The sequence below is a fragment of the Lepidochelys olivacea genome (assembly GCF_965140295.1).
Source record: "Lepidochelys olivacea isolate rLepOli2 genome assembly, chromosome: 1".
In the NCBI taxonomy this organism is placed as follows: domain Eukaryota; kingdom Metazoa; phylum Chordata; order Testudines; family Cheloniidae; genus Lepidochelys; species Lepidochelys olivacea.
The window spans coordinates 349,817,233-349,959,780 of NC_140411.1; the positions used below are offsets into that span (position 1 = coordinate 349,817,233).

General features: G+C 52.1%; 2 protein-coding genes across 2 annotated transcripts; both read right to left on the reverse strand.

The window, feature by feature from the left end:
- Nucleotides 1–3,688: 3,688 nt before the first annotated feature.
- SMO (smoothened, frizzled class receptor) lies at nucleotides 3,689–37,134 on the reverse strand. Its single transcript, XM_084617771.1, has 12 exons — nucleotides 36,759–37,134; nucleotides 24,499–24,704; nucleotides 22,628–22,837; nucleotides 22,220–22,392; nucleotides 21,626–21,845; nucleotides 20,760–20,883; nucleotides 17,166–17,258; nucleotides 16,331–16,439; nucleotides 15,294–15,479; nucleotides 11,394–11,542; nucleotides 8,470–8,604; nucleotides 3,689–7,599 (listed from the first exon to the last, which is right to left on the reverse strand). The coding sequence occupies exons 1-12, from the start codon at nucleotides 37,108–37,110 to the stop codon at nucleotides 6,977–6,979; spliced, it is 2,580 nt and encodes an 859-aa protein (XP_084473897.1). The 5' UTR covers nucleotides 37,111–37,134; the 3' UTR covers nucleotides 3,689–6,976.
- A 9,607-nt stretch (nucleotides 37,135–46,741) lies between these two features.
- On the reverse strand, nucleotides 46,742–72,837 carry TSPAN33 (tetraspanin 33). The gene is made up of 8 exons (XM_084614940.1): nucleotides 72,634–72,837; nucleotides 54,913–54,970; nucleotides 54,400–54,527; nucleotides 53,235–53,309; nucleotides 52,415–52,510; nucleotides 51,239–51,367; nucleotides 48,408–48,569; nucleotides 46,742–47,286 (listed from the first exon to the last, which is right to left on the reverse strand). The coding sequence occupies exons 1-8, from the start codon at nucleotides 72,739–72,741 to the stop codon at nucleotides 47,185–47,187; spliced, it is 858 nt and encodes a 285-aa protein (XP_084471066.1). The 5' UTR covers nucleotides 72,742–72,837; the 3' UTR covers nucleotides 46,742–47,184.
- Nucleotides 72,838–142,548: the final 69,711 nt, after the last annotated feature.

Below are 142,548 nucleotides of genomic sequence, written 5' to 3' on the forward strand. Positions count from 1 at the left end.
AGCTCACTGATGTGGGTAACACCCAGAACACTTCTCGTGGGGAAGGTTTTCTAGAACCTTATTACTCGGCAAGGAGAGACTCGCGAGAACTCCCGTAATACTGTGGAAAGTGGAGCAGCTCTGGAGTTCAAAGTCCTGGATTCAAAACCAGCAAAGCACGTAGCGTCTCAGAGACAGCTTCCACCGTATGCCCCAGCCCTGATCTGGAGACACTAGCCCACTGGGGGAAGAGGGGAATTCAGGCTCCAGAGCCACAGCTGTGCCTAGCCCCTCTGCTGAGGCTGCCAATAACGTGGGATAATCGGTGCTAGCGGGTTTCAGAAGCAAACACCTGTCTGCCTAGGAACTGGACTGCAATTCCCGTCACAAAGGCTGAGAACTGTTGGCAGGAACAACCATCAGCCTCTCTCGATCAAGGCTGGATTTGAAGCAGGGATCGAGCACGAATTATACTGACTGCCCCTCAGGCCGGCCGCTCCTCTCGGGCTGCTGCTGTTCATCCAACATGCGAAGAAAGGCCACCATGCCACAGCTTTCAGCAGGAAATATTTACAAGTTTTTCTCCTGGAGGGCCTGCTGTGGGGTGGGACGGGAGCTGCTGGCCTCACTCCCAAGCTAAATAAAGAGGTGCTTTGCAGCGGTTGCCAAAATACATGCGTCTCCCCCTTCGACTCCCCGGGCCAATGGCTGCCGTGATGGGAATGCAGATTTGCTCCTGCCTGGCAGGACCAGAATAACCAGGCAGGCACTTCGAGCCAAGCCAGCAAGCGCAGGACAGACTGTTCTGCTAAACCTACGGCCTAGCACAGCGCCCAAAATCTGCACGGAGAACTGGTCCTACGCTGGGACCACCTTGGAGTTGCAATGGTCATCAATGACAGCTAGGCCCAGAGCGCCATCTCGTGGCAAAGGGCTGCTCCAGCTTTTCCCTTCTCTAGACTGTATAAGCCCCTGTGGAATATTTAGCATCAGCGGGCCCCACCGGCTGCTGTGCACCCCCATGCAGGAGAACGGTTGCTGAATCGTGGCATTGTCACCCTTCCAAATGAGTGCAGGCGAGGGCGTCTTTGATCGCTCTTCCAGAAAGACCTAACTTAAAAATGGTGTGAATTTAGCAAAAATAAAGGGTTGATGCTACTGTCTTGAGTGTTACAGGAAGGGAGGTGCGCATAGCTCTAGTGATACCCCTCAATCCCGACCCACAGCCCCTTGTTATTCCAGCCCTGCCCCCAACTCTGCCGGTGCCCCTCAATCCCGACTCACAGCCCCCTGTTATTCCAGCCCTGCCCCCCAGCTCTGCCGGTGCCCCTCAATCCCGACCCACAGCCCCCTGTTATTCCAGCCCTACCCCCCAACTCTGCCGGTGCCCCTCAATCCTGACCCCCTGCTATTCCAGTCCTGATCTCTCCCCACGCACACTTCTGCTGATGGCCCTTAATTCAGCCTCACAGCCCCCCCCCCCCAACATTCCAGTCCGGGCTCCCGCTCCCCTGCCCAGCTCTGCTGCTGCTCCTCACTTCTGACCTGTGCCCTGCCCCAGCCATTCCAGCCCTGCGCTCTCCCCACCCGCACAGCTCAGCTGGAGCCACAGGTGTGGCAGGTGGTGGGGAAAAATGCTGCCCGCTTCTTCTCATCCCACATCTCTTCAGCGCCCCCTTCTCCTTCCCCCTGACCTCAGTAAGGCCTCCTGGCCGCCAACCTAAACCACACCTTCCCCTGGAGCATGTGGCCACCATCAGACAAGATGCTGGCTCACATGGCCCATTGGTACACAGGGCCAGGACAGAGCTGCCCTGCAGCTCAGCGGGGAGCAGGCAGACCAATGGGCAAACTCAGGGAGGTGAATTTTCAGCAGGGTTCAAGCATGGATGCCCCCAACCAACTCCCGTAAACTCAGGCACCAGCCAACCCTGTTGCATAGCAGTAACACAAGGAGCAGGGCTGTCCAGTGCATCCGCTCCACCCTCCGGCATGTGGCCATTGCAATGTATAGTCCCCTCCCCTCCTCTGCTGCAGCACGGACTCCTCCAGACAGCCCAGGCTGCAAGGATCCCTGGTTCTTGCCAAGGGGGACAATTCTTCATCCCAGGCCCTGCACATACACTCGGGCCTGCCCTGCACTCCCCCACCGCTTGGAGAAAAAGGCTTCAGATTAACAAGTATGTAAAGCTAAGGAAGCAATCTGCTCCCCGGACAGATTTGCCTGCCCTCCTGCAAATGAGTGATTGGAACTATACCTAACAGAACTGGGGATTCCCCTATACACCTCTCTATTCTATATGCATCAGGCTGACAGGTGCCAGCCTGGAGTAAGGGGGTAGGGTAACAGCCTGTTTTTTCCCCGCGTTCTAGAGGCAGGTGGAGTTTGATGTAGCCAGTTTAAAACGGACGCCGTCCACCCAAAAATACTTTGTCCCTGTTATTCATTGTCCTCCTTCAAATCCCTTAAAACTCTCCTTTGCTGTGATGCCTACATAGAAACTTGACAACGATTAGGCAGCTGATGTGCTGAGACAGCTGCTGATCAATAGTGTCTCATGGTTTCCTTGTACTCGCCCACCTGTCTGTATCCATCTGTTGTCTCTGGTCTTAGAGTAAGTTCTTTGCGGCGGGAACCGTCTTTTTGTTCTGGGTTTTGCAGCACCTAGTGACATGGGATCCGGGTCCTGGGTATTATCATAATACAAATAATAATGAGTTATAAGAAATACCTGAGATCGCAGGAGCAGAAAGAAGTTAGCAAGAAAATCCTCTTTTTCCAACCTGGTTTCCTTTGTGCATTCGGCAGCATTTTATTTAGGGTCAATTTCCCTGTTTTCCCTGGATAGCTGGCTGGCCAACTTCTCTCTTGCTGAAACTGCCTTTGTAAATTTCAACAAGGGAGCAGAAAAATCCCTTATAAATATTTTTAGAAGAATTATATGAAATCAGGACATGATATTGAAAGGGATTTTAAAAAATTAGTTAATGTCAAAAACAATCTAAATTAACACCAGGCCTTTAAGTATAGTGTCCAATTGGCTTATAAACAGGAGTAAAATAATCCATTTAGATCCATTTACACTGACTGATGTGCATTGTTAGAAAATAGGCTGGTCTCCTGGTTTTAGGGTGTTCTGTGGGCAGTGATGCAAGGGCAGAGTTAAGGCTGTTTGGGTGATCTCATCTGTGCATTCCCAATGTTTAACTCTGTCAACATTATCTCTCGACCTATGATATTAACTCTTTTGCTTGTTAAAAGAAAATAATTCTTTAAACCCAGTTTGTCATTCTTCTTGATCTTCATTTTATTTTTGCATGACTCATGATTCAGATGATGAAAAATTCCTGACGTCAGTTTCATTTTGGTCGGAGGCAGTTTCACCCAGAGATTCTCTGTGCTTTGGGTTCCCAAACACTACAGGTGAAAGTTTGTGCATTTAAAAAGCCAATTGTTTCCACTGAAGTTTTTTTTTTTTTTTTAAAGTTGGGCAGACAGTCTACTGGCCTTCAGTTTTATAAAACCTCATTTTTACACCATTTAAATGTTGCCTGATTTAAAATGGAAATGCCCATTCACATGGACTTCTGGATAGGATCTCTGGGCTTTATAACATTTGGGTCTTTTAAAAGAAAAAGCTACCAAGCTTCTCTCCATCTGGTGGTGCTGGGTTATTTTTCATTATGTACAAATAAGGGGGCAGACAAATTGAAACGTAGCAAATTTAATACTGATAAAAGCAGTTTTTTTTCTTTTAGACAGAAAAATTAACCTGTGGAACTTGCTGTCACTGGATATCATTGAGACCAGGAGTTAGCAGGATTCAACAAAAGTTTAGACATTTACATGAATAATAAACATCGACAGATAGAAAACATGTTAGAAAGGATATGAAACCTCATGCCTTAGGGCTTAGTCTGCTTAACACTGCCAGGGTCTAGGAAGAAACCCCCTGGAAGGGCTGAATATTCTATAATTGACCACTAGGAAGAGTCTTACACCTTCTTCCAAAGCATTTGGTGTGGACCACGGTCAGAGACAAGACAGTGAACTAGATACACCTGGGGTCTGAACCGGTCTTCGTAGGATCCAAAATTCCTACGTTCTTATGGAATCATTTACCACCTTAATTCCAGCATAAAGCCGCAGCATTTTTGCTGGGCATTATATTATTTGGAGAGACCCACTTAGCAGTGTGTGCATCTGCCAGCCTCTGTATACTGGGCCCTATACAGGAATTTGCAGTGCAGAGCCCTCAGGGAGATAATTAGGGTCAGGAGAAACCAAAGACACTTCGATGCTTCTCCAACCCCCTTGCACCTGCAGAGCCAGGCTAGGAGTTTTGACAGGACTCAGTGAGAACGCCAGCTCCAGTCCACCCAGAACTTTGGGGGAGTTCAGATCTGGCTACAATGGGCCTGGCTGCCCCCGTCCTTACAATGGGCCAAACTGGAACCCTGGGCCCAGACCTGCCCCTGCAAACTTTATATCTTCAGCCCGACTTTTCAGCTCAGCCCCTCCAGTGGGAAGAGACTCCCTGCATGCCCAGAAATGCCACGAGGCGAGACTTCCTCCTGGGTCTGGGGCATTGCCAGCTGGAACCCGGAGGCTCATGAACATGGAAAATGAGCGGTTTGTGGCAGCCGGACTTTTTAAACCTTCTGGAAGTTCCAGGTTTGAGTTCTGGGTCAAAGGTCGAGCTGGTTTTTACCTGCGTCTGGAATAGCTCCCCTGACCCCAGGAGGTCAACAATTCCAACAGACAGACCCTCAGACTGAGGGGAGGGATTAGCACCAGCAAGTCTCCACCCCTTACACCCGAGAGGTGGGGTTAGCCCTTGAGAGTCTCCGCCCCTTACACAGAAACAGTCAGATGGGGCGGGGCTTGCACATGAGAGACTCCGCCCTTTACGTGAAAACAGCCACGACACTCGTCCCATTTAACCACCAACTCTTGAGCAAAAGGGGATTCCAACCACCTGGCAGGTTCTGAGGGCGCAAGCGCACCAGAAAAGAAGTTTTATTTGCCCTTTACATGCCCCCAGCTTGGGGAACACACCTCCTCCAACACCGTCCATCCAACACAGCTGCTTCTGTTTCGCCTCAGGCCAACTGCTCTGGTTTGGAGCATAGCTGCTCTCGGCCATCACTGTCAGCCAATCAAAAGCCACTTCCCTACCGCTTGGGATGCTGGGACACAGGAGGAATAAGGCCCTCCCCAGCAAGAATACATCCTCTGAGGCTGTGTCTTTGTGAAGGGGATCCCGGTGACCAAAGGGAACAGGAGCGCGCAGCTCTGATACAGACGAAGGGTCTCACTCGGTTCTCAGTTATGTCCTTTTCAATCCGGAGTAACTTCACTGACTTCAGTGGAGTGAAACTGGCGGGATGGGGGGCAGAACGGGGAGCCCCGGCTTAGAACGGGGCACATTTTGGGTGTGGGAAGGGCGACAATGTTTTATATTCCACAGTGAAAAGCACAGTAAACAAGATCCGGGCCCAAGGCAGGCAACATGACATGCTCCTGTAAGGGATTTCTAGCTGGGACATCCCTTTTATGGCCTTCAGCACCAGTAAACGTCTCTGTGTATTATACAGATACATTAAAAAAACAGTAGCACAACAGAAATATTCAAACCCACTAAGTAACATCTAGCCGGACGGGGCCCAGTTAGCTTCCTCCGCACACAGGGATGGAGCCGTCAAAGGGGAAGGCTGAGTGTGTGCTTGTTTTGAACTGGTCCCATCTAGCAAGCCAGGAGGATCTCCAACAGGGGCATTAATAGACATATATCAGAGAGGAGGACACGTTCCAAAATGCAAGGGACTACAAATCCCAGCATGCAATGCTTCGTGAGAGCCGCATGGAGCGCTACAAGCCGGGACTCCTTGCCCTCCTGCCGCTCACAGTCTGTCCCGTTCATCACAAGCCTGGCCCAGGCCCCTGGTTCCAGAGCTGGGTAACATGTCCCTGCCTCCAGATGTATGGGGAACTATTAGATGCGCCCCAAGGAGGGTTGTGCTGATTGGCTGAGTCACAGAGGTCGATGCTGGTGACGTGTTACGCTGCCCCTCCCTGTACAAAGTCTCCACCTCTCCTGGCAATAGCGAATGGGCGAAGATCCGGGAGCGACGCGGCCCCTGCGCTTCGGAGACTTGAATAGACAGACCCCTAAATAAACTCTCCCGCTGTCTATTACAGCTGCCGTGGCAAAGAGCCACCATCCCCTTCCTTTCAGCCCCCAGTGTCGTTCATGGGACAGCCGGAAGCTCCTGGAATAAGGAAGCCACAGGATCTTATCTCTGCCCTTGGAGAGGCTCCTCTCTGTATAGACCCCCAACCTCCCTGATACCAGGCCATCAAGGGACGTTTCTCTCCTTTTCCTAGGCTCATCCCAACCCCCGGTCCAAAGATTGGGGAGCAAACACAGCACCCAGTTGGGGCAGAGCTGCCGGTGGGGGAGTCCTCAAAAAACTCCATGCAGCAGGGTGAAGAAAGGAACAATCCACGACTCCATCTAGGAGCTGGGGCATCCTGGATCCATCCCACAAGCCCCGCAGGAGCCCGGCCTCTCGGGGCATCACCAGCAAACATCCGTTTGGTTTTGTTTCCGTCACCCGCGGAGCAATAAATAACAATACCTGGTAGGCCACATCCAGCTGCTGTGAAACCAGCTGAGATGAGGGCTGGCGCCCTCCCGCAGGCAGGACGAGGGCCGAATGTCTCGGGTGGGAAGATCAGCAGGGAGGTGCCCGGGAAACCCAGGATGGGGAAGGAGTTCAAAAGCAGCCGCAAACTACCAAGGAAGCATCAAGGTTTGCAGCAGAGAAGAACCTGCCTCTGAGCGAAAACCGTACCTGGTTGGAACCTGGAGTGTGAGCTTTAAACCCATGTCTGTATGCTGGGGGATCTGCAGGCTCCTCCACAGTCTGTCTCCCCATGAGGTGGTCTCCAGGGCTTATCCAGGCAGCAGAAAGGGTCTGGGTCCCTCCTGGCCTAAAAGTCTGAGTTGGCATCCAGCAGCTCGGCATCCATGAGATTTGTCTGGGAGTGGAGGGGGGCGAAGCCTGCCCTTCTGCCATGAGTCCTTGGCCCGCAGGGGACGCTCCCACTGGGCAGGGCACCGGGATCCAGGCCTGCGGCGGGGGACCGGAATGAGCTGTTGTACTGCTGGCGTGCCAGGAAGCACCTCACGCTGCCCTCGAGGGCCAGATCTTCCTGGGGCCGGGTCTCGGGGCAGAAGGGGTTGCTGATCAGATGGAAGGCATCGTGTTTCCTGCAGCTGGTGGGTTTGTCCTGGGACCCCTGGGGGATGAGGCCTTTGTGCTGGGAGACGCTGAGCCCCAGGCCAGGGTAGGAGCCCAGGGGTGGCACCTCTTCCCCAAGCTGAGACTCCCTGGGGTTGGAGACCAGGCACTTCTGCCTTGGCAGCTTGGGCAGGCGAGGGACGGCACTGCGGGCCTGCGGGGTGAAGTAGCCCACATCACAGATGGCGGGCCCTAGGGGGCAGACTTCCTTCTTCTTCCTCCTCGTCTTCTTCTTGCGGCTGGCTCTTTTCTCCATCTCGGACGAGATCTCTGCGTCCACCACCCACAGGTTCGCCCTTTCGTCCGGCGGCACTAAAGGCACGAGAGAGGGGAGACGGGGTGAGAGGGGCCTTCCCGGGTGGGTTCACTGGTAAAACGCTGCGGGCAAACTCAGTGACCGGGACGGCAGGAGATGGACCCGAGTGCGGGCACAGCATGGGCAAGTGCGATGGATCCTTGTCCTCACCCAGCTCTGTCACTGCACCCGTCCCAGCCAGAGATTCCCTGCTGCCCCAGCCCTGCCAATGGCCCTCAATCCCAACCCCTGCTCCTGACTGTTCCCGTCATGGGGCCCCTTACATGGCTTTGCCCATGACCTCAATCCCAACCTGCAGCCCCCTGCTATCCCAGCTCTGAGCTCCCCTGAATAGCTTCCCACCCACCTCAATCCCGACCTGCAGCCTCCTATCCCAGCTCTGAACAACTCACACGCAGCTCTTCAGTGCTCCTCAATCCCGACCTGCAGCCCCCTGCTATCCCAGCTCTGAGCTGCCCCCATTTTACAGGTGGAGAAGTGACTTGCCCCAGGTCACGCACTAGGTTAGTGTCAGGGCGAGGAGGAAAACCAAAGTCTCCTGACTTCCAGCCCAGTGCTTTCCATCTAAATGTGGAGAGCAAAGCTGGCCTTGTGACTAAGGCACTGGGACGCAGGAATCCTGCATTTGATTTCTGGCTCTGCGGACATTCATCTTTCTGCCTCAGTTTCCCAGCTGTCAGAAGCTAGATTGCAGGGTGTGTCTCTCACTGTGGGGCTGAGCAGCACCCACCACAAAGGGGCCCTGACCTCAACAGAAACCTCTAGGTGCTACCGGGACAAAATGTACCTGGTGCAGACACACGTGATGTCATGACCTCATCGCCTGCCCGCCTCCCTCCCCGCCCCACGCTTTCCCAGGGACTCACCGGGTGTCGCCACGGGCGTGACAGAGATGTCCTGCGGCAAGATAGCCCCTCTCCTGGCCACCATCTTGGTGATGTGCTGGGCCCAGGCCGAGGACATGTCAGCTGAGGGCTCGTTGATGTCGAAAGCCAAACCAGCTGGGACGAAAGCCACAGAGGAGATTCTTACAGCCTGTTCAGCGGAGGGGGGAATCCCGCGGCCTGAGCCAGGGTGGGGGGGGATCTTCACTGATTCACCCCAATCTCCTGCCCCTCCAGCTGATCGCACAAGCAGCCCATGCCGGAACCAACGCCCTGCGTTCTCGGGGCAACCAGGAGGCCCTCCCATTCCCACATGACGTCCCCAACCCGCAGAGGCTGGACCCTGTGCTAATGGCCCTTTACAGCATGCTGACACAGTGAGGATGCCTTTTCCAGCTGCCTAGGAGCTGAGAGCCCAGAGGGTCTTTGCCGGGCTGTGACATCACCAACAGCAACGACGCGACGGCCAAACAGGCCAGAAGTCAGCCTGAGGGGTGCCTGGATGATGGCGGGGTGGGGCGAGGGGGGCGCAGAGCGCAGGGTCTGGCCCTTTAAATGGATCTTTGGCCACAGAATGGCGAACTGCTGCATGAGTTGGGCTAGAATCTGGCTCCCTCTTCTGACTAACAACATACTGTAGTCACTTAATTAATTATTACTCCGTACACAGACAGGCAGGATGAGCCAGTGGTTACAGCACATCTGGGTCCAATTCCCTGTTCTGCCAGACTTCGACTGTGACCATAGGCGAGTCACTTCGCCTCCTTCTGCCTCAGTTTCCCTTCTTCCCCATGGGGATAAGAGCCCCGGCCACTCAGGGACGAGCGAGGGTAATTCCACTAAAGCCTCTGAGGCGCTCCGATACTGGGCCACACAAGTAACTTAGCTAGACAGAGACGTGCACCTTCTGAGGTAACTTCCTTGGACTCATGGAGTTACGCCAGGAGGGAACTGGGTCCAAGGAGCAGATCTGTTGGGTAGGGCGGGGCCATTTCATAGAATCATAGAATATCAGGGTTGGAAGGGACCTCAGGAGGTCATCTCGTCCAACCCCCTGCTCAAAGCAGGACAAATCCCCAATTAAATCATCCCAGCCAGGGCTTTGTCAAGCCTGACCTTAAAAACTTCTAAGGAAGGAGATTCTACCACCTCCCTAGGTAACGCATTCCAGTGTTTCACCACCCTCCTAGTGAAAAAGTTTTTCCTAATATCCAACCTAAACCTCCCCCACTGCAACTTGAGACCATTACTCCTTGTCCTGTCCTTTTCTACCACTGAGAATAGTCTAGAACCATCCTCTCTAGAACCACCTCTCAGGTAGTTGAAAGCAGCTATCAAATCCCCCCTCATTCTTCTCTTCTGCAGACTAAACAATCCCAGTTCCCTCAGCCTCTCCTCATAAGTCATGTGTTCCAGAGCCCTAATCATTTTTGTTGCCCTTCGCTGGATTCTCTCCAATTTATCCACATCCTTCTTGTCGTGTGGGGCCCAAAACTGGACACAGTACTCCAGATGAGGCCTCACCAATGTCGAATAGAGGGGGACGATCACGTCCCTCGATCTGCTCGCTATGCCCCTACTTATACATCCCAAAATGCCATTGGCCTTCTTGGCAACAAGGGCACACTGCTGACTCATATCCAGCTTCTCATCCACTGTCACCCCTAGGTCCTTTTCCGCAGAACTGCTGCCTAGCCATTCGGTCCCTAGTCTGTAGCTGTGCATTGGGTTCTTCCGTCCTAAGTGCAGGACCCTGCACTTATCCTTATTGAACCTCATCAGATTTCTTTTGGCCCAATCCTCCAATTTTTCTAGGTCCCTCTGTATCCTATCCCTCCCCTCCAGCATATCTACCACTCCTCCCAGTTTAGTATCATCCGCAAATTTGCTGAGAGTGCAATCCACACCATCCTCCAGATCATTTATGAAGATATTGAACAAAACCGGCCCCAGGACCGACCCCTGGGGCACTCCACTTGACACCGGCTGCCAACTAGACATGGACATTTGTAAGTCAGTCGCTTTTCTGACAGTGCTTTTAATGTGTAAATAAATCCTGCAGCTTGCTGGCTCCCTGGCACAGGACTGGGATATTGCTCTAGGGCAGTGGTTCTCAAACTTTAGCAACCCGAGGACCCCCATTTTGATTTTAATTTTTTCATGGATCCCCAAGCCTCATGCTCAGTCCCAGGCCCTGCCCCCAACTCCACCCCTTCCCCAAGGCCCCACCGCAACTTTTCCTGTCCCCGCTGTTCACTGGCGTGCAGAAGGCGCTGGGAGGGCGGGGCAGGAGTTGATCAGTGGGGCCCGTGGACCTCCTGGACCCCAGTTTGAGAAACACTGCTCTAGAGAGATAGGGCCATCAATGGCTATTAGCCAAGTGGTCAGGGATGCCACCCCAGGCTCTGGGTGTCCCTAGCCTCTGTTTGCCAGATGCTGGGAATGGACGACAGGGGATGGATCACTCAGTGGATGCCTGTTCTGTTTATTCCCAGCACCTGGCACCAGCCATTGTCGGAAGACACGATACTGGGCTAGATGGACCATTGCTCTGGCCCAGTCTGGCCGTTCTTCTCTTCTAGCTGCTGGCCCCTTTCAGGGACGCAGGGATTCAGCCACACACTTAACAACAAGGCAGCGCGATGGGCGCAGTCAGACTGGGCGTTACGGGCCGGTCTCACCCTGCGGAAGCCTGGGGTGCCCCCGGCGCTCTTGGCAGTGCCCTCTAGTGAGAGCGGAGGGAGGCGCCTTGCTGAGAACCACGGCCCAGGTGCCCCACAACAAAGCTGGGACCACAGAAGCGTCTTGCAGTGGGGGCTGCAAACCTGCCACCGAAGAGGGGGCCTACCGCCAGGGGCGGTAGTGTGTGAAAGCCCCTGTGGTCCCCGCCCCCGCCCGGGACGTACCCACGGGCCCGTCGTGCGAGACGGTGTGCATGCTGAAGGACAGCTCCTGCTCCGGGTTGTGCAGCAGCTCCTTCCGCTTGGAGAAGGCCTTGGCGATCATCTTGCTTTTCTTGATCCTCTTGGGCTCGTCGTCGCTCTGGCCGGTCAGCCTGTGGGGGAGGGAATGGGGGGCAGGGGGAGGGCTGGCTCAGCGGGGGAGGGCAGGGCACTGATCCTCTCTAGCAGGGGGCTGGAGATCCCCCGGGGTGGGGCTGAGGAGAGCCAGGGCTGCAGCTCCTGGGCTGCCCCCCTCCGCCCCTCTCCCGCTGAACCAGGAAGCCATCTGTTTGTCTGTAACCAAGGGAATCCCTCCATCATCCCAACCCAAAGGACTCGATGTCCCGCTCCTTCCCCGCACCGGTGGGGAACACGCTGGCACCAAGGGCTGGGTTCTCCAGGGCCCTTCCCGCCACTCTGGCTGGGTGATGGGTCTGGAAAATGGGCATAAAATTCACTTCCAGAGTGGTGGCCAGGGCTTTGGTGTCCATGAGACGGGGGCCCCAAGCCCCATCCCCGGAATCACCCCTCCAGGAGCCCCGACCCCTCGGCACAAAAGGTCTTGGGGGGACTCGCGGCAGCCCCCCTGCAGCCGTGGGTCAAACTCACGCAGGCGCCCCCCCCCACCCGGCCCCTCCTAACTCCGGGATCTGCCCCTTCTCCGCAGCACCACGCGGCTCCCCATGCAGCTTGGCCGAAAGGAGGGGACTGCACAATGGGGTCTCAGCCCCCCTGCTCCGGATGGAGAAATCCTTTCCCCTCCCCCACCTCTTTAATGGGCATCTAGGGCTGGAGGGGCAGCCTGGGAGACCAGTGCCCCCAACGGAGCCAGATCCAGGTAGGACACAGGTGGTGCTGGCTGCACAAGCTTCCCTCCCCCCCGCAGACGTGCGTCGCTCCCAAACCAGAGGGGCCGTAGCTAGGGGGGCCCAGGGAATTCGGCCTCCAGGCTGGGAGCTGATGAGCCACCCCTGAACGATCCCGGGGAAGTCACATCTGGTGATGGGTCCGTCCTGCGCTAGGCTCCAGCCAATCCACAAGCGGGTCTGGTGACCCTTGCTCCAGCCCTGCCCCCACCCCAGCCTCGTTCCCAATCCTGCTCCAGCCCTGCCCCGACTCCAGCCTCGTTCCCAATCCTGCTCCAGCCCTGCCCCGCCTCCAGCCTCGTTCCCAATCCTGCTCCAGCCCTGCCCCGACTCCAGCCTCGTTCCCAATCCTGCTCCAGCCCTGCCCCGGCTCCAGCCTCGTTCCCAATCCTGCTCCAGCCCTGCCCCGACCCCAGCCTCGTTCCCAATCCTGCTCCAGCCCTGCCCCGCCTCCAGCCTCGTTCCCAATCCTGCTCCAGCCCTGCCCCGACTCCAGCCTCGTTCCCAATCCTGCTCCAGCCCTGCCCCCACCCCAGCCTCGTTCCCAATCCTGCTCCAGCCCTGCCCCGACTCCAGCCTCGTTCCCAATCCTGCTCCAGCCCTGCCCCGACCCCAGCCTCGTTCCCAATCCTGCTCCAGCCCTGCCCCCACCCCAGCCTCGTTCCCAATCCTGCTCCAGCCCTGCCCCGACTCCAGCCTCGTTCCCAATCCTGCTCCAGCCCTGCCCCGACTCCAGCCTCGTTCCCAATCCTGCTCCAGCCCTGCCCCCACCCCAGCCTCGTTCCCAATCCTGCTCCAGCCCTGCCCCGACTCCAGCCTCGTTCCCAATCCTGCTCCAGCCCTGCCCCGACCCCAGCCTCGTTCCCAATCCTGCTCCAGCCCTGCCCCCACCCCAGCCTCGTTCCCAATCCTGCTCCAGCCTCGTTCCCAATCCTGCTCCAGCCCTGCCCCGCCTCCAGCCTCGTTCCCAATCCTGCTCCAGCCCTGCCCCGACTCCAGCCTCGTTCCCAATCCTGCTCCAGCCCTGCCCCGACTCCAGCCTCGTTCCCAATCCTGCTCCAGCCCTGCCCCGACTCCAGCCTCGTTCCCAATCCTGCTCCAGCCCTGCCCCCACCCCAGCCTCGTTCCCAATCCTGCTCCAGCCCTGCCCCGCCTCCAGCCTCGTTCCCAATCCTGCTCCAGCCCTGCCCCGACTCCAGCCTCGTTCCCAATCCTGCTCCAGCCCTGCCCCCACCCCAGCCTCGTTCCCAATCCTGCTCCAGCCCTGCCCCCACCCCAGCCTCGTTCCCAATCCTGCTCCAGCCCTGCCCCGCCTCCAGCCTCGTTCCCAATCCTGCTCCAGCCCTGTCCCGACTCCAGCCTCGTTCCCAATCCTGCTCCAGCCCTGTCCCGACTCCAGCCTCGTTCCCAATCCTGCTCCAGCCCTGCCCCCACCCCAGCCTCGTTCCCAATCCTGCTCCAGCTCTGCCCCGACCCCAGCCTCGTTCCCAATCCTGCTCCAGCCCTGCCCCCACCCCACCCTCGTTCCCAATCCTGCTCCAGCCCTGCCCCGACTCCAGCCTCGTTCCCAATCCTGCTCCAGCCCTGCCCCGACTCCAGCCTCGTTCCCAATCCTGCTCCAGCCCTGCCCCGACCCCAGCCTCGTTCCCAATCCTGCTCCAGCCCTGCCCCCACCCCAGCCTCGTTCCCAATCCTGCTCCAGCCCTGCCCCGACTCCAGCCTCGTTCCCAATCCTGCTCCAGCCCTGCCCCGACTCCAGCCTCGTTCCCAATCCTGCTCCAGCCCTGCCCCCACCCCAGCCTCGTTCCCAATCCTGCTCCAGCCCTGCCCCGACTCCAGCCTCGTTCCCAATCCTGCTCCAGCCCTGCCCCGCCTCCAGCCTCGTTCCCAATCCTGCTCCAGCCCTGCCCCCACCCCAGCCTCGTTCCCAATCCTGCTCCAGCCCTGCCCCGCCTCCAGCCTCGTTCCCAATCCTGCTCCAGCCCTGCCCCGACTCCAGCCTCGTTCCCAATCCTGCTCCAGCCCTGCCCCGACTCCAGCCTCGTTCCCAATCCTGCTCCAGCCCTGCCCCGACCCCAGCCTCGTTCCCAATCCTGCTCCAGCCCTGCCCCGACTCCAGCCTCGTTCCCAATCCTGCTCCAGCCCTGCCCCGACTCCAGCCTCGTTCCCAATCCTGCTCCAGCCCTGCCCCGACTCCAGCCTCGTTCCCAGCCCTGCCCCGCCTCCAGCCTCGTTCCCAATCCTGCTCCAGCCCTGCCCCGACTCCAGCCTCGTTCCCAATCCTGCTCCAGCCCTGCCCCGACCCCAGCCTCGTTCCCAATCCTGCTCCAGCCCTGCCCCGACTCCAGCCTCGTTCCCAATCCTGCTCCAGCCCTGCCCCCACCCCAGCCTCGTTCCCAATCCTGCTCCAGCCCTGCCCCGACTCCAGCCTCGTTCCCAGCCCTGCTCTTGCTCCAGCCCTGCCCCGACTCCAGCCTCGTTCCCAGCCCTGCTCTTGCTCCAGCCCTGCCCCGACTCCAGCCTCGTTCCCAGCCCTGCTCTTGCTCCAGCCCTGCCCCGACTCCAGCCTCGTTCCCAGCCCTGCTCTTGCTCCAGCCTCCTTCCCAGTCCTGCCTTTGCTTTGTTCCAAACCTGCTCTTGACTCGTGACTCCAACCTTTGGCTCCAGGGCCTGGCCCAGTTGCCACCGCACCCACCACTACCACTGCTCCAGTCACTAGGCCTGACCCTCCCCATCTCAGCTTCTGACACACACCACTCTGTGCCTCTCTGTTGGGAACACACACCATCCCCTAGGAACCGGCTGAGACCCGCCATATTCATTGCACATGGGCCACCAGACAGCTGCTGGATGAGAACAGCTACAGACCTGGGCTGGACTGGGCCTTGGGGGCGATGGGCATGTGGTCCCGCAAGCGGAGCCTCAGCTCCTGGGGCTCAGGGGATACAGGGCCTTGAGACCCCCAGCAGCTGGGGGCTGGGGGCAGGGCTGCTCCTACCTGCACCAGGTGCGCTTCCAGATGAGGAGGGTGGCTTTGGTCCACACCCAGGTGCTCATGGAAATGCCAGTGCCGAACATGGCAAAGAGGTTGATCTTCTCCACCAGCAGGCTGGGCCGGTTCTTGATCTCGCAGTTTGGGATTGGCTTGTTGGTTTGGATGGCGATCGTCACATTAGCTTCGCACCTGCGGCAGGGACACGGGGCACAGGGGCTAAAACCCACCCTTGGCAATGGGCAGCTGGGGCACCCGGGAAGCAATCTCCCACCCCCCATCCCCTGCGACGAAGTACTCTCCCCTTAGCGCAGCCAGATAAAGGGCAATGACAGACGCCCCCTGCAAGGAGCAGCTGCTGATTAGATTCAGGGGCTGAGTCCCCTGCCCACAGCTCGACGACCCCCAACAGCTGCCCAGATACCATGGTGATGGGGGCCATGCGAGGGCAGGAAGCTGATGGCAGCCACAGGAGCGCCACGTGATGGGCTCTCTTCAGAAAGTTTCAGCAGAGCTTCACGGGGCGTGGCAGAAGCCCCCCGGTCTGAGCCGCGGGACCAGCCTGGCAGGGAACGACCCAGCACCAACCAGAGCAATGGGCAAATGGGCCCATCTTGGATTCCTCCCGATGCATCTCACCGGGATCAGGCATGGCAGGGTGCCCCTGGTCTCCGTGCCGTAGCCCTAGGCTTTGCTCCTCGCTGAAATGGGAACAGGCCCGGGGCCATGGATGGCTTGGGCAGTCATGCCACAACGTGCCTGCGAGGGGTGACGTGGCATCCCCTGGGGATTGCCGTTCCCCCGGCATCAGGCGACGCCAGGGCGGGAATCCACACGAGCAGCCAGGCTTCTGCGTGGGGAAAGGGAAGAGCATCATCACAGGACCTGGCAGCGGAGGGGAGGTCATGGAAAGCGTCACCTTCTTCCAACACAGAGCGAGGTGCTCTACTGGAATCCCCCCGAGACTTCCTGCCCCGCCGGGTGGGGGCTGGGGGTGCCTGTTAAAGGGGCGGGGGGAAGAAACATGGCCTGTCCCCACTTACAGGACATACTCCCGGAAGCTCCGCTCCCACTCAGCCTGGTTGAAGAAGTCGTAGAAGTGGCAGGCGAAGGTGATGAGCACGAAACCGAAGGCCAGGAAGCCAAAGATGCCTGAAAGGAAGCACAGGAAGGCCCGGGGGTTATTCCCACAGCCCCAGGGCCAGGACGCGGCATGCTGCCAGCCAGAGAGAAGCCCTGATGGAAACACAACAATCCAGGAAAAGTGAAGGGAGGGGTCAAACCAGGGCTTGGGCTCCTTCCGTGCCTCTGATGGGGTCCTCGTCAAAATCAGCTGCACCCGCTTTTAGCACGCCTTTCGTCCCAAAGAGCTTTACGTACCGTCTACACAGAGGTCACGTTACCCGGGAGTGAAATGCAGCCACCTCTGGGGAGGACCATGGCAGCTGCGTAACAGTAACACTACACAACAGTTTCGGACCAGAAAAGGAAGAATATATCCAACCTTCCCAGGGACTCCGAGGGAGGCAAAATGCACTCACTCAGGCTGGCGTTTGGCCAGGAGGCCTGGGTTAACTTGGCAGAGAGGCTCCGGGAGTGGCCGGGACTTGGCTTTCATGCCTTATCTGAAGGGCGGCGCCTCCAGCAGCCCCAGGCCAGGCTCGTGTTCACAATGGACTCAGAGGCGAGAGCACCCTCCGAGAGCCACGCATACTCCTCCCCGTGTCTTCTGCTGGCCCAGCACCACCGCTTTGTGCAGGCCCTGGGTTTCCCCGGGAGGCTCCTACCCAAAGCTAGCCCTTTGGGACGTGTGAGATCCTGGCCCGGGTAACACACCGGCACCAAGGCACCAGCTGAACCCAAACCCGCCCGGCTTACCCAGCCGTAACATGGTCTCGTTGATTTTGCTGGCAGCTTTCTCGCTCAGCAGGCCGGGGTGATTGCTTTTGATGGAGAACAAAGTCATGACACCTAGGGCAGACAGACAGCAAGACAGGCGCGTCAGCCGGGACTGGGGCTGCCGGATCAAGCAGCTAGGCAAGAGACCCCGGGATCGCCTGAGGTGACCTCTGAAGCCCCAGCGAGACGGAGCAGGGAGGCTGAGCCGGGCTCACGGGCGGATGCAGCATCTGGCTCTGGTGTGGTCGCTGGCGGTGTGACCTCAGGGGACACGGCCAAGCGGGAGCAGGCAGCTGAGGAGCAGATGCAAGTTCCCGCTGGCCGAGCCAACCCTCCCTGATCAGCTCTTCACTGGGGCGACACTCTGGGGCCAGAGCCCCCCGACCCTCCCGTGGGCTGCTCCAGGGTGTTGAGGAAAAGTTAGCATATGTGACTCCATTTTGGTTTGGGGCCCACCATTGTCTAAAAGCAAACACATCATGCACTAGGAGGAGTGTTCCTTAGATACTGCATTCCTGTGAAAACCCTCCCCCTTGGTTCCAGCCTGTCTCGACTCCCGGTTTCTGTTCTTTGTCTGTTCCTAACTCCCTGCCTCCTGGCCTTGATGTGAGCCTCCCATCCTGATAAGAATGGTTACTGATACATTGCTTTAGGACCATGTTGTGTAGTTGAAGTAATGGTCTAGCACGAGGAATGTACCTAGCAGGGACAGGTGGTAGATAAGGGAAGGGTTTGTCTATTGGCTAAGGTTTCCGATTCACGAGGGCAACATGCTTTGCTAAAAGGTATATAATCTTTGTATAACCTGCATTCGGGGTCCCCTTCTGACTATTGGCGGGGCACCACGCTCGAGCGTAATAAACTTAATACCTTTGGGAACGCTGCAGTTGTGGACTTTGTTCGTGTGCCTCAGCCTAGACTCGAACTGCGCGTGACCTATCAGGTATAATTCGCAACAAGGGCTAGAGGAGAAGAGCTGTTTAGGGTGCGGGGGAGAAAATGGGCTACACCTGGCTGGTTTTCAGTACCCTGGCTGCTGGCCATTCAATGAACTACAGCAGCCCCCCTCCGCACTGGCTGGGGAAGTTTATCCCAGCCTGCACTGACCTTAAAACTCAGCAGCGTTCAGGGTAGCGTCTTCCTTTCCAGCCATGAACCAGAGCCCACAACACACACCACCCCCTGGGCAAGGCCCAGCGTGTGTCACCCACATTAGAATATGGTTTCTGTGTCTCCCTCTAGTGGCTGGTCCACGTAAGAGGATAACAGTCCACTACAGCTGCCAGCTGAGCGACCGCATGCAGTGTGGCTGTCCCAGGATATGAGAGAGACAAGGCGGGTGAAGTAATATCTGTTATTGGGCCAACTTCTGCTGGGGAGAAAGACGAGCTTTCGCACTACACAGAGCTCTGCTGCAGGTCTGGGAAATGTACTTAGCCTAGGCACTGAGTTTTTCTTTTCCTCCACCCCCTGGCTCTTCCTCGAGGCCCCGTCCCCACTTCGCACCCTCCCCCAAGGCTCCACCCTTGCTCCGCCTCTTCCCATCCCTGCTCCGCCCCCTCCCGGCTTTCAGCTAATCAGGGGCGCTGCCAAACAGTTGTGGCTGGTGGGTACTCAGCACCCACTATTGTTTTTTCTGTGGGTGCTCCAACCCCGGAGCAGAGGTCAGACCAAGGGTCCATCTAGCCCAGTGTCCGGTCTTCCAACAGTGGCCAGTGCCAGGTGCCCCAGAGGGAATAAACAGAACAGGGAATCATCAAGTGATCCATCCCCTGTGGCCCATTCCCAGCCTCTGGCAAACAGAGGCTAGGGACACGCTCCCTGCCCATCCTGGCTAATAGTCATTGATGGACCTATCCTCCATGAACTTATCTAGTTCCTTTTTGAACCCTGTTATAGTCTTGGCACTCACAACATCCTCTGGCAAGGAGTTCCACAGGTTGACTTGTGCCTTGTGTGAAGAAATACTTCCTTTTGTTTGTTTTAAACCTGCTGCCTATTAATTTCATTTGGTGACCTCTAGTTCTTGTGTTATGAGAAGGAGTAAATAACAATTTAACAATCCAAGTAATAATTCCTTATTTACTTTCTCCACACCATCATGATTTTATAGACCTCTATCATATCCCCTCTTAGTCGTCTCTTTTCCAAGCCGAAAAGTCCCAGTCTTATTAACTTCTCCTCATACAGAAGCCGTTCCAGACCCCTAATCATTCTTGTTGCCCTTTTCTGAACCTTTCCCAATTCCAATATATCTTTTCTGAGATGGGGCGACCATATCTGCACACAGTATTCAAGATGTGGGTGCACCATGGATTTATAGAGAGGCAACATGATATTTTCGGTCTTATTATCTATCCCTTTCTGAATGAGTCCCAACATTCTGTTCGCTGTTTTGACTGTGGCTGCCCATTGAGTGGATGTTTTCAGAGAACTCTCCACAATGACTCCAAGATCTTGCTTGAGTGGTAACAGCTGATTTAGACCCCATCATTTTATATGTATAGTTGGGATTATGTTTTCCAGTGTGCATTACTTTGCATTTATTAACACTGAATTTCATTTGCCATTTTGTTGCCAAGTCACCCAGTTCTGTGAGATCCTTTTGTAGCTCTTCATAGTCTGCCTGGGACTTAACTGTCTTGAGTAGTTTTGTAACATCTGCAAATTTTGCCACCTCACTGTTTACCCCTTTTTCCAGATCATTTATGAATATGATGAATAGGACTGGGCCCAATACAGACCCCTGGGGGACACCACTATTTACCTCTCTCCATTCTGAAAACTGACCATTTATTCCTAGCCTTTGTTTCCTATCTTTTAACCAGTTACCAATTCATGAGAGAACCTCCCCTCTTATCCCATGACAGCTTACTTTGCTTAAGAGCCTTTGGTGAGGGACCTTGTCACAGCTAAATACAAGATTGTCTGGTTTCACCCACATTTAATGCCCCAATAACAATTATGTGAGTGAAACCAGACAATCACAACTCTCAAATGAATTCTCACAGGAAAAGGATAAAAGACAAAGACACCCTGTCACATGTGGGCAAACACTTTTCGCACAGAGATCACTACATAGCTGATCTCTCAGTCCTCATCCACAAAGGAAACCTGCACAACACCTTCAAAAGATCAGGCTGGGTGCTTAAATTCATAACTCTGCTAGACGCTAAAAATCACGGACTGACCAGAGACAGTGGATTTAGGGCTTATTAGAACAATCTGTAACCCATTAACAACTCCGAACCCCCCTGCCTTCCTTCCCTCCCATGACTGGAGGGGTATTAATGGGCCACTTCCCTTTGAATGGTCCCTTGGAATATGTGCTAACTACTTATGCTGAACTATCTGTTGCTCTTGTATTTAGCTGTAACCCTCTCAGTACCTTTCCCAGACCAAAGAGCTCTGGATCGCTCGAAAGCTTGTCTCTCTCCCAGAGAGAAGTCGGTCTCATAACAGATATTGCATCACCTAGCTAAGGGATTGACTCCCTTGGCTCAGGGGACAGCATTTCCTGCTTTTAGCGCTGAAGGTCCCCAGACCAAACCTCGCTGAGTTGTTAGCACCCACCTCGGATCAGGAAATAGCCTCCCACGATCAGCACCAGGCCGATGGGAGCCAGGACGAAGCCAGCGCGGAACCGATAGTTCTTGTAGCCCACAAAGCAGATGCCGCTGACGGAGTCTCCGTCCACCTGGTTGGGGCAGAGTCATCAGTGTCCGTCCGTCCCCAGCCTGGAGATTGGGCTGGAAATCTCATGAGAACGGGCTGGCCAACGAGGGGCTGTGCTGTCCCTTTACCAGGCAAACGGGGTGCCCATCCAGTGATGTGGCAGCCGATGGCTCTGCCATTTGGTAGACCCAGGTTTTGTAGATGACCCTGGTGTCGGGTGCTGACTGGGGAGGGAGTGGGACGGAGATGGTGGCTGGTGCCCCCTATGGGTCAGTTCGAGCAGCCTGGGTATGGCCTTTGGGAACATAAAATCATAGAATCTCAGGGCTGGAAGGGACCTCAGGACGTCATCTAGTCCAACCCCCTGCTCAAAGCAGGAACAACACCAACTAAACCATCCCAGCCATGGGCTTGGAGATAAGCGGGGCCCCATGCAGTCTATCAGTGCAGGGAAGGCACGAAGTGGGGGGGGGGGAGCCAGGAATATGGGGGGCTGGGAAATGCTGACCCTCACCTGGAACACCCAGAGGATGTTCACAGATACAGGGAGCCTACAGGAGGGACACAGGCAGTGGGGTCAACAAATTGACGAGGAATGAGATGAGACGCTGAGCTGGGATGGTTCTCGCTCACCAATGCAGGGTTAAACTGACCACCCCCAGGGCAGAGTGGGGGGACCTTCCCCCTTCCACTGAGAGGGGAGCATCCCTTAGGGTCCCGAGGGTGGGGTGGGCACAGAGGTCTCCATGCCGGACGCCCCGTACCTGGGCAACGGCCAGGATGGCGACAGTGAGGACGAAGGGGATGGACCAGGTGACCAGGTGGAAGTAGGAGGTCTTGCCTAGCAGGGGTTGGTAGGTGGTGCCCAGTGCTTTGAAAGAGGTGTGCCAGGCGTAGGTCAGCATGACGAACCAGATCACGCCCGACATCAGCGAGTAGTAGACGATGACGAAGATGATCACACAGGAGAGTGTCTCGTTGGAGCTGGGGAGGTGGGACGGGATAGGACTGGAGGTGGGAGGGGGTCTCTCCCCCATTCCCCACTCCACTCTGGCTTGTTCCTGACTGACAGATAGGTGCTAGCCTGGCTCAGCACCCAGAGCGTGCCCATGCCCCCTGATAGAGCACCTTGCAGTCTGCAGGATCCCATCACCTTAAGGGGCTGTGAGCCAAACCCTGATCCTGTATGAGTCAGTGGGAGCTTTGCCCAGAACCCCAGACCTGTCCCCAATCCCACCGGTTCCCTGACCACATCTGCTGGGACTGCTGCCTTTCGCACTGCCCCTCCCATAGCGGGCAAAGGCAGAGAGACGGGGGTGTGGGTGGGTGAGCCTGCCCTGCGGGGCGGAGGTACCTACGTCGGCTCTCCCAGCCGCATGGTGCCGTCGGCTCGGCACACGATCTCGCCGCGGGCCCCGTCCATGAACTGCGCCAGCCAGCCGATGCTGCCCACGAAGAAGCAGGCATTGACGTAGAAGAGGATGACGGCCGGGTAACGGTTCGAGTTCTTCCAGTCGGCAACAAATGTGGCCTGGGGCGGGGACAGGAGAGAAGAGCCGGCGGATGGGCCAGGGTCTGTGGCTGTGCATCACCCATTCCTGGCTTTGCTCCGGAGCCCTACTGGTCAGCCCCGCAGCCAAGAGCGGCAAAAGCCCACGCCAGCCACCAGGAGGTGCTCTGAGCCAATGCAGATTTCACTCCTCCCCTCCGCCCCCCCAGCCGGGGATCAGCTCCCATCCGGCAGCCCCCCGGCTCGCTCCGCTCACCAGGGTGAAGAAGGTGCAGAAGATGGTGACGGAGCTGAAGGCGGCGATGTAAACGTGCATGTCACGGTGCTCGTGCTCCGTGAAGAGGGGATTCTGGCACTGGATGCCGCAGCCCTCCACGTCCTCGTACCAGCTCTTGGGGTTGTCCGTCTGCACCAGCGGGGCCTCGCAGTGGCCCGAGCTGTTGAACTTTAGGTTCTGCACCTCGTTCTGGGGGTGGGCGGGAACGAGGGGCGGGACCAGAGAAGAAAGGAAAGGGATCGTTAGGGGTTGGAGGGACACTGTCACGAGAGGACGACCCACGCTGAGGGCTGGGAACCAGGACTCCTGAGTTCTTAGTCCAAGACCTGCCACTGACAGCCTGCCTGCCTTTGGGGGAACTGCGTACCCAGCCTGCTCAGATAGGGATTACTCCACACACCCAGGGAGGTGTGACACTGAATCCACTGGGTGAAATCTGGCCTCGCTGAAATCAACGGCAGTTTTGCCATCGATTTTCATGGGACTGGGATTCCAACCCAGAGTCTGTAAAGCCCCTTCCAGCCAAAGTCCTTTTTGGGGGACCCTGCACTAACCCAGCGTGGCGTGGAAGCATTTCAGTTCTCCCAGTGCGAGGACGGGTTCCTCTTCCTTTAGCTCTGCGAGGGGAAGGGACATGGGAGGAGGGCTGGAGAGGGGTCGACCCGGATGCTCTGAAGGGAAGGGGCCAGGGGCAGATAGCGTTCGGAATCTCCCTCCCTCCCCCGGTCAGGGTTAGAAGAAAGCCAGTCTCGCTGCGGTTCTGTACTAGTCACAGGACGCTCGAAAATTGTCTGTCAATAACCCTCATCTTGGTCTCACTGAAGCTGTAAAAATCCCCCCCACAATATTTCAATTGCCACCAAGTTTTCTAAAACTCTTCCCCTCGCGAAACACACAGGTTGGGTCTAAACCTACGCGACTATGCCTCTAGAGGGAGATTTTGTATTTCCTGTCCTCAGAGCAGGGGCAGGAATACCTGGTATCTCACATTTATACAGCACCTCCTAGGGGACCTCCAAACTACTTTACAAGGATCTCCCAACCACTGCTGAAATGCGGCCTCCTCTGGTGTGGAACAGAGTAGCTCAACAGTGCTGCACAACAGCCCTTTAGGGAGGGAAATCCAGAATAACTTCCCTGAGATTCCAGGGGGGATCTAGCTGTAGACAGGAGATAACTGTCCACTTCGTTTTGATGTCCCGGGCACAAAACAACCCCTCTCGTAGCACAGCGCCCCCTAGTACCATGCAAGGGCATTAATTCAGTCCCAACTCCAAAGGAAGAGCACCCACTCCGCAGCTAACACCGCTTCCTGCAGCACCAGGGTTTTGCTTAAGGGCTTCCCATCCAGATGAATTTAGAGCCTGCGAAAGGGGCTGGACTGACAGCCCTGGAACAAGAGGCCTCTGTCTATCTCCAGAGCAGGCAGAGCAATGTGTTTCAACCCTGCACAGGGAAGGGCAGTTGCTATGCTCCGGTCCGTCCATGGGATCAGAGGAACCACTGGATGGAATCGGATCGGGGGCCAGAACTGTGGGTGGCCCTCCTGGCTATATAAAACGTCTGATCCTTTGATATTTCTGTGGACAGAGAACTTGCGGTAACTCCGGTGATGTGACCACCTGTCTCCTAGGAATTGAAACGAGACCCACCAACTTGTGGCCATTGAAGAGCCATCAAATGACTCATCGCCACAGCTAACGTTCCCCGCTCTGGCCAGGATCGGCACCCCCCACCCTTGGCTGCATGGAGGGCACTGTTTCTGCGGCCTGGAAGAGGCACGGGGACAGGACAGCCGTGCCATCGGCTGGACACCGGGCGCAACAGCGAGGTGTAAGACGCCTGCTTACCGGGCAGCCCTCGGGAAAGCGGTCTGTGGTGCACTTGAGGAAGTCGGGCCAGCCCCGCTCCCGCTCCACGATGGTGCATGGACCCCGCGTGGCCTGGCACAAGGTCTGGCTGGGCAGCTCCACCTGGCCGTCCTCACACTTGGGCATGTACACGGCGCAGAGCAAGGGCTGAATTGCGTCCCAGCAGCGAGGGGCGTTCCGCAAACCTGGCCGAAGGAAAAAGCAGCGGTGGAAACTCGGCACGGGTGTAGCACGCTGGCTCGGCACCGCCCCCTAGTGGCTGGGCCCACTGACTACAACAGCCAACCATCTACAGCTCAAGGAGTTACTTCATTAGGTCAACCAGGAAAGGCCTGGGTTTCTGATGCTGAAACTCCCAGTTCAATACCCGCGGGCCACCACGGTGTCTGTACATTAGGACATGTAACGGAACCAGTAGGTCTGACATGCTCCATCCAGCGCTAGATAACGGCGCACACAACCGCAGCCCCCTGTCTCCCAGTCACAAAGAACGGGATTTACTTTTGGACCTGCTCTGTTAAATGGTACAGGGAAAAGATCAAACTCCCAGCACGCATGTCCACACAACACTCCTCCGCTCTTCCTCTATCCCCCTTCATCAACGACTAGCTCTCAGGATGGGGTGGGATGGCTGCACACCCTGGCGCTAATAGACCCTCCGTTCCCAGATAGTTCCTGTGTCACAAATCCACCGTATGGCGAGTCCTTTGGCTATTATTTTTAACGTCACGCCGATATGTTGCCTTTTATAGCACCTTTGTGAATGATCTCCACATGCTTCACAAGGCACAGACATAGCGCACCAGTGGAAGGCAGCCACCTCTGGGGTGGAGGAGGACAGCAGTAAGGAGAAGGGCATTTTGGGCTGAGATCACCAGGGTAACCTTCCCTTCTTAGGAAAAGGGCCATGGGATGGTCAGCCCCCGCCCCAGCACAGACAGGGCTTTTGAACTGACACCTCCTGCTAAAGAGCCAGGCCCAGCTGGTTGCATGGAGCAGGGGTGGCCAAACTGAGTGACTGTCCGAGCCGTGTACGGCAACCTTCAGAAGTCTGAGAGTCGGGGTGCACCTGCTGGGGCTCGGGGCTTCAGCCCTGCTCCGGCTGAAGCCCCGAGCCCCAGCAGTCATGTCCTGTGGGGCTCAAGCCCCTAGGACCCCCCCCGCCCTGCTGGGCAGAAGATGGAGATGAGGTGACACATGGGTGGGGTCATGCGCCGCCCCCCCCCGATTTTTGCCAGGTTCACATGGTGCCACCAGGCACCCTCCCTGCACGGCAGCGGCTGGAGCCGGCGAGCCGGGAGCTGCGGTCATGGGGCGAGGCAGTGGCAAACAGCTGGGAGCTGCTGCTTTTTGCTGTTACCCCTCCCCAGGGAGCTAAAGCAGAGACCCCTCCCTGCAGGTCCCAGCTGTCTGCCACTGCCTCTCCACACGGCGCTAACCCTGGGAGATGCAGGGACTAGGGGCCGCTGGGGGGGGGCACGCCTGGGTGGGGGTGACTCAAGCTGTTGGGGAGGGGGAACATTTACATTGTGCTCCCCCACTCTCAGCAGGCACCAGTCGTCTCTGGCAGCAGCCCCTAGCCCCACCACCGCGCCGGAGGGCAGAAGCCCTGAGCCTCCCCCACCCGTGGAGAATAGAAGGGACATGGGGGCACTGCAAGCTGCACTTTTACTGTAAAAGAGCCGCAAGAGAGTCACGAGCCCCGGTCTGGCCACGCCTGCCATAGGGGTCTGTTGATCTAGCCATGGAGGAAGACAGGCTAAGCTGACTCTGCTGGGATTTGAACCTACAGCTCCAGGGAGACAGGCAGAGCACTGAGCCGGTTATGATCGAATTCACCCTTCATTGCCAACGAAAGCCCTACTTTAGAAAAAAAGCAATAAACGTAGCGAGTGGTCACATGGCTTCTCCTCTAGCCTGGGCCCATGCCTAGGCTGGGAGGGCAGCTTGGCCCCTGAGCGGGGACGACCCCAGGGCATTCCTCTCCCCAGGAGCAGCTCTTCAATCCTCCGGCTCCCTGTCATCTTGGGTCAGTACCATCTGCCGCACCGGGTCGGCCCACTGGGCCATCGTGTTTGAAATCCATCCTCCCTCAGTGACCAATTACTGAATCTCCCGTGAAAGGCCGAACAAATCCCCCACCCCGCCGCAGTGATCAGAGAGCTCTTCCCCAGCAGCACTGAGGCAGCGGTGCAGAGCCTGCAGCTGCTTACGTAGTATTTGGCTTCCCGGGTACTCCAGGACACTCGGTATCATCTCCGATCGCAGGGCCGTTCCCTGCTGTCTCAATACCCACTTGCCACCCTCTGATGGGAGCAGCGGGCGTTCACTGCTAGCCTAGGCCACATCTGGGCTGGTGAGGCGGGTGGCAGATTCTGCATCTCCTTCCCGGTCTCTTGAGCTCGGTGATTGATGCCCTGAACCTCCCAACCAGCTCCGGGGGCCAGGCTGCTGAGTCATCGAGGGCAGCCCCTGCAGGGACATGTCTCCTCCTGCCGCGGGTTCGGTAACGAGTGGCCTGCTTGCAAACAGGCCCTGTGATCATCCCGGGTCCGCAACCCTCCTGCTAACGGGGCTTTTTGAGATCAATAAGTGAGCGGTTTGCACAGACACCGGCAAAGCATCATCGACATGAGCTCGCTGCAAAAGCACAGGGGGGTACGTTTAATACCAAAGTATCCACAACAGTTCGACATCTAAACACATGTTCCCTCAGCAGCTTCTTCTCTTTGCCTGGCCTCTCTGCAACTTTAATTAGCAGCGTCTTCCCCTTCTCTCTCTGTAGTGAAGTATTGTTCCTTATGGAGAAGGCAGTCTGGCCTAATGCTTAGAGCCCTGGTGCAGGAGTCATGACTAAGGCTCCGTGTTTGTCACCGGGGTCACAGAAGCCGCAGCAGGAGTTTGGGTGTGGGGGGCTCAGGACTGGGCTGCAGGGTGATGCTTAGGATTGGAGGAGCTCCCCAGAAGGGCGACAGGAACTCCCCTCCCTCAGCACCTAGCTCCACGAGCTGCCCCCGCAGCTCCCATTGGCCGTGGTTCCCAGCCAATGGGAGCTGCAGAGCCGGGGCTTGGGGCAGCGTGGAGGCAGCACGTGGAACTGGGAGCTGGGGGTCCCTACTTCCCAGGGGATGGGTAGGGAGCCTGCTCCAGCCCACCAACTCCCCCCTTCCCAGCACCCGCAGCGCCCCCCAAGGCCGCAAGCCCCCCTCAGCACCCGCGATGCCCCCCTGGGCTGCGACTCCCCCCCCGCCCCGAGTGCCCATGATGCCCCCGGCCTGCGACTCCCTCCCCAGCACCCACAGCGCCACCCAGGCGGCCCTCCCCCCCAAGTTTTAGTCAAGGGGTATATAGTACAAGTCATGGACAGGTCACGGGCCGTGAATTTTTGTTTACTGCCCGTGACCTGTCCATGCCTTTTACTGAAAATACCCGCGACTAAAATGTAGCCTTAGTCACGAGTCCTGGGTTCGCGTCCCAGCTCCGTCATTGACGCACCGTGTGAACTCATTTAGACCAGTGGTTCTCAATTAGGGATGCATATCCACCAACTCCTCTCGATATTGGCCTCGTTTTACGGCAGGCTACATAAAAAGCAGCAGCGAAGACAGTACAAACTCAAATTTCATACAGACAAGGACTTGTTTATACGGCTGTATACACTGACATGTGAGTACAGTATTTATAGTCCCATTGATTTATTTGATAAGTGTAGGGCAGAAAGGGAGACAGTCCGTACATTTTCGGTAATAGTGGCTGTGACTCTTTTGTATTTTTAGGTCTGAATTTGTGAGCAAGTCGTTTTTAAGTGAGGAGAAACTTGGGGGTACGCAAGACAAATCGGACTCCTGAAAGGGGACAGTCATCGGGAAAGTGGAGAACCCCTGATTTAGACCTCTTGGTTTCTCCACTCCCTCCTACACAAAGTGGGGATAATACTGCCACCCCTCAGAGATAAGGGGTAGCACCACGCCTTGGGAGCTCATTCAGTCCATAGCCTCCCTGCTGCGACTGCAACCAGGCTAGTTAGCGAGTGCCAGGGGTGACACTGGTTTGCCCTGTGGACACCTGTTCACGAAGAACATATTGCAGTTATTTCACTCAGGCCACTAAACTGCCATCCCTGTGAGGACAGCAGCCCCCTGAGCCAGCCAGTCCTCCAGAAATAGAGATCTTTGAAAGACACCACACACCGTTCATCCATGGAACTCACTGCTTCAGGACAGAGACAAATAGCAAGATTCAAAATAACAATGAGACATGCATCTCACCGAACAAAAAGTCATTAAGGCACCATTAACACTTTAACCATGTCACGCTAGCAAAGCCCTTACTTAAGAGAACTCTCGAGTTGAGAATTTAAACGTAAATTAGGCAATTCTAAGTTGAAGGGATATGACCCGGTCAAATTTCACCCAAAGCGTATAGGCTTTGTAAAAAGCCAACCGCAATCTCAAATGCTAAAGTTAATAAGTATTTTTTATTAAATGTAAAAATAAAATAAAATAGAGACCACCTACGAGCACGGCGTTACTTTCAGCATTTGCAAAGTAACACCGTGGCACCATGCTAGCACCCCAGAGCTTGGAAGTGGGGAGAAAGGGGGAGGTGGAAGTGAAATGGACGTGAGCAGCTGGCATAAGAGAAGCAAATTAAAATGTTAAGTCATTTCCATGTTCCTTGTCTCACCTGCCGTTAGTAGAATAGGAACGGCCATTTGTTCATTACAAACATTTGGATTTTTACCCTGACCAGCATTTCAGCGTCAGTTTTAACTCCACCTTTGCTGCTCCTGCCAATGTTGGTACACGGTACATACCCGACACGGCCCTGGTGTCCTCACCCATCCCCCTCTCACAGGTCTGAGTCCTTCCCAGACCCTGCTCGCTTCTGAATATGGATCAGAGACTCCCTCACAACTTCACCCAGCAGCTTATACAAGCAGAAACCCCCCCAACCATCTCGCCGTGGGCCTGAAAGGTCCGTGGATTATATCACCATGTGATGAGATGGGGCTATATTCATGCATATTGGCATGGAAGCAGAGTTAGTTCCTGGAGAAGCGAGCATTTCCTGTCTGTATGTGGTGGTTGATAGGGGACATGTGGGTCTATGTACTTGAAAGTTATGCATGAAAAGAGTGTGTTGCGGGAGGGGTGGGGGGCCTGTCTCTGGCTACTTCAAGAGAGTGGATGGTTACAGGACAGCAGCATGGGGGCAGAGGTAAAGTTAATCTGGGAACTACAACTTCATGAACACTGCTGGCTCTGCATCCCACTAGATTTAGATTAAGGTCCCCTTGCACTTCTAAGGATTACAAAATCTTTTGCATGAAGTCCCTGGTGTCGTTTCAGAGCAAGCAGAGCTTTTAAGGGGTCTGGGTTTCATGTGTATTTCGCGAGCACGGTTTCTGAGCTCAGAAAGAAGCTGCTGTGTGAGACACAGACAGTCTTGTCCGTGCAAGCAGGCAGAAGGCTGTACAATGGCTGCGGAGCATGCCTGCATCTGGCTGATTAACAGCCAGTGTGAACGAGCCCTGATGGGTGCTGGCCTCATGGACTCGTACACCAGTACCAGCTTTGGCAGAAGGTTTGGACATGGAGATGGAGGCTGCCTGGTGACTCGCGCAGGAGAGGGAGGAGATCCAAGGGGGAGAGGCCTGGAAGAAGGTGGGAAGAGAGATGGGCGGACAGGAGCTGAGAACAGGGACGGAGGGAGGAGAGGGTGTTGCCGCGTGGGGACTCGGAGGGGAGGCAGCCGCTGAGGCAGACGGCAAAGTGAACATAGAGGACGAGGGGTGCGGCTCACGGGATGGGAGTGGAGGAGGTATCCAGGCTGGGCGCAGGGAGCTTTTCGGCAGCAACTGGGTGCGGAGGCAGAGGGGAAGGTTTAGAGGAAAGTTCAGATCAGGCGTCCTACCTGAAATGTGACAGGGGGACCTCCTGGAAGGGGATGAGAGGTGAGCGTGAGCACAGACTGGGATGGGAAGCCGCTTATTTGGGGCCGAACTGCTGAATCCTGCTGTTCGAACAAGAATGATCTGAGGTCTGGGAAACCGGCCTTACAGCGACAGGTTAGAGAAGCTCAGTCTATTTAATTCATCCAAGAGAAGGCGAAGAGGTGACCAGGAGGATGGTAGGGGGAGGAGATTTGCTAGCAGAGGGCTCGGCTAGCCGGCCTTGATTCTGCAGCCTGCATTAACCATGCACCAGCCACAGAAACGCTTAGGCTCTTCTATTTACTGTCTGTGCTAAATGAGACAAACACACTCGAGAGCTCATCTCTCAGACACCGAAAGCTGCTCTCCTCTCTCACTCCTAGCAACAAGCAGACCACGCATTCTCTGCGGAAAGGGGAGTCTGGTCCAATGGTCAGACTATGGACCTGGGTGCCAGGACTCCTGGGATCTAGCCCCACCTCGAGGAGCGGACCTGGTTCCACTCCCAGCTTTGCCATGGATTCTCTGTGTGACACGCTGCCCGTCACATCACCTGCCCAACAGGGATAACACTTCCCTAGCTCACCGACGTGCCTGTAACACGGGATGAGATCCTCAGTCGGAAGTCACTAGAGCAGGCCCAAGCCTTATATACACCAACGTCCGATATTGATCCTGGGGAGCAGGGTTCATCTTATAGGCTGGCCACTGGGCTGCCTCCATGCTGGAGAGATCCTTTACCCTCTCTGCATTCACTCCAGCTTTCCCGCTCCTGCTCTGTTGCAGGGCCGTGGTCAAAAGGCTGGGGGCACAGCCAGGGCACCCCACTAGCTCCAAGAGGAAAGAAAAAGGCAGCTCCCGGGCCACCCTGGGAAAGAGCACGTCTTCCCTCCAAGTACGGGGAGCTTTTTAGTATAATGTATGCCTGGAGTAGGAGCCCTCTGGAGAATGCCCCGGTGCACCGAGCCACCCCTTACTTCATCCGCCAGCCCAACACGCTCTGTGCGAGCCGGGGAATGCAGGGGCCCCAGCACCCCTTTGCTTCCCAACAGGGGCTCCTTTCCTCCCTCCACACAGGCTCAGAAGAGAGGACAGGGGGAACCTTCCCCTCTCAGTGGGCACCGAGGGCTGGGGAAGGGATCCTAGAACCGTTGCCAGCCAGGAGGCAGGGCTGGCTCCTTTCCAGGCAGTTGCGAATGCACCGTTTGCCTGCGCCTGTTGGAATCTGCGTCAGCTGATGCCGTAGGCCCCAATCTGCTGCAGCTGACCGACCCCTCCACAGAACGTCACAGTCCCTAGAGGATATCAAGCCTCTGAGAAAGGCTGGCATTGCTGGAAGGAGTTTTCTGTGGCAACCCCATGCAAGGTTTTCCAAAGGGCTCAGCTGAGTTAGGCCAACGTGGAGGGTTTTTGAAAAGCCCAACCCGACAGCTTCTTCAAGAAGCGCAAGCTGCAGAAAACCCTGCTGCCCGCAAAGGAGTCATGAAGTCGGCTAAGGAGACTCACCCCCACTGCCCCAGTGACCAAGCTCCGGCCAACGAAACCTTTAATGCTTTTTGACAGGTTTCAGAGGAGCAGCCGTGTTAGTCTGAAGTGAGCTGTAGCCCACGAAAGCTTATGCTCAGATAAATTTGTTAGTCTCTAAGGTGCCACAAGTCCTCCTGTTCTTTTTTTATTGCTTTTTGTATTTAGAGATTTTAAAAAAAAATCAAATTAAGCCTATTCCCTACTTTGCATTGAAATCTAAAGACAAGTTAGAGGGGGATCCAAACAGGGCTGGGAGCGGAATGGGTCTTGCTACTTCACTAGCATCTGCAGATCACAGCAGCAAAGGAAAAAAAAAATGACCGGGGCTGTCAATGCTTCAGGCCACGAATTGAGGGAATCAGGTATAAATGTCTTCCTGTGATACAGTGTTGCTCTATAGTCACAGAGTTCAAGGCCCGAAGGGGCCATTAGATCAGCCTGCCCTCCTGTGTAACTCAGGCCACAACATTTCCCCCGATTTCCCCTGGGCTGAGCCAATCACTTGCATTTGACTTAAGCGTATCTTCCCAACAGGCCTCCCTCCAGGTCTGATTTGAAGACAGCAAGAGCTGGCGAATTCACCATTTGTTAAAGACGACGTTAGGACCCCGTATTTCCTCCCCACGGATGCCGTCATACACTGTCATCAAGTCACCTCTTGGGCTTCTTTTGGAGAAGGTAAACAGACGGAGCTCTTTTGGTCCCTCATTGTGAGGCATTTTCTCCATTTCTGCGGCTCTTCCCTGCACCCGCTGCAATTTTTCAACGTTCTTTTTCAAACGCGGAGGCTAGGCCTGGACAAGGTATTCCAGTATTTTGCCACTGACACAGGTAAAATCACCTCCTTTCTCCTATTCCCCACCCACCCCGTTTACACATTCCAGGACCACGTTGGCCCTTTTGCAACAGGATGGCACTGGGAGCTCATTTTGAGTAGCTTGCCCACTTCCACAGTCATTGCTTTCCAGGATGCAGTCCCCCACACTGTGGCAATGTCCCATGTTCTCTGTTTCTAGGTGTAGAACTTTGCATTGGTCTGTATCAAAACACATATACAGAGGCAGGTTCTCATGCTGCATCCATCACCATGGTATCGGAGCACCAGGAATACATTGTGTCGTCCTTTTCGGCTTCCTCTAGAGCACATGGCATGCCAGACGAACCACTGGTTGACTAAGATATGGGCACCTCTACCTTCCTAGAGCTATAACTCTCCCCCCGCCTCCGCGATATCATCCTCGTGTTGAGGGATAGCTGACGACAGCTCTAACAACTCAGACGAATTTGGGATACAGAGTCCAGTGGGCACATCTAAAGGAGAGTTCAATCACACGCCAGCCCAGAATCAGAGAACCCTAGGGTTAGACGGGACCGCAAGGGTCATCTGCTCTAACCCTCTGCCAAGAGGCAAGATAAACCACCCAAGACAGATGACAGGTTTCAGAGTAACAGCCGTGTTAGTCTGTATTCGCAAAAAGAAAAGGAGCACTTGTGGCACCTTAGAGACTAACCCATTTATTTGAGCATAAGCTTTCGTGAGCTACAGCTCACTTCATCGGACGAAGTGAGCTGTAGCTCACGAAAGCTTATGCTCAAATAAATGGGTTAGTCTCTAAGGTGCCACAAGTGCTCCTTTTCTTTTTGCCAAGACAGATGGCGACCCGGTCTCTTTTCGAAAACCTCCAGTGAAAGAGATTCCCCGACCTCCCTAGGCGCCTGTTCCATGGTCCGGCTGGTCTTACAGTTAGCAAGATTTAATCTAAATCTGATTCCTGGTAGCTTTGTCTACAGGCACATGGTCCAAAAAGGAGACTATGCTAATAACAACAGTGCAACGTGAGTTCAGGCAGAGACAATATTCGCCACGTATGACCCTCATACACTGCAAGCCAGTTGGTGCTGTTGGTTTCCTCCATCTAGGATACATGGACCTCTTCCGTCTTTAACAAGGAGGTGCATCCTATGGACACTGCTTGCCCCGCGTCCAGTGCCTGGTCCTGTTGCATGCAGGGCTCTGTAGTTTCAATAGTATGCACATAGATACAAAAGATGTGGCCAGTTTCAGTGCGCTCCAGCTAATGCAAATTAGATTTGGTGCATGGGATCCTAGCAGATTGCTCGTGCAAGTGTCGGATGGGGAAAGGTTGGCTGCCCCCACGCCTCAGGGTGTGCTGATGAATGCTCGGAACAAAAGGGGCGCCCCAGACCACCGGGGCAGCAAAAGCTCATTTCGTTTGGTGTGCCCTGATCTTATCACGGTGAAACCCGCCAGACGCACTCGGGGAGTGAAGTTCTCCATTCAGCCACCCCCCCGGGCACAGCCACAGCAACAGCACCGTTCACAGCCCCAAACTAGTACGTCTGACTCCTGACACCCGCCCCAGGAGGCTTTCACGGCCCACGCTCTTGGGAGTTCTAACGAGGGGGCCAACCCTGGTTTTGTTTCCTAGGAGTTAGGCTGAGACTACCATCTCATCGCAGGTGGTGACTTACAGCTCCTCCTGACACAGGCCGGGTCAGAACGGGCATACTAGAGATCAAGGAAAGAGACAACGGCTCATTACCAGTCTCCTAAGCCAGTGACTCTCACCCTTTCCAGATGACTGTCCCCCTTTCAGGAGTCTGATTTGTCTTGCGCACGCTTGCTTCCACCTCACTTAAAAACGACCTGGCTACAAAATCAGACAAAAATACAAGGGTCCCAGCACACTATTACTGACAAATTGCTGACTTTCTCATTGACCACATAACTACAATAAATCAATTGGACTGTAAATACTGTACTTGCATGTTCGTGTCTACTATATAGAGCAGTCTAAACCAGTCATTGTCTGTATGAAATTTTAGTTGGTACTGACTTCACTAGTGCTTTTGATGCTGCCTGATGTAAAGCTAGGCCAATATCTAGATAAGTCAATGTAACCCCTGGAAGACCTTTGCGTACCCCAAGGGGTACGTGTCCCGCTGGTTGAGAACCACTGTCCTAAGCCACCCAATTCCCCCAGCTCCCTCATTTGCACCTGACCAATTCCCTCCCCATCTTTCCACCCTCAGCCTCCAGGGCAGGGCCTTGGAGCGGAGCCCCTGGAGCAGCTCCGGAGCAGTGGAGCTGCAGGTTTTTGGCTGGAGCTGGAGCCCAGCTCCAAAGCCCTGCTCCAGGGACAGCGGCCTTCGGAGGGTTCCCCCTCTGGGGCTGGGAATCAGCTGCTGCTGCTGCGATCAGGATTCATTGAAGCCCCGGAGAAGAGGCTCTATGGAATTGCCCCTGGGAACCGCCGGCTCCTACCTGTTTAGATTACAGACAACAATGGAAGGCTGGTCCTGGCCCTCCTGGCTGCATGGAAGAGCAACAGATTTACTGGGGAGAAGTAAAGCAACCCCCCGTTCTGCCTGCGGATCAGCTGTGAAACTGCCCAGTCCTGAGGGCAGGCAAGCCGCAGGAAAACACCCAGACCCTGGCTGGAGAGCGTAAAGAACCAACTTTCCCCTTTGCACTTCCAAGTGCAGACCTGCTCAGGGAAGCCACCAGTGGGAATTACCAGTTGCTTTCCTGGCCACCTCTGCACATCCGAGCGCCGTACCCAGCATGCCATCCGCGGTCCCACATAGCTGGGCACCGTATGAACCTAGGGTCACCGTAGGGATGGTGTGACGACACATTGCACGCTGTCGGTGGGGCCTGAACCCTGGACCATCAGTACCAAAAGTACAGACCGGTGGCTCTTGAGCTAAAGGAATCCCTCTGCCAGCTGGCAGCAGTAGAAGGCTCTTACCACTAAGGTAGGCCCAGCCACTTTAAGCTGGTGCATTACAGCCAAGGGAATAAAGGGAGCCCAGGATGCATCTGTAAGAACTACACTCTCCTGTGACCTGCCCCCCAACTCCCCAAGCCCCCCGTGAGCTTGGCTTCTTCTCTCCCCATTGCCACCTGCGCTCACCCAAACACTGCCCAAGTGATCTACCCCTGTATGGTGTGCCCTGAAATACCCCCTCCATTTGGACCCAATGGCCCCGTAACACCCTGTATGGCCTGTCCCCATGCTCCTCCAGGCTCCCTTGTCCTTTGCCCTCCCTGCACTTCCCCCCAATACCTCCTGCATTTGCCCCCAGCACCCCATGATGTGCCCCTTCCTCCAATGCCCCCTGCGGGACATGCACCCTCCTCCCAGTGTCCTCTTCCTCCTGCATTTCCCCTCGGCCTCCCCTGATGTGCTCCTTCCCCCCATGTTCTCATCATGATCTGCCCCCTCCTGCTGCATTTGCGCCCCAGTCCTACATGATATCTCCCCTCCCCCAAGCCTCCTGCATGACCTCCCCCTCCATTTGCCCCCAGCCCTTCCCCCATGCCCTGCCCCTTCCCACAGTGCTCCCTACATGACCTGCCTGCTTCCCCTGAATTTGCCCCCATGCATTTGGCCCCCGTCCCCATTACCTACTCCCCTGCATTGGCCCCCAGACCCCTATGTCCTGCCCCCTCCCCCTGCGTTAACCCCCAGCTCCCCATGCCCTGCCCGTTCCCCCTGCATTGCCCCCCCCATACCAGGCCCCCTCACCCTGCTTTGGCCCCCAGGCCTCATGCTCTGCCCCCCCGCATTGGCCCTCGGCCCCCTATGCCCTGCCCCTGCATTGGCCCCCCATGCCCTACCCCCCATATCCTATCCCCCTGCACTAGCCCCCAGCCCCCCATGCTCTGCCCCCCCTGCATTAACCCTCAGCCACCTATGCCCTGCCCCTGCCTCCCCCGGCCCCCCAGCCCCCCAGCCCCCCGCCCTCGTACCGGACCAGAGCAGCAGCTTGTCGTGCGCCTCCTCCTGGGAGCCCGAGTCGGCGGCCAGCAGCGTGGAGGTGGCGGCGTAGGGCAGCGCCGAGCCCAGGCAGACGCTGGCGCGGAGGCGCTCGCAGGGCGCCGCTCGCTTGCAGCGGTCCCGGGCGGCCGAGGCGTTGAGCTGCGCCCCGCGGCAGGCGGGCGGCCCCGGGCCCAGGCCCAGCAGCAGCAGCAGCAGCCCCCAGAGCAGGGGGCCCCGGCCCCAGCCCGCCGGGGCCATCGCCGGCCCCCCGCGCCCCCCCTCGCCCTCCCTAGGGCGAGCCGGGCCCCGGGGCCGCGGGCCACTCTGCAAACTCCCAGCCATCTTGGCCAGCCTCGCCCCGCGGCCCCCCCGCGCCCAGGATCATCCTAGCGCCCCCCCTCCCCCCAGTATCCACCCCTCAACCTGCCCCCTTCGCTCCCGCAGCCCCGGGGGGCATTCCCGGGGCAGGCTGCCCTGCCCCCAGCACCGAGCTCCCCAAAATGTCCCGCGGGAGGGAGGGACGGGCCTTGAAAACGCGGCTCCCCCCCCCCCTTCCCAGCCCCCGATCCTTGCGCGCACAACCCAAAAAGTTTGCAAGGGAAAAGAGGAAAGTTGGAAAACAGGCCACCCCCCCCCCCGCCGCGGAATCCTCCACCTCCCCCTGCTAGAAACTTGTCTTGCGCCTTCCCCTTCCCTGCCTCCTTTGTTGTCCTTGCTCCTTTCTCAGGAATGCACAGGCTGGAGGGAGCCAAAAAGGGCGAGAGGGAGCGAGGGAGCGGGGCCCTCCCCCTGCTCCGCACGGAGAGCGGCCAGGAGAAACGTGGGGAGCAGAAAGGAAGCCCCTCGCCTGGCTGCCTAGCAGCGGGGAGCTGTCTGCAAGTAAGGGGGAGGCAGCCCCCACCCCCAAATCGGGGGCCGGTCAGCCGGCAGCACCGCCCGGGAGAAGAGAGCTCCCCTGGGGCTCGAGCTTTTATGGCACATTTTGGGCAGGACAAAGGGACCGCACGGTGCCCCGGAGCAGGGGGGAAGTGTGTGGGGACGCGCGTGTCTTAGTCCAACTCCAGGTTGTTCCACTTCCAGGCGCTGCCCTTCGGCATCGGAGCCCGCTCCCGCTCGCTGCCCTCTGCAAGGGAAGCCAGGTTCGTAGGATCCTAGCCCCTGAGGGTTGGAAGAGACCGCAGGAGGTCCTCGAGTCCCCTTCTGGAAGCGCCCTGCTTTTGAAAAGGACTCGCACCCCCGATTTGTCAAACGCGGCTGGGAGCCACAACCTCCGTCTGAATCCGCCCCCCCCCCCTTCAAAGCCTTTGTCCGCAGACCCTGGTTTGGATCGCAGAATCCAGACCCCCCCCGGCAGTGGTTTTCAAGCAGGGGGAGGGGCGGGTCTGTGAGCCCCTTGGGGGTCCACAGACTGTGTCTAAGATTTCCAAAGGGGTCCGCTCCTCCATTTGAAAATGTTTGGGGGTCCGCCCATGAAAAAAGGTTGAAAACCCCGGCTCTAGGGCAATGGCTCTCCACCTTTCCAGGCTCCTGTACCCCTTTCAGGAGTCTCATTGGTCTCGTGTACCCCCAAGTTTCTCCTCACTTAAAAACGACTTGCTCACAAAATCACATAAAAACACAAGTGTCACAAAAAGAACAGGAGGAGTTGTGGCACCTTGGAGACTAACCCATTTATTAGAGCCTAAGCTTTCCTGAGCTACAGCCCACTTCATCGGATGCGGTAGCTCAGGAAAGCTTAGGCTCAAATAAATGGGGTAGTCTCCAAGGTGCCACAACTCCTCCTGTTCTTTTTGCAGATACAGACTCACACGGCTGCTACTCTGAAAAGTGTCACGGTCACACTAGTACTGAAAAGCATGCGGACTTCCTCATTTTTACCATATAATTATAAATCAATTGGAATATAAATATTGTACTCACACTTCAGTGTATCCTAGATACAGCCCTCTAAACAAGACATTGTATGAAATTTTAGTTTGTACTGACTTCACTAGTGCTATTTACATAACCTGTTGGAAAACTAGGCCAAGATCTAGATGAGTTGAGTACCCCCCGGAAGACCCCTGCGTGCCACCAGGGATATGTCGACCCCTGGTAGAGAACCACTGACCTAGGGCAGTAGTTTGGGGCTGCTAATGCCCCTCCCCCACCAACCTAAGGTTTTTGGAAGTTCCCCGTTTCTGGCCCAGATCTGTAATCATTCGTTTTCAGTAAATCCTTTCAGTGGATTTTGTATCACTCCAGAACATATTTAAATATATATTACACATTAATGATATATATTATTATTTAGCTATTGCTCACCTATAGAAGAGCTACGTATTAGCTCATTTCATGGAATATCAGGGTTGGAAGGGACCTCAAGAGGTCATCTAGTCAACCCCTTGGGGCAGGACCACCAATCCCCAATTTTTGCCTCGGATCCCTAAATTGAAATCACAACCCTGGGTTTAGCAGGCCACTGCCCAAACCACTGAGCTACCCCTCCCCCCTGTAGATTCTCCAAGCCACTTTTAAGCCCCATTGTGTAGATCCTGGACAAACTAAACATAAAAAACCAACAGTCCCTTTGCAGCTGAATTTACAATCTGTATTTTCCCCGCTGGTTCCAGGCCTGTCTTTGCCCCGGTGTTTGTTCTACATACCCACCAGTGCCCTCCCCGTGGTGCAGACCCACTTGTGGTGGCACTCACGTTTGAAGACGGCACGGATGTTTTTACCACTGGCTCCAATTCAGAGCAACTGTCAACAACGTGGGGATAAAAACACCAGCAGGGCCCGGTCCCCGCTAGTTCCCCCGGGGGGCTGCCTGGGGAACACTATTCATGGATAGGGTAGATAAATAGCAGGGTCTTCAGCAACCCAGCTGCTGCAAAACTTAGTGGTGGGGGGAGGGAGGCTGGACCCAAATGCACCACCCCTGAAACAAGCCTGTGACCTCAGCTGCATGCTGGCGCTCCAACCACCTGCTAACCTGCAATGCCAGGCAGCGAGCTGCCTGCAAATTCCCCATCAGCATGGCGACTGGGAAGTGGGTCCCAGCCAGCATCAGAGAGCAGTCTACTGGCCCAGTCCCAGACAGCGCTCCCCTTTCAAGTCGACTTTTAGGACAGTGAGTGTACATCTGTATGAAGAGAGGCAGCACGGGTCTAATAATTAGGATGGGGGAATGGTGCCAGATCACCTGGGCACCCCATTTAAACCACCCCACCTCAATTTCCCCCTCCGTAAAATGGAGATAATATGCATGCTGGTAAAGAGCTTTGAGCATCTTACATAACAGATATGAGCACAAAGTTATGGTGAGCCCCTTTGTGCTAGTGGGGGAGGCTGCTGGGATTCAACAGCTGGGGTTCTAAGGTCAAGCCCCCCCAAAATTAAGCCCATTCAGTGTTTTGTATTTAAATATACAGACACAGCTGCTTAAATAATCTTAGGTTCTTAACCTCGCAAACGTATTGCTTTAACCCAAAACCACCCTAGGAAAGAAGGAGGATGTGTGGTGCTAACCTGTCCAAGGTTTTAGGGACTTTTTAAAACCAAGGAATTTCAGCTTAGGTACTGCCCAGCTAAGGGTGAGAACGTGGCCCCCTCACAGATACTACTTCGTATCTGAGAATTTCGATGATCTGCTTTTAAAGTAGTAAAGAGATTCTCAGTGAAAGATCCAGGGGGTGCTGGAAAAGGCCATGGACTGGGACTTGGGCTCTATTCCTGGCTCAAGCACCAACTTCCTGTGTGACCTTCACTTTGCTTCCATCTTGTCTGTTTAGATGGTGAAGCCAGCTCTCCACTCCAGCCTTACGTCGCTCTAACTACGTCACTCAGGGGGGTGAAAAATCCACGCCCCGGCAGGATGTAATTTACTGACCTAACCCCCGCTGGAAACAGCAAAAGGAGAACTTCTCCCATCAACATAGCAACTATCGATGGGGGCTGGATCACTTGGTGATTCCCTGTTCTGTTCATTCCCCCTGGGGCACCTGGCACTGGCCTCGGGCAGAAGACAGGACACTGGGCTAGATGGACCTTTGGCCTGACCCCACATGGCCGTTCTTACGTTCTCTGGCGGAGATGGATTAACTACGCTGACAGGAGAGCTTCTCCCATCGGCCTAGGAGCATCTCTGCTTAAGCGCTACGGGGCCTAGCCGCATTGATGCGGCTGCGCCGATGCCGCATTTTAAGCGTAGACCTGCCCTAAGTGTGACGCGAGCAGACCAGGTGTCAGCTCGTGCCAAGGCCCCGGGGCCTCCATGGAACACTGGCAGACGTAGGGCTGGAAACCAGTCTGGCTCACGTGTGCTTACATGCTGGTAGAACAGAGGTTACGTTTAGAAGAATGTGATTAGTCTTTATGGAACGCCTGTCGGACGCTGCATGTAGCGATCTCACTTGTAAGCTGTAGCCCACGTTATAAGGGGTTTGCCTTGTAAACCTCTGCAACTCACCCTGCAGGAAAGACGCATTAACTCATGTAAGATGCTGGCTTCCTACAAAAGGTGTTAGTCCTGCCCCCCAAGAAGGCCCATTGAAACCAAACAAACCACTGTGACTCATCAATGAACAAAGATTTTAATTGCATTCCTCCCTGCCCCCCCCACCCCCCGCTCCCATGAAGAAGAAACCACCATGTGAATTCATCCCAGCAGCTCAAACTCTGGGAGGAAGGGAATAAAAATCGCCAAGAAGAAACTGGGGCTACATCCACACTAGAGAGCTTACAGAGGCACCTCTATAATACTCTCAAGCAGCCGCTTTATGCCAACGGGAGAGAGCTCTTCCACCGACATAATCAAAGCACCCCCAACGAGCAGTGCTGGCGGGAGAAGCTCTCCCGTCGACACAGCGGCGTGGACACAACCACGTGTGCTGGCAAAACTTATGTCGCTCAGGGTGGGGTTTTTTCATACCCTTGAGGGACGTAAGTTTTGCCCTCGTAAGTGGTAATGTAGACTGGGTCTCTGTGCTGCTTGGACTTCAGAAAGGGCAAGATTTCTAAGCAGAAGCAAGGGATCCCCAGCTGCTTGGCCTGGGTTAGCCCTAGAGGACATGTAGAGCTTGCATATTACAGCAGCTTCTAGTACCTTTGAGTCACTCCAAGCAGCTTGACAAACTCTTTGGGAGTGGAACAGGGTCTTACTGTGCGTTCATACAGCTCCTAGCACAATGGGGCTCTGAGCACAGTTGGCCTCTCCAGGCACTATTCATACAAACAGCAGATCAAGCTGCTCCTTACAGGTGATTAGTAAAGAACAACAGCTGGGTTGTGGCTTCTGTGATGTCTAATGAGAGTGTGGAAGATTTCTCCTGCCCCCCCCCCCCCCCCGCCACTTGGTGCTTGCCTAGAAACCTCCAGTCTGGCTTTCCCCAGTTTTTGCTGGAGCCGTCTTTGGAGAGCCAGATAAGCAGGGCAGGGTCCTTCTGTGCCTTTAATTGACAGGACAGCAAGGGTACTGGTTCAGCAGAGATCTCATCTCCTGCTTGTCCCGTGTTTGAGTTACAGAGACATTAACAAGAGAGACATGTGCAGCGCTTGGGAGTGGGTATCTTTGCTGCCCCCCATGTCTGGTCAGGAGCTATACCCCTTATAACACTAAACTAGGCCTTCCTTATCTCACTTGCCAGCCATGTCTCCAGCCGTTCAGAAGTGGACTCTGAAGGAAGTCCCACGCCTGTCCAGCTAGGTTGGAGGGACAAGGGCTATGATGTGGGGAGACAGACAGCTGCTCCCCTGAGGGAACACAAGAAAATCCATCGAAGGAAGTTTTCCTCCTTAAAGGAGATTGGCCAGTGCTATCAGTCAGAGCTGATCCTCGTAGGGCTCAGCCCTCATTTATGACAGTCCTTGAACCAGCCCAGTTTCTTCATGCCAGCCCTCCTCCTAGCCCCCAACAAAGCCCCCTGCATTAGCACACCAAGATAGGTGTGTGCAGTGTGACTTGGCCATTCCTTTCCTTACTCACATACAGTGTGTTTGGTGTGTACAACCCAGGCCCGCCCCAGTCATTTGCACAGAGACGATCTAGCTTTCTCCAGCATGAAAATTTGCTCACAGCTGGGCCCTCCAGCCGTAGGGCCGGACTGGACACTGCTCTTTTACTCGCCCCTGGAGACATTAGCGCAGAGTCCCTGGCTCAGTCTCTCCCAGCCCGTGGAGCTGAAACATAGCCAAGGTGCTGGGGTGGGGGGTGGGGAGAGGAGACACGCAGGGGGACCACACACTGAGCCCAAAGCTGGCAGCTTCAGCCAGGGCTGAGCCCTCCCTGCCTTTCCCAGCAAGCTGAATGGAGCCAGCCGAAGAAAACCCCACCCCCGTTCACAGCAAGCGCGGCCTGCTGAAAAGCTGCAGCAGGGCCCTCAGAACTGGGGGAAGGCACTGGGGGGGGGGCCTGTTTCCAGGGAGGGAGCCTGGGGCCAGCTCCAGCGGCTGGAAGTGCAATGGGGGCGGATTCGGAAGCAGCAGAGATGGAGCCCATGCAGCTGCTGGCCCTCTTCCAAACAGCCCAGGGCCCAGTTTGTCAGGACGCCAAGGAGCGATCTCCGCTCAAGACCCTGAGCCCCTTCTTATCCCCTTTCAAAGAGGATGGGGGGGGAGAAGGGGCGTGTGGGAAGAGAGAGTTGTACTTCTGTGACCTCCCGGTGCCGTTGTCACCCAAACCCACGCGGTGCCTGCATGGAACCAGTAAGGGAGGAGAGGGCCCACTGCAACCCACCAGGGCAGCGAGCAGCACTGGGCTGCAATTAGAAGAAAGCTCGGCTGCCCAGAAGGAAGAGGTTCCTGACAGCGCGGGGTCTGCTGGGCTGGGGGCACTTATGAGTAGACAGGACAGCCTCCTCAATGGTACAATTCTGTCCTGGCAGGCGTGCTGGAACAATCAGTGCTGAGAGCCACCGCACCAAACTGTAAACCCTGCATATAATGGAAACCACTTCAAGCCGAGGGGCAAGGAGGTGGTAGGACCCCTAATTCCAGCACCCATGTGCACAGTTCAAGGAGCATGGCAGGATAGATTCAGAGCCTGGAAAGGGACCATCACGCAGATCGAGCATGACGTGCATCACACTGGCCTCGAATTTCACCCAGCCGTTCCTGCATTGAGACCAGCAGCTCAGCATCAAACCAGGGCAGGAGCTGCCATCTTGTCCCCAGCACTGTTACCAAGTTGCATTCCCCTAGCGCCTAGGAGCCCCCCCCCCCCCCCCATCACTGACCAGGCCCCTGCTGTGCTCGATGCTGTGCAAACAGGACAGACAGATGCATTAGGAAGGGAGAGATTCTCCAGCAGGCACAGCTCCAGGCTAGCAGCCAATTCCCCTTCCCAGAGTACTGTTCAATCAGGCCAGGGGCGGGGGCCTGAGCAGCTTCTACACCTTGCCCCTGCCTACACACGGGGGCAACACACACTCGAGACAAGCGCCACCCTACGAGCTCGGTAGACAGGGATTCTGATATATGCACTGACCCAAGTAGCATAGCAGGCTGCTGTCGACTATGAAGCCTCAGACGCTCCTGCTCCAAAAAGCACAGAGCACTCCGCTCCTTGAACCGAAGGAGAATCTGCATGAGCAATACAGTGCTTATGACCCAGTTGAGCTGTTCTGATTCCATCCAGCAGAGGGCAGGAGTGTGCACACGCACGGGCGTTTTATTTCAGGGCAGGTGCAGTACAGAGAAAACCAAACTATAACTTCAGCCAGAACCCGACTTGCTTTCATTCTCCGCAGAAGCAAAGGAAAACATCACAGAGGAGTTAATTTCACAGACAAACATCGAACCCATGTGTTACTTACAAACCTCCAAAAAGAGAGAAGTCTGTGCCGTTCCCACCCTTTGTACAGTGTTCAGAATATCTATCTGTGCATGTTCCCAGAGGCCTGTGACAGCCTCTCCATGCCAGGAGGAGATGCTGCCTCTTGGGGGCAGGAGAGAACACGGGCAGATGTCCATCCACAGAGGTAACACACACACAGATCATGGGGTCTCGCCCTCCACCGTGGGGCAGCTAGTGGTGTTTGCAGGGCACACGCTGAGTGTTACTGGCGGAGGGGAAGAATGGTTGTACCTTCCTCTGACCACCTGGCACCAGCCCCTGTCCAAGATAAGCTGCCCACAGGCATTAGGGCCGCAAGGGACTGTTACGAACATCTCGTCTCACTTCCTGCAGAGCACAGGCTGGAGAATTCTGCCAAGTGACGCCTGGATCAGGCCCATAATGTATGGTTGAATTGGGGCAACTTTTAGAAAGTCACCCAGCCTCGATGCAAAGGGCCCACCTGATGGAGAAGCAGCCCCATCCCTGGGGAAGCTGTTCTAATGGTCCATTACTGGGAACAATTTGCACCATATTTCCAGTTTCAACTCTGCCAACTCCCAGCCCTGGGATCATGTTCCACCTTTGCCTGCTAGGCTAAGGAGCCCCCCAGTATCAAATATCTTCACTAGATGGATGAGCCACTGGTTCGGATGCAGCAAACCCTATGGGAAGAGATGCTGTACTGCTTTTCCTTTTTTCAGAGTAACAGCCGTGTTAGTCTGTATTCACAAAAAGAAAAGGAGGACGTGTGGCACCTTAGAGACTAACCAATTTATTTGAGCATGAGCTTTCGTGAGCTACAGCTCACTTCATCGGATGTGTTCTCTCAATCCCACCCTGCCTGGGTCACCCACACCAGGCTGACGACTGCAAACCCCTGTTACCCCGATCGCTTCCTGCCACGCCGCCCCTCATCGCTGCCTTACACAAGGGGGTAGGGTGGGCATCTCTCGCCAGCAATGTTGGATAGGTATAGAGCGTTTGGATACAAAACTGCTTACCTCCTCCTGCCTCTGTGCTTACAGTGTGACTTCGTCCCCCTTAGTGGTGACACCATGGACACAGGTTTATGAGCCTGTTCCTGTCTGAGCTAACAGACTTGGTCCTTTAGCTCAAACAGTAGCAGCTTACGTTTCTAGAGCCAGAGATCGCAGGTTCAATCCCTGCGGATGGATCCAATCAGGAGCATCATCGTACACACAGCAGAGAGAGCTCAGCAAGAAAGCAGCTGCTCTGAGGGTTTAAAATCCCAAAATTCGAGGCTTGGGGGAGCTGAATTCTGTGTAGCCAGACTGGTAGAAGCTACCACCATTGATGGCCCTGCCAACTGGACTCTTCTGTGCCCAGAACTGGCCACTCCACTGCAGTCTCTGCTCTATGCTTGAGGGTCTGCTGCTTCAGTCCCTTCCCACAGCCAAGCTCCCGGGGCCGCGGGCCACATCGGATGGACCTGGAGTAGCCAACGCACCCTCTGATCTTTGGCTGTGTCCACTGAACTCGAGAGTCCAGAGCCAAGACCCACGAGGGCCTCCGGCTAGACTACAAACCCACAGATCGAGGGCTTCCCAGAGCCGCTGACAGCTGCTGCCTGCCACAGGGATCAGCTTTGAGAAACTCGGCCTCTCGGGAGGTTTCCAAGAGCCCAAACAGTCACCTCCAAGGCAACCCAGCTGTGTGCTGCAGAGATACCAGCCCTGCCAGGGACCGCGGTGAGTCTTCCCCAGCGGAGAGTAACAACGGTCAGTGCTGCCTGGGCAGGGACTGGAAGCCCTAGTGGTGAAAGGCTTCATATCCTGTGCCCAAGACCCACTTCAGACTCAGACGGTGCCCCCAGACTGGAGTCAGTGCCCTGGAGGGCTGGGCTCCAGACCCCATTCCTGCCCCTCCTCCCCCCCCCCAGAGTCTGGTTTTTGGCAACTAGTTACATCCTCTAGCCCTCCCCCCTTAGCAGCCCCCTCCTGATATATTTAAGCCAGAGGAGCATCAGTAAAGATCAGTGCAGGGTCAGGGGCTGATTATTCTCCTGTCTGGTGTCACTCCCATCTGGATACAGGCAGCTGGTCCAGGCCTGGGAAGCTGGCAAGGCCCCCCTCCCCGTGCTCCAAGACCACACAAGAGGAAAGAAGCTTGTACCTGCATTATACCCCCCCCCCCCACTTACCTCCCTTCCATACCAGCCAGCCCAGCTGTGCCCTAGTAGCACCAATGCGTCAGCTTTCTAGGGGAAGACGCAGCCAAGCCAGCTCTCAAGGCAATTCCCAGAGAGGGCAGCTGGGAAATATTTTGCTCTTTTCCCTCTTAAAAAAAAAAACAACACCCCAAAAAACGCTGCCCAAAAAAGGGACCACGATGTCAGTTACTTGGGCGGGGACGCTACAGATGATGCCTGAGATGCAGCAGCTTCTCGCTGCCGGCCTTGGGGGCTGCGGGGGGGTCTTCTGCTCTCCGGGGGGCTACCCCCATGTCCCGTCCCGTGCAGGGCAGGGTGAGCAATCGCAGGGGAAAAATGCAGGTCTCATCTTCCTCCCCACGCCGTTCCCTGCCGGAGGGGCGAGAAACACTTCCCCAGCAAGGAAGCCCTCGCTCGTCTCGGTTGGGTTTCAGTTCCAAGGATCCGCTCGGTGCTGCTGATTGTAGAGCTGCAGCTTGATCTGGTCTTTGATCTGGTTGCTGAGGATCTGGGAGAGCAGGATTCCCACCAGCTGCAAGGAGAGGAAAGTGCCACAGGCCAAACCCACCCGGGAGGGCTCAGGAACAGGTGAGTGCGCGGCTCCAACTGGGAACAGCCGGCATCCCCGCCGGCCAATCGGTGTGCTCCCCTCCTGAGGTGAAGCCAATCGGAAAGCTCTCGCCCAGCGACAAGCGCACGGCTATTGACGAGAATATCCGGCGTTTGCGTTTGGTGTTAGAATCCTAGGATCTCAGGGCGGGAAGGGACCTCAGGAGGTATCTAGTCCAACCCCCTGCCCAAAGCAGGACCAAGCCCCAATTTTTGCCCCGATCCCTAAATGGCCCCCTCAAGGATTGAACTCACAACCCTGGGTTTAGCAGGCCAATATTCAAACCCCTGAGCCATCCCTCCTCCCTCTCGAGAGAGACTCGCGGCCCAGGCTGGAGCTGGGAAAGGGGCGAGCGGGCCAGGCAAAGGCTCCCCCCACGCCCAGTAACTGTGCCGAGCCCGACCCACTGCCTGCTCCAGCCCCGGGCTCCCCCCACAGCTCTGCCAAGCTCCGCAGCCAGGGCACCAGTGCAAGCCGAGGCTTCCTTAGGATCCCCCCCAGAGTTACACGCCCAAAGTCAAAACACGCCCTGAATTGGAGCACGGGAAGCAATTCTTCCCCACTCCCGTCCCAGGGCACGTTAGCACAGACCACGGTGAGGGTTTTTTGCCTGCTCTCTCTGAAACACCCAACAGGGATTCTTCGCTAGGGTTAGATGGGTCCATTCTGCACTCCAGCCCCTGCCATGTCATGGGTGGGGGAGGGGGAAACAGCCCTTCCCCGTTGGAGTGCTTCTAGCATCCCAGACCCACCACTGACGTGGGGGGCGTGAATACACCCCTCAGATCTAGGAGTGCCCAATCCCTGGCTCCAAATCTAAGGGGCCATTCCCTTTTAATCCCTGCTCCAGATAACCTGGCTCTCATTATCCTGTGGGGGCTATACCAAGTAGGCTGGGCCTGTCCCCTGCTCCCTTCCGCCAGAGCTAACGGGGGTGGGTGGGTGCAGAAACCTCTCCCCCCCCCCGCAGTTTGAGTGCAAACACCAGACGCTCTGGCCCCAGCAGCACATATCCCGGGTGGGGGGGAGGGGGGAAAAACTACCTGTGGAATGGCCAAGCCGAGCGCGATGCCCCCCAGCAGGAAGAGGTTGCTGTGGATCCAGTTCACCAGCTTGTCGATGCAGCCGTTGGTGTAGATGAACTCGCTGGCCTCCAGGTAGTTCATGGCTTGCATCCCCTGGCCACACATGGTGTTGATGACGGCCTGCGGGGAAGCACCAGGGCAGGTGACAGCGAGCCGGGGCCCCGGGGATGGATAGCCTCGTGCGGCCACGCCTCGCACACCGCCACGGGCCGCACAAGTCGCTCCGGTTCCCTCGCACGCCTGCGGGATGGGGGTCGGGCTTTCCCTAGCTGCTGCCTAGTGGCACGTGGGACAGACCCAGGGACAGGTCCTGGCTTCCTTAGCCAACATGTCCTTGTTAACGCCAGGTTTCCCTTTATGCTCTCTCTCCCGCAAGCCCAAGCCCCAGCCCTTCCTAGTTCCCCCATCACTGGGGTGTCTGGGCTCTGCAGCATGCTCCGAACTGGGAGAGCGGCCTCCTAGGGAAAGGGCAGAAACTCCAGTGCTCGTGACTTTTCGGGAGATCCGGCTGCAGGGCATCACCTCGTCTGGTGTGGGACAGGCGGACTAGAGGGGATCCCATCCCTTCCGGACGAGGCAGCCAGGAGGAGCCATGACGTACAGGAACCCACGTGAGCTGCTTTCCCATCCCACGGCATGTCCGCCGGGCATTTACTGACACAACCATGCAAGTTTCATGGGACTCCTTTTCCACCCAGTGTCTCCAGCGAGGGTGTCTCCCTCACAGGAGCTGCTGGGGGGGAAGGGGGTGGGCACAAATGCATCCCTAGCGCAGCCTCATTCTCCTAGACCCACTCGGAGACCAGAGGGCCAGTACCTTGCAGGTCCCAGCCTGTGTGTGATTGGTGAGAGCCTGGGAAACCCCAGAATCAGGCCCCTCGTTTGTCACCCAGGATCAGTGATCGGATCCCCCTTTTTCCTCGGGCTCAGAAACAAACAATAGCCATTTCTAGCTGTGACTGGGCCAGGGCAGCACCGGCCACCTGAATTGGCTCCCCCAGACACCCTGCCTCCAGAGGGAGAAGAATTAGCAGGGCCTACATCGATTCCTATACAATACCCCCAGCCCTCTCCTCCTACCACGGCCTTGTCACTCAGCTGATGGAGCTTCTTCCAAGCCAGCCAGGAGATGGCATGGAGAGGGGTCTACAGCCAGCCATGGGCTGACCAGCCTGGTCAGCTGGAGCTGTAGGAACCAATGGGCTATGAGCACCCCCTAGTGGCATGAGGGTTTGTCCAGGGGCAAAGGGATCACATGCGGGACATGAATCACAGAAGTGTAGGACTGGAAGGGACCTCGAGAGGTCAGCTAGTCCAGCCCCCTGCACTCAGGGCAGGACTATGTAATGACGAGACCATCCCTGACAGGTGCTTGTCTAACCTGCTCTTAAAACCTCCAATGACAGAGGTTCCACAACCTTCCTGGGCAATTTATCCTAGTGCTTAACCACCCTGACAGTCAGGAAGTTTTTCCTAACGTCCAACCTAAACCATCCTTGCTGCAATTTAAGCCCATTGCTTCTTGTCCTGTCCTCAGAGGTTAAGGAGAACCATTTTTTTTTCTCCCTGTAACAATGTTTTGCATACTTGAAAACTGTTATGTCAGTTTCTCAATCTTCTCTTCTCCAGTTTAAACAAACCTAATTTTTTCAAATCTTCCCTCATAGGTCATGTTTTCTAGCCTTTTAATCATTTTTCTGGCTCTTCTCTGGACTTTCTCCAATTTGTCCACATCTTTCCCCAAATGTGGTGCCCAGAGCTGGACACAATACTCCAGTTGAGGCCTAATCAGTGTGGAGTGGAGTGGAAGAATTACTTCTCGTGTCTTGCTTACAACACCCCTGTTAATACAGCCCAGAATGATGTTTGCTTTGTTTGCAACAGTGTTACACTCTTGACTCATATTTAGCTTGTGGTCCACTAGGACCCCCAGATCCCTTTCCGCAGTCCTCCTTCCTAGGCCGTCATTTCCCATTTTGTACGTGTACAACTGACTGTTCCTTCCTAAGTGAAGTACTTTGGATTTGCCCTTATTGAATTTCATCCTATTTACTTCAGACCATTTCTCCAGTTTGTCCAGATCATGTTGAATTTTAATCCGATCCTCCAAAGCACTTGCAACCCCTCCCAGCTTGGTATCGTCCGCAAACTTTATAAGCGTACTCTGTATGCCATTATCTAAATCATTGATAAAGATATTGACCAGAACTCATCCCTGCAGGACCCCACTCATTATGCACTTTCAGCATGACTGTAAAACACTGATAGCTGCTCTTTGGGAATGGTTTTCTAACCAGTTCTGCACCCACTTTATAGTAGCTCCATTGAGGTTGTATTTCCGTAGTTTGTTAATGAGAAAGTCAGAGACCGTATCAAAAGCCTTTCTAAAGTCAAGATATCTCACATCTACCACTTCCCCACATCCACAAGGCTTGTTACCCTGTCAAAGAAAGCTATTAGGTTGGTTTGACACGATTTGTTTTTGATAAATCCGTGCTGACTGTTACTTATCACCTTATAACACCTTCTAGGGGTGTTTGCAAATTGGTTGCTTAATATCTTCTCCGTTATCTTTCCGGGTACTCGAGTTAAGCTGATTGGTCTGTAATTCCGCAATTTGTCCTTATTCCCCTTTTTGCGAATGGCAGAGAGCACATGGTGGAGGAGTGCAATGCTACCCAGCTACTCGACTTAGAGACTTCCTTGGCCCTGGGTGCAGGGCAGCCACCAGAATTTGAGGGTGGCAAGGAGAGGTCCTGTTCTCAGCAGAACAGCGGGGCTGCTCTTACCTGATCAGCTGCATGCAGGCAGCAAGAGTAAGGCACAGAACAGCGCTCCCTGCTGGGGTTATCGGCCGTGCAGTTGAAATACATGTTTTGGGACCAGTCCTTGTAGGAGATACCCCCACAGCAACTGAACTGTAACGAGACAGCACAGGTCAAAGAGGGCCAGGGAAGGGGAAATTGGGCCTATGCCAAAGGGCAGGTCTTTAAAAAGAGGCCAGGTCAATTTGAATGGGCTTTTAATTTTTAGTAAGTCCTACATAAACAACAGCTTAAAAACAGAGGTAGCAGGGGAATGAAAGACTTCAATAAATACATTACTCCCCATGGAGGAGAAGAAACCATAAGAACCAGGGAGACTGTCAGTTCGGGTCCAATTTAAAAGCATTTGTAACGTGGCTTCATACTTTTCCAGGGTGAGACCCTGTGTGTGTGTGTGGGGGGGGGGAGAGACAGACACAGGGAACTCAAAGGAACCATGATTGTATTTCTTTAGCACTAGCCCCATTCCCTCCAGCCTCTATCCCCAATCCAACATTTCTCATGGCCTACAGACAGCAGTGGAACTGGGAGAACAGGGCTCTGGGAGACAAAGGCGTAATAAGGGTCTGAGCAGAGGGGTGGGAGTATATTTAGACTCCAGATGTGCAACGCCAGCTGCACGACAGTCCTGGGACCAAGCCCGTGGCAGGAGAACAAAGAATCATTTGTGCGTACATGCGAGAGAGTTCGGCGGGTACTTGTGACGAGCACGATTGGACTCAAACTGGGCGGGGTGTGGTGTCTGATGGCACCGCCCTCCCGCTGGAAAATGGGGGTCCACAAAGAAGCAGAAGGATGTGGGACTAGTGGAATGGGGTCTGATAGACAACGAAGGGAACCAGAGAACCGTGGACACCCACAGCTCCAAGAAGGGATGAAGGGGAACAGATCTTGGCCCTGCAGCCTCGGCGAGGAGAGAGACCATGATATGTGCTTTGAAAGAGAACTTGGGTCAAGGCAGGAGAGATGATTTTAGGGATGTTTTAAAGAGAGAGACTCAGCCATCCCCGCTACAGGGCGGAGAGACCCAGCCATCCCCATCATAGAGGAAGCCAGAGAGCTCGCCCAGGGCCAGTCACCCCATAGGAGGCAGGAGACCTGTTGGACGGCCATGCGTGCTGGCTCTTTAACTGGACCCACCTCCTTCTGCCCATAGTCGATGAGGTTCTGCAGGTCCAGGTCGTCGCGGTAATGCACGACGGCGTTGTTGATGATCTCGCTCACCTTCCCGCGTGCCTGGGGGAGGAATACCGAGAGGTCGCCAGGGAGATTTCCCTCCTACCAGCGTGCTTGCACACCCCTCGCCACTTGCACCTCCTCCCCTATGATTTAAGCTCACAGCTACGCCGGACGGGCGTCACCCCCAGTTTGTAGACCACACGTGGAGCCAGGGACCTGAACCCATGTTGCCTGAATCGCAGGCCAGTGGCCTCACCCCAGCCCATCCTGCCCTGCCCCCTCCACTTGTTTGGGGTGGGAAATATACTGGAAACCAAAATGCTGGCCACCGACAAGGACGACGAGGTCAGGGACCAAACCCTGGGGCAGACACGCCTCCTGCAGTGACAGCGAACCCAGCCAGCCAGCTGCACTCTGGTGCCCACGCCCCAGCAGAAGGCTGATGTGTTTGGGTCTCCAAGTCTGCCGGGGAAGCCTTGGATCAAAACAAACCTTTTCATTTACCTTTTCATTTAAATAAGATTTTAAAAAGAGGACAGTCTCTGTTCACGCCCAGACACCTTGCCTCCTGTTTGCGGTTTGGCCTCTCTGGCCCTCCGTCCCCATGCAGAACATCCTTTCTCCAGAGGATCGCAGCTTAGTGAGGGAAGAAATCTATTCTCTCTTCCCAGGCAGCTCCCTGCCAATCCAGGTCTGGTCCTGCAGTTATGTTGGTGGATCCTACTCCCCCCACCACCACTTCAAAAGAACAATGCTCACCCCAGCTCTCTGGTGTATTTACCTTATCAGAGAAGACAAAGCCCAGCACTCCAGCTGCCAGCTGCAGCAGGAAGACTAAGGTCAGGCAGATTGAGAACTGCAGGAGAGAGAAAACAGCTGTCAGCAAATTGCCACGGAAGAGACAACAATGCACCATCTCTTACGGAGCAAGAGTTGCAGCTGCTTGGGTCACGGTGGTGCAATGTCACAGGGCAGCAGGACTCCAGGCCCATCACATTACATTCCCGTAGTGCCTGTTCACAGATTCCTATCTACTGACCACTTCACCCAGCACTGAAACGCAGCCACCTCTGGGGTGGAACAGAGCAGCTGTGTAGCCATGCACAGAAGACTGGTACAGGGGAGAGAGAAAACATCACTTTTTGAAACTGCAGGGGACGTCAGAGAGGCAGGGTGGAGTTAATGCCCCGTGCTTGCAAAATATGCTGTGGGATCTTTACCATCCCAAAGTGCTCAGAGCCTGGGTTTTACATCTCTTCTGAAAGATGGCACCTCCTGGAGCACAGCGCTCCTGTGGCCCCTTGCCGGGTCACTGGTTCAGGGCTGAACCAGACACAACCCACCTCTAAAGCGTTGTCCATGTCGGTGCTAGCAAACCGATCCACCACGGAGAGCTCGGTGCAACCGCAGGAGAGCTGTACAGACTCCAGCGTCTGATCTCCCCTGGCTATGCAAGCAGCTCTTACCAACACACATCCAAGCAGCTGGAAGGAATGAGAAACCCTCCGTCTCTTCAGCAGAGATGCCCGGCTCAATGCCATTAAAGGCACTTTGAGTGGAAAGGGTCAGTTTCCCTGGGAGGCGCATGGTTAAGTATCTGCTGGGGCACCAGAGTTCCCCAGCTCTGGCCAATAGAGGGAGCCACAAGCTTTCCTGTAATCAGCATGGCTGGGCACCAGCCAAGATTTCATGCCAATGGGTGGGGAAGGAAATTGGAGACAGAGCAGAGACACCCTGGGTCCCATCAGTCCTGACTGCTGCCCAAGGTGCCAGTCATTGAGGGGGGACCCCCAAGCCCACTTCTGGTGGTTTCTGCAGGCTGCCCAGGTAGACAGCGGGGTCCCCATGAGGCTTCCCATCCCCTGTCCTGGCTATAACCCCCATACGACTGTTCCCTGCTCCCCCGCCAGCCCAGGCTGGGATCCTGCGGCCTCCCGTCCCCTCACCGTCTGCAGCAGGCAGATGTTCTCACGCAGGGAGCCGATGCAGCCGCAGAAGGTGATCAGGAACATCAGGATGCCGACCACGATGAGCAGGATGGCGGGATCCACCGCTAGGCAGGCCATGGCCGCCTCTGCCAAGTGGGAGCAGAGGGGGTGGGGGAGAGAGAGGATGCGAGAGCACAGAGCCGTTAGTCCAGCTGCACCACCCTGCCAGCAGGCCTGTGACAAACGGGAGTGGGGATGCGTCCAAGCCCCCTTTCACTGGACAAGAGTGGCAGCTTCTCCCCTCTCCCCCCAGATGGGGTTGGTTGCTTGGGTTAAATGCCAGCCGCACACAGCAGGCCGTGCTCCCTCCCAGAGACCTCACACCCCCTTAGCTGCGTTCCAGCCTCAGACCCAGGGAAAGGCTCTGCTCTCCTCCCCAAACCCGTCTGCTTCCAGGGCAGCCAGTCTCCAGGGTCCCACCAGAAGGAGCAATCCCAGAGCCCCGACAAGGGGAAGGCGGCAGTCACTCACCTGCATGCTTCATCAGCCTGGCGTAGATGCCCACGGCCACCATCACCATCGAGATCATCTGTGGAGACAGGACGTGGAGATTCAGAGCCAGCCACTTGCTCGGCACTTCAGCCCACACATGCCGTGTCCCTAAATGAGGGGAGGGCACTGGGGGTCTCCAGAGGGCTCAGGGGATTGGCAATAGGATAAGGAGCCACGCTCCCTCCCCAGGCACAAGAGCAAATCCCGGTCAGCCCAGCCAAGGCTGAAAGTTACCACCATCTGAGGGGGGCTTGGGGCCTTGCTAAGTGCTAGAATATGGATATTCAGGCCTGCCTGTAAAGCGTTAAGAACTTAAGTGTATTTTTATCACTTAGCTAGTTACAGGGGTATAAAATCAGAGAATCAAAATCACCGTCCGCCTGTGTAGGGGCCTTCTCTCCCTAGGAGAGTCGGAGGCCTGGTTCTTAGGCAGGGGCGGCCAACCTGTGGCTCCGGAGTTAATATGCGGCCCCCTGTCTAGGCCCCAATTCTGGGGCCGGAGCTACAGGCGCCAACTTTCCAGTGTGCCGGGGGGTGCTCACTGCTCCACCCCTGGCTCTGCCCCCGGTCCTGACCCCACTCCACTGAGCCTGCCGTGCCCTCGCTCCTCCCCCCCAGAGCCTCCTGCACGCCACGAAACAGCTGAGCGGGAGGTGCAGGGAGGGAGGGGGAGGCGCTGATCGGTGGGGCTGCCAGTGGGCGGGAGGTGCTGGGGGCAGCTGACGTATTACTGTGGCTCTTTGGCAATGTACATTGGTAAATTCTGGCTTCTTCTCAGGCCCAGGCTGGCCACCGCTGGGCTAAGGCCTTTGGCTACGCAGCAGGGGCAGCCATAAGCTGGAAAGTGAACAGTCACGTTCTCCCATCCCAAATGAGTCACGCTGAAATAAGGTGGTGTTGGGCTGTTAGGAAGACAATCCTGTCCCGATAGTGCCCATCACCGCCAGATAAAGATGGTTAAAGAAAACTTAGTTTGATAGCATCCTGTCTGGCAAGAAATCACTTCTCAGTGGTTGTGAAACTCTCATTTCTGTATGTTTATCTTTATGGCCCCCACTTTTCTATTGTTCATCTGTCTGGTTCTCTAATTGTTTCTGTCTGCTATATAATTCATTTTGCTAGGTGTAGTTAATTAGGATAGTGGGATATAATTGGTTGGAGAATGATGTAACTAGGTTAGGATTGGTTAATTAAATTTCAATAAAACGATGGGTTAAGGTATAGTGGAGAATATTACTATATAAACTAGGGTCAAACAGGAAACGGAAGGGAAATTGGAATCATGCTTGCTGTCTGCATGACAAGAACCAGGGGAGAGGGTGAAGGGAAAGCTCTCTAACACTAAGCAGTGTGGATAGGGCCCGTGGGCTCTGTACCCACAGCTGCTATTCCTCTGCTGGGTGTCCTTGAATGAGTCACTTTGTGCCTCAGTTTCCCTTTGTCAGCAGGTACTGGCCAAGCTTCGTAAAGCACCCATCAGCCCCAGGGCTCAGAACGCCGAGTGTCACGGTGCCCAGGGTCCACAGAACATGCCGCCACGGCAGGCGGACGGCAAGGACTGGATGGGCCCTACAGAATGCACTCCCCTCTCACCCTGGCGGGGGATCCAAGCAGGGATGGGGGCAGTACACCGGGGAAGCGTCATCCCCTTCTCTGCGGGCAGAGACTTCACTCTGCAGGGCTGTCAGCCAGCTCCTTTCACCAACTCTGGATTCACACCCACACACAGAATCAACGCCTGGAGTGATGCTCTGCAGCCAATCCGTGTAGGGGGCGTGCGCGCCATACCCTCTCCAGGTTCTCACACACACACACACACACACACACACCTTCCCCCTCCCACGCCCGGCTGGCTGAAAAAAGCCACAGCATTTCAAGCAATCCTGTTCTCCCACCGCTCTGTTCACCCTGAAACAGCCAACCGCCACAGCCAGGAGCTAGCCGGGAGGAGCGGACGTGGATTCTCCCTGTTCCACAGGCAGGCGGCAGTTGTGATCCGCAAACCCTACAGCCCCCTTGCCTACTGCTCTGTACAAGGCTGCCTGGTGCTTTGTGCTGGCAGACGAGTATCAACGCCCAGGGGAAGAGGCCGTCTGATTCCTGCGTCTAACCAGATTCCCAGCGAGGCAGGAGCAAACCCAGAGGGGAAGCTGGCGCCAGCCCCGGGAGGTAAAGGGGAAGCTGGCAGCAGGCTTGCCTCAGAGCCCCCTCACTAAATGCCACTGCAAAAGGAGGCTTAGAACCAAGGCTGGCCCCCTCCGGCCCCTGGGGGAGAAGCCTTGGTAACAGGCTTTACCAAGAGGCCATCATTTATCCAGCGCTGCCCAACCACTAGCCTGCTTTTTGTAGCTGGAGGAAACTGAGGCTCAGAAGCGAAGCCGCTGGCCCATGGCCGGTGCCTGGGGCAGAGCTGAGAATAGAGCCCAGGCGTCCCTACCCAGTGCTCAGCCCACCAGACTGCGCAGCCTCTGCTAGCCACTTCCTTCACTTGGGCCTCACATGGTACGTCCACAGTGCCGTTAAAGACCCCTGGCTAGCTGGCTTGGGCCAAGGGGCTGTTTAGCCATTTGGGCTGGGTCTGGAGTTTGGACTCTAGGACCGTGCAAGGTGGAAGGGTTGAGCCTCCACACAGCAACTCAACTGCCCCTTAGCCTGAATCAGCTGGCACAGGCCAGCCGCGGGCGTCTAATTGCAGTGTAGACCTGTCCCTGCCGGCTGGAAGGTAACAGATTCCTTCCAGGCTTCCCCCTGGGCTGGACTCTCTGTATTGATCTCATTACAGGAGGCACCAATGACAAGGCCGAATTCCAGTGTCAGTGGGGTGTGAAAGTGACTTTTCACACTTGCTATGAACTATCGGGACAGGGAGTGGGGAGTACCATACGCCTATATTAGGCAAAGCCCTGATTATCGGGACTGTCCCTATAAAAATCAGGACATCTGGTCACCCTAAGCGTCAGCCACGTGCCCCAATTCCCAGGTGCTCCCATTACAGGGGAAGCAGATTGCTCCCTACGCCCCACTGCCAGGAATCAGGCCTGCTAACCCTGCACCCTCCCCACCCCACCGCAGAAGGAAGTTGCATTCTCATCGTTCTGCACTTTGAATCCAACCCTTTTTTGGGTCCTTGAAGGTCAAATGGAAGAACAGAAGGTGGGAGTGGAGCGAACTTGACCACCATGGCTGCCACCCCCACCCCCCCTAGGACCCTGGACCTTCTTTCCTAACCCTCAGGGACATCCTGACCAGACGAGGCCAGGGAGAGGGACCCAGAGGGCATCGCCACCTCTGCTGGCTACAGCGGAATCCCAAACACCCGCTGGGATGAAACAGGATCGGACTTTAACAGCAGCATCGCGACTGACTTCTTCTCTGTTCTCCAAAAAGGACAGTAATCACCATGTGTGACACCATCAAAGAAACGGTCTAACAAGGGGCGTTTCCATCTAAAACTCTCCGCAGCGTAAGGGAACAAGGGAGGCTGTTAAAACGAAGCCTGACTCAACACTTCACATTTCAAATGCTTTAGCTGCTTTTCCTTCTTTTCTTTAACTTGACTAAATACAATGGTTTTTACCTGGTGCGTTTGCCATGGTGCTAAGCCGGCTGAGGGCTCTGCACAGCCAGCCTGGTTTAACACTGTTCAGTGAAGGACAGCGACTGGGTTAGGATAACCCCTTTGACCCATTTATTCCATCTAAATTAATACAACACCCCTCAAGGGCCTTTTGCACTGCTCCCAAGAGCCATTCGTTGCTGCAGGGCCCGCGCAGGCTGCGGCTGTCCTTTCCCGGAGCCCGCGGGGTGAAGGCAGACGGAGGCCGGTGAATTCAGGCAGTTTCAAGACAACTCTGTCGTGTTTGTGGCCCCTGCCTCGCTGCCCCGATAAGACAGACCGCTCGCTGCTCCCCGGCAGCTCTGAACCAAGGGACGGGGAGCGGGATGGAGGCTTACAGGCAAGTCTATCAGGGTCACAAAGGCGGCCCCCGCTGGGGAAGGACAGTCAAGCCAGAGGCTCTCCCCACTTTGGCTTCCAGCCGTTCCCCTTCGCACAGCAGCTGACGCCCGTTCCTTCCCACCCGTTCTCCCAGACGGGAAGCAGCTTGGTATCCCCGGAGCACAGGGCCACCCCTACGCAGGCAGGGAGGCCTCTTGTCACGCAGAGCGGGCGCAGGGTAAGCGGCACATCCCTTGCCTGGCTAATGGGTCTCATTCTAACTCGGAGGAGCCAGCTGCAGTTCAGTGTCCACTGCCCCCTACTGGCTGAAAGCAGAGCGCAGCTGCCCCCTCTGTGTCCTGTCTTGGGTAAGCGGGGCTCGGCCGCAGCACCCCCGCCCTCGTCCTTCATGCAAGGAGAGCCCCCCCCGGCAGCTAACCGCCCGTCCTAACCCCCACAGACGGAGCGCGCTAGCCAGGCTCACCGAGCCGAGACACTTCAGACGTCCAAGCCTGATGGATGCCAGGCGCACGGAGCCGATGCTTGGACACGGAGGCACTTGTCCTTCATGCACCGCAAAGCAAGCCCCAGCCGCCACGGAGAGAGGGGAAGATGGAGGCCCGGCCACCTGCTGTGCGATTCGGGCTTCCCACGAGGGCCTTGGCACCGGTGACCTCTCCCGACGGAAGGGAGGTTGCGAGCAGGGTGGGAGGTGACGGGACGGCTGCTCAGCCTGAAGGAGCCCTGGGCACCAGCCTCGGAAACAGAGACTGCCACAAGATGGCTGACAAGGGGGGCGCCAACTCCCTGCTTCCCTCACCCACTGCTAAAGCACCGAGGGGCGGGAAGAGGGGAGAAATCTCCCAAGCTGTCCAGTCAGCCCCCAACCTGAAGCAGGTCTCCCAAATAGCATAGGGCCAGGCAGTGCCCTAAGCAACCAGGCAGGATGCAGGGGGTGCAATTCCTGGCGCTCATGGCCTATTCCCCAGGCCATCCAGGGATGGGAGTGCCGCACACCCACCAGCCTGGCAGGGACCAGCCACTTACTGTGACAGGCCGATGCCCACACTGGCGCAGCACGCCCAGATGGCGTGGAGGGGAAGTTCTCCCTGACCCCACGACGCCCGAGTCCACGGTCCATGCGCCCACTGGGCTTTGCACAAAATGCCACCTTAGCCTTTACCCGGAGGGGCAGGGGAAAATAGCAGCTTCCTCGGCTTCTCCTTCTGCTGGGGAACTGCTCAGCACCAGGGGGGTGTTTGCTGCCCCGCAGAGACAGGGAGTCAGTCCGCCCCCTTCCAGCACCTCCCACCCCCCCAAAGACTCTGTGGGGGTTTGGAGCGAACGTAAAGCATCAGAGCCAGACACAGGACGCATCACGTCTCCTCTGCCTCACTAGCCTGGATGCGGGAGGCTCCTGCTAGCCCAGGCAGGAGCTGAGCCCTCAGGGCAGAGAGGAGGGGAGACCTACATTGTAACAGCAGCTACGGGGGCTGCCTGTGGCCCCACTGTGACCCCCCCGGCCACCTGCACCCCTTCGCTGGGGCCATTTTAGTGGGTAGAGCAAACCAGTCAATGGCAAATTGCTCTCTCTCTCCTGAAGCCATGAGGTTACCCCCTGCCCCACCCGTTCAAGCAGTGACCATCCATCCCTCTGGGGCTGGTCGCATCTCTGCCCCATCTACCCCCAGCTGTGATCTCTCCCCATCCTCTGCTTACCTGGGCTCACTTCACCCACATGGCTGGAAGGGCAGCAGCCCCTTCTTTCCTGCAGGGGGTGCTCGGCGGGTCACCAAACCAGCCTGAGACCCTAGCAGAGGTCTCCTGGTGGCCATAACAATCCCACCCAGCCCCGGCAGGGCGCAGAGCCAGTCCGCTGTCACTGCACAGCGACGGCTCCCATTGCCTCGTACCTGGGATGGGGAGCAGCCATCTCCGAGCAGGCATCCCTGGCTCCTCGTCCAGCTGGTCCACACCAGGGCCAGCCCCAGGCACACAGTGGGGAGTTCATGCTCTGGTTTATACTCTGCTGTTAGCATTTCACCAGAGGACGGGCTGGGCCCAAGGTCGGAGCTGCTCTCTGCGTCACTCACCCCCCCACCCCGGCCACCCGAGCCCCGAGAAATAGCCGACCCAGCCCTCGGGCACATGGAAGAGGAGGCTAGGCCAGGCCTGAGAGCTTGCTGACTGGCCTTGTGCTGGAACCAACCTCTCTATTTCCAGTACTAACGCCAGGCGGCCCAGCTGAGTGGGCAGGAGCCAAGCACAGAGGCTCTTGGGCCGTTGCACACGAGCGGGAGCGCTTTCCTGGGGAGCCTAAGGTGGTGTTAGGAGGCTAACAGGTTCTGGGGGTTTAGGGAACCCTAGCAGGAACAGCCACCTCACCCCGGGGGCTTTGCTTCGCTGCTTCTTCTGAGAGCAACAGGGAAGTAAAAAAACAGCCCTGAGCATTTACATTTCAAACAGGACAGCCCCATGTTAAACAATAATCTAGGCGTTTTAAACACCCTTTATTATCTGAGCACCAGCCAAGTGCTCAGCCCAGTATCAAGCACAGACGACGGACAAGGTCGCTGCCCGGAGGAGTGCAGACTCTTAAAAATAATAATAAAAAATCCTACCACCACCCAGCTCTGCCACAGAGTCTCTGTGCAACCACGGGGGGTCCCAAAGAGGATGGAGCTTGGCTGGTCTCAGTGGCGGCAGATGACAGAACAAGGAGCAGTGGTCTCAAGTTGCAGTGGGGGAGGTCTAGGTTAGATATTAGGAAACACTATTTCACTAGGAGGGTGGTGAAGCCCTGGAATGCGTTACCTAGGGAGGTGGTGGAATCTCCTTCCTTTGAGGCTTGACAAAGCCCTAGCTGGGATGATTTAGTTGGGGATTGGTCCTGCTTTGAGCAGGGGGTTGGACTAGATGACCTCCTGAGGTCCCTTCCAACCCTGATATTCTATGATTCTACGAAATTGCCACACAAACTCCATCTGCTCAGGATGGCTGCACCCCGGAGACTGTGCTACACTAGAGAGATTTTTGCACAACTTTCTCAGCATTGCTCACACTGCTTCAGCTCCATCTGGATTAGGGTTAGCGTCATCCACACCTACTCTGTGGGGTGGTCTGCTCCCCTCGGTTGGTGGCTGGGCCATATATAGACATTGACAAGCTGGTTACAGCTTTAGCTTACAGACCTGGGGTCCTTAGAAAGGCCCATGCTTTTAGATCCAGGGGTCTTAGGTTTGATCTCTGCTGCCAAAGACCTACTCAACTGCAGCACAGCTGGGCTGCCAGGAGCACAGCCAGGGCTGGCTTCGTACAGCACGTTTGTATAGCACTAGGATGTAATGCAGGACGTTGGGTTGTTAAATCGAAGTGAATAATCAAATCAACTGAAGCGTTAGCTATGTTCCGATGGCGGGGTTACTTGGGATCATGGGCGAGGCAAAGAGAACAGCTGTTTTTTCACACACGACAGGGGAGGCAACAGAGAAGAAAGAATCAGTTTGAGACTTCCAAGAGGAAGCAGTTTCCTGAGAGAAAAAAAGAAAAAATGCAGAGCCCCATGGTGCCATATTTTCTTGATCGTTACAGCCCTTTACACAGACCCACAGATGCTGAGAGTGCCCCGAGCCGCCAGAATGCCAGTCATTTCACAAACACCTCCCACTGTAGGTTGTGTCTGTGCCAGGCCATTCCCACCCCCCCCCCCCCGCCCAAAATCCCCTACTGCCTTCATCTGCATCAGCATTCTCTGGCACTTCAGCAGCCTTTGACAGCTAATCCTACACGGAGCAGGCCTGGGGCACATGGTGCTTAAAACGCTAGGGGGAGGCAGTTCTGCGCCTGCACTACACCAGCCAACCCCTCATTGCAGTGCAGCTAACTGAACCAAGGTCAAAACAAATCCCAACTCCACTGGAGTGATGCAAAGTTCTGCCCGGGACAAGTGACAACATTTAAATGCATGTAAATGACTCAGTTCCCCCCCCCCCCCACACACACCGAGTTCTGGATGACTGCACACGGGGCCTGCTTTACTGCTCCAATACAGACATGGCTGAGTGACGGATCACGCGCACCAAGCAAGCGGCAACTGGGAGACCTCCAAAGGGGCACAGCAGCCCCAGACTGGAGTCTCTCAGCCAGAGAAGAGCGGGCAGGAGAGAAACTCAAGAGCTGAAAAGGAAACAGGCCCACACAGTTTGAGTTTAGAGGTATCCCTGCTCGAGGGGCTGAAAGGAGCCTCTACCTGTTTAAAGAGAGAGAGAGAGAGAGAGTGTGTGTGTGTGGGGGCTGGGCAGGCCCTATACCCAAAAGGGACTTGACCCCTTCCCTATGAGATGGAGCTATGAGCATCTCCAGCCCTAGCAAGGAGCTTGGAAGGGCCAGGAGACCAGCAAGGGACAGGAATTCCAGCTGCAGTTTCATTTCATCCTGTATGGACCAAGATTTTCTTTTTCTGCCGGCCATCTTTCTTCATCCCAATCAGACCAATTTTATCCCCCCCAGGCTGGTGAGTTTTGCACTACGCGCTCCCTGGCTCACTCGTGCTGGCACGCTGCACGTCCGCCTCTCACTCAGAGCACATCCAGGATGCAATTCTCTTGGATCAAAGGAGCCCTGGCACTGCCTGAGGGCCCAGCTGGCTGCCTGGCACCTCTGTGGGACACCCCTTCCTCTCCCACCGCACCCATGACCACCACAGCCCAGCTCCAGAACCCAGGTGCAACTGCCGGGGAATATCAGGTGGCCCCGACACGGCGGGCGTGTATAGGCCAGAGAGACGACGAAAACACAAGTAACTAGTCTGGAGGTGGTGGAGGGGGAGCAGCAGGCAAACAAGCATGCCAGGGCTTTTCAAACAGCACCGGAGCGAGTCAGCCAGCATAATGGCTCTCGGGAGAGGAAACAAATCTGTGCTGGGGGAGAGAAATCCAACAGCAGCCTTCGCACAGCAGGAGAAAGAGAACAGTGCGGTGTGAGCGCTTGGAGCAGTCCCCGCTTTCGATTTTAAAGGGACGCAGCAGCCTAAATAGGAGTCATTTCACAGTGTGCCCTTTCCTTGGTTACATCATTAAAACAACAACATTTTAGCAAAGCCCGATTTACTTTACTAGGGGCGTTTCATGCCATACTTGGCATTAAACTTGACCAAACTAGTCAGTTTCCTTCTATAGGCGGCACTCACTACTAGTTCCCCGCTCCTGGGCAGGCGTACGCCTTTACCTCTCTGATGCTTTTCCTCATAATTTCATGAGAGCTTTTATATCCACAATGAATCAAATCCATCCCCATGGATACCTAACGCACGGCCTCTGCGTGTCACTTTACCTCCTCTATGCTCGAGAGAGAGAGAAGGCGGATGAGGTAAACACATCTTTTACTGGACCAACTTTTGTCAGTGAAACAGACAAGCTTTTGCATCTAGGGAACACTGCAAACAATAAGGGGCTTAAGTGATATACAGACACCATATGCTGGTCTAAGGCAGGGAGTGAAATTCACACAGCATTTTTTGGTAAAATCCTTTACAAGATTTTAATGTGCTGGGCATTACGCAACTGACAGCCCCCTTCACCATCTCCCCCAAAAAACACTGTTCTATTTTCTAAAGCATCTCCTTAGCACAGTGGTTCTCAAACTGGGGTCTATGGGCCCCTGGGGCTCCATGAGGGTACTCCAGGGGGTTTGGGATCATGTGCGGCTCCAAGGGGCCGTGAATCATGTCCAAGGCTGCTGGCCCCACTGATCAACTCCTCCTCCTCCCCCCCAGTGCCTCCTGCATGCCGCAGAACAGCTGTTCAGCAGTGTGCAGGAGGGGCTGGGAGGGTGGGGGAGGAGCAGGGATGGGGCATGCTTGGGGGATGGGGTAGAAAGAGGTGGGGAAGAGGGGGAGCAGGGGTGGAGTGGGCACAGGAAGAGGTGGAGTGGGGACAGGGTCTGGAGCTGAGCAGGGGTTGAGCACTCCTGGGGAAAATTAGAAGTCGGGTTGGGGAGTCCCCAAAAAGTTTTAAATCAAAATGGGGGTCCTCGGGTTGCTAAAGTTTGAGAACCGCTGCCTTCGCGGATTCGTTTTCTTTTCAAATATTTTGAACAGACTGAAGTTACAGGGGTTACAAAGACATCTTCCATGGAGGCAGTTACGCAAGTTACACACGCAGCCTCTTGCCAGTGCTTAAAGTCATCCCAAAAGAGCAGGGGACCTGTTACCATCTGGGAGCTTCCGTAAAGCCAGCGCTGAATGTGGGCTCTTCACCAACATGGCTCTATTTTTAATTATTTTTAGGGGACAGGCATGCGCCCCCACCCTGAATCAGCTGACCTGGGGTTTAAAAGTCTAAAAAGCCACCTTCTGACAGCATGTCATGGAGAAGTTTATCTATACAAAAATAAGTCAGTGGCCAAGATTTTCAAGCGAGCTAGTGATTTTGGAAGATTGGGAAGTTTAAGACACCCGAGGACACGTCTGTATTGCAGCCGGGGGGAAACCACAGCCACACTTGTGTTAGCACGCACGTTGCGGGTCCAGCGGAGAGGAAGGCTAGCCACCGAGCTAAGCCTAAGAGGCTGGGTGGGCTTGAACTTGGGCGTCTCGGCTGGTGCTGCAACATCCACGCGGCTATTTCAAACCCCAGAAATGTGAGTCTGCGCAGCTGGGCCGGGCAGCTCGCTGCCAGCTGCCACGTAAACATCCCTTCAGCCCCTCTAGGGAGTCAGGAGACATCAAGGACATCCAGGCAAACGTTTTCAAAAGTGACCTGTATGATTTTGCTCCTCCTCTCTGTCCCGCTCCCGCCACCCCCCCCAAATCTATGGATGTTAATGGCTGGTAAAGGGAGCAGGGAAGGGACACACAAAAAAACCAAACCCCATAGGCTAGACCAGAGGTGGGTAAACTTTTTGGCCTGAGGGCCACATTGGGGTGCAAAACTATATGGAGGGCCAGGTAGGGAAGGCTGTGCCTCCCCAAACAGCCTTGCCCCCGCCCCCATCTGCCCCTTCCCACTCCCCGCCCCCTGACTGCCCCCCTCAGAACCCCCGACCCATCCAACCCCCCCGCTCCATGTCCCCTGACCGCCCCCTCCTGGGAACCCCTGTCCCTAACCACCCCCCGGGGCCCCACTCCCTATCCAGCCCCCACTTCTCCCTGTCCCCCGACTGCCCCAACCCCTATCCACACCCCCAACCGCTCCCCTGGGGCTCCCCCGCTCCCTGCCCCCTTACCATGCCGAAGCCAGCCACGCTGCACGGCAAGGGCGGCGGGCCAGAGCGCTGGGGGCACGTGCTGAGGCTGCAGGGGAGGGGGGACGGCAGGGAAGGGGCCAGGGGCTCGCCTCCCCGGCTGGGAGCTCAGGGGCCGGGCAGGATGGTCCCGGGGGCTGGATGTGGCCTACAGGCCGTAGTTTGCCCACCGCTGGGCTAGACAGACCTTAACGCCCCCTCAGACATCGTGCGTGTATGGTGCCTCCCTATTTCGGCAAGTCTGTTTTGTCTAGTTAAGCTTGTAAGCTCATGGGGCAGGCATGGTGTCTTGCTCGGTGTCCGTACAGCCACTCGGACGTGCTAACACACTGGGAAAATACAATCCCAAGGCGGCCGTCTAGGATGGCGGGAAACAATAGACAATTTAACATTCAGAGCGCCCGGCTTTTGTTAGCGGCAATATACAAAATACAGCCACTCTGCAGAGTCTGGGTGGGTTTGTTCTTTTACATGAAGCCCTAGCCGCTGGAGGAGATAATTTCACACACTTCTCAGTCTCCACCGCCCCCCCGCCACGGGGATGCATGGAACCCAGGGTATGTCTACACTGCAAAGAAAAACCCACACAGCGACTCAGCCCCTGGGTCAACTGAATCAGGTTTGCAGGGCTAAAAAAGCAGAGTAGATATTTGGGCTCAGGCTGGAGCCCAGGATCCGAGACCCTCCACCCTCGCAAGGTTTCTCAGCCTGGGGTTCAGCACAAGCCCCAACTTCTACATTGCTGTTTTCGCCCTGCAGCCTGAGTCCTGTGAGGCCAAGTCATAGAACCACAGAATATCAGCGTTGGAAGGGACCTCAGGAGATCATCTAGTCCAATCCTCTGCTCAGAGCAGGACCAATCCCCAATTTCTGCCCCCGAACCCTAAATGGCCTCCTCAAGGATTGAGCTCACAACCCTGGGTTTAACAGGCCAATGCTCAAACCACTGAGCTATCCCTCCCCCCACAGGTGACCTGGCTCTGAGATTCGCTTCTGCTGATCTTTTATGGCAGTGTAGACAGACCCATTGTGACCTGCTCAGAAAGCAATGACCAAAGGCAGGTCTGCAGGGCAGAGATAATGGGTTGATTCTCGACACTGCGGAGGACCACAGTTCCCACTGAAGTCCATAGGGGCTGGGGACACCAGCCTGTCTGGGAAACAGTCCCTAACTTTCCCCTTGCTGCTGTAACTCGGCGCTAAGCCGGGGTCAATCCTCTGCATGCAATTCTCTCGTCCGGGTTTGCTCTTCCAAGCACCTAAATCTGCAAGGCTGATGGTGACTCTGATTAGCTCACCCTGCTGAGAGCAGAACCACATCACACCAAGCCCTGTGTGTAGAGGACTGGGGTGAAAGAAACTGAGAATTTTTCCTATTACAGGCCCTTAAGTTTTACAAACTGCATCCAAGTCCCCACACCTCCCCCCAGTATAGAGAAGATTCTACAGCTCGATTCTGCAAGGGGAATTCTATACAGATGCTTCCCTCTCTAGCTTCTGCATTTCTTTAACTGCATTCAGGTGGCCGCACTTCCCCAAAGGGGTCAGGGAACAGGAAAGCAGGTCCCTCTTCCTCAAACTGCCAAGAGTGCCTTGATGGGACTGCACTGGGTGTGGAGGGCCCAGGATTGGGCAGGAATTGGGCGGGGGGGGGAGGGGGTTCCCAGCTGTATTAATATTCACTGCACTGCAAGCAAAGCTCCCTCCCGTGGAAGTTAAAATAACCAAAGCCACCCAGTCAGTGCATCTCATTACAAAGCTAGAGGAAAGCGAGTCACGCCCGTGGGACTCAGCCGATCCCTGCCACTTTCCTCCAGGGGCCCCGCCTCTGCCCCAAGCCCATTACGCTCCTCTGTTCAGCTGCCAGCATTGCTCATTAGCTATATAAAGTGCTGTAATCTGCATCCCGAGGCTGGGGCGCGCCCTCTCCGTTGGGCAGCCAGACGGAATACAATTCAATTAGCGGCCCAGCAGGGAACACAAGCCAGGGTTTCCACTTAAGGACAGGACTCTGCCCGCCCCTGCTGAGAACTGAGTTGTCGTTACACACCAGAGCCCTGCTCCATGGGTTAGTTCAGCCCATATGGGAGGGCTTCCCCCAGGAATGTATCCCCCTGCCGTGCCACTTGGCGTAACCTCTAAACCTAACCAGCCTGATTTAACTCTTTACTTCCTACCCGTGCTATTTGCCATGGGTGTGTGGGGGGGTGGAGGGGTGTGTCAGCTCTGTGACCTGTCAGAACCTCCTCCCCAGGCAAGCCACATAAAAACAATCACGCTGACAATTGACTGGATTAGATGAGCTGTGAAGGAAAGTGCCAGGCAGGTAATCGGATAATGCACGCAGCGGTAATTATGGTGCTTGCAAGCCGCACAGGAAGCCCTGGCATAGCCGGCTCAGCCTGGCAGGTCTCTGCTTAGACACATGCAAACAGCATTTCTTTTGGGGTGGGGGTTTTGAAGCAGGGGGCCACTCCTTCACTCCCCCCCAATCACGTTTTCCATCCCCACCAGCCAACGGCCCCCAAATTCCCATCATTCTCTTGAGACACGCAGTGAGGACAGACTCCACAGGGATGTATGAATTCAGAAGGCCGGTGGTGAGGTCTGCAATGCTCATCCTGGCCCGCGGCCTGCTCCAGCCCCCAGCATTTCTGCAGCATTACAAGGGAGTAGACCGGGGGGGGGAGAAACGGAGACTTCTCCACACACACATGGAATTCATTTGCACCTTTGACCAGGAATTGCTGTGCCCATCTACAGCAGCAGTGTCAGCTAACCAAGGGGCAGGGCTGGTGGGCTCTGAAAGGAGCCCCCCTCAGCCAAAGGACATTCTGAGGGCACCGGTTCCTCTTTGCAAAGGGGAAGTGCAATTACTACCATACTGAGCCTGGACGTTTTGCCACCACTGTCCCGATCTCTAGATCACAGCGCGATCAGGCCGGAGAGAAGCGTCTGGAGTGAAAGCCCATCAGACCAAACTAAGGACAAAGAAATAAGCACAGCACAGGGATGTGCCTTATAAGAAGAGAAGGCAAGAAACTGCCAAGAGCTTGTCTTCCTCCATGCACTCTTCTCTCGGGCTGCAGATTCCCTTTGGCCCAGATCATGCCAAAGCTGCACCCACAAGGCTGAGGTTTGTGACAGAAGTCCCCCTTACTAGGGGGCCAATTTGGCTGGGTATGGAGCCTTTATCAGAGCGACCCTCATCTGACCTCATTGCACCTTCTGGCAGAAGAACTCTGTGTTCTTTGCAAGGGACAACCAGTTAATCCTCAACTCCTCCGAGTCAAATCCCTGTTTTACAGGCAGGGAAAGTGACCTACTGTGGCCTGCGGCAGGTGTATTTAGAGCTACACTTAAAAGTTTTGCTGGAATAGCTATGTTGGTTAGGAGTGTGCACAAAAGAATAAATACACCTCTAAATAATACAGTCATGCTGGCAAAACCCCAGTGTAGATGCAGTTATATGGTGGGCTGTAAGTCCTTTTGCTGGTATACCTTCTTGTGTAGGCAAGGACTGGGAGTCCAATAGCATAGCCAGGAATATAACCCGACTCACAGGTCCACCAGCTCTGACCATTAGGCAGCGATGTGGATACTCACTGAAGAGGGGCCCTTTACAAACAGATCAAGGCAAGAAAGCTAGAAGCAGAGGGTTCTGCTAGACTGGAATTACAGGGGGCTTTTGGGGCAGTTCCTGGCAAGCTACAAGTGACAACCCTGTGAGGTCTTGCTTCCCAGTTAGAGGGCCGCTCTAAGGATCTCAGCTATTAAAGAAAATATCATTGGCCAAGGAAGGGTTCGAAGTGCATTGGGGGAGATAAACAGGTGACCCAGTAGGTATTTCCAGCTGTAAGTTTATTCTACGCTAGAAATCAGTCAATTTCATGCTTACACTGAGCTGGGCCAAGTCCATTCAGACTCATGAGATCAACTAGTGAAACTACCATATTCGATGCTTCCTCCTCTTCTTGGCATTTTACAGGGCGATGGTTAACACCGTAGTGTTCAGAGGGGACAGACACTGCACTAGGACTGCAGGGGTCAATGCAAAAGGGGGCCAGCCAGAGAAAACTAACCATCAGTGGATGTGGGAGGCCATTGGGAAAGGAGATGGGACCTCAGCTCTGTTTCCAGGGGACAGGCGTCCACGCCACAAAAAGTCACCTTCCTAACCAACCCTCTCAGCAGAGGCAACAAGGAACGAACGTGCCACGGAGACTGAGCTGCTCTGACTCCAAGCTGGCCCCGGACACGGTTAGAGAACATGGACAGGAGGCTGTGGGAAGGCTGCCATTGTCCACGCGGTCCCTGTTCGGCAACGCGCGTGCATTTCTAGCACAAGACCCCCACTGGCACGCGGCTCAAAGGAGCTCCTCTGAAGCCCCGCCAGTTTACAGGAATTTGCTGGGCACAGCTGTAAGGTTCATAAGTTCATTGGGAAAGGCACATCTGACCAAGGAGCTGTTTACAAGGCTGACCAGGTAGAAAGATCTGCTCCAATTTGTCCTCTGGCCTGTGTCTATCCCTTCTCCGACACTGTGGTCACCTAGCAAAGGTATTCTGACTATGGCAACTCCAGTGAGCGCTGAACACTTGGCTGAACTATACCAACCTGGGAAGAAAGAGAGCAAAACAGCTGAACCGCAAAGGATATTCTACATGGCACCAGCTTCACGCAACAGCACTGGAAACAACCAGTTGTTGATGGTGCCTACAGGGTAGGGCTGGGCATACAGTCCTAATTTGTAGTCATTCTAAGCTCTAAAAGCACCTTCTTCTTACCCCAAGACATTACTCCAGTTAGTAAAGTGAAGTGAAGTCACCATTGATATTGAACAGACCATGTCAGCTAGAAATACAGTCGATTTAAAAATGTTCTAAGTAGCGTCCCCAGTGTTGCAGTGTAGCAATCACATTTTCCTTTAAAAATAAAGAATCTCTTGGTCTCTGGCCTGTTGTTCTCAAGAAAGCCCCCACAAAGTAGAAGTGGAAACTGACTGCATAAGACAGGAACAAAGCTCTGCAGTGGGTTTAAAAAACCACCAAGGGATGTGTGATTTTTAAAGTCAACGTCCCTGTAAATTCTACAGACTTTGAAGGGCAAGGAGAGCCATGGATACATTTTTTTTTCCTTACCTCCCTTAATTAAAAGGCCTTTTTTGAAGGGGGAAAAAAAAAGGAAAAGAAAAGAAACCAGACAAGTATACGAGATATGGGAACAAGTCACCCGATAGATGACTGGCCCCCCCATTCCACAGCCTCAATCAATGCAGCACCACGTAGGTGCCTGTGTAATAGAAATGCACAGAGCAATGAACATCAACAGAGACAAAAGGTGTCCAATTTACGTTCAGCTGGTTATCCAAAGGGCCAGCATACCCTGACACGACGATGCCACTGCTGATAGTGGCTGAAGGTCTATGAGAAACAGTTCCGTCCAACCACTCACACAGTATGTGAGACATTTGCTTTGCATGTTTCCCCCCCTACCCCCCCCCCCGCTTTTGACCGATTTTACACAATAATCAAAGTCTAAGTCTAAACAACCACCAAACGTATAAATAGGCCTCTTTAAGTGTAGTGTTATTTGCTGTTCCCCAATTCTCAGCCAAGCTCACACTAGGTTAGAGTTGCTGTCTTTAGAACAGTATCCAGGCTGAACGAACTGATGCGATCACTATTCAGGGACCTTTCAGATATTATTCTAAGCTCCACTCCCTTCTTAAAGGGATACATCTCACAACGTAGGTTAGAGACAACCTTTACCATGCGTGCACCTGTGTTGGAGGGAGTGGGGGAGACTGACAGTTTTATGAAACCTACCGAGAACAGAAATGCATTTTGTTTCTGGTTTCCTGGATTTTAAGATTCCCTGCTGGGAAACCGGTCACAACAGCTTCATGCTAGGGTGCAAGAGGCCAGCCACGAAGGGCACCGGCTAAAATGAAGCCAGTCCTCTTTCAGGTGCAGGTGAAGTAAATGAGAATTTACCCCCTTCTTTCGGTTTTCCTTTCAGAAGCCCAGGGAAGGGTTTTTTACGTGTACAGTTTTTGTCAGGACAGCATCCTGGCGACTAGGTTTGTTCAGAATAAAAATATCAACCCCCCCCCCCGCCCCAGCCAAAATGAATGAACAAGCAGAGAGAGGGGGAAGAAGAAGGAAAGTGTTTTTTCCTCTATTACATGGATAAAAATAAAGTGACTATGCTCCTTAAAGATCTGTGAGCCCTGTTTGGAACGGGGATGAAAAGAACATTAGCTGGGTTGGATTTTATGGGGGTCATTTTCCTCCACCCACGGACCGTCTCACCGCCCTCCCCTCCAGATCCCCCCACACCTCTGCCCTGAGGGCTCATCCCAGGCATGGCAATACCCTCGGGCCCCCCATGCCCTGCTGGCCCCCCTCCCTCCAGACAGGGGAATCACCCCACCACCTCCGCCATGCCTCCCACACTCTGCCAAGGGACGGGGCTGGCTGCCCCTGTGCCCCCCGCCCCGGGGCTCGCCCCCACGCACCCAGAAGAGCAGGTTGAAGAAGAAGAGCAGGTACTTCACCAGCGGGCTCACGAAGGAGAAATCCTCCCCGTGGGGGCCCGCGGGGGGCCCCGCCAGCCGCCTGGGCATGGCCCCGGGCCCGCCCCGCCCGCTCACGGCCGGCCCAGGGGAGCCGGGGCCGCCCTGGCCACCCGCAGCCACCGATCGACCCCGGTCGCCAGCGCCAGCTCCCCCAGCTGGCAGACCCCAGCCTTGCCCCGCCCACCTTACCCGCCCATTGGCCCGGCCGACCCCGACGCCTGCCTCCCTATTGGTCGCTCTCCCCCCCCCCCGTCACTCCACGGCCGCCGCGGCCCAGCCCTGCTCAGAACGCTCTGTATCCATCCCGTCTGGCAACACCTGCGAGGCGAGGCAGGTCTTAAAGGGGCAGCGCCTGCTTCCCAGGGGCGGGGAGGGCAGGGGAAGGGCAGAGACTCAGAAGGGTGGGGGAGGGGAAAAGTTCTTAAAGAAGCAACGTGCCTTCTGCAGGCCCAGGAGAAGGGGAAGGGGTGCCCCTGCCAGACCAGCTCAGCTGGAAAAGGGGGAACCCCACTGGAGTCCGTGAATGCCCTTTGCCCAGAGCGCTGCCTGCCTAGCTGCACGGGGATCTCGGGGCAGCTGCCACTGTGTAAGATCATAGAATCATAGAATATCAGGATTGGAAGGGACCTCAGGAGGTCATCTAGTCCAACCCCCTGCTCAAAGCAGGACCAATCCCCAATTTTTGCCCCATACCCCTAAATGGCCCCCTCAAGGATTGAACTCACAACCCTGGGTTTAGCAGGCCAAAGCTCAAACCACTGAGCTATCCTGCAGCTGCGGTATCCGCACAGGAGCGTGCTCGCGTTCGCTGCCAGGGGCAGCAGGGGTTCTCAACCTTTCCAGGCTCCTGTCCCCCTTTCAGGACTCTGATTGCGTACCCCAACTTTCACCTCACTTAAAAACGACTTGCTTACAAAAATCAGACATAAAATACAAAGGTGTCACGGCGCACCCTTGCTGAAAACATGCTGATGTTCTCATTTTTACCATATGCTGGTAAAACAGGGTGGATAAAAATCAATGATTTTTTTAAAAAAAATATTTAAAAAATGGGATTTTTGATAAAATGCTTTTTGAGGAAAAAACCTGTCTCAAGATAGTTTTAATTAAGATACATTGTAGCTCAAAGATATCTCATCATAGAATAGGGATTATAAATTCTGATTCTACAGTATGAGACAATATATTCATGTAACGTTTAAGAAAAGTTTTGTAAATGAGTTCCAATATGTAAGGGGACTGTTGCCCCCTTACTAACATTCAGTGGGGGTGTTTTGGTTGGCTAGCTCCCAGTACTAAAAGGGGAAGGGTCTATGGGAAACCAGGACCCTGAGACTGATAGTCCTCAGGAACAATGGGGAGAGGCCAATGCTCCTGGTCAGCCTGAATGACAGGCTAATCAGAGAGTCAGGAGGCCAGGGAGGTCCTGTCCTCGTTCTCCGTGTGAGTTGGATTTTCCTGGGTCAGACAGAGTGGGGCTGACCTAAGGAGAAGCAGGGGCCCAAGCTAAGCTGGGGAGCAGAGCTGGGCCAGATCCAGAGGGACCAGAAAAGCAGCCCAGAGAGAGCAGACCCTGTCCTGGGAGCAGAGCTGCAGCCCCAAAGCCAGAGGCACAGCCCAGAGAGAGCAGACTGGCCCTGGGAGCAGAGCTGCAGCAACCAGAGCCAGAGGGGCTAGAAAGCAGCCCAGGAAGCAGGTCAGTGCTGGGAGCAGAGTCACAGAAGCAGCCTGCAGAGCAGACCTGTCCTGGGAGCAGAGCTGCAGCAACCAGAGCCAGAGGGGCCAGAGAAGCAGCCCAGGGAGCTGGAGGCAGAGCAGCAGCAGCAGCCCGGCAGAGACCGAGTGGAGCAGCCGGGGCTGGAGCAGTCTGGAGCTGGGCGCGGTGAGCAGCTGGAGAGAGTGAGGGGGACCCTGGGCAGCAGGTCCAGCACAGGGAGACGTCTCAGCCAAGAGGCTCTGCAGGCCAGACTTGGATCGTAACCCCGACGGGGCGGGGGTGACACTGGGAAGAAGGGTCCTACCACTTAGAGCCTGAGAGCGTGTGGCCACCACCATAGCGAGTGTCCAACCCACAGCATCCCTGCAGCACAAGGCCTGGGACTTACAAGGAACAGACTGTGAACTGCCCTGACGTTCCAGAGACACTGTTTGTGATGTTCCCTGCCACAGAGCGGGGTGATGTGTTTCCTTTAACCTCTCCCATTTTTCCTTATTCTTTTTACAATTAATTGTTGATTAATTAACTTGCATTTGCTTTAACTTGTATGTAATGGTCAGTGGGTCAGAGAAGTGCCCAGTGCAGAGAGAGGGGTGGGACACCCTAGTGGGGACACCCTAGCCCCTGTCCTAGTTGACCACAGCAGGGTTGGGGGTCGAGCCTCCCAGGAATCCTGGGCCCAGCCTTGTTGGGGTTACGAGGACTCTGCCAGACAGGAGAGTGGAAGGGGAGTCCTCAAGGGCAGGGAGGCCACTGGGTAAAGGAGGTGGGAGCGAGGACTCAGATCCTTTCACTAGCCCACTTCCCCGGGGTAGTGCAGAAGCCAGGAAAGTTCCCCACAATAGTGGGACTATTGCCCCGCTTACAAATAGTTCATGGATTAGGGACCCAATTTTAAGGGGTTCCAGCAGCTTCTGTATAGATTATTTAGGTTAATCTTTCTATCTACCCAATGGGACTCAGTGCTCAGTCTAGAAGATACCATCAGAGATGCTTAGTTTTGCAGTTCTCAAACTGTGGATTTGTGTCTCCAGAGATAACATGCTTGTTAACCGCAAAACTGTTCTAAAATAAATAAATATAGAGAAGTGAGAAATACTAGACCTCAACCCTATTGTCCCTCTGAAAATTTGTGTACACAGAGTCAATCCCTTACCTCTCTCTAAAAGTGCAAAGTTTCAAAAAGTTCAATGAATAGAAGATTGTTGGGGGCAGAATAGATCTGGACCAGGAGAAGAAGTCTGGAGATAAATGTGAGAAGCGAGGGACATATGCTTGTTTCGTTAAAATGTTATGTTTGCTGTTGAAAATAATCCAGAATACTTAATGTTGTTGTTTTAGTTAAATAAAACAATTTAAATGTCTGTCTGGTGATGTTCTCCTCCTAATACAGCATGGCAAGAAAATCCTCCAAATATTAATGATTAACTTGTTGAATTGGAGATAGTGCACCTCCCAATGACTTCATAAATACCTGCTTCAATGACCTTTGATAAATGAAATAACCAATCATTCATTTTATGATATAGCTGTAAAACTAATCTGAAAAGTTTTCAAAATAAATCACTGTTTAAAAATGTATAGCGTGTACCTTCTAAAAATGAAACCTACATCTATCTCTGAGTTGTGAAGAATATGTATTAAGGTTATAACAACCAACAAGAATGCACTGTTACGTAGAAAACCATGATTAAATCGAGTCTTCCTGACTAGTGATTTAAATCATGATTTAAATCAGTTTGATTTAAATCAAATCCACCCTGTTGTAAAATAAATGGATTTGAATATAAATACTGTACTTACATTTCAGTGTATCGTAGATAGAGCAATATAAACAAGCCACTGACTGTATGAAATTTTAGTTTGTACTGACTTCGCTAGTGCATTTTATGTAGCCTGTTGTAAAATTAGGCAAATATCTGGATGAGCTGATGTACCCATTGGAAGATCTCTCCGCCTTTGTCTGCCCCCCTCTCCGCTTCTTCTTTCTCCCACTCCTTCTTCCCTCTTTCGGCTTCTGCTCTTCTGCCCTACATGTCCCTGCCAGTCACTATGCGTACCCCTGGTTGAGAACCATTGCTGTACAAGACACAGGCAGAGACCATCCCTGCACTGTGACACTTACAGTTTAACAGAAACAGTGGTCACTCGGTAGAGTGAGAGGGCTATGGAATTGACTTGTTATCCCAATCCTAAGTGTTAAAAAAAAATCACACCTCAGGCTCCAAAAGAGATTGGCTTAAAAATCATTAAAAATAATACAGTTTTGGGTCTTTTTATTTTCCTTCTGATTTCTGAGCTTCCGGGGGTCATGTCTGCAAGTTTTTCTCTCCAACCATGACCAAGGTGAGAAATGTACTTAAAGAAGAAAAACAAATGAGATTCTCACATAATCACAGGCCCCTAGGGGCTAGGACTTTAAGAACATCAAACATCACTTGGCAATAAATGGCAACGACCGGCAATGCCCTGGGATGCCCGGAGTAAGGGATCACCCTCTCTTGATCCTCATATGCTTCCACAGATTCTCCATTCATTTAAGCTGTCAGAGAGCCACCGGCTACCCCCAGGATAATTTGCTATTTAGAGCGCTCTTCTACACAAGAGATTGGTCAGTGGCAGACCCGTGAGCCACATTCCTCTCATGGAAGTTCTACAATGGGGATCAAAGCTACCATCATCTTAAATGTGGAGTAACAGTGTGCAAAGAATACAGGTCCCAGTCTGGTGTTCTAGCCCTGCTGTCTCTGCCATCTGCTATATCGCAGATGATGATTCTGCTCCAATTTAGGCATGTTTGCTGTGCATATTGCTGCTAACGATTAGCCTCCCTTGTTAATGGAGCAGAATAACCTGAGTTTCATGCCTGCCGACAACTGCAAAGTCCATATGGTGGTGGTGTGCACAGCACCTGACAGCCAGGAGGTCTGTTATGGCCGCAGATTATTACAACTCCTCTAACCTACACGTCCCTGCCAGTCACTTTTGCATTCAGCCATGAAGGAAACCCACAAGCAGAGCCTGATTCTCCTCTCAATATACACCAGTCTAAATCAGAGGAACTCCAGTGAAGTCAATGGGGGACACGGGTGTAAACCTGGGGTAAGGGAGTGGGACGCTTGAGCTTTCCTTGGCAAACTCTACCTCTGAACTCCAAAATCAAGGAACGAGTTTCTGCAGCAGGATAAAGACAGACTCCGGACGCCGCACCTTGAAATGGGTTAGAAAATCATTAAAGAACCAACAACAGATTTTTAAGCAAACCTGTTGCAACGTGCTGCAGGTTGTGATGTGTACATTCCCGCGTCTAGGGCACAGCTGCATTTAGGAGGTAGCAGAAGGATATTTCATACAAAATGGGTACAAATAAGTTTGAGATCCTCATTTCACTGCAAAGGCCATCGCTTCACGCAGGGCCTGGAAAGCGATCTGAGACGCAGAACTTTATTTTGTAATTGAACTGTGTTAATGAGAGAATCACAACAGGGCCATGAGGCTGGTGACTTCAGCAATTCTGGGGCTCGAGCCAAGGAGATCCTAAGACAAAGCAGCCAAGGAGATTTTAAAGGCTTAGGAAACTTTTAAAATAAATGTAATTCCATACTCTCCGTATTTCTCTTCCCTCATTCTTTATTATGAATATAGTTGGAATCAGACACCTCCATTGCTGTCTGGGGCTCCACAGATGCCACGATGCTGGCCACAGATTGTCCTGCTCCAAAATCTCAGGGCCCTGACACCTGAGCCAGGAGTGGCAGAAGCACCCTACAGGTATGGGGGGGGGGGCTACAGGCACCCGAACCATGGCCCCATTCCCTGAGGCCCCACCCCCATTTGCTCCTCTCTGCCCCCTCACCCCCATCACTCACACTTATGGCTAGCATGGCCCCCTGGTCCCTCTGTTCTGGTGCCCTTGACCTGAGCTAAAGGAGAGTCTCCTTTTGGAGACACTGTACAGCCATGTCACGTAGGCCTTGGGGATTTTAGCAAAATATTCCCAATGAGTTATCACCAGTGGGAATTTTTTTACTAAAAGTCCTTGCTGCAGAGTCTTTTGAGGGGCATTTTTATGAAGGGGATATTTGATGTATCAGAGCTGCGTTTGGCTGGGATGACTTCTGCTTTGTTGTCATTTGAAATTTTGTATAGCCTTTTCTTTAATAAAGGAGAAGTGGCCTAAATATTGATGCTGTCCAACTGGCACAAAGCACATTGTGAAGAGAAATGTTTTTATATTCCTTTTAATGTAAAGTACATTTATATGTCAACAGCCCCCAGAGGGGCTGGGCGCTGAAATGGATCAGCATTATGCCAGTGCCTGAGAATCAGGATGTGAAACTGGTCTGAGAAAGAAGATGAAATTTACCATTCTGGACTCAGTATCCCAGCTGAGAAAATGCAAAAGAGTTAACGAAACTGCAGATGCAGCATTGCCCATTCTTGCAATGGTCTCAAGAGTCTTGCAATTGGGGTCGGGGCTGGGCGGGGGGTTCTTAAAGTCCTTGATTGCTGGAATCATGTGGCTATCTGAAAATCTCAGCTTTCATTAAACAAAAAAAGTAAATTTCCAGCCCTCCTGGCTGCAGAGAAAAACCCCAGGGGGTGTGAACCCTAAAGTCTCCAACATCAGAAGACAAATAAAAAGAACCCCACATTTATGATTTTTTGGAATTTCAGCATTTTTGAGCCCATCTGAAGATGTCCAGGGTCTGACTCGTGATTTGGAGTTAGCAATAGTGCAGAGGCAAAACTGCAGATGAGGTTTTAAAAACCACTCAGTTTGAACAATCTGAGGTGTTATTAGTAACAGACAAGGAATTTGGAGGTTTTAGGCTATAATTTTTACCTTGTGAGGATCACTTTAAAAAGATAGATGGAGGGTTGGGGTGAGGTCAGTTGGGGATTAAATCTAGGAACTTTGGCTCATTATTTATATCATACCAAAAGTGTCTCAATGAGTATTAAACGGGCTCTCACTCCAATTTCTCCTGATGACACGGATTGGTTACCTCACCACCTGAAAAACGCTGTGCCAGGCTATACATGGCTGAGTCATTCCCATTACCTGGAGTAAAATTAAACCGTGCACAGAGCGGCATTAATGGTTTCCTTTAATTACCTTTCTAAGTGCTTAGAGCTGAGAATTTCTCCATTGCTGTCAGCACACCAGGCCGGTGCATTTTCACACAGGGCCAAGTGAATCCGGGTGCAGCTGATTCGACAGCTTCTTGGGGAGGGAAGGATGAGGCATAAAGTTGAACAAACCTGAGTCAGCAAAAGAAAGTCCCAGAGGATGGTTTATGGCTCTGCTCTGGTGCAAAACGATAACTCCTGGTTTGATATTTTGTGTCACATTTTGGCCCATAAATCCGTGACTAAAGGCTGCAGATCATCCATATTTCAGCCTCTCGTCCACTGTCACGTGGGACTGTTAACTCAGCATTCATTACAGAGTCCAGTGGGAAGGAAACAGCCCGTCTCCATCAGGCTAGATTGCCTACCCCAGAATTACTCCCCAAAAGATCAAAGGGCTATAAAAACTGAAAGCTTCCTGCTAACCAACGCCCGATTTCAGGGTTCTGGGTTTCCCGTACATTCACTAATAACATCACAACTGACATGTAGAGCAGGACCAGAGTGAAATGCCTTACATTGCTTTAAGTTTTAGTGATAGCAACAATTATTTCCAGGGAAACACACAACATCGGACTCGTGTCTTAGGCCAGGTCAGCCACTTGGCACTAGGGGGCCTGAGTCTTCATTGTCCTGCATCTTGTGTTGTCATTTATACCTGTGCACGAATGGAGAGTGTGGATTTTATAGCACTTTATACTCACTGGGCCCATAGTTTACAATGCGGGGGGGGGGGGGGGGTTGACAACACAAAGTGTAAGGAAGTGGAAAATCCAGGCTGGAAATGGGAGAACATGATTTACTTTAGATTAAAGGGGAAAACAACACAAGAAGAAAGACCAAATGCACAGCTTCTGTGAGAGAGAGCACAGTGTGTTTATTATCCTCTGGCCAACAGGCAGCATGGGAAAGGAACACAAAATGGCAGATGCCCCCAGCAGACTATTCGCAATTTAAAGGAGCAGTTACACAGTTACACTCCCAAGGTTGCTTTCTACTAACTCGATAGTAACTGTATCATAGAAACCGTATTACAGAGGACGAGGCACCAACCAAGGACATTTACTGACTGTTCCTTAGTTAGAAAAATCATCGTCATCCTCAGCAATCCCTTGATTCGAGGATGATCTCTACCACGGATTTACATATGGGTCCTGAGATGACCCATCTGGAGCTCCAGATCCGCCCGCAGCAGGTACAGACATTTCCTGGTGGGTCAGCTGCCTGCTGGGAGAAAGTTCTTTCTATGCCACATTTAAAACATAACTTTCCTTATTTGGGCTGAGATTTCCAGACTACCGTCTCAAACCTGTATAGAGCCAGTGCCAGGATCACAGCCTATGTCTGTCAGGTTTCAGAGATTTATCAATTCTCAGGCAGAAGAGAGAATTGTGATCCTCTAGTCTGACCTCCTGCATGATACAGGCCATAGAACTTCCCCAAAATAATTCCTAGAGTAGATCTTCTAGAGAAATATCCAGTCAGGATTTTAAAATGGTCAGTGATGGAATCCATCATGACCCTTGGTAAATTGTTCCAGTGGTTCATTACTCTCACTATTAAAAATTTACACCTTATTTCCTGTTGGAGTGTCCAGCTTCAACTTCCTGCCATTGGTTCACATTAGACCTTTCTCTGCTAGACTGAACAGCCCATTATTAAATATTTGTCCCTCAGGTAGGTACTTATAGGTTGTGATCAAGTCACCCCTTGATTACAGTTTAACCTTCTCTTTGTTAAGCGAAATAGATTAAGCTCCTTGAATCTATCACTGTACAGCAGGTTTTTTAATCCTTTAATTGTTCTTATGGCTCTTCTTTGAACTCTCTCCAGCTTAACAACATCCTTCTTGAAGTGTGGACACCAGAACTGGACACAGGATCCCAGTGGTGGTCGCACCAGTGCCAAGTACAGGGGTAAAATCACCTCTCTGCTCCTACTCCAGATTCCCTTGTTTATGGCATCCCAGGATCCCATTAGCTCTTTCCACCACAGTGCCACATTGGGAGCTCACATTCAGCTGATTATCTACAGTAACCTCCAAAGCCTTTTCGGAGTCACTGCTTCCTGGATAGAGTCCGCATCCGGTATGTCTGGCCGAAGTTCTTTGTTCCTAGATGCAGACATTTACATTTCATAGAATCATAGAATCATAGAATATCAGGGTTGGAAGGGACCCCAGAAGGTCATCTAGTCCAACCCCCTGCTCAAAGCAGGACCAATTCCCAGTTAAATCATCCCAGCCAGGGCTTTGTCAAGCCTGACCTTAAAAACCTCTAAGGAAGGAGATTCTACCACCTCCCTAGGTAACGCATTCCAGTGTTTCACCACCCTCTTAGTGAAAAAGTTTTTCCTAATATCCAATCTAAACCTCCCCCACTGCAACTTGAGACCATTACTCCTCGTTCTGTCATCTGCTACCATTGAGAACAGTCTAGAGCCATCCTCTTTGGAACCCCCTTTCAGGTAGTTGAAAGCAGCTATCAAATCCCCCCTCATTCTTCTCTTCTGCAGGCTAAACAATCCCAGCTCCCTCAGCCTCTCCTCATAACTCATGTGTTCCAGTCCCCTAATCATTTTTGTTGCCCTTCGCTGGACTCTCTCCAATTTATCCACATCCTTCTTGAAGTGTGGGGCCCAAAACTGGACACAGTACTCCAGATGAGGCCTCACCAATGTCGAATAGAGGGGAACGATCACGTCCCTCGATCTGCTCGCTATGCCCCTACTTATACATCCCAAAATGCCATTGGCCTTCTTGGCAACAAGGGCACACTGCTGACTCATATCCAGCTTCTCGTCCACTGTCACCCCTAGGTCCTTTTCTGCAGAACTGCTGCCTAGCCATTCGGTCCCTAGTCTGTAGCTGTGCATTGGGTTCTTCCGTCCTAAGTGCAGGACCCTGCACTTATCCTTATTGAACCTCATCAGATTCCTTTTGGCCCAATCCTCCAATTTGTCTAGGTCCTTCTGTATCCTATCCCTCCCCTCCAGCGTATCTACCACTCCTCCCAGTTTAGTATCATCCGCAAATTTGCTGAGAGTGCAATCCACACCATCCTCCAGATCATTTATGAAGATATTGAATAAAACCGGCCCCAGGACCGACCCCTGGGGCACTCCACTTGATACCGGCTGCCAACTAGACATGGAGCCATTGATCACTACCCGTTGAGCCCGACAATTTAGCCAGCTTTCTACCCACCTTATAGTGCATTCATCCAGCCCATACTTCCTTAACTTGCTGACAAGAATACTATGGGAGACCGTGTCAAAAGCTTTGCTAAAGTCAAGAAACAATACATCCACTGCTTTCCCTTCATCCACAGAACCAGTAATCTCATCATAAAAGGCGATTAGATTAGTCAGGCATGACCTTCCCTTGGTGAATCCATGCTGGCTGTTCCTGATCACTTTCCTCTCATGCAAGTGCTTCAGGATTGATTCTTTGAGGACCTGCTCCATGATTTTTCCAGGGACTGAGGTGAGGCTGACTGGCCTGTAGTTCCCAGGATCTTCCTTCTTCCCTTTTTTAAAGATTGGCACTACATTAGCCTTTTTCCAGTCATCCGGGACTTCCCCGGTTCGCCACGAGTTTTCAAAGATAATGGCCAGTGGCTCTGCAATCACAGCCGCCAATTCCTTCAGCACTCTCGGATGCAACTCGTCCGGCCCCATGGACTTGTGCACGTCCAGCTTTTCTAAATAGTCCCTAACCGCCTCTATCTCCACAGAGGGCTGGCCATCTCTTCCGCATTTTGTGATGCCCAGCGCAGCAGTCTGGGAGCTGACCTTGTTAGTGAAAACAGAGGCAAAAAAAGCATTGAGTACATTAGCTTTTTCCACATCCTCTGTCACTAGGTTGCCTCCCTCATTCAGTAAGGGGCCCACACTTTCCTTGGCTTTCTTCTTGTTGCCAACATACCTGAAGAAACCCTTCTTGTTACTCTTGACATCTCTGGCTAGCTGCAGCTCCAGGTGCGATTTGGCCCTCCTGATAACATTCCTACATGCCCGAGCAATATTTTTATACTCTTCCCTGGTCATATGTCCAACCTTCCACTTCTTGTAAGCTTCTTTTTTATGTTTAAGATCCGCTAGGATTTCACCATTAAGCCAAGTTGGTCGCCTGCCATATTTACTATTCTTTCGACTCATCGGGATGGTTTGTCCCTGTAACCTCAACAGGGATTCCTTGAAATACAGCCAGCTCTCCTGGACTCCTTTCCCCTTCAAGTTAGTCTGTATTAAAACGCATATTGTTCACTTGGGCCCAGTTTACCTAGCAATCCACATCGCTCTGTGTCAGTGACCTGTCCTCTTCATTATTTACCACGCCCCCAACGTCTGTGGCATCTGCCAAACGTATGCAGTGCAGTCGTCGCTGGGTCGGTCCCAGGATATTAGGGAGACAAGGTGGGTGAGGTCATATCTTTTATTGGACCGATCTCAGTGATGATTTTATGTTTTCACTTATAAAGATGTTAAATAACGTAGGACCAGGAACTGATCCCCATGGGGCCAGCCAATGCCATTTGGCTTTCTGGCTTTCCATAAATGGAAAGACTCCTATTGACTTCACTGGGCTTGGATCAGGCCCTAAAGGAGTTGCCGTGTTGTTCAGAAGGATGGCTGCTATTGGTGGCTGAAATGGTGAGCGACCATCAACAGAAGCTGGACACGTGCAAAATCCCCTTATAGTGCGAATGGCAGAGATGATGGGCCACTTTCTCAGCCCTGGTACAGCTGTTCTGTGCCACTCTGGTGGCAAAATCACCCTTACAGGGAGCAAAACAAACTTCGGCAAAGTGACCCACTCACATCATCAGTGGTATTGAGTCCTGACTGCAGCCGGCCCTTCAGCCCCTGTGGCAGTTTGTAACATTTTGTGCACCTGTCCTGATGTTTTAATTGTATTAGAGTTTAACAACTGGCCTGTTCAGTCCCCCACACCCATCGCCTAGCGTCATGGCAATAGGTGTATATTTAGGGGTCTGACGGTCCTCACTCAGGGGTTGGTTGGTCGGGTAGTGGCACCTAGTGATCAGACTAAGGCTGCTACCTCCCACTCCATCGGGCTCCCACCCAGGGCCCTTTGAGGACTATCTATGATCTGATGGCTGAGGCTGCTCAAGTGTGCCCCCCGCCCCCCAGCTCACTTCCTGTCTCCGCCCCCGGCTATTGTCCCAAAGTCACTGTCTCGGTTAAGGCAGTGTGCAGGGCATCTGCTGACCACAAGGCACTTTCCGGTGCTGTCATGCACTGGTAGCTCTTTTTCTCCTTCCAGGTTATGACCCCCCCCCCCATCTCCTGGGCCAGCTCAGGCCCAGGGCTTTCCCTGCTGGGGTAGTCCAAACAACAAATAAAGGGAATTCCCAAAGTCCAGAGTTCCTAGGAGCAGGAGAGTGGCGTGCTTCCCTCTCTGGCTGTCTCTGAGGCAGGTCTTTCCTTGGAGGGACCTCCGGGCAGGTGTCTTAGGGAGAGATTCGCCTTCCCTTCATTCTCCTCTGCTGGAGCTGCAGGTCTGTTCTCTTCCCTGGTCTGCCCCCAAATGAGCTGTTCCCCTGCCTTTTAACTCCTCCTCCAGATGGAGGATTTGCTCCAGGTGTGGAGGGGTGGGGTCCAGAGTAGTTCCTTAACACCTTGTGGCCCAGTGTGGGGTTTGTACACCCCGTCACAAGAGGAGTGTGTTATATCCTATATAGACAATACCTAGCTCTTTGGTAGAGCTTTTCATCAGTCGATCGCAAAGCGCTTTGCCAAGGAGCCCAATATCATTATACCTTTCTTATACATGGGGAAACTGAGGCATGGGGAGATGAAGTGATGTGACTTGCTCATGCTCACTCAGGAAGCTGAGCCAGGAATAGACTCCAGTTCTCCTGAGTCCCAGTCCAGTGCTCTTTCCACTAGGCCACAGACCTTTTCACTAGACCTGGCTGAAGAGTCATTGTCCAGTCCATGAGCTGACAAATTTTTGCCAGTTTGGGGGCTGAATTTATTTAAGAATTCAATTTTTCTGGTATTCATCCAACTCTGGAGCTGCTCGAACATGGCCCCGATCCTGCAAATAGCATCACACAGGTAGACCCTGCAAGGCGCTTCACTGATTCTGCTCAAGTGGTCTTTGCAGGATTGGGACACATATTTACACAATAACTTATGCAACAAATATTTTCTCTGGTATTTGACCAATTTATTAATTCTCAGTCAATGCACAGGTGTTACCTTCCAGTGCAGATTCCAGAGGACCTCAGCAAAAGACATGGGAACACCTAGGCAGCCAGCAAGACCAGAGTGCAATCAGAATACGTACATGGATTCAGGACTCTGAGGGATCACTAGCCAGAATGAGTGGTCCATGAACTCATGATAACAGGAAGCTTCAGACTGGAATGAGCAGCATTTTGGGGACAAAACAGAACTAGGGAGGGAGCCTTTGTCTTGGATTCCAAACAAGTCTTTTCAGGCAGAACGTGCTTTCGCCGAGATTTTCACTGAAAACTCCCATACCCTGTGTGGCTAGAATCAACAGATCTCAACATGCACCCCCTTTCCAACTTGTCTCATACAAGGCAGACATCAAATCAACAGCAGCATCCATCCCAAGGCGAAGTTTACCTTGACTCTTTGGGTTGGCCTTTTAAATCTGTTTCTCTTTCCCTGACTTCTTTGCATGGTATGGTTACTCGTTTTAAAGCTTATCTTTTCAACCAAAATATGAAGTTCCAACATAAAACCATAGTTATACCAGGACTGTAATAGGAAACAAATTAAAACAAACAGAGCAATAACTGTTAGCTATTTCTTCTCATCATGCCTTTATTGGGGAATATGCAGATTACATAGGAACATAAGAATGGCCATACTAGGTCAAACCAAAGGTCCATCTAGCCCAGTATCCTGTCTTCTGACAGTGGCCAATGCCAGGTGCCCCAGAGGGAATGAACAGAACAGGTAATCACCAAGTGATCTATCACCTGTCGCCCATTCCTAGCTTCTGGCAAACAGAGGCTAGTGACGCCATCCCTGCCCATCCTGGCTCATAGCCATTAATGGACCTTTCCTCCATGAACTTATCTAGTTCTTTTTTGAACCCTGTTATAGCCTTGGCCTTCACAACATCCTCTGGCAAGGAGTTCCACAGGTTGACTGTGCGTTGTGTGAAGAATTACTTCCTTTTGGGTTAGATTAGTGGGAATATTTCCAGTTCTATTTCTTGACCAGCAGGTGGTGCTTGGAACATAACAGGAATTCTGAGCAGGGCAGGTCTACACTAAAAATGCTCTGCACCGATGGAGTTGTGCTGCCAGATCGCTGTACTGAAGATGCTCCTGTGCCGAATGGAGAGGGCTGTCCCATCGGCGTCATTAATCCACCTCCCCGAGAGGCAGTAGCTGTGTCGAGGGGAGAAGCTCTCCCATTGACTTAGTGCTGTCCACACCACGGGTTTGGTTGCTATTACTATGTCGCTCGGGGGGGTGGATCTTTCACACCCCCGAGTGACTCAGTTATACTGAGATAAGTCTGTAGTGCAGACCCGACCTCAGTTCTCATTTAATCATTGTCTCCTTTAAAATCAGTGTAGAGGGGGATGGGAGAAACCCCCCAAATCAGCTCCATCTATAAATAACTCAGAGTAGCGTGTGATGGATTTCACACAAGCAGTAGCCACTGGATGAGGTAATTCATCTGTGATGACTCCATAGCGACAGGGAGTCATCTTCCCCGCTCCTGTTATGAGCCTGGCATCGGTTTCCACCCAGCACTTCGGCTCATGTTCCTCAGGGTTTCGTTCTTCGTGGTTCTTGCCATCCATCTCTGGTTTCTGCTCTGCTTTGTCCATTCTTGGTCCGGTGTAATTGACTTGGACCATACATTCCAGTCTCTCAGGTTGCCTTGATCCAATCACACAATACGATCTCCAGCGAAAATTGATCTCCCATCCCCGGTCCAGATTTGTCATCATCACAAAAGAAAACCTGCTGGCTGGTTGGACTAATCCAAGGTATAATTCTGTTTTCCCCTAATCACATGGTAATATGAGGTCATATCTTTTATTGGATTAACTGCATCCTGTACTGTGGGTTCCAATTTACAACTGATTTCTGCAGGCTTGCCATAGTGCAAACGTTGTACTGCACTGAAGGTTAATATGTTGAATTTTCATGCTGGCAATTACTGACTCTGGAATAGTATGAAGTGCACAATGTAATAGACAGGCTGGTGTGGGCAAGCATCTACTACATTTGGCTACCTGTGGATGATTTGGAGGCGTGACTGTATGTATCATGGTGATACCGTATTTTAGCCAAATTGCCAAGCGATATTTAATGCCGCAGCCACAAATGGCTGTTCTCCATGTTGTTCGGTGACAAGATTGCCCAGAACTGTGGCTATCGTCGGAAGAGGAAGAACTGTCACCTCTGGGGGCTCGATGTTCCCTCCATCACATCCGTGGCCTAGTGGAAGTGTTACTGTTGCAGCACCGGGTCGCTAAAAGCCTTGTAGTGTAGCCTTAGAAATGCACTAGTTTTTAGTGCACAAGAGCTGACTGAGCAAATCTGAGCTCGTTCGAAACATGATCCTTAATTAGCATGGGATGGGTGCTTCCCGATCATGGAGTGTGTCTGGCAAGTGGCAGAACGGCCATTTCAACCACCGGATAAATTCAGCCCCACTTTAGGCAAAGGACGGACAACACGAGGCCAGATTTTCAGCTCGGTGTAAATCAGCACGTCTCCCATGACTTCAGAAGTCTGAGCAACCCCTAGGCAGCTCTAACACATGCCAGGGCCTGCACCAATTGGGCCCTAGCCTCAGGAATCTGGAACCAGTTCTCTGGTGCCCATTCCCAGCTGTGCTGAGTAGATCTCTGCACCATTACGGTGCAATGACTTAGTTAGTCCTAAGATTTGCTCTCATGGTGGCCTTGAGAAGTTAATGGCAGGCCACCTGGGGGCTCAGTTCCCGCATGCTCTTTTCGCTTGTCTTGGTTCAATCCTCCTTGAATAGGCCTGGTGACCCCGACTCCCTCAAGGTCTCATCTTTTGGTATAACCAGGAACCAGGCTGAATTCTCCCGGATGTTCCAGTTGTCACATAGGCCTTGCACGTCTGAGTTCAGAGGGAGCATTTTCTGCTCACGCTCTATCTCACTGGATGACTGCATTAGCAGCCCTCTGGTTCACTGCAGCTCTTTGAGTCTAGTTAGAAATATGGCAGCTCCCCCATTTTAGCATCACACTCAGACACTCACACTGCCACATACTGGCTTGTGCTTGGCTGGGCTACCTCCTGCCGGAAGATTGCAATGGTCCTTTGTGTTAGTGACAACGTCCCTTGCTGCTCATCGAGTTCAGGTGTCCTACAAACCAGCCAACACTGAACAGCACTGCCTCAGTTTCCCCATCTGTAGCTCACCATCACGTAGGGAAATCAAATTTGTGTTTGTAAAGTACTTTGAGATCCTCGGAAGGAAGAGCCGGCAAGGGATTATTAACTTAAAACAAATGCTGCCAACAGAAGCAGACATTTACCAGCTCCAAATACAGCCAAATGCAAAAGCTAATTAAATAACCAAGCTTGCAGGCCCACATTCAAAGAGCAATAGGTGCAATCCCATGGGAGCTGCCTTGGCCTCTCACCCCCAACCTGCATTTGGCCTTTAGTATGGCATACTTTGCATCTCAGAAATAAGATGGGAAATCCCTATCAGGCAGCTTTCCCAGCTACCCACCAAAGCACAGGGACAACGGCATGAAATGCTTTGCCGTTAACATCTGACGGGAGAACCAACCTATGTGCAACCTACCTGCCAGGTACCAAGGGCCACAACAAGGGCTGGGTTCAGCCTGTCCAAGGGCCCTTCTCTAAAATACACCAAATGACAGCTCATGCTGGGCTCCTATTTCTGGCTCTGGGAAATTAAAATAAACCCTGGCAGAGCAACGTTGCAGGTGGGTCTTCTCCACTCGTCAGCACTTGGGGGCCTTGGGAATATGGAACCAGATGGATCTTTTGCTTTAGCGAAAAGGGAAGTCAAAAGAAACATGAAAACCCTACAGATAAATATTTTACATACAAGAAATCGAGTGAGCCAGATCACTGCATTAGGAATTTGATTTCAATGGGAGTCAGGTGCCTAAATACCTTTAAAATCTGGCCCGTCCTCAACCCCTTAGTTCCAAGTAATAACTGGCCAGGCTTCTTGAGGCTCAGATCTCATAGTCCCAGCACAAACCATCTCAGAGGTCCAATTAGTCGCGGTGGTAGTTGAGTGGCGGCTATGCTGCACCAGTTCAGAGACCCGCTCCGTGAGCTCCTGCTCAGCTGTGCAGCTGCCTACTCCCATTCTGTGATATCTGCCCGCCTCCTCCAGCCTGGGGATCGACGGGCTGTACAGCGGTGTACAAGGAATTCAGTGTCACAGCTGGTCCGGGCAGGCCTGCTACGAAGACAACTATGTGGGTGAAGTCAGACAATCACTACACTCTCGCATGAACTCACACAAGAAAATGATAAAAGTCAAAACCACCCTGTATCTGATCACCCTATAAGTGATCACTCTATATCTGACCTCTCAGTCCTCATCCTTAAAGGAAACCTGCACAACACTTTCAAAAGATGAGCCTGGGAGCTTAAATTCATAACTTTGCTGGACACTAAAAATAATGGACTGAATAGAGACACTGGATTTATGGCTCATTACAACAATTTGTAACCCACTAACAACCCCCTGCAGCTACCTTTCCCCCCCTCCCTTCCTTTCCCCCATGACTGGAGGGGTGTTAACAGGCCACCTCACCTTGTCTGGTCCCTTGAAATATGTTAACTACTTGTGCTAAACAATCTGTTCCACCTTGGATTTAGCTGAGATGCTCTGAGTATGTTCCCCAGGCCTGAAGAGGAGCTGTGTGTAAGCTCGAAAGCTTGTCTCACTCACCAACAAAAGTTGGTCCGATAAATGCTATTACTCCACCCACCTTGTCTCTCTAATATCCTGGGATTGACATGGCTACAACAACCCTACATACAATGCATAGCTTTTGTCTTTCTAAGTTATTTCTGTGATGCACTGACCCAGGCAGTTCAATATACCTCCAGGGCTGGTCAGAGCTGTGTCAGGTGGCTTCAGCTCGGAGAGGGGTTGAAGGTGACTGTAAGTCCCTTCTGAGATGACTGTCACATCCACCCTTGAGTCAATTTTAAAGTCAATAGTTTTGCCAGGAATATTCAGTTTCACTCTCCAGGCAGGCTCTATGTCATCACACATGATAGATCCCAGAAACAATGGCCCTTAGTTGTCTGTAATACGAGCCAACTCACTGACTGCTTTGGTGCAGTGAATAGCTGCAAAATATCCATATTTCATTCATGTATTATGCCTTGCGTCTCTGGCTGGACATGCATCATCTCTTGGGATATGACTTTTTCCACACCTTGTGCACACAAGCTGGAATTGGTCCCTCTTAGCCTGGGAGTGCTCCCTCCTTGCCTCAGGGGGTTCATAATAATTACTTTTAACACTCAAGTGGCTGTTTACAGTTTCTAAACTAGTTTCAGGTTTTTCAATGTTTGTCAAGTTTGCTCTAGGTTTTGCAGTCTCATCATCTCAGACTACTCTGCTCTCTGTATAGGCGAGGCTAGAGTTTAATCTCTCTACAGTTGTAGCTGCTGTGAAAGGGTTTTATCTGTTAACCCAATAACCAGCCTGTCTCTGATATTTTCATGTTTTGCATTCCCCCAAATCATAGTTTTTAGCCAATGCATGCAGAACTCTTATAAAACATTCAACATTACCCCCCCCCCACACACACACCAGTTCTTGAATTCTCTGGAGAAAATATGCTCTTTCATACACCACATTTCTCTGAGGTGTAAAGTATGCAGCAAAATAGCCAGAACCCTTTCATAGCCATCTTTGTAACTGTCTTCAGTAAAGTCAAAAGATTTAAAGATATGCTCTACTTGCTTTCCCATAGCATAACTTAAAGACAATACCTAGATATCTCCAGTTTCTTCGTGCAGCTTGATAGCAATGCAAAATCTTGCAAAATACTGCTTCCAGTCTGTCCATTCTGAAGGTTTGTCAAAGTTGAAGTGCTCTGGAGCATTGAAGAGAGGCATGTTGATGAGATACTGCAACCTTTGGTGCTTTGTTCCTTCTTGTCTCTGTTCTTAGTTTACTCCTGACACCATGTCTTGTACTTCCATATCAGATCTGTACTGGTTACCAAGCTTGCTTGTATACTCCAGATGTGTTCATCATAAAATCATTTAACACTCTTCCAGGTATGGCTGAGGTTAGCTTAAATCAGCAGTTCTCAAGCAGGAGTCCGGGGCGCTCTGGGGGGCCACAAGCAGGTGGCAGGGGGTCCTCCAAGCAGAGCCGGCATTAGACTCACTGGGGCCCAAGGCAAAAAGCTGAAGCCCTGCTGCACAGGGCCGAAGCCTGGGGCCCCGAACCCTGCCACCGGGGGCTGAAGCCGAAGTCTGAGCAACTTAGCTTTGCAGGGCCCCCTGCGGTGTGGGGACCTGGGCAACTGCCCGGCTTGCTACTCCCTCACGCCGGCCCTGGCTTTTGTATGCAGAAAAAACAGTTTGTTGTGGCACAGGTGGGTCATGGAGTTTTTACAGCATGTTGGTGAGGGGAGGGGGCGCTCAGAAAGAAAAACGCTGAGATCCCCTGGCTTATAAAGGTATTTTACACATCCTGCCCCCAGTTGGCGGAACGTTTACCATTCCCTGACAGAGGAGATCATTATGATCACAAAGCGCTGCACTGATGTCCCACAAGGCATTGCGCCAGACAGCGGCGTGGGGGTGTACCGGGACACCTCCCCTGTGCGTACAGCATTTTCCATCGATGCAGCCACACATGGGGAGTAAGCACCGTGCTGACGCAAGCCTGCATACACCCAAGCAATGTACAGAAACCAGCAGCTGCCCTCCAACGTAACTTACGCCAGTCAAACTTCGTAGCATTGAGCTGGCCCTAGTCTGCTTTGCATCGCACAGAACAGTCCACCCAGTGATCCCGGCACTGAGGAGTCTGCTTGTACCCAGCTCTGGCAGCCAGGATGCCACCGTGAGAAATGTCAGAGCATTTGCCAAGACTGAGATGCTTTGTTGAACACTCCATTGATCAGCATCGAATGTCTCCATTTCCTGGATACTTACTTTTCATGAAGCAGCCTAGCAGGAAAATAAGGCAAAGAACCACAGCTCCTCCAAAAATAAATCTGATGAGGATGATGGGCACAGGTAACAACGCAGCTGCAGCCAGGGGAGAGAAGAGAAATGCATTTGTTTATCACTGCTGATCCCTGCTGAGTAATCATCATCAGCATCTGATACCGAATGGGAAGTAAACAGTTAACATGCCAGAGCCCTAGCAAGTGCAGGAAAGAAACAATAACATCTGGAATCCCATTGCTGAGCAAAGACCTTCTCAATGAATGGTGTCCCCAAGAGTCATGCGGTAAATACAGCGTAACAAACCCTTATGGCCCTGCTGGCATTGCGGTCTTACCTCACCATGAGCCAACATCAGCACATGTCAGTGTGTGGCAGGGCAGGGGTAAAACTCCTTTTAAAGCCCTGCCAAAATGCTGGCTGCAGACAGCTCTCTGGTCAAAAGGCCAGGTAGAAAGACATGGGTATACAACAGGGAGCCCAGGTGTAAGCCCTAATGAGGGCTAGCTCAGAGCAACAAGCTGGGCTGAGTGGGAAGAGCTGGGCTAAAGACTGGGACGGCTATGAAAGCCCTGGGAAAACCTCAGTGAGGGGTGGCCTGGGAGGAGACAGGAGGGCTGTTTCTCTGTCTCCTTACCTACTGGAAGGAACCTCAAGGGCTAGAAGACCCTGGGAAGGGTTTGTGGTGTGATTGTTGTTGGGGGGAAGTGGGACTGCACTGTAAATAAGGACACAAAGGTGAGACCACTGAAGAAGGTGGTGGGACTCTTTATTATACCAGCCTAAACACAGGGTGTAGGCACAAAAGTGGGAGTGCCGGCATAGACCCTGTGACACGGTGCAACACCACAGCAAAGCAGAGAAGCAGCCAGACGGGGACTCGTCCAGTAGCCTGAATCTGACTGAGGCCAGCACCAGATGTTTCAGAGGACGGTCCTTGGAACCCCATATTGGGCAGATGTGGGGTAATCTGCCCCCCCCCCGCCATATTAGGTCTCCTAATCTCTTTAATTAGAGTTGGTCTTAAACCCTGAAGCATGAGGTTTAATCTCCCAAAATTTATATTAGCATTGACTGTATCAACTCCAGACATTCTTGCTAGCCATGCAAACATCCAATCCCTTTTTGAACCTTCCTATGTTTTCAGTCTTGACAACATCCTGTGGCAAGGAGTTCCACAGCTTAATTACCTGTCATGTGGTGTAGTAGGCAGTTCATCTCCAGGGTGCCGTCTTGTATCGGGGCATGGCATCGTGGCGAGCCTGCCTCTAGTTGTTTGCCCTCCACTGGCTTCAGTCCCTACTTACGGGATGCTACTTACTGAGGTTTGACCACAGAGTTAGCTAGGGCCTCATTCCTTTTGGGATATGCAAAGAATCTGGCAGCTGATAATCCTAGGATCAGCCAAGAGGGTCTCTAGGCCTCCCCTGAGACTATGTTTTGAGGTCTCTACTCCCTTGGTTTTGGGGCTTTGATTCCATCCAGGTTCTCTAACACCAGGGTAGGCTTGAGACCCTCGTCACCCCCTAGGGGTTAGTAGGGGAACCCGAGCCCACCCACTCCTTTGCGTTCCAATCCAGGGCCCTGTGGTAAGCAGTGAAGGTTTGCACCCAAAGGTGCTGTACTTCTCCTTCCCTGGATTGCTTCCTGCCAGTCCCCTGCTCCAAAAGGGCAAACTGAAGACATCAAATAAAATAAATCAGAGCTCAGAGCCCTTCTGAGTGTGGAGTGGCCTTTCTCTCAGCAGGTCGAGTAGAGCCCCAAAAGCCGGTGGCCCAGGCAGAGGAACCTCTTGCAGGAGGAGCTGAGGGCGTAGGTCAGGTCCCCTCTGCTCTGTTCTGTTTGCTCTTTCTTTAATCTCCAACCCAGAGGTGCTATCCAGGGACAGCAGGCTGGGGCTGCCTGGGCCCCAAGTAGCTCGTTAACCTCTCCCTTTCCCATGTGGGGTTTGTACACCTTGTCACCCGTGGAAAAACATTTGCTTGTATAGGTGCAGGGTCGGACCATTGGCCGAGATACGCCATTCCTGCTGATACAGGATCAGGCCTCTTGAAGACCAGAGTGGGGTCAGTCATCGCTGGCTAGTGCAAAGACTGGTACTAAACATTTCCTAAGTCAATGCTAAAACACAAAAAGCAAGATAAGAAGTGAAGGGGGGGAGCGGTTAAATTATAAAGCCTGGGAAAGGGCTACAATTCAGGACGGAGCAGAGAAACTAGCACTTAAGGGCTTGTCTACACTGACCATGTACAGCGCTGCAACTTTCTTGCTCAGGGGGGTGAAAAAACACCCCCCTGAGTGCAGCAAGTTTCAGGGCTGTAAAGCGCCAGGGCAGACTAGCCCTTAGAAACTGCACTAGGCAAAAAGACAGATATTTCCACACTTCTGGAATCAGAGGGGTGGGGTTTTTTACCCACGAAAGCTTAGGCCCAAATAAATCCGTTAGTCTTTAAGGTGCCACCGGACTCCTCCTTGTTTTTCCACATTTCTGGTACTTTAGAACGGAGTAATTTCATCTCATGCTCATCCCTAATGCATCACAGTGAGAAGTCCTGGGCGTACATATGTGACATCTTAACTTCCATGAGAACTTTGCTGCATGCATCAAGAGGGTTCTTGGTGTATGTAGCCATATAGCTGTTATGACTCTTTTCTCTTCACTGCACCTTTAAATTACTAAGGCGTCTGCCTGCCTGCATAGGCAGCTGCCATTTTGGAAGGCAGAGGGCATGCAGCATGGTACGGAAACACACACACACACTGTGCTCTCCCTCTCTCATAGAGACTTCACTTACTTTCTAGCTTGCTTGATTGCTTCCCTTAATAGAAGCCATTCAGAGTGAACATACAGGGTTGGCCTTTGTGTACAGACTAAAATTCAGAGCAGGGTGAATATCCACCCAGTACTCAATAGTGTTTGCTTCTGTAGAGGAACAGAGAACGAGCAGTTTCGTGCAAACCTGGGCCCCTAACCACATGCCGTAATTGCTTCCTCCTTACTCTTTTCTGCTCTACGGTCACTCAGTGGATGTGAAGATAAGGCCTGTGGCATTGCTCAGACCAGAAGCAAGTGCCCAGCTGCTGCAGTGTTTGAGCAGGTTAGCTTGAAAATTACTAAAAAGATGGGCCGGGGGGGCAGGGAGGGCCGGGAGTGCTCTCATAGCACTGTAGAAATTCCAGTACACTGCATGGCTGTGCATGTCTGAAGCAAAATCAACCCACTGCAACACACATTGGCCCTCTCCAAACTGCACCCAAGGCAAGCCAGCAGGCTGAGTACTTATGGCTAGAGCAGAGCGATAATTGGCTTTTCGGTACAGTAGCCGAAACAAAACATCGAAAATATTTCGTTTCGGGTGGAACACAATGTTTAGTTTCACCCAAAACGATTATTTTTGTTTGTTTTTTCATTTAATTTTAACGTGTTTTTTACCCTTTAAAAGAGAAATCTAGTGACATTTTCAAATAAAATTCCCAATTCTGAGAGGGCGGCTGGGGATTACTGCCAGTGTTTTATCTGGTAGCTGTATTGTGGTCAATAAACAAGCCCCAAGGAAAGGAGGAGTGCATGCATAACACAGGCAGACCTCGGGCATCAGCGCGTGGGATCAAACCTGGGACTTCTGGAGCTTAATGCATAAGCCTCCACCGCATGAGCTAAAAGCCACTGGCTGTTAGCTAAGGCTGTAGAGCAGACTCATTAATCTCTCTCTCTCTAAGTGGTCTGGGTGCCACTAGATGGGACAGAGCACCACCCCCAGGAGGTGTGTGGGTTACACATGGAGCTTGATTTCCTTTCCCTGCCTGGTGGGAATGCCCACTAGCCTGCAGCATTTACACCTGTTCAAGAGAGCCTATGCCCCAATGAGTTTGCAATCTACCAATCCCTCGAGACAACACCACGAGGATAAAAGAGAGACGTGGGATGGAGAGGGGAGGAGAAGGTAAAGAGTTAACCATTAGGTGTGTAAGTTACTTATGGAAGCCATACTCTTAATAAGAAAAGGAGGACTTGTGGCACCTTAGAGACGAACCAATTTATTTGAGCATGAGCTTTCGTGAGCTACAGCTCACTTCATCGGATGCATGCCGTGGAAAATACAGAAGATCTTTTTATACACACAAACCATGAAAAAATGGGTGTTTACCACTTCAAAAGGTTTTCTCTCCTCCCCACCCCCACCCTACTCTCCTGCTGGTTAGTATGCATCCGATGAAGTGAGCTGTAGCTCATGAAAGTTTATGCTCAAATAAATTGGTTAGTACCAGCAGGAGAGTAGGGGGGGGAGAGAAAACCTTTTGTAGTGATAAACACACATCTTCTGTATTTTCCACAGTAGGCATCCGATGAAGTGAGCTGTAGCTCCCGAAAGCTTATGCTCAAATAAATTGGTTAGTCTCTAAGGTGCCACAAGTACTCCTTTTCTTTTTGCAAATACAGACTAACACGGCTGTTACTCTGATACTCTTAATAATAATTATTATTAATTATCGGCATTGTGGTACTGGCTAGAAGTCCAGTCCTGGACCCCATTGTGCTCGGGGCTGTACAAAACACAGCAGAAAAAGATGGCCCAGTCTCAAAGAGCTCACAATCTATGACAAGAGATGACAGGCAAGGTAGCACAAATGAGCCAGTATTAATCAGCATGCTGGGCCGTGGTCTCTGGTTCTGATGGCCAATCTTCACATCATCTTTTCGATGTGCAAGTAAAGTTATGTATGGATTTGGTTCTGTTGGAAAATAGCTTTAGGTACAGACAGCTCCTGCACTCACTAGAAGCCTAAAATGAATGGGACCAGCGGGACATTTAACTGGACAGAGGTCTGCTCTGACATGGCAATCGATGAGCCTGCGAGTGCATTTCACACCCTTCAGGCTGCGGCTCATCCCACAGGTAAAACAGAATTAACAATAGTGACCGCACTGAAGCTGCCGTTCAGCTGCCGGACGGACAGGAAAATGGAAACTCGGGGTTTTGAAGCGTGCCAACTTTGTGAACAAACCACGACACTAAAAAACTCAGCTGCCAAAATATGCTTTAAAAATCATTTAAGGCCTTATTCAAAGCCAGTTGAAATCAATGGAAAGCCTCCTGTGGGCTTCAGCGGGACGCAGGACTGGAATCCTATGAAAAGTAGACTGGAGCCAGTGGGGGAACTGGGAAAAGGGGCAGGGGGGGTGTTCATTTTTGACCAAGTTCAGAGCCATAGCAGGATGTCATTTGCATAACCATTTGCTTACAAGGACACAACTCATTTGAAACCGAGTCCGTTTCAGGAAAAGCAAGTTAAAGAGCAGTGTCAGGTGGGAATTACAATTTCAGGTGTCGTTTTAAAGTCAATTTTTTCTACTTATTAATATATTTCTCTCTTCCCTGTTGCTGAGTGAAAGACTCGCTAAAATGACACAGAAAATGAAGGGTTTGTCTACACATGAAAATTAATCCAGAATAAAGTCAAGTGTGAATTTAAAGGTGATTTATTATTCCTGATTATCCACTCATGGATTTACTCTTATTCCAGAATAACAGTGCCTTATTCCAAATTAGTTTAATCCACCAGATTAAGCTAATTCAGAATAAAACACTCTAATTCTGGCATAAGAGTATCCACATATGGAGTTAATCAGGAATAATTAATCAGGAATAACTCCCCGCGTAGACAAACCCTAAGAGTCAAACCTACAAATGCCCATGCAAATGAGTTACTTATGTGTGCAGATGTTTGTAGGATCAGGGCCTACATCCCCAGTTAAGCAAACCACTGAAGCATCCATCCCTTCACTTAAGACTGTGCTTAACTTTAACTACATACTTAAACATCGTTAGTCCGTGGTGTTTCAGGACAGGCTTAGTTTTAAGCATGTGAATTCAATGGGATTTAAACATCTGTTTCAGTCTTTTGTGAACAGGGAAATGGACTAATTAAACTCAGCCTAATTAACTACGCAGAGGAAGCAGTGAAAGTGGCCACACACAAAGGGCTGTTGAATGCAAGGTCAGCAATCCGTTTCCTTTAGCCTCTGCCAGCTACTGGACTCTCAGCTGTGCCTTGCAACGAAAGCAGGTCTGAAGTTTCCAGACTGAAGCCCTCTATTTAAGTTCACAACATCCCATTAAAGCCTGGGTGTCGCTGGTGCATAATTTTCATGTGCAATGGGGGCAAGTTTGGTTATTATTATTTTTGACTTAGTAAATGCAGCCATGCTGCACTCTGGGCACGCGGTCAAACCAATTTATAAAAGTCTTTGGCACCTTCCATTGTCTCCCCGCTCCCTCGATGCATCAAGTGCAAGCTTCTTGTCCTGCGCTACCCAGCTCTTCCCTCTATTTGATGCTTTTATCTCCTCTCAGGTTGCCCCTTGCACCTTCCACGACTGCTTCTATCCCAGCCGTCTTCACACATTCCCCCACAGCGCTCCTACACCCAGAAAGCCTCTGAATTGCTACATAAGGCCATTACCCCCTCAAATAGCCAGGGCTCCTACCTTTATTTTTTGCCCTGGGTATCCAGAGAACTCTGCGTGTCTCAGCTGTGAGCTGTCTAACCAAACAGGTCACTTCCGTCCCATTCTGGCAGTCGGTCATATTCACCCAGGCCTGCAGCGTCATGCTGAAGGTCCCATCACCAGTCATTACAGCTGAAGCATTGTCCGCCAGCGCCTCGTCCATCCCACACGTGGCGTTCAGTGTGGCGTACAGAGATTGTGGATAAAAGTCCCTCACTGCACAGCTCACTTGGGCCATGGGAAGAGCTGCTTCCCAGGGAGAAGAAAAGAGCCAGACATTGGGCAAAGCTGCAGAGGAGAAGAGAACCAGGTCAATCAGATTACAGATCGGGGCGGAAATGGAGATCTAGAGGTCCCTGTTGTGACGACAGGCATCTGTGTGGCTATTTGTTTGTTCAGGTACATTAGAGTGTCAGAGATTCGCAGACCCCTATTCTGAGCCATAGGCGCCGACTCCGTGGGTGCTGGAGCACCCACAGGGAAAAATTAGTGGGTGCTCAGCGCTCACCAGCCACCCGCTGATCAGCTGTTCAGTGGGCCCTGCCGATCAGCTCCTCCCCCTCCCTTTCAGTGCCTCCTGCCCACTGCTGATCAACTGTTTGGCAGTGGGTGGGAGGACCTGGGGAGGCAAGGGGGAGGAGCTGGGACGGGGTGCACTCCGGGGAGAGGACGGAGCGGGGGCAGAAAGAGGCAGGGTGGGGGTGGAGCCTCGGGGGAGAGGGTGGGGAGGGGGCGGGAAGAGGCAGAGTGGGGGTGGGGCCTTAGGGGGCAGGGTGGCGTGGGGGCGGGGCCTTGGGGCAGGGGTGGAGCACCCCTGGGGAAAGCAGAAAGTCGGCACCGGTGTTCTGAGCTCTTAAGTGGGATTTAAGTGGTGACTTTTTGCTGGTACAATGTGCAGAGGTGAATTCCACCCATAAAGAATGCGACACAAACCCCAGCTCTCTCTCATCCCTCATCTGAGCTGCAAGAAAAACTCTACCCCTCAATGGACAGGTTTCACTGGATTTAGGTCCTGGAGCCCAGGATTTAAGCTGGATTTAGGTCCCGGAGGCCAGGTCCTCAGCTGGTGTAAATTGGCTTAGTTCCACGACTGCTGAGGTTCTGGCCCCTGCTATCTGTGTTTCGTGTCAACGATCATTACCATAGACTTCAAGCTGAGTCCCGGGTCCTTTCAAGATCACCGTAGGAGGTGGCATGTTTTTAATCATTGTACACAGGTAGGTTCCCTGGTCGTTTATCTGCAGGTTTTTAATGAGCAGCAAAGATCTTGAGTTTCTCTGGTGCGTCAAAGAAAACTTGTGCCATGGGTCCAGCTGTTTGGAACTGTTGGCCGTCTTCACGGCCAGGATGGTGACTGGGCCCCTGTTTCCACTGGTGAAACGCCATTCGGAGTGGAAGTCAGGGTAGTTACAGATGTCACAGGAGCAGGCCAGAGTCACAGACTCCCCTCTGAGGGCTCTGACAACTGGAGGCTGATCTAAAACCAGGTCTCGTTTGGACGCAGCTAAGGAAAAGGAGAGCGTGGAGTCAGTCACAACGCAAGCGTTCAGTCTGGAGTAACTCCAGTGGGCTCTGTCTACACAGCAAAGGCAGCCGTGTCAGGTAATCTGGTTACGCTACAGTTGCCTCCCTGCCATCCAGTTGTAAACATTGCTGCAAGTTGCAGTGTAGACGTGACCCTAACCACCTGCAGAACATCACAGAGATTTCCTTGCATTCTAAACCCCGTGTCACTTCCCTGACAGAGCTGCCCGATATTAACATGGCTCGTTGGTACATTTTCAGCGTCACACACTGGGCTGGTTCTCTAGGAATCTCTCCATCCCCCAAGGTGCTTTTCCACAGGAGAAAGCTGTAGGCTCTAGAAAGTGACCATTATAAAAATAATGTCTATGTTGATAACTACTTTGCTACTTTGTACTTGGAGCGTGAAAGTTGCAGAAGAAGATAAATCAAGGGAAAGCGGTGCTGCTTTAAGAAAAATCACAGGTAACATGTGGAGATTAAACGGATTTTTTTTCCAAGGATGATCTAGCAGGCAGACAAAACAGCAGGGTGTTTGTACAGTAAAGACTAGGATGCAGGTTCATTTCCTTGTCCCTCCCAGACTTCCTGTCTGACTTTGGGCAAGTCTCTCTGTGCCTCAGTTACCCATCTGTAAAATGGGGATAAAAGCCCTGCCTCACCAGCGTGTCATGAGGATAAATACCCTAAAGATTATGAGTAGGGCTCCGCGTCTGTCATGGAGGCTGCGGAAGTCATGGATTCCGTGACTTTCCACGACCTCCGTGGCTTCTGCAGTGGCCAGTGGAGCTGACTACAGGGCTGCCCAAGCAGCTGGTTCCAGGGCCTGCTGCTCAGGTGTCCCTGGGGACAGCCACACCGGCTGCTGCTGGAGCGGCCCTGGGCAGCTGGCCCTGGGCACCACCTGAACAGTGGTCCCAGGGCGGCTGGAGCAGCTGCTGCTCGGCGGCCCTCGGCAGCTGGTGACGCTGGCCCTGGCCCACCCCCGCCAAGAAGTGCCTCCCCCCAGGGTGCCCCCTGAGCAGCACCCCCGGTACCCCCCCCACAGCAGCATCCCCCCCCCCCAAGATTTAGTCAGGGGTATTTATAGTATAAGTCACGGACAGGTTACGGGCCGTGAATTTTTGTTTGCTGCCCATGACCTGTCCATGGCTTTTACTGAAAATACCCGTCACTAAATCCTAGCCTTAATTATGAGCTGCCCAGATATTAGGGTAATGTGGCCCATATAAATACCCAAAGCAGAATGAAATCCATCATTTGTCTAACAAGTTACTTCATAATAATTCTCACAAATCTCCTTAGAATAAAAACACAGGCCACATTCTGCTTCTGCAACCTGCTGATTTCAATAAGAGCAGAATTTGGCCCATACATCTACAAGACATCACGCAATATTTTTATTTCTGATGCACCAAATATGTTCACGATGCTTTGCTGTCAAATGCAAGAAGCCAAGGTCCATACCTCGAGGAGCTGACAATCTAAAATTAAAATCTACTACTGTACATACAGTATAGAGCAATCCAGAGACACACAGACTATATAGGTTTCTGAATGCATCCGATGAAGTGAGCTTTAGCTCACGAAAACTTATGCTCAGATAAATTTGTTAGTCTCTAAGGTGCCACAAGTCCTCCTCGTTCTTTTTACAGAATATATAATAAATAGTACATGCACAATATACTATACAGTCTTAGACACACAGAGTATACTCAGACGTGCGTGTGTATTTTATTCCCCTCCACTTAGCCGACTCAGATGGATTTTACTCAAACGTTCCATCCACCTCTCACTTCTGAGGCAGGCTACTGAGAAAATCTCTAGAATTTGGAAATGCTGACAAAAAGAAATTCCACGTATTTCTCAGAATTCCCTCCCCCTCCCCATTTTAAGCCAGCGCTAGTGGAAACCAAACATAAGACATTTAATCCCACAAGGATTTTTTTTCCTCCAGAGAGTTAGGAGCGAATAAAAAGAGAGACTTTGAACAGAAAGCTCTTCTCAGCCTCTCATAGATTGTCCACTCCATGCTAACAGTAACACACAGGCACACCTTTCAGAGAACGACTACGCAAACAACTAACTAGGGCCCTGCTCCTGCAAAGACTTAAGCACATGCTTGCCTTTATGCACTGTGAGTAATCTAATGGACTGAATTCTAAAGTCAAGCCCATAGGAAAGTCTGTGTAGGCTGGAACCGAGGTGTATATATACCGTGCTCATCATCGGAAAAGTGAATGCCTGTACTATAAACTTATAAACTTGAGCTTATGCTCAAATAAATTTGTTAGTCTCTAAGGTGCCCCAAGTACTCCTTTTCTTTTTGTGAATACAGACTAACACGGCTGCTACTCTGAAACCAGTACTATAAACTGTATGTTACAATTAACCTGAAAAAGGTAAAACATTTGCAATGTTGTATTCACACCTTGTCATTCGCTATGATATGCACCTCTATTTGAAGATTGTTTCTGCTTATATTATGGTACTTAGAACATGGGGCTACATCAAATTCTACATAGACAGGACAGATTTTCCAACTCAGAGAGAGAGCTGTCTGCAATAAGAAACTGAAATTCTGCACAAAGATACATTGCTTGCAGTTGATTTGCAGCTTGATTTCAGCTTCAGCCCACACACAAGACCAACAAACTACCACAGGCTCGCAAGAAAATGCAAAAACTTGTCCTAGGGTAAGACTACACTTGCCGATATACTGCGCTGGAATAGAAAGCACTAAGATTCAGAGATTCCTCGGCCAGGAGGGGCCATTGTGATCATCTAGTCCAACCTCTCGTACGACCTGAACCAGGGAACTGCCCCACAATAATTCCTAGAGCAGATGGTTTAAAAAAAAAATCCAATCTTGATTTAAAAATTGCCAGTGATGGAGAATCCAGCATGACTCCTGGTACATTGCTTCATTGGATAATTACTCTCACGGTTCAAAATTGATACCTTATTTCCAGTCTGAATTTGTCTAGCTGCACCTTCCAGCCCTTGGATCATGTTAGATCTTTCTCTGCTAGGCTGAAGAACTGGTTATTAAATATTTGTTCCCCGTGTAGATACTTATAGACCGTGATAAAGTCACCCCTTAGCCTTCTGTTCTTACCTCTACACAGCCCAGTCCCCAGAAGGTAGAGAGAAAATGGCAACCACGCCATGTTTCATCGGAAACTGTAACCAGTCCTTGAGCTCTCCTCCAAGCCAAGAGCAGCCACGCCCATGGGTCACTCATTGCAAACTGCTTGAAACCCTCTTGAAAGATGCTGAGATCCTGAACATTTCTCCTCCTGTCCCCAACAAAATTAGGCCTGATGTAAACAAGCTGAAGGAAGAAGTGAATCTTGACACCTGCCCGGTGCAGTCTCTTGATCGTTATTGTTCTTGTTCTTGATTGTTAAACAGAGAGAGCAATTCCCCCGAGACAGAAGAATTCAGGGGATGAGGCTGCGTGGCGGAGAGGAACAGCTCAGGGTGAGAAGATCAAACTTTGCATTATTTTGTATGTCTGGCCACCTACTGGAAATGGAGGGCGTGGCAACCAATTGAAAATAGCTGCAAAAACCCGAAACCCAAACCCAGAAATGACATTGAGGGGGGAAGAGGGGCAGGAGATGCGTACAGTAGGAAATGAGAAGGTGGAACTGTTTTGTCTGCTCTGAGATGACTGTCTAGATAACATACAGTAACTTCCAAAAAACAGACACATCATCACCAGAATATGCTCGTCTCATCCATTCTTTTGTTGCTGTGTGTTCTGTCTTCTAACCGTTGTGTTCCCCAGACCCTAGGCCCCGAAACATAAGACTTTTATCATTCCCGAGCTCTGATTAGTTTCTCTTTGCTGCCTCCCTAAGCAACCCGTTGCTCTGCATATGTTAGAACTTGCAGTTCCTGGCAGGACAGAATACTCTCCCTAGCCCTGGAGAACTTCACGGGTATTTTTAGTAAAAGTCTGGACAGGTTGCAGGCAGTAAACAAAAATTCATGGCCCGTGACCTATCCATGACTTTTACTATATACCCCTGACTAAAACTTGGATGCTCTGGAGGGAGGGGCGGCCTGGGGGTGCCGTGGGTGTTCTGGGGGGGGGCGGCCTGGGACCCCATTGGTGCTGGGGGGGGGTGACGCGTGGCCCGGGACCCCCTCTGAAATGGGGGGAGGTGTGTGCTGGCGGGGCTGACAGGCTCCCTACCTGGCTTTGCACAGCTCCCAGAAGCAACTGGCATATCGCTGCAGCCCCTAGGTGGAGGCCTGGCCGGGGAGGGTCTGTGTGCTGACCCCGAGTGCTTTCTCTGCAGCTCCCATTGGCTGGGAATCATGGCCAATGGGAGCTGAGGGGGTGGCACCGGCGGGGAGAGACAGTACACGGAGCCACCTGGCCACGCATCTGCCTAGGAGCCAGACATGCCGGCCGCTTCCAGGGAGCCCCCCCAAGGTAAGCACTGCCCAGAGCCCTCACCCCCTCCCACGCCCCAGGGCAGAGATCTGCTTTTCAACAGTTTCTATTTTAATATCAAGATCGAGAAGTGTAACTGAAACATTCTAGTTCCTCTGGCAGCAGAATGCGCCTATCTGCAATTAAAAAAAATTAAAAAATTGGTGTGGCATAAAGCAAGTAGAACAAAATATTGTTCACGGTGAAACTGCATTTAATATGGATTGGAACTGAAACGCTTGCTTGGTCATATCTGGCAGAAGCATCCCTTATGAAAATGACCAGGAATTGCATTTGCAATGCCTTATAACTCTGACCTTCACGGGGTGTTTTTCTGTGTAATATGCAAAACTGATCTATCCTTGCAATGGGGTTGGTTAGATATGGTGCAGGGGGCAAGTGTGCTTGCGGGGGAGAGGTAGTGGGAGAAGGACAGAGCCCCTTTCCCTCCTGCCCCGGCAGGCCAAGCAGAAATCTGGGGGGACACTTTAACCCACATGCCCCACCCGATATGTTGCCCATGCCTGTCCTTATAAAGTTTTTCCTAATATCTAATCCAAATCACCCTTGCTGCCGAATTAACCAATTATCCCATGGGCACTGATGGTAGGACACAAAGAATTATTGATCCCTGTCCTCTATAACAACCCTTAACATATTGGAAGACCATTCTCGGGTGCCCTGTCAGTCTTCTTTTCTCAGGACGTCTGTGGGTGAGACATCCAGCATGCTTGAACCCGTAGGGCCCAGAGGCTCTTCTCTGCTTCACCAGTGGTGGCGCTGTGGACATGTCAGCCACCCAAGAGCTAGCAGGCCCAGCCCAGGTTCATGTGTGTGGTATACGGGGCAAAGGAGGGGTGTATATTGAGGATGGAAGAGGTGTGGCCAGAGCATCTTGCCCTCCAGCTTTCCTGGGTTGCTGCACCAAGAGGGAAAATTAGAGCAGCCCCTGGGGCAAACCAACCAGCTGCCCCCAAATCAGTTGGGGGGGACAACAAAGATAATGTAAAACCACATTTGCCCACTCCACTTTTGGGGCTGTGTAGAGTTTAGAAGCATAGAACCATAGGGTTAGAAGGGACTGCACGAGTCATCTGGTTTAACGCCCTGCCACAATTCAGGATTTTAGCTTGGTGGCAGCCCAGGACTGGAACTAGGGCTGCAGTCTGGGCCTCTCTGTGATACCTGCCCCATTTGGAAGGAAGGAGGGGAAACCGGCAATAAAAGAGGATCCTGGCTTCAGAGGGCTGGCTGCTTACAGGCAAGATTTCTCTCTTTGTCTGGGAGAAACTGAAATCAAGGGGCTTATGCACAAGAGCTTACCTGGAAGACAGGGGTTTCCCTATAGTAACTGAGTCGGCTATATGCATTGCTTTCTTGGGGCGCGTGCTGAGATAATTTCCTTGATTATTTAAGAAAATTATGGAGCCTGTTTGATTTCAGATGTCAGCAGCTGCCAAGTGATGGGCCATATTCAGACTCCTGCTCTGGCTGAAAAGCAGCCAGAGAGCTTGTTTAGCTGGGTACCGGATAATTCCTGCTGGATACATGATAATTCCTGCTGGGTCAAGGGACTTCTGGGCTGTAGGGCCGTCTCCCAGCGCTGGGCTCATTCCTGGAAGAAAGTGGACATGGCTGGAACTCTCCTGCTGGCTGCCAGAATGGCTCCTGGGGTTCCTGGTCAGCATCTGACACCTTCACAGGAGTGAGAATGAAGCTGACTTTCTGGGGGTGCTGATGGAATGCGGGTGCCCAGGAATCGTTTGTAGAGAACAGTGCTGTTAACCTGTTTTTTTCTATCAGCTCTGCTCTAGGAATTATTGTGGGGAAGCTCTCTGGCCTGTGTCCTACAGGAGGTTGGACTAGCTGATCACAGTGGTCCCTTCTGGCCTCGGACTTGGAGTCTGTGAACTGCTGGGTGCTTCTTGTTTGTGTCCTTGTCCTACAGAAGTAAAGGTCCAGCTAGGTGAGATTTGGAGAGTCCTGCAAACTAAAGTATTGCATCTACTGCTGAATATCCATAGCACATGAAGTCAGTGGGATGCCGACAAGCAGAGCTACTAGGTAACACAAACAGAACCAGGACAAGGGGAAACACCAAGGCCTTTTAAAATCTCTCCTTAGTTCCCTGGTCCTTCAGCTTCGGAAACTTGGGGTTCTAGCATTTGAAATCAACAACATCTTTTGCTGGTCTCTTATTCCATCCCTTTCGCACAGGTATTTGCCAGCCCTTTATGCTCACCTTGGGATCTGCAAATCAAGCTGGGTTCTCTCTTGTGCATCATTACGTGTAATAAATATTCAGCAGCCAATGTGGCCAACAGTTCTGTAATGATGCACAAGCCAGAAGAGAATCCAGTTCCCACTCCATGGCTGGGTTATCTCTACAGGGCTAGCAGGAATAAAAACTTTAGTCAACTGTGACGTATCGGGGTGCAATCCAGACCAGTGGGGAGCTGGGTCACCTCTGCCCTGCAACCTGGGTGCCTTGCAATGCTTTGCTGCTGTTGCCTCCAACTGGGACTCCTCACAGACAGCCTCCAGCACGCAGCCTGGCAGTAACACCCTGGATCTCACCAGCCTTTGGCTATACCGTAGGGTGACCCCAACTCACTCCCAGTCCTGGATTATCCCCCAGAAATGTATGTCTTGTACTGCCCAGCCCTCTCCTGGACAGTCCAAATATATTAAATCCGCTATTCCTTTCAGGGAATAACAGCAGCTCACCACCTTAAAGGAAGTTACCCAGAGAGTTCAACGTACACACTGAATTAGACAAAACAAGTTTTTTAACTACAAAGAGCGTTTTAAAAGAGTATAAGTTATGAGGCATAAGAGTCAGAAATAGCTACAAGAAAAATAAAGATAAAACGCTTTTTGGTGCTTAACTTAACAAACTATATTAGATTCAAGCCAAGTTTTTCACCACATGCCTCCAGCAGTCCAATGGCCGTTTTCCTTTGTCTCCTTAGGTGCACAGCCAGAGACAGACAGGGAGAGAGAGGGGTGTCTGGGGGCATTTGCCCTGCCTTTTTATTGTTTTTTTAGTCCCTCTTTGAAAAGCCAGGAGAGAGGCCGTCTGCTGCAGGAAGGAGACTTCATGCTATTTCATGACTAAGATTCAGATCTCTTTCCTCTGCTCCCCTTTCTTGCCAAAGTTTGACCACGAGGTAGGTGATTGCCCATTAGTTTTGCTGACACCTGGCTGGGATGTCAGCTTGGCCCTTTGTCTTTGAGGAACTGGTTTAACCACTCCGCAGAGTTATCTGGCGAACATACGTCACCATGATTTCAGCTTATGTTCATAACTTTACATATAATGTTGATAGATGCATGTTACTATAATATCACTGACCAGCAAGGTATGAGTTTTCAAATGATACCTCCCAAGGCATGTCTTGTACAAAGATTATTACACTAGTGTGGAGGGTGTGAACATGGGGGTGTATTCCATCACATCAACACAATCAGTTGGTCTGACCAGTGATAGATGCAGGGAGCAGATCTGCTCCGTAAGCAGAGCCTATTTTTAGCAGACACTCTTCTGACCTTTAAAATTCATGCGTTGTCTGGCAAAAGTATTTTTACTGGCCTTAAAAGAGCCGGGGCATTTGTTTGTTAAATCCTCTTTGTCAATGAACTGCACATCTGTGGTACCTGTATTCCATTTTAATTGCAGATTCCTTGGTCTAGCTGCCAATGCCAACTGGCTTGTCAAACTCCCCGCTTTAGAAGGCTTATATCCTTATATCCAGGTGCTCTTTAGGGAACTCCGGTTTCTTTTTGCTGTCGCTGGAGCTGCCTCACTCCTCTCGCAGACATCTGAGCAGGCAGTCTGTCCTGTAACAAGGAGGGAAGCATGAAGACAAAAATGCATTGCCAGCGATGTATTTCATGAACAGGATCTAGCAGGAAAGAGCGCTTGTAACACCCCTTTTAATTTCTCCACTGATGCCCTCATTTCCACTGCATCAAGTTCAAGCTACTTGTTACCCATCACAACTCTGCCTGTCCCTGTTTGCCTCACTTCTCTCTTCCACCTGCACAGATTGGTGTCGCTTCTATTGTTGAGAGTTCCACTGGGCCGGAAGAGTGACGCTTTCGATGAGGGTCTTCGTCCCAGAGCTTTAAACAGTCTTTTGGATACCCTATGTGATGCGGTGTGCCATGGGTAGCCCTCACTGAAAATGTCAACTTCAGGGCAGGCTACAAAAGGGAGAGCAGATACTCCCAAAACCGGTGGTTAACACTGAAGTTAAACTCACCAACCAGCCACAAACTGTGCTTCTGATCCCCCACACTCGTTATCAAGAAGCTGAAAAAGAAACCACACAGCCCCCCCCCCCTCCATTGCATTCCAGTTCTCTGGCTCCCAGTCAGCACCTAGGTCCAGTACAGTGAGAAGTTATTTAAAAACTCTGCTCACTATACAAAATGTTCTTTTGACCCCAAAGGGTCAGCCACGTTACAAGGTCAGTATTAGTTTGGATCTTACCCAAAATACCACGCTGCCAGCCAATCCTTTAGTGTCAAAAACTAAAGATTTATTATAAAGAACAAGGAAAGAACAAGAAGAGAGTTGTTAAATGGTAAAGCACTCAGATACATACCAAGACTTCAAAGTCTATATATCAGGTTCTTAGCAGTATTGGTGAGTTTGCTGGCTTGAAAGTCCCTCTGGACAACATCCATAGCTTGGATGGGTCATTCAGTCCTTTGTTCAGACCTGTGTCTGTAGAAAAGTTACTCCAGAGGTGAGAAGCAGGACTGAAGACAAAATGGAGATGATGCAGCTGCCCTTTATATTCCTTTTGCTATGTGACTTGTACTTCCTATGTCCCAAACACAAGCTTCACAGCACATGGCATGGAAAAGCCTTAGAGTTCTCTGTCCATAGGCTTGCCCCTACATGCCTTGCTGAGTCATAAGATGTATCCCTTGGCTCCTTTCCAGGGATTCATTGTACAGTTGATGGGCCATTGAACAGGCTAGGCAGTGCTGATGCCAATCTGTCTGGGGGTGTGTCACCCAGAAACACAGCACAAATTTGGAAATACAGAATCATAGAATCATAGAATATCAGGATTGGAAGGGACCTCAGGAGGTTATCTAGTCCAACCCCCTGCTCAAAGGAGGATCAATCCCCAATTAAATCATCCCAGCCAGGGCTTTGTCAAGCCTGACCTTAAAAACTTCTAAGGAAGGAGATTCTACCACCTCCCTAGGTAATGCATTCCAGTGTTTCACCACCCTCCTAGTGAAAAAGTTTTTCCTAATATCCAACCTAAACCTCCCCCACTGCAACTTGAGACCATTACTCCTTGTCCTGTCCTCTTACTCTTATTCCTCTTATTCATCCAGCCCATACTTCCTTAACTTGCTGACAAGAATACTGTGGGAGACCGTGTCAAAAGCTTTGCTAAAGTCTAGAAACAATACATCCACTGCTTTCCCTTCATCCACAGAACCAGTAATCTCATCATAAAAGGCGATTAGATTAGTCAGGCATGACCTTCCCTTGGTGAATCCATGCTGGCTGTTCCTGATCACTTTCCTCTCATGCAAGTGCTTCAGGATTGATTCTTTGAGGACCTGCTCCATGATTTTTCCAGGGACTGAGGTGAGGCTGACTGGCCTGTAGTTCCCAGGATCCTCCTTCTTCCCTTTTTTAAAGATTGGCACTACATTAGCCTTTTTCCAGTCATCCGGGACTTCCCCCGTTCGCCACGAGTTTTCAAAGATAATGGCCAATGGCTCTGCAATCACAGCCGCCAATTCCTTCAGCACTCTCGGATGCAACTCGTCCGGCCCCATGGACTTGTGCACGTCCAGCTTTTCTAAATAGTCCCTAACCACCTCTATCTCCACAGAGGGCTGGCCATCTCTTCCCCATTTTGTGATGCCCAGCGCAGCAGTCTGGGAGCTGACCTTGTTAGTGAAAACAGAGGCAAAAAAAGCATTGAGCACATTAGCTTTTTCCACATCCTCTGTCACTAGGTTGCCTCCCTCATTCAGTAAGGGGCCCACACTTTCCTTGGCTTTCTTCTTGTTGCCAACATACCTGAAGAAACCCTTCTTGTTACTCTTGACATCTCTAGCTAGCTGCAGCTCCAGGTGCGATTTGGCCCTCCTGATAACATTCCTACATGCCCGAGCAATATTTTTATACTCTTCCCTGGTCATAAGTCCAACCTTCCACTTCTTGTAAGTTTCTTTTTTATGTTTAAGATCCGCTAGGATTTCACCATTAAGCCAAGCTGGTCGCCTGCCATATTTACTATTCTTTCGACTCATTGGGATGGTTTGTCCCTGTAACCTCAACAGGGATTCCTTGAAATACAGCCAGCTCTCCTGGACTCCTTTCCCCTTCAAGTTAGTCCCCCAGGGGATCCTGGCCATCCGTTCCCTGAGGGAGTCGAAGTCTGCTTTCCTGAAGTCCAGGGTTCGTATCCTGCTGCTTACCTTTCTTCCCTGCGTCAGGATCCTGAACTCAACCAACTCATGGTCACTGCCTCCCAGATTCCCATCCACTTTTGCTTCCCCCACTAATTCTACCCGGTTTGTGAGCAGCAGGTCAAGAAAAGCGCCCCCCCTAGTTGGCTCCTCTAGCACTTGCGCCAGGAAATTGTCCCCTACGCTTTCCAAAAACTTCCTGGATTGTCTGTGCACCGCTGTATTGCTCTCCCAGCCGATATCAGGAAAATTAAAGTCACCCATGAGAACCAGGGCGTGCGATCTAGTAGCTTCCGCGAGCTGCCGGAAGAAATCATTTTCTAAGATGGAAAACTCTTTGTACAAGACTATGAAAGAGCTACATTGACCACCCTCAATACATGCCCTAATTTACTGATTTACATGCCCTAATTTACTCCCTGCAGCCTGGGGAGTTGCCAGGCTGGAGCTCCCCAGCTCCTCCTGCCTTTCCCCAGCACTTCCCTACCTCTGGTACCCTGCTCCCAGGCAGCCAGGTCCTCCTCTCTCCACCCCTAGAGAGCAACTGACCCAGCTCCTCCCCGAGTCCTTATAACAGGGCCAGGTGTGGCCGGATCGGGACGTGGCCCCAGCTGTGGCTGCCTCCCCAATCAGCCCGACCTTTTCTCTCCGGAGCGAGGTCACTGCCTCGCTACAGGTGGGTTTCAGTCAGGGCAGAAGGTTAACGGGGTAGGGTTAACGGGGTAGCTCAAGGTCCTGCACTCGGTCCCATGGTGTTTAATATTTTTATTAATGATCAGGAAAGGGGGGTGAGGAGTGAGGTAGCCAAATTTGCAGGTGAGCGTTGGAATGATTAATAATATTTAAAATTATTAATATGGGAAACCCCCAAACCCTGGTCTAACCAGAAATTCCTTTATTAAATCTAAAGGCCAAGAATTGCTCTAAACCAGGGGTTCTCAAACTGGGGGTCGGGACCCCTCAGGGGGTCGTGAGGTTATTACATGGGGCGTCGCGAGCTGTCAGCCTCCACCCCAAACCCCACTTCGCCTCCAACATTTATAATGGTGTTAAGAATATAAACAAGTGTTTTTAATTTATAAGGGGGTCGCACTCAGAGGCGTGCTGTGTGAAAGGGGTCACCAGTACAAAAGCTTGAGAGCCATTGCTCTAAACAAGACTAAAAAGCCTAGCATTTGATCATCCCTATTGGTTGGCTCCAGCATGATCAGACAGGGATTGGCAATGAACCCTTTTAGAGTTTCCTTTTTATACCCTCTAACAAACAAGTGATGTGATTGCCAACGACTGACATCAGCTAAAAACCGACGGGAGACAATTCACCCTGACTTCCAGTCTTAATCCAGAAAAAATTCACAACCTCCTCTCCTCCCAAGGTCTTTCCTCCCCTCCTGGCTGACGAGCGGCTTTTTTCCTTGCACCTGGGTTCACGCAGGAGATAACTCTGGTATGTGGGTGGGAAGGTCCATGTTGGCTCCTTTTAACAGAGATTCTTCTTGTCTTGTTGAAAACCATCTGCAGTCACCTCTATCGGTCCGAGGCCTTTTTAGAAACCTCCCCTCATTTCGTTAGTTATTCTTTGAACCAGACATCTGCCGTACTTTGTTCCTTCTGGTCTTATAGCTCATTATTTTCAAGGCCTTCCTTCTGCTTGCTACTCACCGGTTTTCTTTAACACACACACAAACACACACACTTCCTTACCCAAACTTAAGCTAACTTTAATTCTTCAGTGTTATGCGTATTCTACATTGTCAATTATTTAGATTATTATTATTTAGATTAGCCAGGGCCAGAGAGCACTATGAGGAACTTGAGAGACCTAACAAAGCCAGGAAATGGGCAACACGATGGCCGATGAAATTCAGTGTTGAAAAACACAAAGCATTGCACACTGGAGGGAAAAGATTAAATTACTCATACACCTTACAGGGCTCTCAATGAACGGTATCAATTAAGGAAGGGACCTTGGCGTCGTTGCAGAGTGCGCAGTGGGCAGCTGTGGTCGGAAAAGCAAACGAGATGCCGGGATGTGAACCAATGCACAGGTGCAGGAACTAGGGGTGCGGCGGGTGCAGCTGCACCCCCAGGTTTCACTGTGGAAAGTTTGCTGGTGCTGTCAGGACGAAGTTAGCGTTATTCCGTGAATCCTGGAGCTGTGCTGCACCCGTGTGGTGTGAGCGGGAATTGCACTTTGCTTTTGGCCACACACATGGTTTAAAGAACAGGAGGACTTGTGGCATCTTAGAGACTAACCAATTTATTTGAGCATAAGCTTTCGTGAGCTACAGCTCACTTCATCGACTTCATTCAGTGGAAAACACAGTGGGGAGATTTATATACACAGAGAACATGAAACATTGGCTGTCTGGTTTCTATAGCTATTACCAGCAGGAGAGCGGGGTGGGGGGAACCTTTCGTAGTGATAATCAAGGTCAGCAAGTTAAGGAAGTATGGGCTGGATGAATGCACTATAAGGTGGGTAGAAAGCTGGCTAGATTGTCGGGCTCAACGGGTAGTGATCGATGGCTCCATGTCTAGTTGGCAGCCGGTGTCAAGTGGAGTGCCCCAGGGGTCGGTCCTGGGGCCGGTTTTGTTCAATATCTTCATAAATGATCTGGAGGATGGTGTGGATTGCACTCTCAGCAAATTTGCGGATGATACTAAACTGGGAGGAGCGGTAGATACGCTGGAGGGCAGGGATAGGATACAGAGGGACCTAGACAAATTGGAGGATTGGGCCAAAAGAAATCTGATGAGGTTCAATAAGGATAAGTGCAGGGTCCTGCACTTAGGACGGAAGAACCCAATGCACAGCTACAGACTAGGGACCGAATGGCTAGGCAGCCGTTCTGCGGAAAAGGACCTAGGGGTGACAGTGGACGAGAAGCTGGATATGAGCCAGCAGTGTGCCCTTGTTGCCAAGAAGGCCGATGGCATTTTGGGATGTATAAGTAGGGGCATAGCGAGCAGATCGAGGGACGTGATCGTTCCCCTCTATTCGACATTGGTGAGGCCTCATCTGGAGTACTGTGTCCAGTTTAAGGCCCCACACTACAAGAAGGATGTGGATAAATTGGAGAGAGTCCAGCGAAGGGCAACAAAAATGATTAGGGGTCTGGAACACATGACTTATGAGGAGAGGCTGAGGGAACTGGGATTGTTTAGCCTGCAGAAGAGAAGAATGAGGGGGGATTTGATAGCTGCTTTCAACTACCTGAGAGGTAGTTCCAGAGAGGATGGATCTAGACTGTTCTCAGTGGTGGAAGAGGACAGGACAAGGAGTAATGGTCTCAAGTTGCAGTGGGGGAGGTTTAGGTTGGATATTAGGAAAAACTTTTTCACTAGGAGGGTGGTGAAACACTGGAATGCGTTGCCTAGGGAGGTGGTGGAATCTCCTTCCTTAGAAGTTTTTAAGGTCAGGCTTGACAAAGCCCTGGCTGGGATGATTTAATTGGGTATGGGTCCTGCTTTTGTGCAGGGGGTTGGACTAGATGACCTCCTGAGGTCCCTTCCAACCCTGATATTCTATGATTCTAAGGTGGGCCATTTCCAGCAGTTGACAAGAACGTGTGAGGAACAGGGCGGGGGGGGGGGGGAGTTAAACATGGAGAAATAGTTTTACTTTGTGTAATGACCCATCCACTCCCAGTCTCTATTCAAGCTTAAGTTAATTGTATCCAGTTTGAAAATTAATTCCAATTCAGCAGTGTCTCATTGGAGTCTGTTTTTGAAGTTTTTTTGTTGAAGAATTGCCACTTTTAGGCCTGTAATCGAGTGACCAAAGAGATTGAAGTGTTCTCTGGCTGGTTTATGAATGTTATAATTCTTGACGTCTGATTTGTGTCCATTTATTCTTTTACATAGAGACTGTCCAGTTTGACCACTAACCCAGGAACCTATCCTTGCAACAAAGCCCGTTGCCAACTGGGTCCACATATCTATTCAGGGGACACCATCACAGGGCCTAATCACATCAGCCACACTATCAGAGGCTCGTTCATCTGCACATCTACCAATGTGATCTATGCCATCATGTGCCAGCAATGCCCCTCTGCCATGTACATTGGCCAAACTGGTAAGAGGTGCAACTAGTAGAAAAGAGATACTAGGATGGTAAGTGTGATAGCTTGCAGCTGTGGCTGAGCATGCATGGCAGAGACGTGACTGGGGCCCGGGGCTGCCCAGTGCGGCGGGGATGTGACCGGGGCCCAGGGCTGCCCGGTGCGGCGGGGACGTGATCAGGGCATGGGGCTGCCCGACGTGGCAGAGACGTGACCGGGGACCGGGGCTGCTCGGCGCAGTGGGGCCCTTACAATACCCTGGTATAGCACAGCAGTGCCCAAACCTGGCTTCCAAGGCCACATCTCAGCTTCCACGGGGTCGCCTCGCCTTTGCATATTAACTGGCACCAGCTGAAACATTCCCACCCCTGAGATCGGCTCGGCTTTGGCAGCTGAATAGAAACTGTAGCGGAGCCGGCCATGGAAACCAGCCGCCCGCAACGTGGGGTGTCAGAGCAACATGGGTGGGGAGCTTCGGGGAGGCACTTAGGGACTCTAAGGGCCACCCCTGGCTTTTGCTGTAAGATCGGCCAGGCAGGAGGAGACCCCAAAACATTTGAGGTGGGGGAACGTTCATCATTCCCATCCAGCTGTGACGTGGCCTTGGTAGCCAGGCTGGGCACTGCCATGGATTTTAGGCAATAAAATTCCTCCGCCTCTTCACTGAGCTTCTCTTCTTGGGGGAAATCACTTCATTCTGGCAGATCCCCCAATGATTAAAAATGGGCTTGTCTTGGATTTGAACCCAGGACCTCTTGCACCCAGAGCAAGAATCATATCCCTAGACCAACAAGCCAGCTGGGGAAAGATGTTTGCCAGATGTTATCTTAGAGGAGACCTTGGCAGTGCTGGCAACCACAAGACCATGTGGCTTCTGAGGTTCAAGCAGCTGAAGAGCAATCTCCCCCGGCTCCTCGGCACACTTCACAGCACTTACAGTTTACACCTTGGGTGGCTCAGACACAGTAGCCACTAGACCCTGAGTCAAGCCACTTCCAGCAAACCAGAGCCCCCACAAAACCAATCCCTGGCTCCTTAAGGGGCCCATTGCTTGCGTCTCCCCCTAGGAACGTTGCTGCGTTGGCGATAAGCCATGCTGAGAGGGGGGAGCTGTGACAGAACACACCCCGTGTTCACAGCCTGCACACTGGTTTGCACGAGGGATGCCTCGTGAGCTGTTTAAAAACTCAGCATTTGCTGATCAGTAGCAGCCGGGCGCCGTGCACGGCGCAGCCTGACATGTGACGTTGTAAACACGAGCAGAAATCAGGACTAAAAGCAAGTTTTCCAGAGACGTCTGGGGAGTGGTCAAACCAGTTCCTCAGGGCAAGCCGACACCTCGGCCAGGTGTAAACAAGGCCTGTGGGCCATTACCTGCTCAGTGCCCGTTCTTGGGTGGGGCAAAAAGCTACGTCTTAGCAAAGAAACAGCATAGGGTTCCTGTCCTCACAGACGGCCTGTCGTCAGGCTCCCAGCTGGAGATGGGGGGACAGGACTATACAAAGGAGGGGCAGACACCCCTCTCCGTCCCCCTGCCCATCGCATTCTCTGCACCAGAAAAGAAAAAGGAAGCCGCTTTTGGACTCTGGAGGAGGCGTCCTGACCTCAAGGGGCTGCTCAGGGAGATTGCTGGAGGCACCTGGCCAGACAACTTTGCTTTGACTCTAATAGAGCTAGTGAAGTTGGGCACCCGTAAGTGTCTTATCTTTATTTTTCTTGTGTCTGACTCTTACGCCTCCTTGCTGGGCCTCACTGAAAATCGCTCTCTTTGTACACTTGGTTTGTTGTTTTAGCTAATCCAGTGTGTTAAGTCGAACTGTTGGGATAACGACTCTGTGGGTGGAAAGTTTTACAGCTGATAGGCAAGTGTTTGGTTATGGACCTGACCTTTTTATTGCTGCGTTACAGGCACCCGCCCCTTCCTCTGCAGCCAGCGGAGCTCAGCCCCCCCCAGAGCAGGGCATGAAATACCCATTCTCGTGGGCAGCCAGCGGGCGTAGCTGCAGGGTGGGGTTGCAATGGAAAAAGGTGAGTATTTTAATCCAGCTCCACCACTTTTCTGTCACTGGGGAACTGTCGATAAAAGTCGCCCTTCCTTTCCGTACATTCTTTAAGGGGGGAAAGTCAGTTTGCTCTGCCAAATCTTCATCCGTCCCACTGCTGCTACGTGCTGAAAAAATGGGCTCGTCCGGGATTTGAACCCGGGACCTCTCGCACCCTAAGCGAGAATCATACCCCTAGACCAACGAGCCAGTTAAGCAAAGTTTTTCTTCCAGATGTTTTTAGACATGAGCCATTGACTGTGTTGGCACTCAGAGACTATATTACTTTCCACACACATCTGGCAGCAGGATGTTCCCTAAACTCTTTCCCCTGGCTCCTAGACACACTTGAGAGAACAATTTATGGCCTTCTCTCTACACTCTACACTTTCACCCCGCTGAAGCTGCCAGGACGGAAAGCTCTGTTCTAGGTGTGATTTGCACGGCCACAGTTTAGCCCCTTTACAAATCTGGCGACGCAACGGCTTTGAGCCACTGCAGCTACTGTGGAAAGGTCTCCATCTTCAGCCCCTAAAATCTAGACTCTGAGCCGGGCCAGTTCCAGAGCGGGTCAGCTGTGGAGGGGGGGACCTTCTGTGCGAAGGGGGATGTCACAATATTCTCCTTCTCTCTGCCTTTGCGTTCATTCTTTCGTCCAAATCTGAGGGCTGATAAAAGGCCACGCTGGCCTGGATCAGGGCCTGGGGGAGGAAAGTGCATTTCCAAGGGCGGGGCTGATCCCTATCTCACTGCTGTCTGGTAGGCAGTGAGAGCAGCAACAGGTGTGCCTCTCTCCCCTGCCCCTCTCTTTGGGTGCCCACTGCATGGGCTGATTACGACCACCCGTGGAGCAGCTGTACCAAGCCACACAGAACTCAGCAGTTCTCTGGCAGGTGGCTAGTTTTAGGACGGCCCTCGCTGGCCTACAGGGGGCACTGCCCCTGGGGCTTGAGGAGGCATTCAGTGGGGTCACTCTGCATTCTCCTGCCATCCCAAGACTCTTCCTGCACCCCGCAGTATACCCAGCTCCTGGGCCACAACTGCCCCCCGTTCCTGGCCAGAGCTGAGACCCCCAGCACGGCTGCAGAGGTCTGTCAAGTGATCAGCCCCTGCACTGCTGGCAGGCAGCTCCCCTCTCAGCCTGGCATCCCAACACCCCCCTGCTCAATGCCATTGCCCAGGGGCAGCACCATTATCCCCAGCAGGGGCACAGGAAGAGACTTGCCCAAGTGTCAGAGACAGGACTAGAACCCATGACTCCTACTTCCCCAGTGACTGCCCTATGCACTGTACCGCCCTGCAGTGCGTGGGGCACTAAAGTGGTGCCAGAAAGCACCCGACTGTTTCAGTGCTGAAGTGTAGTGGAATAGGCAGAGGACTTAAGACCTGGGGCATTTGGGTTCTAATCCAATTTCTGCCGTTTCATCGCCCCAGGTGTGAAGCTGCCCTTCCCCAGCTCAGGCTGCTGCCCTGCTGGGGAGGCCGTGGGCTCTCCGGGCACCAGTGAAATCTCCACCCCTCTGTATTACCTTCTGTGTGGCCTAACAGAGGCTCTTGCTGGGATTTGTCACCGCTGGTGCCAGTTGCTGCTCCCTGAATGCTGCAGAGCAAGGGAGGGCAAGCAGGAGCACAGCCCCCCAATCATGGGGGCACAGAACTGTCGTGTGGGGAGAGGCAGCTGTGGGGGCCAGGGGAGAGGACCAGCTCCTCTGGCCACAGAAAGTACCTCTCTAAAAGCGGCCACGTTTGTATTCCTGTGCACGCCCCTGCTGCGGAGGATTCACCTCTGGGTGACGGGGGGTGGCGCTTCTGGGAACATGCTTTACAAACTGACCCCTAGGCCATGCTGCCTTCCAGGTCTGCATCCCCCCTTGGCAGTCGGCTCTGCCCCCAGAGCATGGGACCTTCCTGCTGCTTTGTCATGGGCATGTGATTTCCCACACTGGTTTGTTGTCCTGGCCTGGAGAGCCCAGCCCTGGGCTCCGTCCCGAGTGGCAGCTTAGCTCGGCCTGAGCGGTCAGCACCCCTCCTAGCCAGCTGCCCTGCTCATGGCACACAGCTCCCGTGCAGTGCGGCGAACCGGACACCCGGGTGCCAGGGCAGTGGATAAGCTACAGAAACCCATTGATCTCTAGGGCTCAGTGCTGCACAGAGGTTTCTGGGGGCCTGGGGCAAAATATGAAACTGAGGCCCCCCACCCTTCTGAAACAGTACCACTGAGAGGGGCTGGGGGGCAGGGTGCTGGGGAAGGGGACTGCCCCACACTCACCACACAGCAGCAGCTCCTGTGCCCCATGGGGCTGGGGCTGACTCCCTGCTCTGGGCCTTGTGCTCTGCTCGGGTTTGGGGGCCCTCTCAAATACAGGGCCTGGGGCCAACTGTCCCTCCCCTCCCCCACCCTGGGTGATCCTGAAGAAACTAATGGCTTGTCAGCTGGGCCCACAGCTCCAGTGGGGGGTGGCTCCAGGGGGCCCTGCATGGGTCCAGCGCCAGCAGGGCCAGAGCAGGGGATCCAGAGAGCCCTTAAAGGGGCCAGGTCCTGCTCCCCCAGCTGCTTTCCCACCCCCACCCCTCAGGAGACAAACTGCCGAAGGGCTGGTCAACAATCCTGCAGGTAACTGCAGCTGGGTGTGTCCCTAGCTGGGTGAATGCTGGTGAAAGTGCCAGCTGGAGAGGGCTTTGCAGCATGTCACAGCAGTACAGTGTGAGAGGGAGCCCAGGCTGGTGGGTTGGGTGGCTCAGTGGTACCCCAGTTCCAGGTGGATCCGGGGAGAGCGGGGGACTCGTCACACCTGTATTGTAAGGTAATGTTGGAGAGTTTCGCTCTGTGACAGTGTATCTCACCAGATGGGAGAGAGGCGTTAACTCATGTGAAATGCTGGTCTCCGACAGAAGGTGTTCTGCCCCGCTCCACGAGGAAGGCCCAGCGACGCCAGACGGACTAGAGTGGAACGTTACAGAGGACGAAAGACGTTGTTGTTTACTAACCCCCCGCCCCACGAAGATGAGTCTTGCAAGTGAATTCCTCCCATTGGCTGAGTTTGCAATGGAAAGCAGATGGGGGGTAGGGAATAAAACACCCCTAACAAGGAGGAGCTGGATCTCATTGCTGCTTGGACTCCTCTGGGTGGCGAGACAGATTGGAGCTCAGCCAGGTGACAGCTCCAAAAGGTATCCAACAGACCTGCCTTTCCCACGACATCCGTTGAACCAGACAAGCATCCCTCGGCACACCCCAAGGCCACAGCCACTTCACCTCCTCCCACCGCTCAGACTGGGAGGAGCCGTCCAAGGAAACAGAAGTACGAAACCAGATTCTACACATCTGACGCCAGCACACGGCACGGGCCCCCCACCTCGGCACGGGCCGGGAGCGCACCGCACACTAAAGCTGACAGCGATCAGTGCGAGAGCTGCCACTAACAGACAATGCACGACCTCATCTGGGAGGACACCCCGGATGTAGCCTGCCCCATTGAGACCTGGCTGGAGAACCCCGCAAGCCCTGTGTTAGCCCAGCTTGCCCTCCCAGGATACTCAGTGCACCGTGGACCTGGAGAGGCCGAGAAGGCAGGTGGTGCTGCATCCATCTTCTCTGCAAACATCAAATGCAAGAGAGGTGCCTCTGGTAAGACAACTTCGCGCACCTGACAGGAGAAACCAGAGCCGGGGCTCACACTGATTTTAGGTGGATTTCCAGACCATCACAGAGAAAAACACACAGAGGCTCACTGGCGCACGGAGAGGCACCTCAGCCTTGTCCTCCTGGGAGATCCTGAAGTCCTCAAATCATGGTTTAAAGGCTTCAAGTTACAGAGAATCCACCATTTACACTAGTTTAAACTTGTGAGGGACCCGTTCCCCGAGTTGCAGAGGAAGGCAAAAGACCCCGCTGCCAATCTGACCGGGGGAAATTCCTTCCTGACTCCAAATCTGGCTCTCAGTTAGACCCTGAGCGTGTGGGCGAGACCCACCAGCCAGACACCCGGGAAGGAATAATCTGTAGTAACTCAGAGCCCTCCCCAGCTAGTGTCCCATCCCTAGGACTTTCGCAGGTCATTTTGGTCCAGCCCACACAGCTGGTCACGCCTGGACTCCCTACATATCAAGACTGAGGACATCACAACCCACAGACCATCCCCTGACTAGGGTGGTGCTCAGAGACCTTCCGGTACTGGGCATCAAGAAAGACCCTGATTCAACCACGAGGACTCAGGACTCCAATGAATTCCAGAGCCTGCTAAAAGACACCTGGACCCCACTCATGGGACAAGGAGTTGAGGACCTGGTGACCTGCTGGCCCCCAAAAGGCTCCTCCCTCCCTCCACTGAGGCGGCCAAAACCCACCCCAAGGAGCTCTCCAGAGGGGTAAATGGCTTCCTCAGTCCTGAGGGCCTGCTGCAGAGCTGAGCACCAAGCACCGTAAGAACTGTCACCCTCCTTCATTGAACTGACGACGAACAGCCTCCTCAAACAGCAGGGGCCTGCCGTGCTCAGCCCCGCCAACCCATGGCCTCCAGCAGAGACCTGTGACTCCGACCCGGGCCCTTCCCAGCTGGAGAAAGAGTCGTGTGCAACTGGCCCCACTCCTGAGCGAACCAGCCAGCTCCTCATTCAGGGAGGGAATCCGCCCTCCATCCTTCACACGTGCACTGGGGCGACCCGCGCTGGAGAAACCCACCCTGGGCACGTCAGGCCTGGCCAGCTCTCGCCTGGCGTCAGACCTCCTGTTCCTGGGCAACCTCAGAGAGAAGCCAGCCAAAGGCCAGCTCCAGGCTCCTCTAACTGCAGCCAGCAGGAGGGACCCGGCACCACCTGGCTTCAGGCCCAGACACGGAACTGGAACTGGTTTCCTAGCCCTGATGGCTGAGCTCCTCCGGTCAGTGGGGAGAGGGGCAGCCATCCGGTCTCAGCCCCCTGGGCCTCTCTGCAGCATTCCACACCGTGGGCCAGGAGCTTCCGCTGGCTCACCCGAGAGGTGGCAGGGTCCAGGGGAAGGTGCTGAAACGGTTTGAGTCCTTCCTGGAGGGACACCCCCAAGGAGCAGTGATGGGAAACTGCCCCTCCCGCCCAGACCCCTCGCTTGTGGGGCTCCACCAGGGTCCATTCTCTCTCTCCGGCCCTTTTCAACATCTACATGCAACCACCAGGTGAACGGGCCAGACGACATGGACCTTTTTGGGGCCGGTAAGAAGAGTCTTGAGGGGGAAAAAAGGAACTTTGACCATCACCCCGGCTGGGGCAGCAGGACTGTTGCCGTGACCCCCAGCCTTGGTCCTCCACAGAGGATGCTTGGCCAGCATCGCTCCACTAGGGAGAACCTCAGCCTGATACATGTGAGATCCTGCTCCGAGTCCCTCCCTCGTGTGTCCGTTTCCGTCCCCCACTATCTTCCTGCTGGCTGATCTCTCTCTCGGCATTTCACCTGACCCTGAAATCAGCCATAGTGCCCGGCACCAGCACAGCCAAGTGAGATGTCCCCCAGCTTTGCTCGGCCTGCAAAGGACACTGACCCGGCCAGACCAATTAGATAATGTCCCTGGCTGGGGAGGCAAGCTGGGGTCAACAGGTGTCATGGCCAACCCTCCTGCCCAGGACACCTGTCCGTGACTGAGCAGCCGCCTGGTATCTTGAAAACATCAGCCAAGCTGTATCCCCCTGGCTAGCCCATTTCCTCTCCCTCTCGCGTCTGGCTGTTGTGCTGAAAGCAGGAAGGTGGCTGTCCTTCCCAGAACTAACCCGTCCTCCCCAGCAAGAAGGACTGTGGTGGAGGGGCAAACGCTACCTGGTATCCAACATAGGTTTGATTGTTTTACGTCACTGCTCAACTGCGGTTCCAGCTCTTTTTGTCTTGTTTCGATCCCCCCAGCCCCCCGTTTTGTGTGTTCTAATTGTAACCCTTCTGCCAGGCCAAGTTGATAGCAGCAAGGGCCGGGTTCAGTACACAGGGGTTCCCTCTCATTAAAGCAAATGCAAAACTGGCTCGAGCCCCCACCCAGTGACCTGGGAAAATCTTACACACCCCCTGGGCGCCTCAAGGAGGCAATACTTCCCCTCTCGCAAGCACAGAGTCTTGGTGTAGTAGAGAATCTTTAATAACATGAGGCAAACAACATCAGCATTAAATTGGGGAAACACCACAACTAGTGTTCATTAACCAAACCATGAACACTGACCCACCCCAGAAAAATTGGGCCACATCCTTTCCCTCAGGCTCTTGAGTCCCAGAACCCAAACGTCTCTTGAGTCCAGCAATCCACAAATCACCCAAAGTCCAAAAAAAGTCCAGCCCCGGAGTTCAAAAGTTCACCTGCAGAGTGTTACTCCCCAATCTGGCTAAAATGTGCCTGGGTGTGGGGGAAAGAGGTAAGGGGCACCTTACGTGTCCTGAAGCTGACTGCCCCACAGGGCTCTGCTCCGCTCCACCACGACCGGCTCCGCTCTGCACAGCTCACCGTCTCACGAACACACTGCTGTCTCACGACCGGCTCCACTGCACACTAGATCTTCCGGCTCCCCACTACTTGACACAGTGCTCAGTGATTTCAGCTCATAGTAGTGGGAGCCTTAGTGCTGGTGCACTATAAGGCTGAAGTGAATTCAGCACAGTACCTGTAACAAAACTCTTAATAGACCCAAAATTAGCTCTGACATTCCACAGTGGAGAGAGACAGAGGTGCAATTGGTGCTTCAGGCCCTCACAAAGGGGCCTACACCACCAGGCACTAATACCTGTCTCAAGTCTCTCTCCATTCACAGAGTTTTGGAACCCATGTCCCTTGCCTAGTGAGTGCTACTCAGTTGATGGTGAGTCCTCCATCATAACAAAAAGGCCAAGTACAGTTCCAAGCACAGTTCCCATAATCAGGGTACTAACAATTTATTCTTCCCGCCCCAATAACAGAGACACTGGGGATCCCACAGCAGCCAAAGTGACGATTTGGGCAGTTATGGTCTCATTCTAGGCGGGGTGGGTGTGCCTATGCAAATGAGATCAGCCCCTGAAGTTCTTTTCCACAACTTGCCACACCTCACCACCAGATGTCAGGGTGGAGCCCACCCTGTCTCTGCTTACATCATCAATGAATATCTAACCTTCGGCATGAGCGGCACGGTGCGTCTGCCAGGACACTCAGCTGGCTGAGGTCTCTGCGTAGCAAACCCCAAAGCGTGTCTCACAGTGTTCACTGTGGGACAGTTTCAGGGTCATGTGAACGCCTTGTGACTCTTTGGGCCCATCTGTTCCTTCTAAACAGCAGCATGTCTCCTCAGCAATGGTGGGCACATCCCACCTGTCCGCTGCTCCCTGCACTGGCCTCCTCGGGAATTTCACACCCAGTTGAAGGCCTCAGTCTTTCTCTTCAAGGCACTATATGGCCTGGGCCCAGGATGATTTAGTTGGGGATTGGTCCTGCTTTGAGGATCATTGGACTAGATGACCTCCTGAAGTCCCTTCCAACCCTGATATTCTATGATTCTATGATACCTAAAAGACTCAGTCTCCTGGAGGAAAACCATGGCCCAATGGAGCTCTCAACAATATGAGTGCCGCTCGTCTGTGGGGCAGACAGAACCATCTCTGGGGGAAGTCCCAGACCACAGAACAAAGTCCCCCAAGAACTAAGGGCCATCACAGTCCTCACCACCTTCCCTACCGGATGCATTTCTTGGACCCGTCCCTTCTCTACCATACTCAAAGGGCAATAGTCTATTTAACAAAACAAAGGAAACCCTACCAAAACTAGACACTCCCGACCACATGCGTCTCCCTCTGGGCCTGGGGAGGGGATGAGGGACCCAAAGTGTGACAGATGTGTAGTCACAGTGCAGAATGCATGACCGCATGGCGCTCAGACTACACCGATGAGCACACCATTAAAACCCATGTAGATTAATAACATCGCTTATCAGACACCTTACAAAGCCCCTAGGTATAACCTGCTTCAGCTGGCTTGTTGCTTTAGGGGTCTGAGTCTTGCTTTGGGTATATCCTAGATCAGCCTATTTCCCCTCCCCCATTTAAGTAGCACATAACCAGGGCTTGCCCTTCTCCTCCACCGGATAAAAAGGGAGTGGAAGTAATTGTACAAGGAGACAAAAAATATTTTGGCAGCTACTCCTGGAACGTTGGTGCCCAAACCAGGTCAGATGGGCTAAAAGCAACGGGGCCCAGGGGGCTGAAAGTTAGACGGAGCGGGTGATGTGCCGAGAAAGACTTAACATTGCTTTCGAGCTCCGCAGAGGTCTGCTGCAGGCCCGGGACAGCGTGGCGTGTGCATGTCACCCCACGGGGGGGATACGCCATCCTTCGCTGTGCAGGCTGGCTGGGGGCAGGCAAGTGCCCGAGGCTCGGTAGGAAGGGACGTGAGAAGCAGGGTGCTGGGTATGAGAAGCCTCCATGGCCAGCTGTAGAGAATCCTTGCTCAGCGGGTGCCCTGAGGCTCAAGGCTTGTTTGTCAGGGCTGCAGCCACAGCTGGCAGTTCCCTTCTGCTCTGCAGACTCCCCAGGAAGGCGGGGTGAGGCAGCAGCCAGCCCCTGTCAGTGTAACCCGATCACCAGGCTGCTGCTTTGTTGAGGTGGCACCTAGAGTAACAGCTGGAAAAAGTACTACAGGGTGGCTCGTTGGTCTAGGGGTATGATTCTCGCTTCGGGTGCGAGAGGTCCCGGGTTCAAATCCCGGATGAGCCCTGTTTTGCATTTTAGTGTGGGGAGGGTTAAGAAGGATGAATTCAAACTGGAACAGGTGCAGAGAAGGGCAACTAGGATGATCCGAGGAATGGAAAACCTAATTTATGAGAGGCTAAACAAGCCAAGCTGTGAAAGTCTCCTAACCAAAAGAAGGTTGATGGGAGATATGATTGCTCCCTATAAATACATCAGAGGGATAAACAACAGGAAGGAAGAGGAGTTATTTAAGTTAAGCGCCAATGTTAACACAAGAACCACTGGATACAAACTGGCCATCAATAAGTTTAGGCTTGAAATTAGACGAAGGTTTCCAACCATCAGAGAAGTGAAGTTCTGGAACAGCCTCTCAAGGGGAACAGTGGGGGCAAAAAACAGGGGCGCCATTTCAGATTTTGGTTGTGGGGGGGCAACTTTAATCATGATTCCAGTGGCTACTTAGACACCTGAAAACTCTAGTTTTTCTTCCGATAATTTCTGACAGGAGCACTGTATCTAATTCCTATATAAAGAGAGAAAATATACAGACACAGACACTTATTAAAGCCATATTTTAAATTTACATGCAAGTTTCGAACAATCAGGAGACAATACAGCAAAATATTCCCAATCCCAAGCCTTGAGGTATCAGTTCTGGAGCTCTAACACAGATCTCAGAAACACACGTTTGATACTTTGTACACTCTCTTAAGCAGATTTTATTTCTCTCTACTAACTCCGGCAATTGTTGTTTTTTAAATGTCTTGTGTTCCAAATTCCGAAGAGGAGAATGAGACACTTAATTTGTTCCAGGAATAGTAAAGGTAAAGAAATGATTGCAAACAAACAAAAAACGCCCCAGAGACGAGCTAAAACAATGGATAACGCCCTGGTCTCATCTTGGCAAAACTGCCAATGGCCTGATATCAGGTGTTTTGAAGCTTCACATTCACAGGCTAAAGTTGCCAAGTTATTTAAGTGCCCTGCTCTCACTGTGGATCATACATAGTCCTTTACTCTCTTGAGCACAGAGAGGTACCTCTCCTTTGATGCTGTAGCAACTGGAAGGCTCAACACAATATCTACAGTAGACAGTGAAAACTGGGAACCCCTTAGGAAGTCATTGAGAATGTTCCAGAAGTCAAAAATTGAAGTCAATTTTTTGGTGCAAAGTGCTTCTTGGCGACTTTGACTTCTGCATCCAGATTGCCAAAATTGGTGCCCATTGATCCATAGTGATCTGCAATTATTTTCAGTTTCTCAACATCCAGAACATGTTCATTCTTTGTGTCACAAGCAGTTAGTACAGAAAGCCAACTGGAGTTGGCAGTGAATCGTCTATCAAGCTCTACAAGAATTCTGTCCAGAACGGGATAGTAGAAATCAGATTTTATAGATTCTTGAGCGCTCTTGGGAACATCATGTGTAGATGACTGACCTAGTGTACTAGAACCAAAAAATAAGGCCAGCTTGGTGGAGATTTTGTGAGGTTTTCTTGCCTTTTTTGTATTGCTGTGCAATGTCAAGTTCCCTGGTAATTATTTCAGCTTCCTCACATAGCTCCTTCCATTTGCTTTCAGATGGTCTCATTTCTTGAAGAGCAGCAGCATTGCTTGCTACTAATTCCATGGCACTTGATAAATTCAGGTTTTCATTTTGCAGGTCTTCTGAAGCACTGTTCAAAATCATGAACGTTCTTTCCAAAACCAAGCGCCTCAACAGGAAGGAACAGCTCTTTAGCCTGGCCGTCAAGCCCTTTGCTAGTTGATGGTCCGTCAGTCTTCTGAACTGAAATGGCTTCCCATGTTTCCACTACCGTGCCATATCCTACATGCCGTTTGCGGAGGGAGTCATGCCGGCAAAACCAGCGAGTTTCACATTATCTACCTAGCTCAAGTACCTTCTGACCTAGCTTCTGCTGTGCCATAACAAACAGTTCCTGGTGCTTGTTACTATGGCTAAAGAAGACGTACGGGTCCTGAGCACATGCAAAGACTTCCTGGCACTGGGTGGTGCTGGAACATGTGTCTGCAATGACTAAGCCTGTGAGCATGGCCGTGCACATAAATGGCATGTGTAATCCTTTCCTGAATGTGAGCTCGTACTCCTGGTAAATGCCCACTCAGCACAGAATCACCATAGAACGATAGAAGTGTAGGACTGGAAGGGACCTCGAGAGGTCGTCTAGTCCAGTCCCCTGCACTCACGGCAGGACTAAGTATTATCTAGACCATCCCTGACAGGTGTTTGTCTAACCTGCTCTTAAAAATCTCCAGTGCTGGAGATTCCTCAAGCTCCCTAGGCAATTTATTCCGGTGCTTAACCGCCCTGACAGTTGGGCAGTTTTTCCTAATGTCCAACCAAAGCCACCCTTGCTACAATTTAAGCCCATTGCTTTTTGTCCTATCCTCAGAGATTAATGAGAACAATTTCTCTCTCTCCTCCTTGTAACAACCTTTTATATACTTGAAAACGGTTATCATGTCCCCACTCAGTCTGCTCTTCTCCAGACTAAACAAACTCAATTTTTTCTGTCTTCCCTCACAGGTCATGTTTTCTAGACCTTTAATAATTTTTGTTGCTCTTCTCTTGACTTTCTCCAATTTGTCTTTCCTGAAATGTAGCACCCAGAACAGGACACAATACTCCAGTTGAGGCCGTATCTGCGCGGGGTAGAGTGGAAGAATTACTTCTCGTGTCTTGCTTACAACACCCCTGTTAATACAGCCCAGAATGATGTTTGCTTTCATTTTTGCAATTGTGTTACACTGTTGACTCATATTTAGCTTGTGATCCACCATGACCCCCAAGGCCCTTTCCGCAGTTGTGCCTCCCAGGCAGTCATTTTCCCTTTTGTGTGTGTGCAATATGTCACTGTCCTGGGCAACAGTGTAATTAATAACATGCTTCAAATGCTGTTGTTCTTCAATAACCATTTTTGAAACAGATTCAGCACTTAGATTTTCCACATGGCACCAGCCCAGCGCTGCTTGCTGAGCGAGTCCTTTCCCATGGTAGCGTAAAAGGATCCACAGCTGTTCTTTTTTAGCTGCAGCTTTAGTTTCATCAACAAGGAGAGACAAATACTTGGTGTGTCTTTTTAAGCCCTGTCACTTAGGGTGTGTCTACACAGCAAAAGCTGTGCACAGGTCAGCCTACCTGAGGCAGCTTGACTCCAGCTAGCCAGGGAACAATAGCAGGGAAGACAGCACAGTGCAAGCCTGGGAGGGGCTTTGGGTGCACACGTGGCTTGCTAGCCCACTCTGAGGGCTGTGCTGTGCTCTCTTCGCGTCTATTGCTCCCCGGGCTAGCTGGATGCAAGTTAGCTTGGAGAGACGAGCACACGCGCAGCTTCTGCTGTGTGGACATATCTTTAAACCTGGTGATGACGACAGAGGCTGGTAGCACCTTGTCTACATCAGGACTCCCAGATACAATGCTGGTAATTCCGGTGGGGAACTTAGCCAAGTTTAGCAGTGGGTGAATTTCCTAGTGCAGACAAGGCCATTGTCAGACTTAATATCAGTTTCTTCTTCTGGAAAGTAGGATAGTATTACCTTAATCAAGCATCACCTCCACCCATGCTCTGTGAGGTTGTCAGATTTTAATTTGTGTGCATTCGTCCTGTTAATGGGAGGAGGGGGAATAGTCCTGAGAGTTGAACTTCTGTTCTGTATGCAGAGATGTGCGTTGTATTTAAGAGTCTGCATGTCTCCTATTTTGATTTATTCTTATAACTTAGATCCTCAATACATTAGCCCCCCACTCTCAGTCTAAACCCTTAGCCCTGACCAAGCTATCATTTGCCATGAAAAGAAAATCAGTGATTACTATATAAGGAAATCACACACCAGCGTGGGTGGCAGGTATCGTAGCCAAGTGTAGGCTGTGCCTTCCCAAACAGCCTAACATGGCCCTGCCCATGCTTCGCCCCCAGGCCAGGCCCTCTCCTGCGGTTCCCAGTCTAGGCCGCTCTGCCTGGCAGGGCATGGGAGTGTCTTAGGAGACATGGAGTGTCTTCCACATTTTGTTTTAAAAGTGTTGTGAGTGTAACCCCTGCCTGCGTGGTGTGCGGTGGTGCCCCTCTAGTGGTAGCTAGGCCAGGCAGCGATTGATGAGCCTGCTACAGCCTTAGCTAAGAGAGAGGTGCCTTTCAGGTCATGCAGTAGAGGCTCATGCCTGAAACTCCAGAGGTCCGAGGTTTGATCCCAGCTGCTGACGACTGGGGTTTGTCAGCGTTCCATGAGGCTTGAGGCACAAGGAGATGATTAGCTGTGAAGTAGGGGAAAGGAGAGCGGCTTTAGCAGAAAACACTTTGGTCAGAGCAAATGCAATAGGAGATACATCTGGAAGTTTGGTTCACTGAACGTCACACTCCTCGACTTGATTCTGGGAACAGTCTACATTCAAGTGAATTCAAGATAATGTTGACAGGTCATTATGGGATAGAATCTGCCTCCACTACAACTTTCCCACTGAGTTTAATGGTGCAGAACCCAGCCCCATAACCAGCAGGCTGTGAGTCACTTTCATAGGTTAACAAAAAACGGTGTAAGAAAATGAAAAGACAAATTGGAGTAACCAAGTTCTTTTGTCCTTTTGCCAGGCTCTCTGTGTTGTGTTATTAAAGAGGTTGTAAGCAAGGACGTGCTCCTGCCCTGCATTGTTGGAGTGGAAGGTGTGGTGCATCTTGCGGAAGTGACTGTGAACTGGCAGGACTCAGAAACTCAGGAAATAGTCCACAGCTTCTACGACGGCAAAGACTATCAAGGAGAAAGATTTCGGGGGAGAACCCAGCTCTTCCCTCAGGAATTTTCCAAAGGCAACGCCTCTCTGTTGTTGAAAAGACTAACCCTGAACGACACAGGAAACTACTCCTGCCATGCTTTCTTATATGAGGAGACGCTGCCTAGTGAACACGTGGTGCAGCTTTGTGTGTCAGGTACGCCGTACTGGAATCCGTCCTTACGAAACCTGCTCTTACAGTTGTCCCGAGTGAAAGAGCTAACAAGCCTCAGAGTCACTTTCCCAATGACATTTGCTGTCTGAAGAGCTGTCGTTTCAGGTCTGAATACTAAGCGTAAGAGTTGGGATGATCATTATTAGCCGCTTTATAATGTGGCTTGAAGATCCTACATTCAGACCTTTTGAAAGTGTGATTCATTTAACAGTGTATCCCAGCTCCTACCCCTCCAGTCCCATTCCCAGACCTTCCAGGTACAGAATTTAAATTGAGCATGGGAATCTAAGCCTAAAATGTAGGGTCCTTTATGTCTTCTGCAGTTCTTCTATTTTCGCCCTTTGCTAAAGGTTTGACGCCAGCCCATCTGATCTTTCTCTAACCTGTCCAGCTCTTGCTGCCCACCACTGAAGTGAATTCTTTCTCTTTTCCTCCAGCGACACTGCTCTGGGTCACCCAGTCCCCCCAGAAACCAGTTCAGGCTGTGTCCACGCTACAGGTCTAGCTGTACCGGTGGAACCCCTCCGTGTAGACACAGCGTAGGCTGACGGAAGGATTTGTTTCTGTCGGCGTAGTAACGCCGCCTCCCCAAACAACGTGAGCTAAGCGGACAGAAGCACTCGTCTATCAGCACGGCTGTGTCTACTCTGGGGGCTTTGCCCACACACCTGACTGAAGGCTGTGTGGTGTAGCATAGCCTTGTAGCATAGACTTGGCCTGAGTGGGTATGTGAGATCAAGTCACCACAATAAAGTTGCTTTATCCTACACAGCTACGGGTAAAAATACTACTTACTGGCAACAATAAGCAGAGGCAATAATTTACCTAAATGCTGCAAATTTTGAATACTTGTTAGGGGATTGGGAACGGGATTATAAGGGCCCTGGCCCTGTAGGTTTTCACCTTTAATGTACTTATGGGTGTGTGCGTGCGAGCACACATCTGTATACACATCCTGCTGCCTTCTATTGGAAGGGACCGGACACGTGTGTGTGATAGGAGGTCCCTCAATGTCAGATGGGCTGCAGAGGAAGGAAAGTCTAATATTAGTGACAGCTAATGGGGAGTCTGATGTGGTTTAAGATGGCAGGGTCTGGCCAATAGCAATAGAGACACATGAAAGGGAGCACTCCCTCCCTCGTGAGCTCTGCCCAACTCAGAGACCTGCTGAGCAGAAGCACTGTTATCCTGCTTTACAGCTTTGCATCAGTGTTGCCGTGTGAGCTTAGAGCCCCGGCAACAGCTCCTCTTTGGCCACCAACTTTTTCCCCTAGCTAGCCACAAGCTGCATCTCCCCAGCCACTCATCTGCCTCCTCTCCCCAAAACCCCACCATCTCTCACCCTCCTTGGGAGTCATTATTGTCCCAGCTCCCCTTCCCCTCTCCCTCCTTGCCCCTGGGTTCCTCATATATGGCACCTCCCTGTTCTGTCTCCTTCCCCCATCCAGCCCCTCTCACTGGTCACTATCAGATTTCTCTTGTTTTCACACATGAAACTTTGCAGCAGTCAGTTACACTATGGAGCACAATAGTGATTGCATAATTAATGTTGCCCCTGAGTTCTTTGGTACTGTTACGGCAGCAGCGGGGCAAGGATGCATTGGAAGGGAAAGCAAAGAAACACAATAAATGCAAAAACCATGTTAATCGAGCATGAGGTAGGAAGCAGTACTGCAGAAAAGGATCTGGGGGTGATAGTGGATCACAAATTAAATAGGAGCCAACAAGGTAATATTGTTGCAAAAAAGGCAAACATTCCGGGATGTACTAGCGGGAGTACTGTAAGCAAGACACAAGAAGTAATTCTTCTGATCTACTCAGCGCAGATAAGGCCTCAGCTGGAGAACAGTGTCCAGTTCTGGGCATCACACTTTGGGAAAGATGTGGACAAATTGGAGAAAGTCCAGAGAAGAGCAACAGAATCATCAAAGGTCTGGAAAACGTGACCTCTGAGGGAAGATTGAAAAAATCAGGCTTGTTTAGTCTGGAGAAGAGAAGACTGAGGGACCTGATAATAATCTTCAAATGTATAAAATATTGTTATAAAGAGGAGGTGATACATTGTTTTCCTTAACCAGTGAGGCCAGGACAAGAAGAAATGGGCTTAAATTTCAGCAGGGGAGATTTAGTATAGATATTAGGAAAAACTTCCTAACTGAAGGTTTAGACCTGTGTGCAGTTCTGGTGACCCCATATAAAAAAGGTATATTAGAATTGGAAAAGGTACAGGGAAGGGCAACAAAAATGATTAGGGGTATGGAACCGCTTCCGTATGAGGAGAGATTAACAAGACTGGGACTTTTCAGCTTGGAAAAGAGATGATTAGGAGAGGATATGATTGAGGTCTATAAAATCATGACTGTTGTGGAGAAAGTGCCTAAGGAAGTATTATTTACTCCTTCTCATAACACAAGAACAAAGGATCACCCAATGGAATTAATAAGCAGCCAGGTTTAAAACAAACAAAACAAGTATTTCTTTCCACAATGCACAACCTGTGGAACTCATTGCCAGAGGATGTTGTGAAGGCCAAAACTATAATAGGGTTCAAAAAAGAACTAGATAAGTTCCTGGAGGATAGGTCCATCAATGGCTATTAGCCAAGATAGTCAGGGATGCAACCCCATGGTCTGAGTGTCTCTAGCCTCTGTTTGCCAGAATGGTCGACAGTGGACGGATCACTCAATGATTGCCTGTTCTGTTCATTCCCTCTGAAGCACCTGGCATTGGCCACTGTCAGAAGATGGGATACTGGGCTAGATGGACCACTGGTCTGACCCAATATGGCCATTATTATGTAGTTAAGCACTGGAACAAATTACCTGGGGAGGTTGTGGAATCTCAGTCATTGGAGGTTGTTAAGAGCCGGTTAGACAAACACTTGTCAGGGATGGTCTAGATCAGTGGTTCTCAACCTTTCTAGACTAATGTCCCCCTTTCAGGAGTCTGATTTGTCTTGCATACCCCAAGTTTCACCTCACTTAAAAACTACTTGCTTACAAAATCAGACACAAAAATACAAAAGGGTCACAGCACACTTACTGAAGAAGTGCTGACTTTCTCATTTTTACCATATAATTATAAAATAAATGGACTGGAATATAAATATTGTACTTATGTTTCAGTGTGATACTTGAGTCTGTTTTTCAGTTGTGAGCCTTGTCTGAAGCCTGAGCCCTGACACACAAAGCTGAAGCATGTAACTTAGCTTTGTGGGCCCCCTGTGGCATGGAGCCCCCTGATTGCCACCCATAATGCAACCCCCTGGGGCTTGCAGCCTCCAGGTTGAGAAACACTTGATCTAGAGGAGTTGAGTACCCCCTAGAAGACCTCTCTGTACCCCCAGGAGTAGGTGTATGCCTGGCTGAGAACCACAAGTCCTGTCTCAGTGTGGGGGTCTGGACTAGATGATATAGCAAGGTCCCTTCCAGTCCTACATTTCTATGATTATGTGATTAGTTGCACAGTTAAGCAGACAAACATGTGGATAATAGCTGAGCTAGCATTGTGAGAGCCTTACAAGTGACCTCAGCTTTTTTCTTTAAACAGTCTGTGCCGTGTTTTGCTTCTACAAATTTTTAAGATGCCACTGAGAATGCTTGAAGCGTTTTTTCAGTCACCTAGAATGCAACTGATTTCTTTAAACAGAGCAAAATTGCACTCCTTATAATGACTCCTTAACTACTAACTTTGACATTTCAAAGTTGAACTGTTTTTGACTTATCTGCGTGGAAAACAAGAGGTGCAAGGAATATACACTGTATTCCTCCCTAAAGGAGGACACTTTACCACCTTAACTCTGCCCCTCCTAGTAACATCAGCCTTCCGTCTTCTGCTTTATCCAACGGCCTCCTCCAGACAACACACTTCTACACCAAATGTCCACAGCTAATGTAATGCTGATTTTAAAAAAGGTTTTAGGGGTGATCCTGGCAATTACAGGCTGGTAAGCGTAACTTCAGTACCAGGCAAATTGGTTGAAACCCTAGTAAGGAACACAATGATCAGGCACATAAATGAACACACTTGGTTGGAGAAGCGTCAACACAGCTTTTGTAAAGGGAAATCATGCCTCACCAATCTATTAGAATTCTTTGATGGGGTCAACAAATGTGGACAAGGATGATCCAGTAGCTATAGTGTACTTTGGACTTTCAGAAAATCTTTGACAAGGTCTCTCACCAAAGGCTCTTAAGAAAAGTAAGCTGTCATGGGATAAGAGGGAAGATCCTCTCATGGATCAGTAACTGGTTAAAAGACAGGAAGCAAAGGGTAGGAATAAATAGTTTTCAGACTGGAGAGAGGTAAATAGTGGTGTCCTTCCAGGATCTGTACTGGGACCAGCACTGTTCAACATATTCATAAAAGATCTGGAAAAAAGGATAAACAGTGAGGTGGCAAAGTTTGCAGAAAATAATAAATGACTCAAGCTAGTTAAGTCCAAAGCTGACTGTGAAGAGCTACAAAGGGATCTCACAAAACTGAGTGACTGGGCAAGAAAATGGCAGATGAAATGCACTGCTGATAAATGCAAAGTAATGGACATTGGAAAACATAACCCCACCTATACATACAAATTGATGGAGTCTATATTAGCTGTTACTACTCAAGAAAGAGATCTTGGAGTCACTGTGGATAATTCTCTGAAAACATCCGCTCATTGTGCAATGGCCGTCAAAAAAGCATTAGGAACCATTAGGAAAGGAATAGATAATAAGAAAGAAAATAGCATAATGCCATTATATAAATCCATGGTACGCCCACACCTTGAATACTGTGTGCAGTTTGGTTGCCCCCATCTCAAAAAAAGATATATTAGAATTAGAGAAGGGCAACAAAAATGCTGAGGGGTCTGGAACAGCTTCCATGTGAGGAGCGATTTAAAAGACTGGGACTGTTCAGCTTGGAAAAGAGACGACTCAGGGAGGACATGAGGGAGGTCTATAAAATCATGACTAGGGTGGAGAAGGTGACTAGGGACGCATTATTTACCCCTTCACAGAATACAAGAACCAGGGGTCACTCGATCGAAGTTAATAGGCAGCAGGTTTAAAACCAACAGAAGGAAGTATTTCTACACACGATGCACAGTCAACCTGTGGAACTCGTTGCCAGGTGATGTTGTGAAGGCCAAAAGTATAACTGGTTCCAAAAAAAGAACTAGAGAAGTTCATGGAAGGACAGGTCCATTAATGGCTAGTAGCCAAGATGGTCAGAGATGCAACCCCATATTCTGGGTGTCCCTAAAACTCTGACTGCCAGAAGCTGGGATTGGATCCCATTGGATGATGGGATACTGGCTAGATAGGCTAGATGGGCCATAGGTCTGACCCAATCTGGCCAGTTGCACGTTCTTAAGTGCTGGGAAGAGGTAGTTTGGTAAATGGGTCTGTAGAGAAAGATGGGCTTGTGGGAGGGCAGAGTTACTGTCCTGGTACGTGCTCTGTGGGGTACGGCACTTGAAGTAATGGTAAGGCATGTGCTTGTGGCTGGAGGAGAACGTGCAGTTAGATGCCTTAACTCTTCATCTTCTTGCTTCTGCGTGTGTGTGTCAGGCGTGCTGTGTGTAGCAACCCTAACAGCTTCTCCACGTTTAGTGTAATATTCTAAAAGAGGTAGCCTTCCTGCTGGAAGTCGGTGGGTTGGGATGAACAAAAAGAGCAAAGGGGAAGTAGAAAGCTGTAGGGCATCAAATCAAAGAGTTACACAGTGTCTACACGTCAAAAAGTAGTGTAATTTGCGACTGTCCCTATAGTAATGGAAAAAGAACAGTGTGTCCAACAGCAGGTCTCTACTGGTCATCTTATAGTCTGGAACAAGTGGTCTGCTCCTGCCTCCTTCCTCTTAGTAGGCAGACAGACCAATTCACTAACAATGATATTGCACTATTTGTCTCCTCGGTAGCCCTTCTGCTGGTCCCATTTCCAGTCTTTCTTTTCTAATATTGGGGTGTCCCCTTTGCTGACAAACATGCGCCATGGCAGAACCTTCTGCCCGTAAAAGTTGGGGGAGCTGGGTGTGTTTTCAGTGACAGGCCTGCTCTGCCTGAGGCCAGACTCCTCCCCCAGTTTCAGACCTCAGGATTTGTCATGTGGCTCTTTTCTGAAGTATGCGCAGGCCAGCGCCTCAGCTCATGCAGGAGATTGAACGGTGGTGTTAGACAGGAGCCCCTGCCCGAAGAACAGCAAGGGAGGCCCAGGAAGCCTTTGACATGTTAATAGTTTCTGTCTGATGCTGCTTCACGCCTGGAACATTTTAAAGTGTCCCGGGACGAGGTTAGATGGTTGTTTCAGCACCCGTAACGGGGTGACTTGCATGGAGACGGGCGGGCTGCCTGTTCTCCAAGGGGAACCACAAGGGGATTGGTATCTGTGAGCCTCATCCCACAGGAAGTCTGATCAGCTCAAATCAGCTGCTTGAGTCTTACGGTTCTTCTGGGAGGGAGGCAGGAGTCCCCCTCATCTCGTAGGTCCATCACGTGCTCAAATTCCGGGGTGTGACGTTGACACAGGACACCGTCACCTAGGTGTTCCACATAAGAAGGGATGCAAGTGCAGAAAGGAGTCCGGGTCCTCTGCTCTTGATAAGTTTCCCTCGCCCAGACCTGCCCATATTGTACCTCTGGAATAGTGACAGCTAAGGGCCTTCTTCCCGCAGTCACAAGGCAGAGGGCTATTTATCCCTGCGTAGTGACCTGGGATTGTCAGGAAGTCATGGCTCCACCCAAATACTAGGACAGCTCACCTCAAGACGCATAGGTTGCCCAGATCCTGGAGGGAGGCTCAGCCATCACCTGGAGTGTAAAGAAAGTGCCCAGTTTGCAGTCCGACTCTAGCAGATGTGTTTGTTAGCAGCAAATATCTCCAGTGGCCGGTGATGGGACACTAGCTGGGGAGGGCTCTGAGTTACTACAGAGAATTCTTTCCCAGCTATCTGCCTGGTGGGTCTTGCCCACATGCTCAGGGTCTAACTGATCGTCATATTTTTGGTCAGGAGGGAATTTCCCCCCAGGTCAGATTGGCAGAGACCCTGGGGGGTTTTCTCCTTCCTCTGCAGCATGGGGCATGGCTCACTTGCTGTTTTGAACTACTGTAAATGGTAGATTCTCTGTAACTTGAAGTCTTTAAATCATGGTGTTGGGAACACTGGGGCATGGCCACTAGGTAACTCGAGGGGATGGAAGACCACGAGTGTCGATGAAGCCCCCTCGCACTAGGCCTAGGTGTCCTTGGCCCCCCCTCCTGCCTGGAGGCACTCGCAGCAGCTCTGCGTACTAGGCCCAAGTGTCCTTGGCCCCCCCGCCTGGAGGCACACACAGCAGTTATGCTGAGAATCTGCAACAGTATGCTGCGGAGTCAGACTGCCTGAAACTAAGCAAGGCCAAACAGGGGAGATATGGAAGAACAATGCTGAATAAAGCAGCTTTATGTATAGTTTAACAAATGATACAGAGAATCAGGGAACTAGCTGGGAACTGGATTGGCTGGCTATATGGATACTTGGGGCAGCTTGCTATTGGATAAGTATGCTGGGAAAAAGGATGTATAAAAGCCTGTGTAACTTCCTGCTCTGTTGTGCAGGATTTGAGATTTTATTCTCCCTGTACCTTTTTGCAGCTGCAAATAAACTTTTCTGCTTCTCCACCCCGTTGTGATTATTGGGTGTAGCACACCGGGTAACGAACCACTCCAGCTGTTGTTCAGCCTCTCGGCACTGGGTGCCGGCAACAATGGTTTGAGGTCTTCAGTAACTCAGCCAGAGGTTATGGGCCTATAACAGCGGTGGGTGGGTGAGGTTCTATGGCCTGCAAAGTGCAGGAGGTCAGATGAGATGATCGTGATGGTCCCTTCTGACCTTAGAGTCTGAGACATGAAGCCTCAATCTAATTCCATGAAGGGGAACTGGCAGTGGGGAAGAGAAGAGCAGCTTGTAGGGCTAGGGCCTTGAGGCAGAATGGCACAGACAGATGGGGCCCTGATCCTGCACATTGGTTGAGCTGGGAGAGTTTTAGATCCACCTTGTACGGCTGTCAATAGCTGCAGAATGTGCAATGCAAAGGACGCTCAAGCTTGTGGGTCTCTAACTTGGGAGTGTTTGGAAAGCACCTTTTCTGAAGTATCAAAAGGAAGCTGCAGTTCCTAAGGCTGGTCTCATTCCATAAACCACATTTTCCCCACTCCTGATCAGTAACGTGGTGGGGAGAGAGATTGCCGTGCTCGGAACCACCGTCCGACTCCCCAGCAGAACGGAATGGAACTGTTCAGCCTTTCAATGGAATGGGGTATTTGTGGACACCTTAGAGCAGGTGTTTCAAAAGTGTGGTCTGTGGAAAGCTGGCTGGTCACATGACTCCGTCACAGCCTCCTTATTTCCAGCTCCCAAATAGCATTAAAAGACAGCTAAAGCTGCATTAATACTTTTCTCATATTACTTTTTCTCGTAAGCAAGAGGTGTAATTGCTAGAGAGATGTCATGGAATTGCCAAGGGGGAGAAGGGCTCTGTGGGAGTGTGAACAGGGGGGCAAGTGGGTATATGATGCAAACTCAGTATTAAAACATAGCCTATGCTATGAAAAAATGTAGGAAACTCTTTCCTGGGCATAACCACCAGGACAGGACTTATCTTCCTTACAATAGGTGTTTCACTTCTCCTTTTGCAGAGACGAGGCCAGTTTTTGTATTCACTCCAGATGTCCAAATTCTGCTCCACATACCAGAATTCTGTGGCTCCTAAGAAAGAAGGATGGGGATTAGGGTGGAAATGTGGTTAGCCTGTCAATGAATGGGAACCTAGACATTGTACTCCTGTGCAACCTTAATTTTGCCCCCTTCTTCATATGCAATATACAAAAGTATTTTAATTAGACGAGCACATCATGCTTTTTCCATAGGGTCCTGGCTCATTCAGAGCACAGGATGGATAGTGTTAGAATATAAATATGCCGGCCTGCCTGTAAAGGCCTACACTTTAAGAACTTAGGGGTATTTTTATCACTTAGCTAGTTACAGGGGTATAAAACAAAGAATCAAAATCACAGTCCACCTGTGTAGGGGGCCTTCTCTCCCTAGGATAGTCTGAGGCCTTGTTCTTAGACTATGGCCTTTGGCTAAGCAGCAGGGGCAGCCATAAGCTGGGAAGTGAACCAGTCACCTTGAAATAAGGTGGTGTTGGGCTGTTAGGAAGACAATCCTGTCCTGATAGTGCCCATCACCACCAGATAAAGATGGTTAAAGAAAACTTAGTTTGATAGCATCCTGTCTGGCAAGAAATCACTTCTCAATGGTTGTGGTTGTGAAACCCTCATTTCTGTATTGTTTTATCTTTATGGCCCCCACTTTTCTATTGTTAATCTGTCTGGTTCGCTAATTGTTTCTGTCTGCTGTATAATAAATTTTGCTAGGTGTAAGTTCATTAGGGTAGCGGGATATAATTGGTTAGAGAATTATGTTAGGATTGGTTAGTTAGATTTCAGTAAAATGATGGGTTAAGGTATAGCGGAGAATATTACTACATAAACTGGGGTCAAACAGGAAGTAGGTAGGGGAAATTGGAATCATGGTTGCTGGAAATTTACCCCAGTAAACATTGCATTGTCTGCGCTTCGGACTGCTGGTCTTTTGCTGCTTGCTGTCTGCGTGACAAGAACCAGGGAAGTGGGAGGACGAAGGAAAACCCCTCTAACAGATCGTGCTCACTTAGTAGTTAGTTGATATTTCTTTTTATGCACCACCTTCGATGTGGGGCCCAAGGCTTTATTCACAGAGCTGGGGGGGAGAGAAGAGAGGACACAACAGGGATCAGGATGGAGGGAACTTGCTGCCAGCAGCTGCTGTCTCAACTTGCTGATCTACTTAAAAGGTGCAATACGCGTCTCTCTTTCTCTCACACACCTGATGTGTGTCTCTGTCTCTCCCTCTCTCTCACTCTCACACACAGGCGGGGTGTGTGTGTGTCTGTCGCACACACACACAGACACACACACACACAGCCCCGGCACTTTGGAAAGTGGAGGGAGTGGTGCGTTCCAGTGGGATAGCGCGGGGTTCATCATCACGTTCAGTTTCCACAGGGAAACTGCCACGGCCATGTTGTGTCTCTTTCCTCCATTCGTGCTGCCTTCTAGAGTGAGAGGCTACATTAACAGCAATGAGTTAACCCTTGAGGGCTCAGCCGAGTGCTAGTTCATCATTTAGCAGTAAGGCATTCCCTGGGAACCATCTCCCCCTCTGACTCCACCCCCTCAACCAAGCTTCCCAATCATCATGGCTGTGTACAGTATTCAATTGTTTCTTTAAAACTGATACTGTGTATATGTGTGTATATATAAAAAAGTCCCTGGAACCTAACTCTCCCCATTTACATTAATTCTTATGGGGAGATTGGATTTGCTTAACATCGTTTCACTTAAAGTAGCATTTTTCAGGAACAGATCTACAACGGTAAGCGAGGAGTTCCTGTAGTTTCTTCTATTCTAAATAGAATGCTGCCTGTAGTGACTCAAGAGCGTGTGTACCAACTGTTAGGAACCGGGGCACAAATCCCCAATTGGCTGTGAGATCTGTACTTCGATTTCACCAACCAATTATCAAGTGTAAACTCCTCAGGCACCATAACAGCCTAACCATGGAGTCACAGACAGTCCCCTTGGGTACGCCGATCTGTCTTGCCGCCCAGGTGACCGTATCTTTGTGAGAGATGGTCCCTTACACCAAGAATCACAGCAATATTCAGGTTACTCCCAGTCCCAAAGGACAAGTGACTGGCCCAGGTCAGTGGCACCTTAGAGCTCACACCAAAGACAAGGCTTGTAGCCGATCCTATAATAAACTATATATATAAAATGTATTAAATAGGAAAAGGAAATAACAGATTATTTATAAGGCTAAAGCAAGTAAACGCATATGCACAAATGAGTTACAATCTTAAGTTTCAAAAGTAATAGAAGCATTGATAATAAGCAAGTGCTATATGACCTTTAGAAAACCTTGCCCCGCAGAGTCTAAGCACTATAGAGATACCTAGTTTCTTCTGATTGGGTTTTTTATTCCCCTTCTCCCATGTGCTCTGAGCTGCAAATTCAGCTGTTGGGAGGAATCCACTTGCGTGACTCCTCTTCGCAGTCGGGAAGAGCAGAACAACAAA

Coding starts and splice junctions, on each gene's coding strand:
- SMO (XM_084617771.1), bottom strand. CDS start 37,110: ATGGCTGGGAGTTTGCAGAGTGGCCCGCGGCCCCGGGGCCCGGCTCGC. Junction 11,543..15,293: donor TGGAAGCGCACCTGGTGCAG/GTAGGAGCAGCC, acceptor CCTCCCCCACAG/GCTGACCGGCCAGAGCGACG. Junction 7,600..8,469: donor CACGCCCGTGGCGACACCCG/GTGAGTCCCTGG, acceptor TCGTGCCTTTAG/TGCCGCCGGACGAAAGGGCG.
- TSPAN33 (XM_084614940.1), bottom strand. CDS start 72,741: ATGCCCAGGCGGCTGGCGGGGCCCCCCGCGGGCCCCCACGGGGAGGAT. Junction 54,971..72,633: donor TCTTCAACCTGCTCTTCTGG/GTGCGTGGGGGC, acceptor CTGTCTCCACAG/ATGATCTCGATGGTGATGGT. Junction 53,310..54,399: donor ACATCTGCCTGCTGCAGACG/GTGAGGGGACGG, acceptor TCTCTCCTGCAG/TTCTCAATCTGCCTGACCTT.